Source organism: Coenobita brevimanus, chromosome 56 (assembly GCF_032717465.1).
Source record: "Coenobita brevimanus isolate Jiangsu-jjx chromosome 56, ASM3271746v2, whole genome shotgun sequence".
Lineage (NCBI taxonomy): Eukaryota > Metazoa > Arthropoda > Malacostraca > Decapoda > Coenobitidae > Coenobita > Coenobita brevimanus.
Genome location: NC_137009.1, coordinates 24187091 through 24331269, shown reverse-complemented (window position 1 = coordinate 24331269; position 144179 = coordinate 24187091).

The window sequence follows — 144179 nt, the reverse complement described above, 5'->3', positions numbered from 1 at the left end:
TCTCTCTCTCTCTCTCTCTCTCTCTCCCTTTCCAATGGAATTTCAAAATAAAGTAAAATTTTTGTTCATTTACCTGAAAACTATTACTTTTCATACCGTGAACAAAAATAATACTGTTCCCTGTTCATGGGGTAAAGGCGAATAAAGCCTTTGAAATTTCTATGATTTTTCCTAGTATAACAATGTTTCTAATGATCAGAAGTCAGTAAAAAGTCCTTACATATATGAGGTTGTGGAAAGATTGTTTGTTGATATGTAGTGAGAACAGAGAATAGGCAGGAAGCTCGAGCTGGCGGTTGGGGAGAGAGGGAAAGGAGACCGAGGATTAAGTGTTGGAATAGGGTTAATAGGTATATTTATTAGAGTGATGTCTAAGAACAATGTGCGTGGAGAGAATCTGTTCGTGTAACCTCTTCTAAGTTTATGACACCCAGTTATAGACCTATTAACATTTTCAGATATAGATAAAACAACGATCTGAGAAGTTAAAAATGAAAGTAGACATCAGAAGATGTATAATAAGATTAAAATGAACTCTTGCTATTGATGTTTTTTTTTCTGTTTGAGAGAAATTACAGCAGGTGTGATTATCAGTAATGTCTTCATACATATCCATTCCACTCATTATACTGTGTGTGTGTGTGTGTGTGTGTGTGTGTGTGTGTGTGTGTGTGTGTGTGTGTGTGTGTGTGTGTGTGTCACTTGCTGTTATTGAACGTTATGGGACTCAGGATATAATGCAAAATAACAAAACTGTACAAGAAAAGCTACAAAGGTCACTAATGTTCTTGGAATTCAGTCACCTCAGATCTGGCCACTTGACTCTTTGTAACAACATGTACAGTTGCATCATTATCTCCAGTATTTTGGAGGTCCATTATTTTCATAGTATTTTACACACGAATACATTCAGACCAAAGGAAAGAAATGAAACCACAGGGACAAATATCCTTAGCAATCTGCTTTTCTCTTTCTCTCTCTCTCTCTCTCTCTCTCTCTCTCTCTCTCTCTCTCTGTCACCCTGTGACACCTAAAATTTCGAAAGTTTTTGCTGTAATGCGTTTTGTAATGAACAAAAAATGGTATACTCATATTTTCCTCAATAAATGCAAGCAAAAGTTTTGCTCTTTGTGATTTTGCCTCGTCATAATTACATAATATACAATTACTAATAGACCATTCGTTTTTTCCAGGGTCAGCCTGCTCAGCATGCAACTTTCTTCAGTCATAATTATCACACTGATCGGCCTCGTACGCACAGACTACGGCACGGCCCCTTCCAAGAACAGCGAAGCCGGGGAAATAACTTTACTCACGAATCTCCTGGCTCAGCAGTTCACGCCAAACTGTCTAAGAGTTTTCATGATCAGCAATAAAACTTATGGTCCCAGGAATGTATTGGCGTCCTTACGACCAAACCAACATTCATTTAACACCGATCTTTCCCCTGTCAGCTTATTAAATAAAAAGATTAATATAGAAGAAAGAATATTGCAAAAATATAAATATCATTCGCAAATAATCGTAGATCAATATAATCACCAGTCGGGGAAAGTCTTGACTTTCATCAATAACAATACTTTTCGAGTGACCCCTTTCTCGTGTGTAATTTATCTGCTGGCAGGACTTCCAGACTCTCGCCTCCTGCCATTACTCACAGATCCATTCACCACCAAGAAGCTCACTCGTTACTTCTTGGTTCACGTCCAAAACCCCACCGACGCAGAACATTTCCTCTTGGATCAACGTCTAGGGAAGGAGGAAAATGTGGCAGCCCTCACCCACCAGGAATATCAAAACAAGACCTACTGGCGTGTATTAATCCGCCAGCTCTTTCACCCTTCAGGCTCCCCTCAAGTCCTCAGTGTGAACAAGTGGTCCACAGACACTGGCCTAGCAAATACTAATGACATATTCCCAGACCAAATGACCAACTTTTACGGTGAGAAAATGAGGGCTGTGGCACTGTACATCAAGCCTCTCATCGTATTTGAGGAAATTGAAGGATCTTTGACCGTCAAGCCTAAACCATGTGTAGATGTGTATCTCCTTGACGTGCTGTCTAAAAAACTGAACTTCACTTACGTATTAACCATGCCAGCGGACGGCCAGTGGGGTGTTCTTAAGGACGACGTGAGTGTTTTCCAACTCTACTCAGCAGTATGCAGTCTTTTTCACTGTGTTGAAATATACTGTATTTTGTTTTATTTCAAAATTTCCCACCCACCGCAAATTCCTTCATTACACAATTCTTCCCCTCCATCAGGGTCATTTCACAGGCATAGTGGGCGATGTAGAGATCAGACGAGCCAACTTCTCATTGAATCTGAGTCTGATGCTGGAACGAGCACGAGTGGTGGACTTCAGCAAGATGTATTTCATGGAGCCCATGGGTTTTATTACGGCAAAAAGTTCACCGAATGAACACTGGAGGAAACTTCTAACACCTTTCAGATGTGAGTAATGAGTAGCCAGCCAGCGAATATTTATCTTTCTGAACGAATACATCTTTCATAGATGGATAGATAGATAGACAGATTGATAGACAGATACACAGATAAAGATATATATACATTAATGAGTATATAATTCTTACTGTCAGAAGACTATGTCATTCAGCTTCATAACTGTCGTACAATATGCATAATGTTACTCAACTTGCAAGAAAATTTTCTATCTGGAAGAGATAGATTCAGCCTTTATTGTCTGCAATATGTGGAGTGTTCCTGGGTTGATCATTATCGCCTGAATGTACAATAATTACTAACCCAGCGTAATAGTAACACAGTCACTTATAATAAGAATGAACTTTTCCCCCATGGACCCATTATCCTCCATGAACCTCGTTTCCTCCATGGAACTGTTTTCATCTTTTGGCCAGTTTTCCCCCACGAACCTATTTTCCCTCATTGGATCTGTTTTCCCCATGGACCTATTTCTCGCCATGACTTTTTTTTATTACTCCTGGACCTTTTTCTCATCTGTTTTTTTCTTATGGCGCTATGCCCCCATGAAACTACTTTCTCCTACGGATGTATTTTTTCCCATAAAGTTATTTTCCGCCACGGACCAAATTTCTCAGGCCCCCTTTTCTCCGGTTAGATTTTTTTGCTTCCATGGACCTACAGTACATTCCACCCAATGTCATTTTTTTATATAGATATATTTCAATATAATATACAAGGACCAATGTGATAATCGTCTTAAAGGTGAATATTTTAAAATACTTGATAGCTGCTCTAATGACGGTGTAAGAATCTTAGAGTCGTTGCATATTAAACTGCAGAAACCCCAGCTTAACAGTACTATATCATCCTACCCCTTAAACATTGCTTAATTCTCTTATTTACGACTGTTGTATATTTAAAGCACTTTGATATTTACATGTATGTAATCTTAATAATTGTATCACTTTAGACCAATGAAGATGACATTAAGGAAATGTCGAAACGTCTGGTAATAAAATCCATTATATTCGTCACTACATTGTGTTAACTCTTTCTACTATATCTATCTATCTATCTATATCTATTTATCTATCTATCTATATCTATATATACAGTATATATTTATGTGTGTGTGTGTGTGTGTGTGTGTGTGTGTGTGTGTGTGTGTGTGTGTGTGTGTGTGTGTGTGTTCTTAACTGCCTAATTGCTCTTACCTAACTGTATCATTACAGGAATGAGTCATGCTCCTACTGTCCTGTCCATTGATCCATTTTTATCATACATATCCTTAAATTTGTAAATAGTTTTGGCAAACACTACTTTATTCGGTAGTGCATTCCACTGATGAATTGCCTTATTTGGGAAACTGAATTTCTTTATGTCTTTATTGCCTCTCCCCCGCTGAGGGGGGTCACCTTGACGTGGTGGCGGGGCTTGAAGCGTGGCTGGCAGTGCCACCTACTCGGGAGGCATGCCTACCTTTGTAGGGCTCGGTATTTGTCAGCCCTATGGCCCAAGCACTCCCTACATCAATCGTGGAGGAGGCCTGCTGGTGAGGTTAGTCCCTGCACATTTACCATCTAGGGCGGGACTGTTGCCTCCCCACGTGTTTGCCGTGCGTGGCGTCCCATAATGCTGGGAGACAGGAGTCCTGGGGGTTGAGCGATGCTGCACGATGCACCCTGCAGCTAGCAATACACCTCTTTGGTTCTTTATTCTGGCTAGACGGGCGGCCTGGTTGGGTCAACCAGGTCAATCTGCTGGTCATGCATTGGCTAGGGTCAAGTGGGCACTGGGGGACCTGGTGGTTCCTATCGTCCTGGAGTCATCCTTGCCAAGGACCCCCAGTGGTTACCCGCATATACTCTCCTGCTACCTCTTGGGTCGCCAGTGGTGTTGTCCCTGGCATAAGACCTCCCCTTGTTGGGATCCATGGTGGGTGGAGGGGTGGGGGAATGAAGGTTTTGTTGAACCACATGACCACTCATAAAACAAATTTCGTTAACGACTCTGGCTCTGTCCCTGGCGACTCCCTTATTGCCACCTTGGAGCCTTACCAGGCCACTGGTGGATGTCCTCCTTTGTCCCAGCATTCAACTGGGACTGGGAGGCGGTCACGTCGGGTAGGTACGGCTTTGGGGTTGAGCACAGAAGAACTGGTGCCAGCTTCTTACGCAAAGTATCTGGTGCTGAAATCCTCCATAGGAGGGTCAGTCCTAGATGTTGATATCTTTGAGCTGCACCATGCCATAGTGTCAGCTTGTGGAAGAGAGCCCAAGATATCTTCCCAGGGGGATGGAAGCATTCTCATTGAGGTGTCCACCCCAGAGGAGAGCTCCTGGCTAATGAATTTGACCTCTGTTGCTGGTTCTGCTGTTACCTGTGTTCCTCATGGAGCCTTCAACCAATGTAAGGGTGTCATTTTCCCTCGTGACATCCTCCGATACTCAGAGGAGTGACTGTTGGAAGATCTGCAGTCGTTTAGTGTGGTGAAGGTTGAGCGCCTTCAAAAAAAGATAGATGGTATCTTGACCCCGATTCCAACATTGTCCTTGACATTTGATAAATTGACATTGCCTAGGTCCGTGAAACTGGCTTGGTTATTTCTTCCTGTGAAGCCGTATGTGCCAACCCCAAAGTGCTGTTTTCACCACCAGGGGTATGGACATGTTAGCCGATTTTGCCGCCGCTCACAGGCTGGCCTTCCTGGTGTCTGTATCTCCTGTGGCAGACCAAGTCATGCCAGTGACTGTCCAGGACCCCTCAAATGCTATCACTGTGGGGGCCCTCATGCTGTATCTTCTTAAAAACTGTCCTCGTTACTGCCTGGAAAAGGAGATTTTATCAATTCGAACACTTGAGAAGGTTTCATTTCCCGAGGCTAAGAAGAGAGCCCAGACTTTCTTCTTCCAGCCCGGTGTTACGTATGCTTCTGTCCTTTCTGGGATACCAGTACACCGCCCTATGTCTCAGAGACAGCCTCGACCCAATCCAGTGCCCACTGCATCATCTAGTGCTTTGCAGGATGCTGTCCCTATCGTTCATACTGATTGTGAAAATGAACCTTGTGCACCCCCTACTCCGACTGTTTCTGCCCCCACTTTGGTGGCTGATGATTTGCACACTTCTGTGGTGGTGGCAGAAAACCGCATTGACTAGACTTCTTCTCATGTTGTAGCCAGTATGCCCGAGGCTCCATCTGTACCTGGCAAACGTCACCGTTGTTCATCAGAGTCCTCTGAACATGAAGACTGGCCACCTAAGGTCTCTGTTGTTGACCCTTCTGTCGACACCTCTCCTGTTCCCTCTGTCCAGCAGGCTGAGGGATCTAACCAGGTGACATCTGAAGCTGATGGTTCAGCTCTGGTCCAGTCTCCACCTTGGGATGTTGTTGGACAGTTCGTAGGTGCTTCAGATCTGCAGGATAGGATGGCGTTCTCAAATGACTCGAGTCCTGTCAAGGGCCTTCATAAGCATCATTCGAAACCCGCTCGCTTGTCAGGTGTACGTCCCACACATAATCATCATTCCTTCCTTATGGGTTCCATCATCCAGTGGAACTGTCGGGGTTTATGTGCCAACTATGATGAATTGTGTCATCTGGTTTCTCAATTTACTCCTCTGTGCATGTGTATCAAGGAGACCATGGTAGGTGATACTGTTTCTTCCGGTCCTTCTGGTTACCATGTCTTTTATTCTGATCCTGTGCTGGGCCAAGGTCATCATGAAGGTGCTGCTATCTTCCTTCGCAAGGATATTCCCTACCATCATCTGGACATCTTCACTCCCCTGCAGGCTGTTGCTTTCCAGATGTTTTTACGTCGGCAGTATACAGTTTGCAGTCTTTATCTTCCTCCTAGTGCTACTGTTGAAAGGGCGGATCTGGAACTCCTTATTCATGACCTTCCTTCTCCCTTTCTGTTACTAGGAGATATGAATGGTCACCATTCGCTATGGGGAAACAGTGAGGCCAACCCTCGGGGTGTAATGGTGGCCTCTTTAGTGGAAGATGAGGAATTAGGCATTTTCAGTGCCAATAAAATGGCTTATTTCCATAGTCAGACTGGAACAATTACTACCATTGATTTGTCTTTATGCTCAGCTGATGCTGTTTTAGATTTTAACTGGGATGTGTTGCCAGACCTGTATGGCAGCGACCATTTTCCATTACTTTTAACTGCTAGTGTTGGTGGACCTCAGCCACGTCTTCCTCGCTGGCTTCTGGATAAGGCTGACTGGCCAAGTTTCAGGGAATTAAGTTCCATTTCCCTTTCTGTCAACGAGTTTGGCTGTCTCACTGAGGCTGTGTCATTTTTCAATACCGTGTTGCACTCAGCAGCCCTGATATCCGTTCCAAAATGAAGGGTCAGTTTCCTATACGCCCAGTTCCTTGGTGGAACTCTGAGTGCAGTTCCGCAGTGAGAGCCAAACGAGTTGCCTTCTCTCGACTTCATCGTCACCGTGGGGATCCTCAGTATTTGGTGGCATTTCAGAGGGCACGAGCTCATATGAGGCGGGTTTCAAAGGAGGCCAGGCGTTCATTCTGGAAGGGTTATGTTTCCTCCATCAATGCGAGGACTTTCATCACCCAGGTGTGGAACTGGGTAAGGAAAATTTCAGGAAAATTTACTGTTCCCTCCCCTCCTGTTTTATCTGCAGCAGGTGGAACTGTGGCTGATCCACATGCTGTTGCAGAGTTGCATGCTGATCATTTTGCCAGTGTGTCAAAGAGGGATGCAGATATGCCTTCGGCTTGCTACCGTCGGCGCCTAGAGTCTCGTGGTCTCAGTTTTGCCTCTGCTGGAGGAGAGCCTTACAATGTTCCATTTTCAATTTGTGAACTCCAGGCAGCTCTGTTGCAGTGCCATGATTCCTCTCCTGGTTATGATGATATTCCTTATGCCTTTTTACGTCACCTTTCTGATTAGTCCCTTTCATTTTTGCTTTCACCGTTTAATAAGCTCTGGTGTTCTGGGGAGTTTCCAGCTTGCTGGGGTGTTGCTGTAGTTATCCCCATCCCCAAACCAGGTAAGTACCACCTATAGGCGACGAATTACGAGCCTATTTCTTTGACGTCTTGTACATGTAAAGTATTGAAAAAGATGGTCAATGTTAGGATTGTGTGGTTTTTAGAGAGAGGTGACTTCTTATCCCTTGCCCAGTATGGTTTTCGAAAAATGCGATCTACCTTTCTTGCACTGCTGTCCTTGGAATCTTCTATCTGTGAGGCTTTCTTCACTAACCCACACCAGTTCACGGTCTTCTTCGATCTGGAGAAGGCATATGACACTGCCTGGCATCATGGTATTTTACTCTCTCTTCATGAGTTTGGTCTTCATAGACGCTTGCCTATTTTTATTCAACAGTTTTTATCTAACCAAATTTTAAGGGTGCAAGTGGGAGGAGTGCCTTCTACTGCCAGAGCACTAGAAAATGGAGTACCGCAGGGGAGTATCCTTAGTGTTACTCTGTTTGCTGTAGCCATTAACAGTGTCATTAGTGTACTTCCTGACGGTGTACGAGGATCACTATATGTCGATGACCTCTCAATTTCCCTCACCATGCCTAGAATGTCTCTGATAGAGAGGAAGTTGCAGCTGGCTCTTAATGGAATTTCTGACTGGGCAGAAACTCGCGGTTTCCATTTTTCTTCAACAAAGAAAGTGGCTATGCATTTTTCTCGTCTTCGAGGGGTTCACCCAGACCCTGACTTGTATCTCTATGGTAGGGGAATATTCTGTGTGGAAGAGACGCGGTTTCTGGGTCCTCTGTTTGATGGGTGACTAACCTGGGCTCCTCATATTCGTTCTGTTAAGGTGGCTTGTCTTAAAGCTTTTAGTCTTTTGTGGGTTTTAGCTCATACCTCTTGGGGTGCTGACCGTCAGACCCTCCTCCTCTTGCATAGGTCTCTTATTCTTCCTAAACTTGAATATGGGTGTAAGGTCTACTCCTCTGCAACAGATGCCCGCCTCTGGTTGTTAAATTCTGTGCATCATGCTGATGTGCGTCTGGCAACCGGGGCATTCAGATCATCCCCAATTCCAAGTTTATTGGTGGATGCTGGTGTAATCCCCTTGGATTTGCGATGCCAGCTGGTAATGATGAGATGTTGGTATCGGCTTCACCGCATTCCAGACTCAATTTCTTGTACCATCGTCTCCCAGGATTCCTGATCTTCTGTTTTTGACACCCGTCCTAATTTCCCAAAGCCATTTGGTTACAAGGTCCAGCCTGATATGTTAGCCGTCTCTGTTCCGAAACTGGCAATTTGTCCACATAGGATCCCAAGGGTGGGTTCTTGGCTGCTCCCTCGCATGACATTCTGTAGGTCCGTTGTTGAAAAAAAGGGCTCACTTCCCTCTCAGGTGTCCCTCTCCCTCTTTTTAGAACATGCCTCCATTCATGAGGGTTCTGTCCCCATCTATACTGACGGGTCTAAGACTGATACTGGAGTAGGATTTGGTGCTGTCTTCCCTTCCTTTAGTAGGGTTGGTAGCCTTCCTGGCATTACTTCAGTGTATACGGCGGAACTGACTGCAATTTTATATGCTGTTACATTATTTTTACTCTCCCCCAATCTTTTTTTGTGATTTTTAGTGACTCGCGTAGTGTTTTGTCTGCACTGGAGTCTTTTAATGCATCCCATCCATTGGTTTTATCAATTTTAGAGTGGCTTTGTCTTCTTGGCCGTCGTGGCCACCGTGTAGACTTCTGCTGGGTACCTCCACATGTTGGTGTAGTGGGCAATGAGAGGGCAGATACTTTAGCTAAAGCTGCATCTTCTCAACAACCCCCAACTGACTACCCACTTCCTGCTTCTGATGTAACACCTTACTTGCAGTACACAATGCGTATGTGTTGGCAGAGACAGTGGGATGTTGTTTCTCATAATAAACTAAAAGAAATCTTTCAGAGAGTGGTTGTGCCAAGGGTTCTTCCCTCTATGTCTCGGCGATTGGAGGTGGCTCTTGCTAGGCTTCACATTGGGCATTCGCGGCTTACACATGGGTTCCTGATGAATGGTGAATCTCAACCGTACTGTGATGACTGCCTTGTTCCCCTTACTGTCCGTCACTTGCTGGTCGAGTGTCCGAGTCTGAGGGACCTACGTCAGGGATTCCTCCATAGGCATAAGGGGGCAGATGGTGCCTACTGTTTGTCCTCGATGCTTGGTGAAGCCTCTAGCGATTTTAACGATGTTTTTAGTTTTCTTCAGGAGGCGGGCCTCCTTCCACTTTTATAAGTAATTGATATTTTATAAACTATTCTTTTATTATTTTCAGTGTTTTATTCCTACTAACAGATATTAACTTTAATTTGAATATGCACTTTTTATTTTGCTGTCTGTTTTACTTTGTCGTCCGGCGGCATATGAGCCTGGCAGTTGCGCCGCCAGATTTTAATTATTTGCAATCAATCAATCAATCACTTATCGCCTCTCTTTTTATGTAGTTTATTGCAGTGTCCTCTTGCTGATGCTTCCCAATAGGTTATAAATTCATTTATGTCTATTTTCTCTTTACCTGAGATGCATTTATATAGCATAATCATGTCTCCTCTTTTCCTTCCCTTCAGTAGTGTTGGTAGATTCAGTTTTTCTAGTCTTTCTTCGTAGCTTACATCCCTTAAGCTTGGTATCCATCTTGTAGCTGCCCTTTGTACTTTTTCAATCCTCTCTATGCGTTTTTTGAGATGAGGATTCCATGCTACTGATGCATATTCCAGAGTTGGTCTGATGAATGATGTTATTATCTTTCTCAACATGTCTTCATTTACATATGTGAATGCTATTCTCATATTAGCATGCAGTGTATACGCGTTATGTACCTTCTCACTGATGTGATCATCTGGAATAGTCTGTTATTGATAATTACTCCTAGGTCCTTCTCCCTTTCTGATATGTGTAGGGTTGATCTTCCTATAATCCCATTCTTGTCTTTTCTTACTTTTACCAAATTTAATTACATGACACTTGTCCACATTGAGTTCCATTTGCCATTTATTGTTCCATTCACGAAGCTTGTTTAATTCCTCTTGCAGCTCTTTGCAAGAATCTGTTAGTAATTTTCCTTTGAATTTTTGCATCATCCGCAAACACATTAAGATAGCTTCCGTTTCCAATATTGCTGCCTGTCATTTATATATACTAAAAACATAATTGGTGCCAGCACTGAGCCCTGTGGAACTCTGCTGGTCACTTCCCCTTAATATTGTTCTCATTTCCCTTTCTCTGAGAAAATCCTGCATTCAACAGTACAGATTGCCTTGGATACCTCCTTGATGGTAGAATTTCCATAAAAGTCTTTGGTGAGGTATTCAGTCAAATGCTTTCTTAAAGTCTAAATAGATACTGTCCACCCATCCTTCTCTTTTCTGTAATGTTTTTGTAACTCTGTCATAGTAGCCGAATAGACTAGTAACACATGATTTTCCATTTCTAAAACCGAACTGCTTCTCTGTTATCATACTCTGTTCTTCTAGATGTTTTACCCATACTTCCCCTATCAGCTTTTCTAGTATCTTACAACACTGGTCAATGATCCTGGTGGGTAGCTGTGTGGATTTGGTCTATTCCCTTTCTTGAATAGGAAAACAATGTTTGCTTTCTTCCAAATATGAGGTAGTTTACATTGACCTAAGGATTCCTTGAATATTAAATACAATGGACTGCTTAACTCTTCTGCACATTCATGTAGCACCCAACCTGAAATTCCATCAGGACCATTTGCTTTTCCTTTGTCTGTTTTACGTATCTCTGTTTGTACTTCTTTTTCTGATATTTGTATATCTGGTAATATGTGTGGGCATGCATGATCCACATCATCTTTCTCAAAATTTCTTTATTTTGTAAAAACTGCTTGGAAGTATTTATTTAGTGCTTCACAAATATCTATGTCTTGTTTATATACGATCCCCTCATCCCTAATGGATTTTATTTTATCTTCAACTTTGGTTTTGCTTCGGATGTAGCTGTAAAAAAGCTTTGGTTGATCACTACCTTTATATGTAATGTTCTTCTCAAACTGTCTCTGAGCCTCCCTCCTTATCTTTGTATAATTGTTTCTTGCCTGTTTACAGTTGTTATATGCCCTCTCACTACTGTTTCTTGTGTACCTATTCCACAACAAGTCTCTTTTTTTTTCTTTTGATTATTTACATCCTGTATTAAACCATTTCTTTATTTTCATTTTTGTTGCTCTGTACTGTGGAATGTAATTTTGGACTCCTATTTCATGTGTGTGTGTGTGTGTGTGTGTGTGTGTGTGTGTGTGTGTGTGTGTGTGTGTGTGTGTGTGTGTTTAGCAATAAAATGGCGGCACCAAAGTTAGTAAAAATAGAGAATGTCATTGTAAAAATGCATACTTAGTGAGTTAAACATCAGCAGTTTTGTTTCATGCCTTCATGGGGTACAAAAATCCCTCGTTAAGAATAATCTCGTTAAATGCATGTTATAAATAACAGAAAGAGTTTGACTTCATTCTTGTACCGGCAGTGAGTGTGTGGCTATTGGTGGTGGTGTCTGTAGGTGTCGGTGCTCTGCTCTACCACCTCATCTGTGAAATCCAGGGCTCTCTTGCCGCAGTCCACCCCCTGCCCTCTCAGGCCTTCATGAGTGTTTTGGGATCTATTCTTGCACAGTCCCTCACTCACTTCCCATGGCTATCCTCAGGCAGAGTGAGTACACAGTGACCAACATTTTTCTTTTCAATGTACAATTTCGATCCAAAGAAGACATCTACGCATACTTATTTACTCAGTGTACAAAGAAGAACATTCCCAAAACATGGCACAGTGCAATAGTTAATTTGCTCTACAAAAAGCGTGACTCAAAAGATCTTAGTAACTATTGACAAATTATCTTTTTCCCAGTTATTTATTGACTCTTCACTGAAGTCCTTACAAACAGAATAATAACCAATTTGGAACAAACCCGTGCTCGTGAACAGGAATGATTCCTCAGTGGGTATTAGACTACTGATCATCCACACACAATGAATCAGCTGAGAAAACTATAGAATATAATAAACAACTGTCCTCAGGTTCTGTTGATTGCAAAAAGGCTTTTGACTCAGTGGAGAATATAGCAATGAATAATTTATTGTGGGAAGAAAGAGTAAATAAGAACATTGTAAAGCTGCTCTAAAATAAATAGCGAGAGGGAACTGCTGCAGCTAGATTACAAAAAGTCTCGGAAAAATTTAAGGTTAAGAATGGCGTGCGTCAGGGAGATACAAATTCACAAAAAAAAATTTACGGCAAGCCTAGAACGTATTTTCAAAAAGCTAGACTGGTAGAACAGAGAAGTAAACATAGATGGAGACATCATAAACCATTTAATGTTTGCAGGTGTCGTTGCCCTAATCTCAGAAGCAGCAGAGACATTGTGTAAAATGTTGAATGACCCAAAAAGAGCAACTTGCAAAGTACGGCTAAAGAGGAAACGGAGTAAAAATAATGTTTAATCCAGATTCACAAAAGAGCGTCATCAGAATAAGCGAAAAAAAAATCTTTAAAAAGTCGATGAGTACAGTTGCTTACGGTAATTACTAAAACTAATGAAATACCATAATAGCGAAATGTACAGATGCATTACAATTGGATGGAAACCTTTCCGTAAACACAGAGACATCATGAAAAGGTGCTTGCCAATATGAATGAAACGAAAAGTATTTAACGAATAAATAATCCCAGCTGTGACGTACGGTTGTGAGACCTGGAATCTGACAAAATCAAAGGAAAATCAACTAATCCGTTCTCAATGAGCAATAGAAAAGGTCAATGATGGGAATATCGTTAAGAGACAAGAAAAGATCAGCCTGGATAAGAGAACAGACTGACGTCAAAAACATTATAGAAGTTGTAAAAGAACAGAAATGAAGGTGGGCACCTCATAGAGCAGGAAAAAAGAATATCGGGTGGAGTAAGAAACTGACTGACTGGGCTCCATCAGACTGTAAGCATAGCAGAAAAAGGTCAGACAGGAGATCCAGAGATGAGATAGAGTAGTTTGCAGGCAAAATATGGCACAGATTGGCTTAGTCAAGAATTCGTGGAAAAGGTTGGGGGAGGCCCTTGTTCAGCAGCGGACTTGCAATGGCTGATGATGATGATGATGATAATGATGATGATGATGATGATGATGATGATGATGATGGCAACATATATACAGGGTGTTTCAATAATAGTGTTCGTAAATTGCAGAATGAATAAAGTAGGAAAATATAAATATACTTTACTATGTGACATTTTTAGTAATTTGTCATATTTACTGTGATATTACACATTTTATATTTAATAGGAAGCTCTAGGGGATGAAAACGATCAGTAGCTTACTATCACCTCAATACCTTTATCATACATTTGTGTACACCGATGTATTGTTCACTACAGAATTAAAATACGTGCTCGAAATTTCTCCCCCTCTCATTGATACAGGTTTGGGCTTGGCGCAGATGTGACTGGCGTATACGTTCAAATACCCCTGGTGTGTTTCATACTTTTCTGCACACCTCTTGAACCCTTTGCCATAGTTCCTGACGAGCGTTGACTGGTGTACCATGCACCCTGCTCTTCAGGTGTCCCCCAAAATAAAAGTCAAGTGGAGTTAGGTCGGGTGATCTAGGTGGCCAGCCAATGGGACCTCCGCGGCCTATCCACTTGTCAGGGTACATAGGATTCAGGAAATCCCTCATACCTCATTCAAAGTGAGGTGGAGCACCATCATGCTGGAATCACATTCGCGTACGTGTTCTGAGGGGCACATCTTCAAGTAGTATGGAGATGACATCCTGAAGAAATCTGGTGTACACATTGCCTGTAAGTCGTTGTGTTAGCAAAAATGATCCGATTAGATGATCACCAAGAATACTGGCCCACACTCTGATCGCAAAACGTTCTTGATGTTCCTTTGTTGGAATTACAAGTGGGTTTTCTGCCGCCCATGTGTGCATATTATGTTGGTTTAGCATGCCACCTCTTGTGAACACAGCCTCATCACTCCACAAAACATGTGCAAGAAAACCGTTGTTCTCCCTCGCCTGAGTAAGAAGCCACCTACAGAAATCCACTCGCTAGGGATAATCATGTTCAGTCAGAGCATGGATGGGCTGGTGATGATATGGGTACAGGCCTTGTCTGTTTACAATCCTCCATACAGATGCATAAGCCATACGAAATCCTGCACCAAGTCGACGTGTACTTGTAGATAGTTCATCTCCGATGGCGTTGAGAATATCCTCTTCTACATCGAGTAGGTGCTCAGCATGAGGCCTTCCTCTGTTTACTGCACGTGGATTCAGTGTGCCATATTCCTGTAGTTGTCGTTCTACACGGAGGAAAGTAGGCCGAGATGGTTGCCCCCAGTTAGGATAGCGCTCACCATACATCCTTACTACTGCAGCTCTATTTTCTCCTGCTGCACCCAACGTAAGTAACATGTCTGCACACTCTGCAGACGTGTATGGCTCCATGTCTGGTGCTGAATTAAGACTGCCGGTTCATCCTTCTTTCTATCACCTTCTCACAGTACCTTCAATTCACGAAGCTTCGTTCAAACCCATGAGGCAAACATGATTTGCTGCTTTAGGTTCACATTTATGTAGGTTTCGTTAATAGTGTACATTACACCGGTGTATACAAGATTATGAAAAAATAAAGGTATTGAGGTGATGGTAAGCTACTGATCATTTTCAACCCCTAGAGTTTCCTATTAAACATAAAATGTGTAATATCACAGTAAATATGACGAATTGCCAGAAGTGTCACATAGTAAAGTATATTTATATTATCCTATTCTATTGATTCTGAAATTTATGATCATCATTTTTGAAACACCCTATATATATATATATATATATATATATATATATATATATATATATAGATATATATATATATATATATATATATATATATATATATATATGGAGGTACAGTGGTAGAGTGTGCGTTTCGTACACGGGTGAGCCAGGGTTCGTGCCCCGCCAGGGTAATAAACTTTGGGAGTGTTCACCAAGCCATGTACTGCATTGGCGGACACAAGGGGTGCTGTGGTTGAACCAGTGTCACTTACTATAAAGTTAGCTTGCACCCAGTCGGCTTGCGCGGGCCGATTACACTTGGTTCACAGACTACACACACATCCAAAGCCACTCCAACACAACAACTACACTTGCAAGCACTTCTCACCCTGCATACAATCTCTACTAGATAGCCTAAGCCACTTGGTAGAGATACATTGGCTGTATCGTACCCACTTCGGTAGGGATAGGCCGGTCCTGCAGTGGACACTCAAACGGCTGATGACGATATATATATATATATATATATATATATATATATATATATATATATATATATATATATATATATATATATATATGAATGTATATTAGGGTTATAACTTTCTGATTTTTTTTTCATATTAAAGGTAGCCTGTATCATAAATTGATGAAATTTTGCTTAATAACAATGTAAAGAGCCATTATTCCTCTCACTTTTTAAAAATAGGTAACCCCCATTTTAAAAAATGGATTACCATATATATAACGTTACCACATGCAAGTTTTATAACTTCCTTAACCTTTATATAGATTATTTATAACTTTATATACTTGCACAGAAACTTTTCGAACTGTTAAGAAGTTTCTAAACCAGTTTGTAATGTTCTAGTATGCTTTAACATTGTTTAGAACATTCTAGAATAATCTGAATATTATAAAACGGACGCAGTTTTCAGTATCTAACAGTTATCATCCACCAACCAGAAAACACAACAGAAGTAAAGGTGCAACTAACTTGGTGACACCCACTGGAGTATCGACAAATAACGCTGCTAAAATATGCAAACGATTGTCACATTATGGTAGTGACATTCCAGCTTCAAGCAGCAATTCACAAGTCAATATACAAAGAGGCTGCAACACTGAAGGAGGAAATAATTGAAAAGTTACAGTTGGAAACATGGTCTTTACATTTCGATGGAAAAACGGATTGATGAAAATGAGTACCAGGTAGTACAACTTAAAACTGAAAGAACCAAAAAAAATTGGATGCATTGCATTTGGAAAATGGCAAGGCTCAAACTACTGGTGATGGAATTGTAAAAGTTATTGATGAATACAACTTATGGCATGCAATAAAAATGATCATTGCTGATACAACTAGCGTTAACACTGGGAAAAAGAGTGGAGTTGTCAGATTACAACAAATGTTCTTGGATAAGAGCTTCAACAAACCACAATTTATCGGTTGTCAGCATCATATTTTGGACAGGATTCTCTGGTGATGGAAGAAGAACTTGGCGCTAACACCATTTGTGTCTCACCTAATAAAGAAATATGAAAAACTAAAATCACAGTTTGTTAATGGAACAGAAGAGATCCTCGATAAATCAGGATGGAGAGATGAGATGAAGTTTTTGTAACATTTAACACGAGTGTTTAGATTCTTTGAAGAAAAAGAGCATTTACCTTTGATTAACTTTCACATAATTCCAAATATCAGTAATGTGAGGTGGAATTCAAGAGCATTTCCCACTCTCGTTGCATTCCTTCTTATACCTGCAACAAGGAAGACTTTGGAGACGATATGCTGATTCATTTCGTACGAATGGGCAGAGTACTAGTTTACTGATCAGATGTACAATGAAAATAACTTCAAAAACTTGTCAGAAATATTGAAACCTTACAAAAAAGCATTAAATTCATTGCAGAATCACAGGAAGCAGGAACCATCCTTACTCAAGATGCCGAGAAGTAATCAGTGTGCAGAACGTGCAGTCAAAGTGATGCAGGAACTTTATGCTGCCTGCAGAAACAAAGAAAACAGCAATTTAGATCTGCTCAGGGTAATAAACAGTGATTTTAAGTATTAATACATTTATATAACCTCCTCTGTTTTATTTTTTTCATTATTATACATGTAAATATACACTTGCAAAAATCCATTTTTTTTCGGGATGACCTTTCCTTAAGACTGAGATGAATAAGGGCTTTTTTCTTTGATTTTAAGCAAAGATTCATCAACCTGAGGTACATGAACATAAAGTTGTAAAAGTGTTTTATATATATATATATATATATATATATATATATATATATATATATATATATATATATATATATATATATATATATCAGCCAATCCTACGTTGCCCCATGAGGAGCGTACGAACCCAGGGTTAGGCAAGTTAGTCCTGAAGTATACGATGAGAGTGACCAGCCCCACTCATCCCTTAGTGGCATAACATGCGTAATAAACCCCAACGACCTCTTTCATATAAACTTTCACCGACTCAGTCCGATTGGAGAGCCAAAATTACCCATTAAACTACCAGGCGCCATAAATTGGTTACATGGTTACCACCCAGGGTAGTATATGGTTTCCTGGTGTATGGTTTGCTGGTGTACAGGAAACCATTTGGCTTGCCGCTCAGTGTAGAGGCACCCATAGGCAAAAGGAAGAGGAAAGAATGAAATAAAGAAACACAGGTGAGGGAGTGTAAAGTTACCCTTAGGCAGAAGGACAAGGAATGAATGAAGAAATGAAAGACAGAAGAGGAAGGAAGGAAAGAAGGAAGGAGGAGAGGAATGCGCAGACATCCGAGAGCAGTAGTACATCGAGTGAGTGGATGGTTAGCGCCCCACCTGCCACATTAAATATATATATATATATATATATATATATATATATATATATATATATATATATATATATATATATATATATATATATATATATAATATTCACATAATGCATAGTGAGACTGGATGGTCAGGAAGTGGAGAATACAAGTGCCGACAAGTACTTAGGAAGAATGTTGAGTAAAGATGGAAAATTAGAGGATATAGTGAATGAAAGTGTACAGCATGAGAGAAAAGACGCTGGTTCACCGAAAGCAATATGAACAAATAGGGAAGTGACTATTAAAAAAAAAATAAAATGCCGCTGCATGACCATATTGTTATTCGTACTCTGACGTACAGAAGTAAAACTTGGATGTTATGGGAAGGATACAGATCGAGAGTGAGACCAGTGGACATAAATTATTAGAGAGAACCATACAGGGTAATGAGGAGAGTGCATGAAAGTGTACATCATGAGAGAAAAGCCGCTAGTTCACTGAAAGCAGTATGAAGAAATATGGAAGTGACTATGGAAGAAAAGAAAAAAAAACACTGCATGACAGTATTTTTACTAGTACTCTAACTTACAGAAGTAGAACTTGGACCTTAGTGGATGGATACAAGTCGAGAGTAGGAGCAGTGGCTAGGGAGAAGCATGCAGGGTTATAGGGGAGGATAAAAAGACAGATGTGAAGGAACACCACAGTGTTGCTGTGGATGTGACTGGAAGCGTTAGGAGAAACACTGTAATATCATTTGGCCATACAGAAAGGATGGAGATATCAAAGGCTCGCAAAAGGTGTGTATGTGAGTGAGGTGAAAGGGTGAAGGGGGAGGGGAAGAGAGATATACGAAAGAGAGGTGTGCAATTTGGACGGACAGCAGCCAAATGGCTGAGAACACAGTGACATGAAGGCGATTCGCTTGTGGCCACCCCTAATGGGATTAAGACGTCAAGCTATAGATAGACACATCGACAGACAGGGAACAAGAATAAGGAAAAAAGTGACACAATCAAACAGAGTGAGTGTTATGGACAGCCCGATATTATCCCTTTCATCAGTTCAGTACGTTCTCATCTTAATCTTGCTACCATTAGTCGGTCTTGTCTTAGGGAAGAATACCGACCATCCAATATAGAAAGACGTGACAGCAGAAAAAGAGATACATGGACGGGATGTATTTATTTTCAACCCAGCGTCATTTCTATTGTATTCATGTTACCACCAGTTACCTTAATTCTACTTAGCTTAAACGACCTCGTTCTGTAATTAAAACATTATAGAAACACAGAAAAGGACAGATAGATAGACAGACAGGCTGGCAGACAGGCGGATAGCCCTTACATTACAGTCAATTAATTATTTACCTCCGCCAGGAGGTATATGTTGTACCTCGCGTTTATTTGTCTGCCTGTCTGTCTGTCTCTTAGTTAGCAGGATTACTCAAAAAGTTATTAACGTATCCTCATGAAATTTCTTGGAGGGGTAGGGTATGGCGTAATGAACCATCGACTTCATTTTGGTTGTGATCCGGAATTATTTGTTTGTTTGTTCACACCATATTTCCAGAAGTTCTAAATGAATTTCAGTGAATCAGTTCATGACTGATTCTACTTTGCCTAGTGACCTTCACATTTGACCTTTCCTTGTGACCTTGACTTGATTCACTGGTCTAAAAAACGAAACTCTTTATCATTGCCTGAACATGAATCCTTCACAGAGTTTGGTATACATCGAATGTAAGATGTAAGCTATTAAGGTGACCTGGTCAGGCAACCTTTATCATTGACATATTGTTCCATTATTCTCAACCCATGCTTCATGTTCGATTAAATTCGAATGAAATTTTTTTTTTTGGTTTATTATTCACATGCAGACTCACAGATCAATCTCTGACCTTGCTGTGTGACCTTGGTCTTAGACTGTTAGTTCTCATTTTTGAATCTCTTCGTTCCTTCCGTACCCTTAACTGTTCCACCAACTTTGGCTTAAATGATATACAAACTGAGCTGACCTTGCCTTGGTATGTTAGTTTTTACCTTTCCCTTGTGACCCTCACCTTTGATTTTTTTTTAAGTCGGACTTTTCTGTTCTTTCCTTTTCCTCAGCCGTTCAAAGGTGTTTTGTCTAAAGAGGATAAAACTTATTTCCTTATCATTAGACCTTGATCTTTGATTTATTATTCTAAAAAAAAAAAGAAAAAAAAACAAGTGGGTAATTCTTTGATCTTCAGTCACTTCACGAGCTTTGATTAAAACTGAGTGGTAACTCTCAGATAAACTTTAACTTTCTGTGACCTCGGTCTTTCACTCTTTGGTCCCAAAACTAAAACGTTCATTCGTGCCTTATCCTCACACGTTCTACCTAATTTGGTATAAATTGCCTTAAAATAGGAAAACTTATGTTCAATTTCCATGGTCAATGTTTGACCTAATCCTGTGAACTTGGCCTTTGATATATTGTTCTAAAAAACAATACGTTTTCACATTGAATTACCCTCCACCATGTAGCCACCTTAGATCAATATAGATTAATTGCTATGTCCATGTACTTATGTAGCTATTTATCTATCTGTTTATGTGTGTAACTTACTATCTATTTGTCTATCTGTTTAACTCTCTCTCTCTCTCTCTCTCTCTCTCTCTCTCTCTCTCTCTCTCTCTCAACGTATTATGTATTGACTAGAAAGACATAATTCAAGAAGAATGTGAAACTTTGTTCCTCAGACAGATATAGTCCAATTGGAAAAGTTAGAAAAGGCTTGAAGTTAAGAGGATATGTTGAGTTATAGTATTATGACAAAATGCACGAGGCTGTGTTGTTCTCTAATCCTACACATGTTTTACCTGTTGTAATTGTTCTGCCAAGTATACAGGTTACCAATACGAACTGAGAGAAAGATTGAAAATAGTCACCATCAGTTTCTGGGAATATGACCAGTGAAGAAATTACTTAATCGATCAAATTTGCATCCAGAAAATATTGCTGTTTTCTCGTAAGATCTATTTGTCCTTATGCATTCCTACCAGCCTTCGTCACGTTTTATGCAAAGAAAATAATAATTTGAGCTACGTAAAATGATCCATTAAGGGCTGTATATATTTGATATATTAAAGGATTATAATTCTGAAGACAGAAAAGTCAGCATATAAGTTCTTCCACACAATGAGTGGACATCTACGATAGCAGGCAGCTTTAATTTACAAGGCATTTTGATGAAACTCATTATGAACGGTGACTCGATTACACGGGTGGAGATTGAGTTCATTACGTCTTTATGTTAAGTTTTTCCATGTTCTGTGTTGTCATACTCGAACACCAAGGGTCCCCCCTAATAATGTGGGCGAGCCTTTCAATACCTGTAAGAAAAAAAAAAACAATGTTGCTGGAAATGACTCTATGTCTTCTTCATGTACTTTTCCACCCTGGGTTACTCCTCCTGTCTAGTTTTCTTGCATTATATGACCAAGGTTCACTGTAAGGCTCTTTATATGTCCATCATGTTACTTTATTAAAGGAAGGACGTATTTTAGCTTAAGCTGAATATTATCTAGAGGTAACAGGTGTACTGTATGATAAACAATCAGTGTAAAACGACAGTGAAAAAAATATAACCCTTTGTATTGGGGAGGGGGTTGTGTAATTCACCGGGTCGGTCAGGATCACTTGATGGTCGTGATCGTCAGCTTTTACCCTCCCGGAAGGGAGCTGAGAGCTCATATAGTCCGATCTAAGGGCAAGGCTGTGACCTTCACACACGCACACACCCGTCCCCTTGCTCAAGGGGGACAGTAACCACCCACTTCGTCAGTGAAACTTTTCGCAACCTGAGCGAGGCGCGAACTCCCGTCTACCAGATGGCAAGCGAGAACGTTACCACTGCACCAACGAGCGGTGTGTGTGTGTGTGTGTGTGTGTGTGTGTGTGTGTGTGTGTGTGTGTGTGTGTGTTCTTACCTAATTATTCTTACCTAATTGTATCTTTACAGGAATGAGTCAAGCTCGTACTGTCCCGTGTCTTAAACCATATTTATCGTACATATCCTTAAATTTGTTAATTGTTTTGGCACACACTATTTCATTCGGTAGTGCATTCCATTGATCAATTGCTCTGTTTGGGAAACTGAATTTCCTTAAGTCTTTGTCACCTCTCTTCTTATGCAGTTTTTTGCAGTGTCCTCTTGCTGATGCTTCTCCATATGTTAAGTAATCATTTATGTCTATTTTCTCCTTCCCTGATATGCACTTATATAGCATTATCATGTCACCTCTTTTCCTTCTCTTCTGTAGTGTTGGTAGATTCAGTTTATTTAGTCTTTCTTCGTAGCTTAGGTCCCTTAAGCTTGGTATCCATCTTGTAGCGGCCCATTGAACTTTTTCAATCTTGTCTATGTGCTTTTTGAGATGAGGACTCTAGACTACTGATGCATATTCCAGGGTTGGTCTAATAAATGATGTTATTATCCTTCTTAGCATGTCTTCATTTATGTATGTGAATGCTATTCTCATATTTGCAAGCAGTGTATACATGTTCCGTACCTTCTCGCTGATGTGGTCAGCCGGAGATAGTCTGTTATTGATAATCACACCTAGGTCTTTTTCTCTTTCTGATGTGTATAGGGTTTTATTTCCTAACTTATAATCCCAATCAGGTCTTTTTCCACTTTTACCAAACTTGATTACATGACACTTGTCCACATTGAATTCCATTTGCCATGTACTACTCCATTCATGAAGTTTAATTGTATTTTTGCATCATCTGCAAACATATTCAGATAGCTCTCATTTCCAGTGTTACTGTTTATATCATTTATATACACTAAAAACATGATTGGTGCCAGCACTGAACCCTGTGGTACTCCACTAGTCACTTCTTTCCATGATGAGTAGTTTCCTCTTAGTACTGTTCTCATTTCTCTTTTTATGAGAAAGTCTTGCATCCAACAAAACAGTTTGCCTCGAATTCCTCCTTGATGGTACAGTTTCCATAAAAGTCTTTGGGTGGTACTGTGCCAAAAGCTTTCTTGAAATCTAAATAGATACTGTCCACTCATCCTTCCCTTTCCTGTATTGTGTTTGTTACTCTGTCATAGTAGCTCAACAGATTAGTAACACATGATTTTCCTTTTCTGAAACCAAACTGTCTTTCTGTTATCATACTGTGTTCTTCTTGATGATTTACCCAAGCTTTTCTTATAAGCTTTTCTAATACCTTGCTTACAACACTGGTCAGTGATACTGGTCGGTAGTTGAGTGGATTTTGTCTATTTCCTTTCTTGAATAAGGGGACAATATTTGCTTTTTTCCAAATATCAGGTAGTTTACCTTGACTCAAGGATTTCTTGAAAATGAAAAATAATGGTTTACTTAACTCCTTTGCACATTCTCGTAGTACCCAACATGAAATTTCATCAGGACCACTTGATTTTCCTCTGTCTAGTCCACTTAACTCCTCCTGTTTTACTTTTTCTGCTATTTGTATATCTGGTAGAATGTGTGGACATGCATATTCCACACAGTCCCTCTCAAAATTTTTTTCTTCTGTAAAAACTAATTGGAAATTCTTATTTAGTGCTTCACAAATATCTTTCTCTTGTGTATAAGTGATTCCCTCGTGCGTAATTGATTGTATTATATCTTTTACTTCTGGTTTTGCTTCTGATATAGCTGTAAAACAGCTTTGGTTGATCACTGCTTTTATTTATTATATCCTCCTCAAACTGTTTTTGGGCTTCCCTCCTTATTCTTGTATAATCGTTTCTTGCCTGTTTGTAATTATTATACGCCCTTTCACTATTATGTCTTCTGTATCTATTCCATAACAAATCTCTTCTTTCTTTTGATTTTTTACATTCTGTATTGAACCATTTCTGTATTTTCTTATCTGCTTCTTTGTGCTGTGGGATGTACTTGGACTCCTGTTTCATAAAATTCACAGAATTTTTTATATACAGCATTTAAATCTTGTCCTCTAAGCTCATTTTCCCAATCAACTTCTAAGAAATACTTCTTTAGGTCTTGATAATTTCCCTTTTTATAGTTTAGGCTCTTTTTGTAACTGTCATTGCTGTTTACTATGTCATATGCTATCCTGAAGCTATAATTTAGTACTGCATGTGTGTGTGTGTGTGTGTGTGTGTGTGCCAGTCTGTCTTTAGAAGAGGGTCGTTTTGTCATCTAATCTGAATAATTTCATGATGCGGAAGCAAGAATAAAGTTGCATATAACGTGAATTTCTAAATTTGAGAATGATTAGCTCTGTTTATCTATGTGTCTACCGAAGGGTCGCGTACCCACGATACCTCAATAAAATCATCTGGTCATTGTATGAATAAAACAACTCATCTGAATAAATAACTGGAAGTCACATTATATCATACTATCTGTCTGTCAAACTGTAAAGTCGTCCTTACGCAGTGATTGAGTTCTACCCCAAAAGGACCAAAAGTTTAGAGCTAGTAGGATTATAACAGAAAAAAGAAGATTCACTCAAAGAATGCAACACTTATGCACATCAGCCGGCATAAGGACTGCATATATCAATGAAACCTGTGACCTTCTCCTTCGTCTCTTAGCTCTCAAATTCGAATCACTCTACTATTGCATAACTTTTAATTTTTCAACAAATCTAGCTCAAATCAGTTCATGATTGATTTTACTTTGCCTAGTGACTTTCACATCTGACCTTTCCTTGTGACCTTGACTTGATTCACTGATCTAAAAATCGAAACTCTTTATCATTGCCTGAACATGAATCCTTCACAGAGTTTGGTATTAAGGTGACCTGGTTAGGTAGCCTTTATCATTGACGTATTGTTCCATTATTCTCAATACATGCTTCATGTTCGATTCAGTTCGAATTATTTTTTTATTTGGTTTATTATTCACACAGAGACTCAGAGATCAATCTCTGACCTTGCTGTGTGACCTTGGTCTTAGACTGTTAGTTCTCATTTTTGAATCTCTTCGTTCCTCCCTTACCCTTAATTGTTCCACCAAGTTTGGCTGAATTGATATAAAAGCTGAGCTGACCTTGGCTTGTTGGTTTTTACCTTTCCCTTGTGACCCTCACCTTTGATTTTTCTTAAAGTCGGACTTTTTTTAATTTTTTCCCTTTCCTCAACCGTTCAAAGATGTTTTGTCTAAATAGGATAAAAACTATTTTTATTTCATTATCATGAGACCTTGATCTTTGATTTATTATTCTAAAAAAAAAACAAGTGGTTAATTTTTTGTGTAATCTTCAATCGCTTCACAAGCTTTGATTAAAACTGGGTCGTAACTCTCAGTGGAACTTTAACTTTCTGTGACCTCGGTCTTTCACTGTTTGGTCCCAATACTGAAACGCATCATTCGTGCCTTATCCTCAAAAGTTCTTCCTAATTTGGTCTAAATTGCTCTAAAATAGGAAAACTCATGTTCTATTTCATTGGTCAATGTTTGACCTAATCCTGTGAACTTGGCGTTTAATATATTGCTCTTAAAAAACAATAAATTTTCACATGGAATTACCCTTCACCATGCAGCCAACTTAGACTAATATAGATCAGTTCCTCTATTCATGTGCCTATGTAGCTATTAACGTATCTTCTTATGTGTAACTTTTTACTCTCTCTCTCTCTCTCTCTCTCTACTGTGTCGTGTGCCTGATATTATGTATTAATCTTTAGTATATTTCATTAGTTAGTTGTTTTCCGGGGAGGGGCACTAACCCTCCGCCAACCCTTTTAGTTGCCTTTTACGACAAGCAGGGATACTGGGGGAGTATTCTTGAAAACCCCCCTACCCCCAGGGGGGGACACACTGAGGTGGTTTGGCCATGTGGAGAGGATGGAGGGTGAAAGACTGACGAAGAGAGTGTATGTGAGTGAGGTGGAGGGGGGAAGAGGGAGGGGGAGGCCGAGGATGAGATGGAGGGATGGGGTGGAGAGGTATATGAGAGAGGGGGGTGTGAGTTGGGAGCAGGGCAGTGAAATGGCGGGGGACAGGGCGACTTGGAGGCGATTTGTTTGTGGCCACCCCAAACGGGATTGAGGCGTCTGGCAATAGATAGAGAGAGATAGATATTTCATTAGTTCTCACGTATGAAATAATCATTTAGTTGCCTTTGTAATCAAGAGTAATTGTTATCATTATATATATATATATATATGTATGTATAGATACACTATATATATATATATATATATATATATAGATAGATAGATAGATAGATATATATATATATATATATATATATATATATATATATATATATATATATATATATATGTATATATATATATATATAGATAGATAGATAGATATAGATAGATAGATATAGATATAGATAGATAGATAGATAATCTATAGATAGATATAGATATAGATAGATATAGATAGATAGATATACTATAGATAGAAAGATAGATAGATAGATAGATAGATATACTATATATATAGATATACTATAGATAGAAAGATAGATAGATAGATAAATAGATATACTATATATATATATATATATATATAGATAGATAGCCCGACGCCCTAATCCCGCAAAGGGTGGCCGCAGACAAAACGCCTCCAAGTCACTCTGTCACCCACCATTTGACTACCCTCTCCCCAACTCATCCCCCCCCTCCCTCATATACCTCTCAACTCCATCCCTCCACCTCATCCTCGGTCTACCCCTCCCTCTCCCTCCCTCCACCTCACCTACATACACCCTCTTAGTCAGTCTTTCATTCTCCATTCTCTCCACATGCCCAAACCACCTCAGTGTATTTCTCCTAATCTTCTCAACCACATCCACATCTACCCCACAACGTTCCTTCACTTCTTCATTCGTCAACCTGTCCCTCCACGTCACTCGACATGCTCCTCTCAAGTAAGTCATTTCCACTGCTCTCATTCTTGACTTGTTCCCCTCTTGCAAGGTCCAAGCCTCGCTTCCATACGTCAGGGTAGGGATCACAATACCATCATGCAGTGACTTCTTAACTTCCATACTCACCTCCCTATTTCTCATCACTGCTTTCAGTGTACCAATAACCTTCCTTCCCTGCTGTACCCTTTCACGTACTTCATCCCCCAAAGTTCCATCCTTACTCATCACACTATCCAAGTACTTGAATGCACTCACATTCTCCATATCCTCACCATCCAACCTCACTGCACACTCTGTGACTTCATTCCTCTCAAACACCATAACTTTACTTTTGTCTACATTAACTTTCAGCTTCCTCCTCCTACACACTTCCCAAATTCATTCTCCAAACCTTGCAACTCCCATTCATCTTCACTCAACAATACTGTATCATCAGCAAATAGCAACACCGGAAGCTTCCAAATCTCACCCTCATTCATTAGTACCAGCCCCACATCCACTGCCCTACCTTGCACCTCCTTTACAACCCCATCCATATATATATTAAACAGCCATGGAGACATCACACACCCTTGTTTCAGTCCCACATTGAGATCAAAGAACTCACTCAGCTCACCATCCACTCGCACCGTAGCCGTAGCCCCCTCGTACATACTCTTCACAGCACTCAACAATTTCCCCTCCACTCCATATGTTCTTAATACCTTCCACATACTTTGCCTATCTATTCTGTCATAAGCCTTCTCCAAGTCCATGAAGGCAGCATACACTTTCCTTCCCTTCTCTAGATACTTCTCCACTAAACATCTTGGAACAAATATCTGATCTACACACCCTTTTCCCTTCCTAAATCCCCCTTGTTCTTCTCCAACTAGCTCCTCTGTCATATGCCTAACCCTATCAATGAGTATTCTACCATATATTTTACCAGTCACACTAAGAAGGCAAATACCCCTATGGTTACCACATACTTCTCTCTCCCCTTTTCCTTTGTACAGAGGAACAATTATACCTGATTTCCAGTCCTCTGGAACCCTTCCGTCTTCCCAAGCCAATCTACACAACTTCCATAACCACTCCACAACAATCTCACCCCCATACCCAACCATTTCACCACACACTCCTTCAATTCCTGGGGCCTTTCCCAGCTTAATCTTCTTCATCGCTTCCACTACTTCCGCCCTACTGATCTCTTCCTCCCTCCTCTCATCTCTTCTTCTCCCAGCCATTCCCCAACCACTTATACTCACACTGCTCTCACTCTCTACATTCAACAAATCCTCAAAGTGCTCCTTCCATCTCCTCAATTTCTCTCTCTTCTCCACCAACAATCTATTATTCCTATCTTTCACTCCCCTATTATTTCCTCTTTCACACTGCCTTACTTTCTTTACCTCCTTCCAAAACAATTTCTTACTCTCCCTCCATTTCACACTCAGATTCCTCCCAAACTCTTCATCCACTTTCTTCTTACTCTCCTTCACCAGCCTCTTAACCTCCCTTCTCCTGCTCACATATACCTCTCTCTTCTCTTTCTCATCTTCTCTCCTACCTCTACTCGCCAACCATTCACTATATGCCTTCTTCTTTTGTTCCACAGCTCGTTTCACCTCATCATTCCACCATGCTGTCCCTTGCACACCCTTGCATCTCCTCCTCACTCCACAAACCGCCTCACATGCTGCGCCTATCTCTTCCGTGAATATCTTACATACGTCTTCCACCCCTTCCATCTGCCCTAGCTCATACCTTCCCAATCTTTCTTCCACTGTGCTCTTATACTCTGTCATTTTCTCACTATCTTGCAATTTCTCCACTCTTCTCACAGGAGCTGCTTCCTCCTGTCTTCCCCTTCGCCTCCTCAACCACTTCCTTTGCATCTTTACCTTGGCCATCACTAAGTGATGGTCCAAGACTCCATTTCCCCACCCTCTCCACACTCTTGCATCCAACACTTGTCTTCTCATTCGCTCATCCACAAACACGTAGTCTATCATTGCCTTTCGTTCAACAAGTTCACCATCCATCCTCCTCATTACTCTCCATGTATACCGGTGGATCATCTTATGACGGAAGTAGGTGTTGGCTATTGCCAGCCCCTTACAAGCACAGATGTCCACCAAAGCACTACCATTCCCATTTACTTCAGCTGGCACACCCCACTGACCACCACTCCATCCACTCGTAGATTCCCAACTTTGCCATTCATGTCTCCAATCGACAGCACTCTCTCGCTCCTCTCAAACTTGTCCATACATGCTTCTACTCTCGCCCAAAACTCATCTTTCACTCTTGCCACTCGATCCTCTGTTGGAGCATACACACATAGAATCGCCCACGCTTGTATACCTACTTTCATCCTCACCCATACAATCCTTGCACCCACTGTTCCATACTCTCTTATATTCTCCTTCCACTTCTTCCTTATCATCAGACATACTCCCTCTCTTGCCCTCTCATTCTCACTGACTCCCACACATATACCTACACCATATTCCCATTCTCTCACCCTTTCACCTTACCATTTAGTTTCAGTCAATCCACATATATCCACTTTTGCATCCTCAAGCACCTGAACAATCTCTCTCTCTTTCACTTCATCATTCACTCCTCTCATATTCCATGTTCCCACTCTAAGAATGTCCTTTGTCCGTTCCTTAGTGGTCAACGTATGGTCCGTCCGGGTCCGAGGCGCTTTATTCGCTTTTTTAGTTAGTTCTTTTTATATATGTACATATATATATATATATATATATATATATATATATATATATATATATATATATATATATATATATATATATATATATATATATATATATATATATATATATATATATATACATATATATAGATAGATAGATAGATAGATATACTATATATATATATATATATATATATATATATATATATATATATATGCGTGTACGTGTGAAAGACTCGTGACAACCTGTTGTCCATTCCCACGTACCTCTCATTTATAAAGACTTACCATTTTTGTTTTGTGTTGGCGGTGTGGACGTGTGGTTTGAAGTATCGTTTTTATAAAAGCATTGTGAATCCCGCTCAGACAGCTTTTGGCGCCAGTGTTTCGGTATTCATGATCGTTGTGTTATAACTATTAGCACATTGTGAATGTTCTGCGCACATAAGCTAGTGAAACTCGTCTAGTGGAACCCTTAGACTTCACCAGCTGTCGTCCCAGGCAGACGTCCTGATGCCTGACCAGTGAGCTTCTGCCACCGCCTATGACCCGTTGAGGGGGGCATCCAGCAGTAGTTCCAAGCCGCCGGGAGTCACGAAGATCATAAGTGCGGTGGTGTGGTTCAACGTGAAGTCTGGGTACAGCTTCATCAAGCGTCGGGACACCGGTGCTGATGTTTTCATGCACAGACTTGGGATCGTTGCACCTAACCCCCTGCACTTTCGGCGCTCTCTTGGCAAGGGTGAGACTGTGGAGCTTCGGCTCCGTCAGTCACCCAAGGGTCCCGAGGCTACGGATGTCACTGGGCCGGGAGGTGCTGCTGTGCATGGCTCTCCCCATGCACAGTGGCGCCCCCCGGCCCAGAGACGCCAGTCTCAGGGTCCTGGGTGTTCTGGGGAGACGAATCTCCTGGTTTCGATGTTCGTTGCTATGGCACAGGCTTTTTGTGGGGGTGACAAGGCACTGCTGCACGTTCTCCTCCCTCAGATCTTTGAGGAGAACAGGCTACCGAGACTTGCCACCCCCCCAAGCTTTATTGGCTACGTTCGTTCAGCCCCTCGTCCGGAGCGTCTTCCCCGGCAGCCTCTGTCGCAGCCCAAGTCACGGCCACCTCCACCTCGGTCCTGCTGTAAACCATGGAAATGACTGTGCCTGGATGGTCCCCTCAACAGGGCGACTGGCTTGTCTGGCTCCCCCCCTACTGACCCGGCACCGATCACGGCCATGGAGCTCGACACTACCATCACCGTCACTGAGGTCCACCCTTTGCTGTCACCAGCCGAGGAAGAAAGGGCTGCCGTCTTCGTTTTGTCAGACCATCTTGACTTCGAGGGCCCTTCCCCCCCGGTTTCTCCACCTGTTGCTGAGGGCGTGGACCTCACACCTTCTGCCATCGATCCACCGCCTGCAAGCCCCTCACCTGCCCTCATTCTGCCATCCTCTGCTGAGTCCGACAATGCTGTGTCTACTCGTGAGCTCCTCACCGCCAGACTCGAATGCGGCTTAGCTCTAGTTCTAGACCAAGTCATTGGAGACTCCCAGCTACGCGTTCCACCTCGCCTTAGGGACTTGGGAGAGCTAGAGCTGTATGAGCATGTCGATCGTGACTCCGAGTACACAGACATCTCGGACTCTGATGGGCAGACTTGAGGGGCTTTTTTGCCCAGCAGCCTCTTCTGTTTCCTTCCGCATGCTGCCCCGCCCTGTCTCGTCGATCATCAGGCAGCCGGTCTCACCACCAACCATCGCACCTTCCCCTGCCTCTGCTGCCTTTCCCTCATTCGTCAGTTTGCTGTTCCCACTATGCTCTAATTGGAGAGCTTGTTCCTGCTTTTTCCCTGACGGGCTATCTGTTTGCCCATGCCCCAACAAGTGCGGGGCGAATTTCAAACAACAACAACAACCTGCGAATATCAGTTGAGAGCTGAAATTTACTTGAGTAGGGTCTGTCAGGGGAGTACCTTAATATTTGTTTTCCTGTAATGTAAGCTCCACTGTTGAAACCGCATCCACATCCACACCCGCACAACTGTATACCCCAACTCAGATAAGTCTTAGCTTGTACACCATAGTTAGAAATTATTATTATTATTATTATTATTATTATTATAGTGTTTCCATGGGATGTGAGACCCTGTGTCCTGCCCAGTATTGTTCTCTTGTTTAATTAGCTTTAGGATTTCAGAGTATAATCGTGCATAAAATATTTAGTTTGTTTTTATAATATTTCTTTTTGTTACATTTCTAGTCGTTATTTTTCTAAGTTAGTTGTTCATTATTGTTCATTTGTTATCCCTTTGTAAAAAATTTTCTTATTAGATTAAGAATTTTTTTTCTTGTTTTTCTATTCACCCTAGTTTCCCATGATTTATTTTAGGTATTGATCGTGGGATGAGAACCAGAGTTACTGCTCTGAAGTGTGTCTTTCATTGCTTCAAACTTTCATTCAGCATGTATTATTTTCTTTTATTAATTCTTTTATAACGCAGTCAGATCATCATAAATTACTTTTATTATTTGTTGCGCCACTTCAGAGTCGTAACAAGAAAATGGCTTAACCTTGCCAGGATAATACCCTGAAGAATCCTGTGTTTATAATATGAAATTTTTGTAATTTACGGGTGTAGGCGTTAGTTTCGACAGCTGCCTAGTGAAACTGTTTCAGTGCTATCATGGAGGGACAGAGTAATGATAACGTTGTGGCACCATTGCACATTATTAACGAACAGGATGCCCAAGATTTCCTTAGGAGCGCACCAACAGAGGAAAGAGTTAAGACAGTTAAAGAGACAGTTGTTGTGCGTAACTAAAGTTTTGGATATCACATCTGAATCTTCTAATAAGTTCCCCCTTGCAAACTTAATCTATCACCAGTTATTTGGGACCGACCCTTACTATGTTCCTTCTTCATTGCCTGACCTCGAGAGTGAAGAATCGGAGCACTTATCTTATGAGAACCATGTTAATCAAACTGTTGTTCATCAGAGAGAGATTGATTATAATGAAGGACAAGCCCAGCGTGATCACGAGTTGAGAATGTTGCACCTCAGATTGCAGATGCAGACTGAAGAAAGAGAGACTAGAGAGAGAAAAAAAAAACTAAGAGAGAAAGAGATGGAGAAAAAACTTAGAATGAAAGAGATGGAAATGGAAATTGAGTTAGAAAGGATTAGATCAGGACAAAAGAGATGTGGTCAGGAAACAAGCTCAATTCATCAACATGTAAAATCGATTCAGCTAGTTCCTGCGTTTGATGAGAACTTTGTGCTGGAATTCTTCGACCGCTTTTGAAAAGGTGGCCAAAGGTAATCGATGGGATAAGGATTTGTGGGCTTCCTATGTACAGTTGCGGACATATCAAACAAATACACCCCGTCCACCAGGGAGGTGATGTAGTCCTCTCTGCATTTGGTAACACTGATTGGTATGGAACTTCACCAATTTGGTTCGGTCGCTAGGACGAACCGAACGCCTTGATCATTCCTGCTGTGCGCAGTTATCAGTGGTAATATACAGTATAAGCAGTGTTCCGTCAGAAAATATACTGATGATAGCAAGTTTTTTAATATTGTCACAAAATACACTATATAATGGCAGTTATTATGAATGACACGGATTTCATGAGTGGTTTAGTTTCGAGTCATGAACCATGAAACAGTTAATAATTCATCATATATGTCATAGTTATCAGCTTCCCCACAGCTAGTAATGAACAGAATATTATCGTGACGCCCATCCTCCCTACCGTGAATCTGACATTGGTAGACCTCTGAAATCGAAGCAAGTTCACTACGTACAGGAGGTGGCGCGACATGGGGCGGCAGATGGGGAACCTGGGAGACAGGAAGAGGGAGGTGGGTGAGGAATTTGGCCATAGTGTTCGAACTGGGGGCTAGAGGAGAGGGGTGATGGGGTAGGGGAAGGTGGACTTTGGTAGAGGACAGGAGCTACAGTGGGAAGGATAGATTACAAGGTGATGACTGGGCCATATCAGTGTTTCACGGGGAATGTAGAATTTTTTACAGACCATGAAACGTTACGTTGACAATGCCAAGTGTTGTTATTGACCGTCGTGGATTTTAACAATTCACGACACACTTTCCACTGGATGGCTCAGTACCCCTGTATTATGAGTATCACGACAATTTGCTAATATGCAAATATATTACATGTCCCTACAGGTTGTCAGATGTTACAGATGTTGTCATAGTGATTGGGAATTACTCTTATAGCCTATTGCGTGGTATTATAATGGATAACTACTGATATCGCAAACAGAGTAGGGATAGGCCTATGTGGATTTTTCCTTTATCACCAGTAAATATGAACAGTCTGACAGTAATGATGGTCCCTATGGTTCTCATAATTCTCTGTATGGCACGAGTGTAAAATAAAGGTGGATTTACTAAACTCTGGTTTATGTTACCGTTTTCTGTATGCCGTGTTTGGCTGTTGATTTAAGAGATTGCTAGTGGTTATTAGTTATGTTTAGGTTCATACTGAGCAACTGTCGTATGCCGCAAACATTCCTTCACAAACCCTTTAACCAACAATGGAGGAACAAGGTTGTAATGTCTTCAGTTATCCAGTCTGAGCACTTGCATATTACATCAACTATGCCATCAGTTACAGAAATCGCTTTTATTAAATGCAAACACACACTTCATCTGCAGTGTGTTTTGTTATGCTAAACAACCGAGTGGTACTCACACTGTATGAAATAGACACGATAAAGATAAACACAAGGACCACTGACCTGTTCACGGAGAGCAACTACTGAGCCACACATATCAGCAGTGTCCGAACATGGAGCTGTTGCCCTGGCTGAATAACGGTGTATATTACATTCCACTAAAGAAAACAGGTGAACCACTGTCATTGTTGTATAAACTTGTAATCCGTCGTTCATGGTGGAGCAGTCATTACGGCCATCTCCCCTTCCCGTCAGTACCCGTTTGAGTGCACGCAGTTGTCGGGAAGAGGGAAGGGGGGACAGTAAAATAGATACTGAGTTGTGAATCATTGTTTAACAGTTACACATCCTTCATACTACGATTTACTCTGTCACTATAGGGTTAATAGTAATCCAACATAAAGATCATATAATACAGCTGATAAGGCATCTCTCTAGCCACCTATTAGCCCATCCCAGTATCGCCACCTATGTTCTGGGACCCAGTCCATGCCCCCCCCCCAGTAAATCACGTGGTGGTTTACACCGGTGCCATACAGATATTAACGAGAACCATAGGCACGAATCACTACTGTTAACTATTATTTATTGTAGCAAGAGAAAATTCCTCCCTCATCCTCGTCTGCCTTCGATATCAGTCGTCATCCACGATGTTACTACATAAACGCAACAAGAATAGCTCCCAGTCGCCATGACAACAGGTGTGACATCAAACATTCTAGGAACGTTACACATATCACCATGTGATGACATAATCATCACCATACACTAATACTGCAGGGTTTCTGTAATATGCTACCCTATGGGGAGTAGGTCGTCCTTTAGACGATATAACAAAACATGCTGGTAGACTGCGTAACGTGCCAGTCTGTATCACGTTTAACAGCCTGACTACCAAATTTCATAATCAACATTAAACTATAGCAGATTTGGCACCATGTCACCAGTGTATCATTTATCCAACCCATCATAGTTTCCTGCCACAGTCCTTTCTCCCCTACCCCATCACTCGTCTCCTGTAAAGCCCCCCTCCCACCAGCCAGACCAGTATTGCTTCCTCCTCCTGTCTCCCAGGGGCCCCACCCTGCCTCCTTCTGTAGTGCCCCCTACAGAGGGCTAACAGTTTCAGGTTCACTGTCAAGGAGGAGGGGGGGGGGGTCACGGTAATTATGTGATTATTATGATAGGTATGGGAATGCAGACTGTTATTATGGCTTATATGCTGGCTGTTGGTGAATGTTATATGGTTCATGATATTAGTCGAAAGTCATACTTACGAAACCTGTTTCATGTGAATAAATTAGGAATATGTATGATGACATTATTTTATTACTATATTCACAATACGTTGTAATTTTCAGTATATTGTCAGGCGGGACATTGTTTATATACCACCAATAACTGCGCACAATGGCAATGATCATGGCGTTCGGTTCGTCCTAGCGACCAAACAAAACCTGGTGAAGTTCCATCCCAATCACTGTTACCAGATGCGGAGAGCATCACACCATCTCGCTGGTGGATGGGGTGTTGCTGTTTGATATGTCCACAACTGTACAAACGGCACTTAAAGGTAAGGCTTTGAGGGCCTATGATAGTTTGACAAAAGATGAAGTTAAAGATTACGAAACTTTGAAAGTGGCGGTACTTAGAACTTATGAGTTAAGGCGAGAGGCTTACAGCAGAGGTTTAGGAACTGTAGAAAGCGCCCTCGTGATACTCATTGTGATTTCTCTAAGAGGTTGTCTGATGCGTTTCAGCAGTGGATGCGGAGCGAAGACGTTAAAGATTCGTACCAGAAATTAAAAGATTTGGTCATTCTGGAGAGTTTCATGGAGAACCTTGACAAAGAATTGAAGGTTCACTGGCTGATAAGAGAGTTAAAACTGCTGCTGAAGCTGCAATCTATGCAGATGATTATGTACTGCTTACGAATTCAAATAAACTGAAAGAAGCTCCCCAGAAATCCTCTCCTAAGCAGTGGTATCCCCCACAGACCCAGAAAACTCCAACTGTGAGTTCAAAGTCAGCCCCCAACTCACATTCACACAACTCCTCCAATAACAACCTCAACACACTCAAGCACCATACGCACCCACACTCTCCCCGATCATCTCGCCGCCCACTTACTTGCTTGTATTGCAAGAATTTTGGCCATACTGTCGATAGGTGTTGGCGTAAGGCTGGTGTTTCTAAATCAGTCAGTTTTGTCTCTCAAGCTCCAGTGGTTACTCCTTCAGTTAACTCTCCTATCGTGTGTCGGGGAAGTTCAAATGTTTTACCCCCTGCTAGGGTTGCTGTTGTCCCAGAAGGTAGAAGGAAGGAGGCCACAGATGTTTCAGAGCCTGTTGTTTCAGGTGTTGTACCGGCGGTGACATGCAGTGTTGCCCTTGTATCCTCTTGCTACCCCTACCTCTACAGTGGCTTGGTGGTGGTTGACGGTGTTCAGCATCCTGTACGTATTCTACGGGACACCGGTTCATCTATATCTCTGTGGGTAAGGCCTAACAGTTCTGTTTCTGAAGGTTCCATTGAAAAGTATATTTTAATCAGAGGTGTGACTGGCACAAAGACTGTGCCATTGATTGCTTGTGAATTGAAGGTCCAGTTGATTGATGGTTTGGCACGACTGGGTGTTGTTGATTATCTTCCTGAAAGTGGTGTTCGATTTAATTCTGGGGAACGATTTAGTGAGAGGTGAAGAAATTACCACTCCAGTGTTGTCAGAGGTACTTGTATCTGAGGGTGCACCAATAGATTCTAAGGAGGAGGAAGTGTTCCCTGCCTGTGCAGTGACAAGGGCTATGTCACGTGCAGCTGAGAGTCAACAGGCAAAACCCCCTTGTGATCTGCCCTGTGGTATTGTCCTGGGAGTAGTAGATGTTCCCAAGGTTGAGAAAGTAGATTGCCCAGATGATGAGGATATTATTCTGTGATACGTTTATGGGTGCTTTAGAGGATGTTCTGCCTGCTCCATTGGAGGAGGTGGATATTGAAATGATCAAGGAATTACAGGCTAGTGATGAAGAAATTCAGAAATTGAAGTTGAATGCTGTGGATAGTTTTGAAGAAGAGAAAGGTGGTTGTTTTTATATGAAGGATGATGTTTTGTGGAGGCAGAAGACCCCCACATGTTAATGCTGATGACGGGATTTGGGATTATCATCAAGTGGTGGTGCCGAGTGTTTGTAGGCAGGAATTGATAAACCTTGCTCACTCCACCCACTTTGCAGGTCAAATGAGTGTGAGGAAAACCATGAGAGGCTGCAGGCTGAATTTTACTGGCCCCGCATGGCAGCAGATGTGGCGAAGGCAGTAAAGTGTTGTCATACATGTTAGGTGGTCGGTAACCCTAACCTGAACATACCAAAGGCACCCTGTATCCCCATTCCAGCTATAGATGCCCCCTTCTCTTGCATTATCATAGACATAGTTGGTCCTTTGCCTCTGACATCCACCGGTCACCAGTACCTTCTCACCACTATTGACCCCTCCACTAGATACCCAGAAGCTATTCCCTTATGGACCATAAAGGCCAAACAAGTTGTAAAAGCTTTGCTTAACTTTTTCACTAAATTTGGTTTGCCCTGGGAAATTCAGTCTGATAGAGGGTCTAATTTTCTCTCCAATGTTTTCCAACAGTCCCTGGCACAACTTGGTGTCTCCCATATATAAAGCAGTGCCTTCCATCCCAAATCTCAAGGTGCCCTGGAGCGTTACCATCAGATGCTCAAGACGAGGCTTTGGAAGTACTGTACTGCCTGGAGCATACGAAGGACTGGGACCATGGAGTGCCATTTCTACTGTTCGCAGTGAGGGAGGTTCCACAGGAGAGTTTGGACTTCTCTCCCAACGAGCTCGTGTTTGCCCACCGAGTCCAAAGTCCCCTGAGCTTGGTTAATGGAGCACCAGTGTGGATGAGAGCCAGAGCTTACTCCATTACGTGCAAGATTTCAAGATCCATATAAGCAAGACTCTGGAATTGGCCCATGAGAACTTGAAACAGGTGCAAGAAAATATGAAGGTGTGGTATGATAAGAAGGCCAGGTCAAGGGAGTTTAACACTGGTGACGAATTGCTAGTACTTTTGCCACTGCAGGGTCAGCTGCTGGCTGCCAAGTTCAGTGGTCCCTACCGTGTAATGAGGAAGATTAGTGAGACTGACTACCTGGTTGAGACGCCTGATCGTAAGAAGAAACATCAGCTCTGTCATATCAACATGATGAAGCCATATCACTGTGCCCGAGTCTCCAGCTCCTGTTCACTTTGTCTTGACTGGTGCTGCTGCGGGAGAGAATGATGAGGACGACATGTTGGAGTGCAACTGCAACACCCCTGTTTATGGCTGGCTGGAGAATGGCGAGGCATAATCCATCTTAAAGTCCAAACTGTCTCATCTGCCTTAGGACCAATCATTGCAACTGTTAACCCTCTTCTCCACCCATAAAGAAGTGTTCAGTTGCAACCCTGGGTTGACCGACTGGATTCAACACGACGTAGATGTGGGTGATGCTGTTCCAGTGAAGCTGCCACCTTATCGAGTCAACCCACAACGACTTGGTGTCTTACGCAAAGAGCTCGAGTATATGTTGGATCATGGGCTCATTTCTCCCTGCATTAGTCCCTGGAGTTCCCCTGTGATGCTGCAGCCGAAGCCGGATGGCTCGGCCAGATTCTGTATCGATTACCGTCAAATGAACTCCTTGATGAAGATGGACACTTACCCCTTGCCCCAAATCGAGGATTGTGTCAATCGTATTGGTGCCGCGAAGTTCATTACAAAAATAGATTTACGGAAAGGGTTTTGGCAGGTACCCTTAACAGAGCGGGCCATGGATATATCGTGCTTTGTGGCTGGAGGGCAAACCTATTGTTGTAACGTGATGCCGTATGGTATGAAAAACGCCCCGGCAACATTTCAAAGATTGATGAACAAAGTGGTGGAAGGCATGGAAAATTGTGTAGTCTATATTGATGATGTTGTAGTGTATACTGATAATTGGGAAAGCCACTTAAAGGAACTTAGTATCTTACTGTCGAGACTCTCCGAGGCTCACTTAGTAGTGAACTTGAAGAAGCGTGAGTTTGTGTGTGCCCAAGTTCAATACTTAGGTAATGTTGTTGGGCACGGTTGTGTGTGCCTCCCAGATTCTAAGGTGGAGGCCATTAAGAGTTTCAGAACCCCTCAGAATAGATGTGAGCTAAGGAGGCTTCTCGGCTGTATAGGATACTATTGAAGGTTCCTGAAAAACTTTGCTACTCTGGTGTCTCCCCTCACTGAACTGTTGAAAAAGAAGAAAAGGTTTGAGTGGTCCAAGGAGTGTCAGGAGAGTTTTGAGGTGGCCAAAGATACCCTGTGATGTCTGCACCTGATTTTGACAAACCATTTAAACTGGCTGTACACGCTAGTAACTTTTGGGCTGGTGCTGTATTCTTGCAAGACGACTATCAGGGAGTTGAGCATCCCGTATGCTATTTCAGTAGAAAGATTCCAAATCCTCAGCGTAACTATTAGGTGAGAGAGAAAGAATTATTGGTCAAATTTTACACGTTGCCCTCATGCGATTTTCGACTTTTCGTTAACATTTTCGAGTAGATTTGGTCATTCTAAGAATCTTTTCTTCTATGACATTTCTCTCGCAAATTGATAATAAACGAGTTACACATGATTTGCTTCCGCCGATCACAATCACAGACGAGCGCACGCTGTGTCCGCTCACCCATTCACATTTGAAAGTTAGTTCCGGAAGATCTAACTTTACACGTATACCTCATGTGATTTTCGACTTTTTATTAACATTTTCAATTAACTCACCTTATACTTTACGCATTTCTAAGCCTGTTTTCTTCAATGACACTTCAGTCTTAAATCAACCTTTGATGAGTTATGCAGTTTACATTGTTATTTTCTATGGGAGAGACATTTTCCCTGTCGTGGTCAGACAGTGTGTGTTCATTGGTGCGTGTTATGTGTGTGGGTGGATAAAGCGCATGCGTAGCTCATGATTCAGCCAATCACAAAGTAGGATTTCAAACGCCCAATGCTAGGGCCCGCAAGATTTGAAAGTCAGTTCGTCTCCAACCATGGACTGGGAAGCCTGCAAAAGTTATTACTTCACTGGTATTTCACAGTTCTACCAGCAAGAAGATAAAAATGTAGCCTTTATGCGATTGCATGGTATTTTACCATCAACAGGGACAAAGTACCCAAATCAAGGCAAAATTCTCATTTTACGTGAGGATCAGAAAGTGTTGCACTGCCGCCCATCACCAGTTGCCGTTACAGCTACAGACGACTCTTCAGATGCAGACGAGGAACTGTAAACTGCTAGGTAAAGGCATTATTTCTTATTTACACCCGGTTAGGTTAGGTCAGATGAGGTTTGGTTAATGTCGTGGGGGGTCTGGGGGCAAAGCCCCCCAGTTAGGGAACATGAACAGTCAATTTATGCTACCGTAGGTTAAGCCATTATTTCGTACTTACACCCGGTTACGTTAACTGAGGTTTGGTTAATGTCAGGAGGGGTCTGGGGGGCGAAGCCCCCCAGTTAGGAAGCACAGCCAGGACTGGGCGTTCTGAGGGTCGAAGCCCCCCAGTTAGGAAACACGAACTTCTTAGGAAGGTTTTTTTTTTTTTTTTCCGAAGGATTTTTGTGTTTTTCGTTTGATTTTGATAACAGTTCCAGTAGGAAATTACTCGCTTTTGCGTGTTTCCCACACCCAAAACCCCGGTTTCCCACAGGTCCCACAGTATTCTTGGGGGAAGGGGGAAGGACCGCAAAAAATATTTCCGACCTAAATGATATTCAAATTCAAACGACAAACACTACAATTCCTCGGAAAAATAAAATTTTAAACTTTGGGAGTTCAGTGTAACTACGAAAATAACAGGTCATTTTCCTTTAGTTATAAAAAGAGGACGTTTCACGTGATAACAGGCATCCAACCTGAGTGTTTTCATTTGTTTTTTTGTGTGTGATTTTAGTTGATTTGGACCAGTCCTTTCCACCGGGAGTCGCTAATGGCGTTCGACAAAAACTAGGGACTTGTGATAGAAACGAAGGTCAAAATCGATCGAATCACACCAAAAAAAAACAGGAAACACTCAGGTTGGATGAACAAATCGGATGAGGGAAACGTGTAAAAATTGACCGAATTATTGGCCCTGATCCTCGCTTTGCAACACTTTTCTATGTATTGCTCTCCCTTTGGCCCCACCATAACTGTAATTACTGGTCACCACCCACTCAAGTTTCTAAATAATCTGAAAACAAAGAATCAGCGACATACACGCTGGAGTTTGTTCCTTCAGCAGTTCAATTTAGATATTAAACACATTAGAGGTACTGATTGTTTGTCACGTAACTGAACGAACGAATTTTCCCAAGGGAAAATTCTTTTTCAGGTGTTGGCGTGTGACGTGTGCCTGATATTATGTATTAATCTTTAGTATACTTCATATGCTCTCATGATTGAAATAATCATTTAGTTGCCTTTGTAATCAAGAGTGATTGTTCTGTTATCTCTCTCTCTCTCTCTCTCTATCAGGGCTCATGTTTGGCGAGCCACAGCTCGCAAATGCGAGTATTTTTTCCCTTCGGCGAACAAATTTTACATGCAATTCGCCTTTTGGCGAGGAGAAAATACATCCACTTTGGCGATGAGTAAACTACAAAATAAATCCCACTTAAATGAACAAAACACGTTGTGATCGATTATTAAGTCTTTCCTTGTCGCCATTGTGAATGTTTAAGACCTCATTATATGAGTCTAATCATCACAATGTGTAAATAAATATATTTATTGCTCGTAAAATATTTCGGCTCGTAGTCAGTTTGGCTACTAAAAATTTATTTGCCTCGTAAATCTGAAACCTTAGGAGCCAAATCGCTCGCAACCATCGGCAGTTAGCAAGAGCCCTGTTTATATATATATATATATATATATATATATATATATATATATATATATATATATATATATATATATATATATATATATATATATATATATATGAGACAGGAGATGGAGAGATGAGATTGAGAAATTTGCAGGGAAAACGTGGCAAAGATTGGCTCAGTCTAGGAATTCGTGGAAAAGTCTGGAGGAGGCCTTTGTTCAGCAGTGGACTAATTATGGCTGATGATATATATATATATATATATATATATATATATATATATATATATATATATATATATATATATATATATATATAAGTCGTATGTATGCGTGTACGTGTGAAAGACTCGTGACAACCTGTTGTCCATTCCCACGTACCTCTCATTAATAAAGACTTACCATTTTTCTTTTGTGTTGGGGGTGTGGACGTGTGCTTTGAAGTATCGTTTTTATAAAAGCATTGTGAATCCCTCTCAGACAGCTTTTGGCGCCAGTGTTTCGGTATTCATGATCGTTGTGTTATAACTATTAGCACATTGAGAATGTTTTGTCGCATTTAAGTTAAATCATGAAAGGGCGTCCTCATTCGCTACTTTTGCGCCCGTACTGTTGTCATATAAACGCCACTGTTACTCTGCGAAAATCTGAAGTCGATGGTGTTCTCTTGGTTGAGGCTTTTTTTTACCATTAGTGTAGGTCTAGTTATTTGTCTCTTAGGATTTAGTATAAGTTAGTGATTTGTCTGTCAGGTGATTAGTTTTAGGGTCTTTAGATTAGGCATTTTAGTTTATAAGTAATATAAGTTAAAAATATATAAAAAAAATAAATAAATAAATAAAACTACAAAAAAATAATAAAATAAAAATTATTATATATATATATATATATATATATATATATATATATATATATATATATATATATATATATATATATATATATATATATATATATATATATATATATAATATATATATATATATATATATGTATATATATATATATATATATATATATATATATATATATATATATATATATATATATATATATATATATATATATATATATGCCTTAATGACCAGGGGCTCCGGCCCCAATGTTCGATAGGCAAAAAAAAAAAAAAAAACTGCGAAAATCAGTTAAGGGCTGAAAGTTTTGGCTTAAATGATATAAATACTAAGCTGACCTTGCCTTGGTATGCTAGTTTTTACCTTTCCCTTGTGACTCTCGCCTCTGACTGATTTTTCTTAGTCGGACCTTCTTATTCTTTCCTTTTGCTCAACATATCGCCGATGTTTTGTCTAAATAGGATAAAAACTGTTTAATTTTTCCTTATCATGAGACCTTGATCTTTTATTTATTATTCTAAAGAAAAAACAGTTGGTTATTCTTTGTCTGTGCTTCAATTGCTTCACCAGATTTGATTAAAATAGGATTGTAACTCTCAGATGAACTTTGACTTTCTGTGACCTTAGACTATCAATGTTTGGTCCCGAAACTGAAACGTACCATTCATGCCTTATCCTCAAACGTTCCTCCTAATTTGGTCTATGTTGCATTAAACAAAACAAAACACACACAAAAAAGGTTCATTTCCTTGGTCAACGTTTGACCTAATCCTCTGAACTTCACCTTTGACATATTCCTCTAAAGAACAATACATTTTCTCATGGAATTACTCTGCACCATTCAGCCACCTTAGAATAATATCGGGTAAAAACTGATAGTTGGTTAACACACACACACACACACACACACACACACACACACTCCATTCAGCACATGAAGTGCCCTCACTTCAGAAGCGCAGGTGTATTTAACGTGCTTCAGTACCGGTAAGTAAGAATGTCTTTGCTATGAGTGAGGGGAGTTTTGCCTTAGGCTGGAAAAATAAATCGAACCATTATTCATAGAGTGCCCTTCTGTCAGTCCGAACGTTTTTAGGCCTTCCTTTGTAAAAGAGTTGTATTTGTTCGTAATCCAAATAAAACAACACTGCAGTAGCAATAATAAAATAATAAACAAGAAGCAGTGCCAAGGCACAGCAAACCCGTCCCCGGCAGTAATTTTAGTGCTGACGTATAAACACAAGATATCTAGTCAAAGATGTCACATATAAAAGTTGGAGTATTTCGGGTGAAATATGACGATTTTATGCCCACTTGAAATTCTAGGCCCAACCCACCAGACACTGACTCCTACCGCTGACTGGGGCGTGACCCCCCCTTCCCCTCGATGTAATCAGGCATGTTATAGGATTTGGTTTCATGTTGATATGACGAATCTGAAAGGGGTTATAGCAAGAAAATGATTTGTTTTTACATTTTTTTAGACCTTTTTTTTAGGGGCCTACAGCCTGGGCCTTGTCACAATTTGGCCCAAAACTTAATCAGGTGATTAAAAAGTCGTAGCTTGTCATCCCTGTAATTTTTGTCAGAATCGGATCAGTTGTTTTTGCGAAAAGTTGTTAACAGACCGACAGACAAACAAACAGACAGACTGAGTGAAAACAATACCCGTCCCAGAGACCCTCTGGGACGGGGACGGGTAATCATTGTGAATTGACAATGCAGAGCCTGTATCTATCTGTCTATTGATCCGTCTTGCAGTAGAGATGTTTTCATTCCAAATGTGGACATGATCGTTTGCCGTTAGCAAGGATGCAATAGTCATGTTGAATCTTAACCCTCTGGCACACGGATAAGTTTTAGTAGGTTATCCGGGACACGATTTTATTCCTCCCCCCTCCCCGCCCGCCCGCCTGCGTCCGGCTGAAAATACGTATTCGCGCCTTAGTTTCGCCACCCAAACCTACATCATCTTATTCGCCGATGTTTGTTCTAGCCAACAAGCAAAAAATAAAAAAAAGTACATTAGGCCGACGTGAATAAACATTTCAGAACGTCAGTCTCAATTCCCAACATCCTAGTTGGAATGTTTTTCATCATACAGAAAAATGTTATTATAAGTTTTGATAGAGAATTTCATCAGCTTTCCAATGAGAAAGTCCAGTTGTGATATGATTTGTAGTTTTCGAACAAATAACCGAAAACTGAAAGCCATAAAAAAAATAAACATTTTTGTTCAGGAAGCTCTACTGCAAAAGTTTTCATGCACACCTTATGTTTTTATTTCATAATATTATGTCTCCATGGTTGTTCAATCTGTACATGGATGGGGTAATAAAAGAGGTACAAGGTAGGGTAGTGGATGTTGGAGTGGCCCTGGTGAGAGAGCATGGTGTTTGGAAGCTCCCTGTGCTGTTGTTTGCAGATGATACTGTATTGTTGAGTGAAGACGAAGGGGAGCTGCAAGGCTTGGTGGATGAGTTTGGGAGAGTGTGTAAGAAACGGAATCTAAAGGTGAATGTAGGGAAGAGTAAAGTGATGATCTTTGAGAGAGGTGAAGTCAATGTACAGCGAGGTTGGATGGTGAGGAATTGGAAAATGTGAGTACGTTTAAGTACTTGGGTAGTGTGATGAGTAAGGATGGAGGTTTGGAGGGTGAAGTGCTTGAAAGGGTACAGCATGAAAAAGTTACTACATGACAGTATTGTGATACCAACTCTAACGTACGGAAGTGAAGCTTGGACGTTGTTGGAAGGACACAAGTCAAGAGTGAGAGCAGTGGAAATGAGTTATTTAAGAGGAGCCTGTGGAGTCACATGGAGAGACAGGCTGACGAATGAGGATATAAAGGAGCGTTGTGGTGTGGATGTGGATGTGATAGGAAGCGTTATGAGGAACACATTGAGGTGGTTTGGCCATGTGGAGAGGATGGAGGGTGAAAGACTGACGAAGAGAGTGTATGTGAGTGAGGTGGAGGGGGTAAGAGAGAGGGGGAGGCCGAGGATGACATGGAGGGATGGGGTGGAGAGGTATATGAGAGAGGGGGGGTGTGAGTTGGGAGCAGGGCAGTGAAATGGCGGCGGACAGGGCGACTTGGAGGCGATTTGTTTGTGGTCACCCCAAACGGGATCGAGGCGTCTGGCAATAGATAGATAGATAGATGTAGAATTTCACGAGCTTTCTCATGGTCCCCGCAGATTTTGATACGCCTCATAGTTTCCGAGTAATTCGCAAAAAACTACTGGTTACTCACGGCCGTGCTGCACTTTCGTCATGCGTGTACAACAACCATTATATTCCCGCCTACGTAACAACGACTTTTTATCAGAGATATTACATTATGTCCTGTACATACGTAGGATTCACTGATCTTTATCATGGACTTACAGGAAATCGATACGTCCAATAGGTTTTGCGTAAATGGACGACAAACGTAGAATACTCCTCACCCGCAAGCGAGATAAAACACTTTCCCTGCCTGACCCACACCTACATATTTTTGCTTGTTAGGTTTTATTTTCTTTTTTTACTCAAAGTATACACAAAATATCATAAGCTTTTTGATAGTGCTCTCAGAAACTCGACATGACCACTAGTCTATTTGCTAGTTACTGATATTGAAGCTGAACTTTTTTCTATCATATATGTGTATATGTAAAAAACAATACTTACTTATGTAAAAAAATATAGAAATATAGAAATAGGTTAATATACAGATCAACAAAATACGGATAACTCACTTCCTCCAGAGGTGTTGAGATGCTGGCAGGACCTTGAAGGGTTTGAAGATGAGTTATGTAGTGTGTGTGTGTGTGTGTGTGTGTGTGTGTGTGTGTGTGTGTGTGTGTGTGTGTGTGTGTGTGTGTGTGTGTGTTCTTACCTAATTTTTTTTAACCTAATTGTATCTTTACAGGAATGAGTCAAGCTCGTACTGTCCCGTGTCTTAAACCATATTTATTGTACATATCCTTAAATTTGTGAATTGTTTTGGCACACACTATTTCATTCGGTAGCGCATTCCATTGATCAATTGCTCTGTTTGGGAAACTGAATTTCCTCACCTCTCTTCTTATGCAGTTTTTTGCAGTGTCCTCTTGCTGATGCTTCCCCATATGTTAAGTAATCATTTATGTCTATTTTCTCCTTCTCTGATATGCATTTATATAGCATTATCATGTCACCTCTTTTCCTTCTGTCCTGTAGGGTTGGTAGATTCAGTTTATTTAGTCTTTCTTCGTAGCTTAGATCCCTCAAGCTTGGTATCCATCTTGTAGAGGCCCTTTGAACTTTTTCAATCTTGTCCATGTGTTTCTTGAGATGAGGACTCCAGACTACTGATGCATACTCCAGGGTTGGTCTAATGAATGATGTTATTATCCTTCTTAGCATGTCTTCATTTATGTATGTGAATGCTATTCTCATATTTGCAAGCAGTGTATACATGTTCCGTACCTTCTCACTGATGTGGTCAGCCGAAGGTAGTCTGTTATTGATAATCACACCTAGGTCCTTCTCTCTTTCTGATGTGTGTAGGGTTTTATTTCCTAACGTATAATCCCAATCGGGTCTTTTTCCACTTTTACCAAACTTGATTACACGACACTTGTCCATATTGAATTCCATTTGTCATGTATTACTCCATTCATGAAGTTTATTTAATTCTTCTTGTAGCTCTTTACAAGAGGCTGTGTTAGTAATTCTCCTTTGTATTTTTGCATCATCTGCAAACATATTTAGATAGCTTTCATTTCCAGTGTTACTGTTTATATCATTTATATACACTAAAAACATGATTCGTGCCAGCACTGAACCCTGTGGTACTCCACTAGTCACTTCTTTCCATGATGAGTAGTTTCCCCTTAGTACTGTTCTCATTTCTCTTTTTTTGAGAAAATCTTGCATCCAACAAAACAGTTTGCCTCGAAATCCTCCTTGATGGTACAGTTTCCATAAAAGTCTTTAGTGTGATACTGTGTCAAATGCTTTCTTGAAATCTAAATAGATACTGTCCACCCATCCTTCTTTTTCCTGTATTGTGTCTGTTACTCTGTCATAGTAGCTCAACAGATTTGTAACACATGATTTTCCTTTTCTGAAACCACTCTCCTTCTGTTATCATACTGTGTTCTTCTAGATGATTTACCCAAGCTTTTCTTATAAGCTTTTCTAATACCTTGCTTACAACACTGGTCAGTGATACTGGTGGGTAGTTGAGTGGATTTTGTCTATTCCCTTTCTTGAATAAGGGGACAATATTTGCTTTCTTCCAAATATCAGGTAGTTTACCTTGACTCAAGGATTTCTTGAAAATTAAAAATAATGGTTTACTTAACTCCTTTGCACATTCTCGTAGCACCCAACATGAAATATCACCAGGACCATTTGCTTTTCCTCTGTCTGATTTACTTAACTCCTCCTGTATTACTTTTTCTGATATTTGTATATCTGGTAGTATGTGTGGACATGCATGTTCCACATAGTCCCTCTCAAAATTTTTTTCTTCTGTAAAAACTGATTGGAAATTCTTATTTAGTGCTTCACACATATCTTTCTCTTGTGTATAAGTGATTCCCTCGTCCGTAATGGATTGTATTATATCTTTTACTTTGGTTTTGCTTCTGATGTAGCTGTAAAATAGCTTCGGTTGATCACTACTTTTATTTATTATATCCTCTTCAAACTGTTTTTGGGCTTCCCTCCTTATCCTTGTATAATCATTTCTTACCTGTTTGTAATTATTATATGCCCATTCACTATTGTGTCCTCTGTATCTATTCCACAACAAATCTTTTCTTTCTTTTGATTTTTTATATTCTGTATTGAACCATTTCTGTATTTTCTTATCTGCTTCTTTGTGCTGTGGGATGTACTTCTGGATTCCTATTTCATAAAATTCACAGAATTTTTTATATTCAGCATTTAAATCTTGTCCTCTAAGCTCCTTTTCCCAATCAACTTCTAAGAAATACTTCTTTAGGTCTTGATAATTTCCCTTTTTATAGTTTAGGCTCTTTTTGTAACTTTCATTGCTGTTAACTATGTCATATGCTATCCTGAAGTTGCAATTTAGTACTGCATGATCGCTTTTGCCGAGTGGAGGGTGATATATTAAACTGTCAATGTCATTTTCTTGCCTAGTAAATATGAGATCTAGCATTGAAGGTACATCGAGTCCTCTTTTTCTGGTGGTTTCCCTTACATGTTGCGTTAGGAAAAACTCTTGCATGAGATCCAGGAGCTTTTGGTCCCAACAGCTTTCTTGGCTAATTATATCTAGAGTATTCCAATTTATATTTGTATTAAAATCTCCAGTTAGTATAATTCTTTCCGATTTCTCTTCCATTTTATGTAGTAATGCTCTTAAACTCTGAATTGTACTCTCTGCCAGGTCCTCATATTCGTCTCTTTCCCATGTGTTTGATCTAGGTGACATGTACAAATTGGCTACAATTATGTGTGTGTGTGTGTGTGTGTGTGTGTGTGTGTGTGTGTGTGTGTGTGGTGTATTTTGTTCTCTCGTCCTTGCGCTACATTTGCCTAACACATGCGATGCCCACAGTAGATTTGTCCACGAACATTCGTACCAAGACACATATATACTGTATCTGTGGCTGTGGTATATTTTTTTTCTGATCATTGCGCTAGGTTTTCGTTAAGTCAGTCAGTGCATGCAATATTTCTCGGTGAACACGCACTGCACTATTTTATATGTATATTTCACACTAAGCTCTACGCAATATAGGACTGTCTGAGAATGGTACAATACCTTTTCACTGAAGTCTGTGATTGTGTGGCATATTTGTTGTCTCTGATACTTGCACTATGTTTGAGGTAAGTCAGTCAATGCACGCCATATTTCTCGATGGACACTCGCAGCACAATTTTGTATGTACTGTATATTTCACACTAAACTATATGCAATATAAAACACTGTCACATGATTCCATACCAACCTCGTCTATTATTCCCTTCCTGACTCTGTGGGATATGTGATTGCATGTTTCCTTAGCAACTATGGCATATCTCTATGGCGTACATAACGCCTGCTATGGTAGGTCAGTTATTTCACTAATCCAGGCACTATATGTTTCACAAAATATAAGTACTAGCTTCACTATACAGTAAAGGTAAAATACTCACATCATTTACAGGCAGGGTGAAGAAGAGTGGAAACTCCGCAATAATAAACCAGACTCCTGCCTCTAGACCTAACAGCTGATAATGGGCCCCAGTGCTTTACAAACAATATATCTATGTTCCAAAGACACAATTACTTCACATTATAGAAACAAACACCGTACAGTCACAATATTTCAATAATGGCTACTGCCTCGAGTGGGAGGGTGAAAATGGTGGATTTTAAGGGACGACTGACAGCAGCACTACCTTTCACCCCAGCTGGTCGTGAGGTACTGAGGTTTTTCTGCTGTGCATTGTCTCATTAGAGCAGTCACAGTGTTGCCATGTGTTTACCTCGGAAGAGACACACCCGTTAGAATGCACCAAAATTTGACTTAAATCGGCCGAAAACTTTCCTTTTGATGAAGTTTTCTGTTTAACAACGCGATTTGCATCTACATGCGATTATATGCAAAACCACAAAGAACGTGGTTCATGTCAACGTGCCTGGGAGGGTTAACCCGCCTCGTGCCGGCTATTTTTAGCCCTATGGGTCACCCCAGTGCCAGCCATTTTTTGATTTTTTTTTTTTTTTGGCTACAATGATGGATTTTGATGTGGAAACAACAAATTCTGCAATTAAAATGCTCACCGAGACACGGAAATGAGTTTTATTGAGTCCCGCATACTCGTGTATAGGTATAGCCGCTCTCTAACGCTCGACACTTACGTGAGAGAAAGCTGTTTTCTATGTAAGGTATACTCAGGTTTTTATGCTGAGAAGGTATAGCAATGTTCAGTACACTTTTCTGATTAGTTATTACTTCAGCATCTATCACAATTTGCGTGTCTTTCTCACTGTGAATGCATTATCTTACACTTACTTGAAGATAGGTACAACCTGACTTCATTATGTACAGTTCTGGCACTTACAGGAAGGTATTTACAACTTGACTTCACTATGTAGTCCTTACACTTACAAGAAAATATTTACAACTTACACTTACATGAAAATATTTACGAAATGCCTTCACTATGTATAGCACTGGGTGAGGCACAAAGGCAGAGTGAGACAGAGCAAGCGTGAGGAGGGGAGTATGTGAGTGTATGGCCTTGACAGCCTGGGGGATGGTAGAGGAACAATTACCTTACATGCCTGCCAATTCTTACCCGCGAATATTGAAAAATGCGGTCACAGTGAAGTTTTTTATTTTAAACCATTTTAAAACGGCACTGGCACTGGCTTCAGAATTATGTCAGACCGTTTTAAAATGGCACTGGCACGCGACGAGTTAATGGAGTGTGTCTGTCTGTTTCTGTTCCAGTATCTGTCTGTCTGTTTCTGTTCCAGTATCTGTCTATCTGTTTTCTTTTCAGTACGGGCATTGTATATTTTCATCCTGACTTATTAACTTGTGGCGTCCTGTCGACGTGAATTAACGTCCATATGTTTTGTGTCCCCCCCCCTGTGGCGGGGGGGACACAACCTGGCCGCACTATGGGGTGGTACTACTACTCTGCGGCCAGGTTGTGTTAGGAAGAATACTGCCACCGTATTCCCTGCGTGTCGTAAAAGGTGACTAAAAGGGGCTGGGTGAGGGGACTAGGGACCCCCTCCTCTGTTTTTTAGTTCCTAAAAAGAGACAGTCCAGAGAAAGGGATGGGGGATGGAGTTATCCCCGTACCCTGAAGATTGGGTCTATGAATGTGCGTGGATGTAGTACAATTGAGGCTAAAAGGGAGGAGATTGGGAGAATGTTTGTGAGAAGAAAGTTGGATGTGTTAGCTTTGAGTGAAACGAAGATGAAAGGGAAGGGGGAATCTATGTTTGGAAGTGTGAATGGAAGATTGTCAGGTGTTGATAGAGGAAGGGCAAGAGAAGGTGTGGCCTTGTTAGTGAGTCCGGAAGTACAGCAGTGTGTGATTGAATGGAAGGAGGTGTCATCGAGACTGATGTGGGTGAAAGCGAAATTTGAACGTGAGTTGTGGGTGTTTGTGAGTGCATATGGGCCTGGTAGTGAAAGGGATGAACAAGAGAGGGAGTCTTTCTGGAATGATGTTGATGAGTGTCTGCAGAGTTTTGGAGCGAATGTGAATGTGGTAATGATGGGAGATCTGAATGCTAGAGTGGGAAATGTAGCAGTTGAAGGCGTAGTTGGTATGCATGGTGTGCCTGGAAGAAATGAAAATGGGGAACGAATGATAGCGATGTGTGTTGAGCGAGACATGGTGATTGGGAATACGCTGTTTGAGAAGAAAGATATTTATAAGTATACATGGGTGAGACAGGAGGGTGGAAGGGTTGTTGATAGAGCCTTGATGGACTATGTGGTTGTGTCTAGGAATGTAATAGGAAGATTGTTGAATGTGAGAGTTCTGAGAGGGGAGGGTGGAGGTATGTCTGACCACTACCTGGTGGAGGGAAAGTTAAGAGTAGGTAAGAGATGGGTGAGAGCTAGGAGGGTTAGGTGTGGCAGGGAGGTTTTGAAAGTGAGTGAGTTGGATAAAGAGAGAGAAAAAGATAGAGTATCAGGAGAAATTGAGAGATGAGTGGGAACGCAGTGAAAGATCGGGAAAATGGCAGCGTGGAGGAGGAATGGCAGTTGTTTAAGAGTGCTGTGGTGGGGCATGCAGAAGAGGTGTGTGGTGTGAGACGTGTGGGTGGTGGTGTAAGAAAAGGAAGTGAATGGTGGTGCGAGGAAGTAAGTATGGCTGTGGCTGAGAAGAGACGTGCATATGAAGTGTGGCTGCAGAGGAAGGATGAGATGTCATATGAAAGGTATAAGGAAAAGAGGAATAGAGCGAGAAGGGCTGTGCGTGATGCTAAAGTGGCAGCAGATGAGAGGTGGGGTTGGCGGCTGACAGAGAATTTTCAACAGAATAAGAAAATGTTTTGGAAGGAGGTGAAAAGGGTGCGAAAGGGAGAGTCTGGGAAGGAAGAACGAGTAAAAGCAGAGGATGGAAGGATGTTAATTGAGATGGATGCAGTAAGGAAGAGATGGGCAGAGTATTTTGAAAGATTGTTAAATGTAGAGGAGGAAAGGGTGGCTGAGATTGTGGCAGATAGAAGGGTGCAAGGAATAAATGTGTTGGGAGAGTTGAATGATTCTTTGATCACGAAGGAGGAAGTGGAGAAGGCAGTAAAGGAGATGAAAACAGGGAAAGCTGCAGGTATGGATGGGTGTGCTGTGGAATGCCTGAAGGGTGGTGGAGTGACTATTGTTGACTGGTTAGTAAGATTATTGAATGTGTGCTTTGAGAAAGGTATGGTGCCAATTGACTGGGCAAGTGCTTGTGTGGTCCATTATGAGAGTTAGAGAGGGTACAGAGGGAGTGATTAGTGATGAGCAGTGTGGCTTTAGGAGAGGGAGGGGATGCGTTGATCAGGTGTTTGCTGTGAGACAAGTGTGTGAAAAGTATTTAGCGAAAGGCAAGGATGTGTTTTGGGCATTTATGGATTTAGAGAAAGCGTATGATAGAATTGATAGGGAGGCTTTGTGGACTGTTTTAAGATTGTATGGACTTGATGGTAGGTTACTAAAAGGGGTGAAAAGTTTTTATGTAAATAGTAGAGCGTGTGTAAGAGTGGGAAATGCTGTGAGTGATTGGTTTCCCGTGAGAGTGGGGCTGCGACAGGGATGTGTGATGTCACCTTGGTTGTTTAATATTTACATGGATGGTGTTGTAAGGGAGGTGAATGCAAGAGTTTTAGGTGGTCTGAGTCTGGTAAATGTTGATGGAGGAGAGTGGAATCTGAAGCAGGCTGCTGTTTGCAGATGATACTGCACTGGTGACTGATTCAGAGGAGAGATTGAGACAGTTGGTAGAGGAGTTTGGAAGGGTGTGTGAAAGGAGGAAATTGAAAGTAAATGAGAATAAGAGTAAAGTGATGAAGTGTACGAGGTTGAGAGATGGTAGGGGGATGAATATAGTTTTGAATGGTGAGTTGCTTGAGGAGGTAGATTGTTTTAAATATCTAGGGTCACATGTTGCTGTGGATGGAAGAATAGATGCAGAAGTGAAGTTTAGAATAAATGAAGTAGGAAAGGTGCTGGGAGGAATGAAAAAAGTGTTTAAATGTCGTTCGCTTAGAATGGATGTAAAGAGAAGGTTGTATGAGGGTGTTGTGGTACCGACTGCATTATATGGGGCTGAAACATGGAATATGGGTGTGAAGAGAGGAAAAGTTTGAATGTAATGGAGATGAGATGTCTGAGGAGTATGTGTGGAGTGACGCGTATGGATTGAGTGCGAAATGATGAAGTGCGAAGGAGAACTGGAGTTGTTCGGGAGATGGCTGGTAGAGTTGAGCAGAGGGTGTTGCAATGGTTTGGGCATATGGAGAGAATGGATAATGAGCGATTGGTGAAAAAGATAACTAGATCTGATGTGAGAGATGTAAGACTGAGAGGAAGACCACGAATAGGATGGATGGACAGTGTGAAGAGAGCGCTGGATGCGAGAGGGATGTCTGTTGAGCAAGGAAGAGTGGCTGTGCGTGACAGAAATAAATGGAGAGAAATTGTGAATGAATAAGTGATGACGCAGCCCTGAGGGGATATTCTCCCGCATTTGGTCTGATCAGCTAGTCAGGTCAGGTGCGGGTAAGGAGATAGGTCTGTTATGATGTGGCAGGGGTAAACCAGTTCTGCTGTCGGGCCCTGCTGTGGATGTCACTGATTGCATTGCGCAGTTGACCCTTGTGCGGTGTGATGCGGTGAGGATCTGTCCGTTCTCCCCTTTGGGGCTAAGATGCGAATAAATGTGTTTGAATGGATGAGTAAATGGAGAGTGAGTCGTCCTGTCTCGGCTACCTCCCTTTCCTTGGGGGAAGCAGCCTAGGTATATAGATAGATAGATAGATGTTTTGTCACTGCCAATCCTGTTGACGTTCATAAACGCAAATCAATTGCAAGGTCCCTAATTTACACAATTTTTAATTTTCGTGAGTGATTTTTGGTACGTATACACGGGACACCTTCCTCTACAAGATGCCAGGCAGGGACAATGCCTTACCCAGCATGACCTCTTTCCCCCCACCATGCCATTGTCTCAGCAATTCACCTGTTACCAGTGACCTGGCCAGTAAAGCCATGTCATGCCAAGGTACGAAATTCAGGGCCAGAGTGATTCCCCAATCGATGACAATGTGGAGGACAAACTTTACATAGCATTAGAGGAAGAAACAGTCACAAATGATGATCAGGTAATGTCGCCAAAAAAGGTCAGGTATGTTGATGTGTTTCATGAGTGAAACAATGCTTATATTGCCTATATTACTGTGTGAAAACCAATATTCTCTCATACTACATATAAATTCATACCAAAAAGTAAATAAATAATACTGCTTATGAGTGGTGTGGAATGGTTACACTCCCATAGAACTCATTTTCTTTGGAGTCAGCCTGATAGAAAACACAGTAAAGTGAGGAGCTTCTGCTACCTGTTTCGAGTATTTTAAACCTCAGGTGAGCGATTTCTCTATGATTTTTCGATGTTTCTCACAAAAAGCGGAGGTTTGAGCAAAAAAAAAAAAAAAATCCAAAAATGGTCATGATTGGGGGGAGTCAGTGGTGGAAAAGTGGTCGGGATGGGGCAGGTTAAATGTGTTTGATGGTAGTAAGAATTAAATAACAATAATTAATATATTGAGGTGTATGACTTTCTGCCAGTTTTTCTGTCTGCCTCTCTGTCTCTGTGACAATTTCCTGAAGGTGACTTGTATTCTGCTACATTATTCTATACCACAGAGAACTTCAAAAGAGCTTCACTGCTGATGAAAATACTACTATAATTACAGGTCAAGCCAATATATCTCATTTCCTTTTGCATGACATTCTTTTGTTTTGTTGCTATGCAGTCAGATATAGTCTGCATATATCTACCAGTAATCCCTCCAATATCTGACATAATAGAGCCATAGGCAGGTCCGGATAGTGGTCCTGTCCGGATATTGGGCCCCAGCTTCTGGACTTGTACTTATGGACCCTAACTCAGAAAAACACCTATACAACTTCCTCTGGACATGCATAGCACCTATTTAAGACCCAAATCACACCAGTAAGGGACATAAAAGAATGAAATAAATGCAAAAGAAGCATAAAATGAGGTTTTTGAGGTAGGTTCATACAATATTCAACATTCTGGGTACTTACAATCCCTGGCTCCTGGACTGGTAGTTATGGACCCTAACCTAGCCTAACTCAGAAAAACACCTCCCTACTGCACATGCATAGCACCTAAGACACAGCATATTCACACCAATAAGGGACATAAAAGAGTGAAATGAGGTGTCTGAGGTAAGTATAGTATGGAAAATACAGTAGAGTACAGTATGAAACATTCTGCCTACTTACAGCAAGTCCATGGCCATCTCGATGAATAACCGCCTCCTCTCAGACTCTGACAGTAAGAATTTCCTGAAGCATTTGCAGTACACCGTTCATGAAGTCTTGCACTGAACTTAGTCATTCGCACTCAGAAATCCATTCTCTTCACAGTGCACACTCTTGTCTAACTCATGCTCCATTGTAACTTAATAAGTGTTGCACTCTGCACTTTAAGTCTTTCCACTCTTATAACCATTTTCTAAAGCAAAAACACACACGTTTATTTATGTTAAATTTAGTCCAAAAATTGTTTGTCTTTTCACTCACAACTGTAAATTCTTAACACAATACACTGTTTTTTTCATTGCACAACACTTTAAATTCCCGTGTGGTCTAGGGGAGAAGTTCTTGGCATCTATTCACTGTCAGAGTCTGAAAGTATCGCTGGCAGGTGATCTAGGGGTGCGTCACTGGGTCATGGTGATGGCGTACCCACTGCAGACGACTCTGAAGACAGACCCAAACTCACGTCGAGCGGTGACTCCACCGTGGCTGATGTGCTGGGCTGTGGCTCGGAGCATGAGGGCCTGTCTTGGGGAGGCAACAGAGTGGAGCCAGGGCTGGACACAGCAGGGGTCACGGGCCTGAAAAAACTGTCAATCATTGATTGATGCAAGGGACGACGATTCTGACGATTAATGATGCGCTGCCTGAAAGCATGCACTTCCTCCACAAGTCCCAAGGGCCCCATCTCCCTGTCGCAGTCCGGGTGTTCCAAGTAGCCCAGAACAAACTCTAGGTGTTCCCGGAGTGTGCTCAGCTTGGGAATGGCTGGAGTAGTGTCGTGCTGAGAGGAGTCCGCATCATTGTTGCCGTCCTCGTCGGAATCTTCAAGCTGGGTACTGACACCTGCAACTGAAGATGCGATCTCGATATCAGACAGGGTCTGATACCCAGGATCGCCCTCGTCTTCATCCAACCACTCACACACGTCGTCCACATCAACATCGTCGCCATGTGTACGTAGACGTGCATGGAAGTCATCCACGTCAAAACCTTGGAAATCGTACTCCACATCCGTTCCGAGAAGCAGACGAGACCAACCATTTTCTAGAGTCTTGACAGGGATTTCCTTCCATGCACTGGCCCAGTTGTAGATTGCAGACTTGATGTTGTAGCGGCAAAGGTTTTCCAAAGTCCGCTGGCCTTGCGTGTCCCGTCCCTCCCTGCGCTCGTCCTCGTCCTCGAAAACAACCATCACTTCATCCAGGAACTTCCTTCAGTACAGCCTCTTCATTGCCATGATCACTCCTTGGTCCATTGGTTGGATGAGAGCAGTCGTATTAGGTGGCAGAAACATGCACTTAATGCGGCCATTTCTCAGCCACCAAGTCCTTGTCGCACGGGTGGGCAGGTGCATTGTCGAGGAGAAGGAGGCCTTTACCTGGTCGCATGGGATTCCCAGGTTCTCCGTATGGTAATGACCTCCTTGACGAAATGGCGGTGGAACCAGTCTTTGAAGATTTGGGCTGTAAACCATGCCTTCAAAGAATGGTACCAGACGACAGGAAGGACATCCATCACCCCACGAAGACACCGAGGCTGCTTTGCATGGCCAACAATAACGGGCTTAAGCCAGTGCATGCCGTTAGCATTGGCACAACACAAAGCCGATATCCGTTCCTTGGAGAGCTTGCAGCCAGGTACACGCTTCTCCGTCTCCTCGGCTAGAGTGTTCATCGGCAAAGAGCGATAGAATAAACCAGTTTTGTCAGCGTTGTAGACTTGACCGAGAGTGAGGCCCTCCCTGTCGATCAAGCCCTTCACCTTGTGCCGAAACTCGTCAACTCCATCCTCGTTAGCGTCCAAAGCTTCGCCATGAGCCTTACGGTTGGTAAGGCCATGCCGTAACTTAAACGCGAAGAGCCAACCATCGGATGCCTTGAAGTCTAGGGCATCGTGAAGCCTGGCAAACTTCTCAGCAGCAGCCTTCAGCTCCGTACCACGTACCATCGCACCAGCAGCACGTTGCTGTCGATACCAAATCAATGTGGAGCGGTCGACTTCAGCAAACTTGGCAGTAAACATCACCTTCCTCTCCACGCTCTTTTTTCTTCTCGACGAGAAGTCAACCGTGTACTGCATGAGTTTGTCTCGGGATCTCTTAATATCAAACAAAGTAGATTGAGCCAGGTTGAACTCGCGAAGGATGCGTGAAGAAGACCACCCCGCATCTACTTTCTCCAATATCTCCTGCTTCTTCTCCAGAGTCAACACCACTCTCTTCCTCTTCTCAGGCAGCGGGGCCATCATCACACACACGAAGGAGAGGCATGAGAGCAGCAGGAGTGCCTGCAGCAGGTAAGGCACCACCACAAAAGTGGGCTCATGGGCAGCCATGACAACGGGCGTTCACTTGCGACGAGAGACAGGCGGAAAGTGTGGAGGATGCAGGGGCGCTCTAGCGGATGTCGGAGGAATGACTCGCCACAACAAAACTGTCCTGCGCCCCGCGTGCCAAGTTCAAATTACTGGCGGGAAAAAATCGTTTTTTTTTTTCTTGATTTTTTTGTGATTTTCAGACCATTTTGGGAATATTGGATCCCGGGATGATTATGTCCGGTTAGTGGGGATGTTTGGATACTGGGCGTTCGGATATTAGAGGGATTACTGTACAGGTTCTGTAATACGTCCTAAATATCGTGAACTGCTTCAAACCGCGAAGCAAAGGCTAGGTTAGGTTAGGTTAGGTTCCATGGAACTGTCAGCAACAAATCCTCAATACTTTCTTTGGACCGAATGTGTTAAAACATTTTAATCGAACGTTTATTTGAATCTCTAACATAATATTCTGGACAGCAAGCTGGGCTCTAACAGTTCTATCAGTAAGTTTCAAAAGGTCACTGCTCTCTTATTTTTGGTTATGAAATGGATTAGTATCTGCACATGGAATTGATGGAAATGAGATATTTGAGAGAAGCATGTGGACTTACATGGAGCGACAAACTGACAAATGAGGATGTGAGACAGCGTTGTAGTTTTTTTTTTTTTTCAATGCAAGGAAGAAGGAACCAAAGGCCAGGAGCCCACAAACAGATCCTTTCAAGAAAAAAAAAAACAATACAATTGAGAGCCAAATTTATGATTCGTTCATTTTGAGATGACTGGATACACTATGTTTGAAAGGCTGGAGATCATAGGAAGTAGAAAATACAGACAGAGGGAGACAGTTCCAGAGCTGACCTGTTGCATATATGAAGGACTGAGAGTAACAGTTAACTCTCGCATTAGAGAGTTGGACAGAAAAGAGATGAGAGTTTGTTGCTAGATGGGTGCTAGCACCAGTCATAGAGGTAGAGAGATGCATGCAGACAGTTCAGACAAGCAGTAGCCATTGAGGTAGCGATAGAAAAGAGATAAAGATGCAACAGTGCGGCGAAGAGACAGAGATTTAACCCGTGGCTTGCACAATTACCTTTTTTTTTTTCCGTCGCATGGTGTGCAGAAAATTTTGATTTTTTTTTTTAGTGTTTGTTTATTATAAACTGGAAGACAAACATCCAGGGCATCATCTGGTGAAAAAGGAAATATCTCTTTCTCTCTGTCTTTGTGTAGGGCCATGGGTAAGTTTACTTGGGGGAGTAGCGAAAATATGAAAACAAAAATTGGTTTTTGTTTTGTATAAACTTAAAGATAAACATCCAGGGCATCATCTGGTGAAAAGAAAAAACATCTCTCTCTCTCTCTTTGCATAGCACCATGTGTAAGGTTGTTTAGGGGTGGACTAGATAGCAGTGATACATGGCCAGCACAGCCTGAGGATGTGGCTTGCAACTGGATGCATCCCAGACTGAGCTGTGGCTCTCAGTCCCCGGGTTAAGGAAGCAAGCAGGAGGAGGAGAGTTAATGAGACAAAAAGTCTTTGACTACACCCTATTGAGAAGAGCTGTGTATGGGGAGCCTCCACGCACATCAAAGTTGTACTCTACCCAGGGGCGAATAAAACCCATGTAAAAAGTCAACAACTGTGCAGAGATAAAGAAGATATGGAAATGGCTTTGCACACCTAATCTCTTGGAAGAAGATTTTTAAAAAGTTGTAATACGATCTTTCCATATGTCCCGAGAGAATGACACCCCAAGTATGTTTAAAGATGATGCAGGATTGGGCTGGATATTATTAAACTTTAGTAGGTACTCCTGTAGAAGATTTTGTCGGGTTGATAAGTGTAAGAACTGAGTCTTTCATGCATTAAAAACAAGATTTTTTTTTACCCCAGTCAGAGATACAAGCCAAGTCAGACATTAGGTGTGCCATAGCCTCTTCCCTTGTTTGTTGAAGTAACTGCTGAGATGGACGTTGCGGGAACCAAATGGAAAGGTAGGCTAATGGATGGAATCATCAACATATGAGTGGATAGGGTTAGATGTTCAGCTTAGGTCATTGATGAATAAAAGGAAGAGAGTTGCCGATGGGACACAGCCCTGAGGAACGCCACTGTTGATAGCTCTAGAAGAACAGTGGCTGTGTACAATGGTAGCTATAGAACGACCAGAAAGGAAGCTATAAATGAAGGTACAGATAGAAGGATAGAAACAATATGAGGGCAGTTTGCAAATTAAATTTTATGCCAGACTTGATCGAAAGCCTTCGAGATATCAAGAGCAATGGCAAAGCTTTTGCCAATCCTGGAAATGAGGATGAGCTTGAGTTTGAAAAATGGGTGAGAAGATCGCCAGTGGAGCATCCCTGAGAGAACCCATGCTGACGGTCAGAAAGAAGATTGTGATAGGAAAGCCGCTTTAAAATTTTTCTGTTAAGAATAGACTTGAAAACTTTTGAGACACAGGATGTTAACCCATCCCATCCGGGGACATCTGGGTGGCATGTATACATTCTCTAGTGTTTTATAGTATTATTGTTTTTGTACTATTATTATGATTATAGCATTATATTATAATATTATACTATAATATTAGATTATAGTTTTAGCTGAGAAATTATGGTTTAACCCAAGGCATCCCGTCAACGTATGGATACATTGCAATGTTTTGTCACAGTGACACCCAATGATGTATGCATACGTTTGGCAATTCCGAGGTCCATCATTTGTACATTTTTCAAGTTTCGTGGGTGATTTTTAGTAGGTATATGTGGGAGACTTTCCTTTACCCCTCGTCAGGCAGGGATACTGCCTGGCCCCGCCTGACCCCCTCCCCCTTCCCGCTGCATGCCTTTTTCTTGGCAACTCACCTGTTAGCAGTAACCTGGCTAGTAAAGATATGTTGCGCCATGGTCTCTCCAATGACGAATTTCAAGGCAAAAGTTATTCCCGAGGTGGAGGAGAAAGGAAGAAAGAAGCCAGAGGAAGAAACAAGCAGAAGTGATGAGGCAGTAACATTCTAAAGGAAGGTGAGGTATGTTGATATGTTTGGTGAGTGAAACAATGCTTATATTGCCTATATTATTGTCTGAAAACCAGTATACTCTTATACTACATATAAATTCTTACGAAATAAGTAAATATCTAACCTTTTATAAGTGGCTTGTAATAGTTATTCCTCCCATAGAAAATTTTTTCTCTGAAGCACGGGTCACAGAAAATAGTACCAAGTATTCAGAGGGAGACCTGTATAACGCAATTATAAGCTCAGCTGAGCACTATTATGGGCATTTTCCAATGTTTCTCACAAAAAGCAGAGGTTTTAGCCAAAAAAAATAAAAACAAATAAAAAAAATCTGCTGGGATTAGGGAGGGGAGGGTCAGTGGTGAAAAATCAGTTGGGATGCTGCAGGTTAAATAACACTGATTTTTAAGTAAAAACCCCTGCTGGTGGTTTGGGTGATGATACAACCCCCAGACATGATGAGTTAACCCCTTACTCACGGGGATGGCTGGACCACGCCGTGCTCCTCCCGTGGGGATAGCAGGAGATCTAGACAATGCATGATAAATTCGCTACTTGCAAGTCAATGGAAGTATCACTTAGCCTTTTCCTTTTTTTAATGTATTTTATATTATGAGAATAGGTTATAAGGGACATTTCAATGGGTAATGAACAGGGATAATTGGCGACCAAGTGCATGTGGGGTGTTGCCAGGTGATAAATTAGGAACTTCATGGCCAATGACAGTATCAATTAGCCTTTTCCCTTTTTTAATATATTTTTTAGTATGAGAATAGAGCATAGGGCACATTTTAATGGAAAAAGCTAATGGAAAAAATCGGCTGGGAGTTGCATTGCATGGCCAGGTTGTAGCTAGGCAGGGGAGGAGGTAAGGGAGGGGAGGTGGGGAGGCGAGGCAAACACTGAAAAATGGCTAAATTGGTAACACTGGATGTGAGTACTAGTGGTATTAGCAGCGCCGCCTACAGCTAGACACTGGCAGTACTTATAAATGATACTAGACTGTACTTGAAAGCCTGGGCAATTTAAAAAATCCCTGGATCACAGAAGTGATGCCCTGCACTATGGTACTTATGTAAACGAGTGTCACAGTAGCGATGGCCTCCAGGTAAGCGGTTAAATTCAATTGAGCAATAGAGGGTTAGGAATGGTCACCCTTCTTTGGGACTGGCTGAATGAGAGCAAACTTCCAGCAAGAAGGGATGGTGCAAGTTGATAGATAAAGGCGAAAGAGTTTACCTAGGCATGGCGTAAGCACAGTTCTTGAGGATGACAGGAGGGACCCCATCAGGCCCATATGCCTTGTTAGTATTAAGGCCAGTGATGGCAGAAAATACATCAGCTGAAGAAATTTTAATGTCAGCCATGAGGAAGTTAGAGGAGGAACAGCAACAGAATCATCTAAGGTGGAATTGCAGGAGAAAGTCTGAGTGAAAAGATCTGCATTATCAGTAGAAGAAATAGATACAGAGCCACCAGAGTAGAAAAGAATGGGGAAGGATGATGAGATAAAGTTGTTAGAAACATTTTTGGCAAGATGCCAGAAGAAGCGGGAATATTTCGAGTTGAAGAGTTGAGAGCATTAAGTACGGATGAAATTATTTTTGGCAGCGCAAAGAACAGACTTAGCACAATTCCGGGCAGAAACATAAAAAAGATGAGATTCAGGGGTGGGTTGGCTCTGGTATCTTACATAGGCCTTCTCCTTGTGGACAGCATTAGAACAAGCGTGATTAAATGGAGGCTTTCTTCCATTAGTCAAAGGATATGAGAAAGGAATGTATGCTTCCATGCCCGAGATAATAACCTCTGTAATGCGCATGGCACACTCAGATGGCTCCCGAACATGGAAGCAATAAAACATTCCAGGGAATATCAAAGAAGTACTGCCTGAGGGCCTCCTAATCCGCAGCTCCAAAGTGCCACAATCAGTTTTTCTTTGGAGGGTGCACAGGCATTACCAAAGCGATAGGACAGGTTAAGGTAATAAGGTTGTGATCAGAGGAGCTCAACAGAGGAGAGATTAACAGTGTAAGCAGAAGGATTGGTTGTCAGGAAGAGGTCAGGTATGCTGGAACTCTTTACAAGGTGGTGAGGGATACGGGTAGGGTGCTGTACAAGCTGCACTAGTCATTAAGTATAGAAAAGATGTAGGCTTGTTCACCAGGTGCATCAGTGAAAGGAGAGGAGAGCCAAAGATGGTGGTGAACATTGAAATCACCTAGAATGGAGATTTCAGAGAAAGGAGAAACGGATAGGATGTTTTCCATTGTAGAAGTAATATAGCCGATGTAGATGTGATAGAAAGCATTAGGAGAAATACACTAAGATAGTTTGGCCCTGTGGAAAGGATGGTGAGTGAGAGACCAAAGAGGAAAGTGCATGTGAGTGAGGAGGAGGGGGGGGGAGATTGAGGGGGAGGCTGAGGATTCTCATGGAGAAGTATTTGCAGGGGGGGGGGGTGAGCTGCAAGGAGGGCAGCGAAATGGTAGGGGACATAGCAACATGGAGGCTATTTGTTTGTGGCCACTCCTTACGGGATCAAAGCGTCTGGCAATAGATATATAGACATTTAGCCTGGAATTATAGATTTAGGGATGACAAGATGTCAAGAATAAATTGAAGAGTAATTTAATCTTCTGAGATGCATTGATTGAGCTCAAACTTTTTTTCTCACTGCAAGTAAGTTTCATATATAATTTGGAAGATACGTCCATATTTTGGTCACTGAACCTGACTGTAGGTATAGACTAGTCCTTGAACTTCAATTGTATTAATTAGAAGGCGTGTCAGCTTGACGAGTTAGTGCGTGCCACCTCAGCATCTGCTCGAGTTCTACATTCCCATTACACAGAAACATATAATATGGTGCAGTTGCGAACATAAGTATCGATTAACCTCATTAACGTAAAAGTCCGAATGGTTTCTGAAACCAAGCGATGTAACCTTCAGAATCCAAGCACTTTACATCATGTAATTACTTACTTAATATTTTGAAACTATTATCCACAAGAAGACTCCGTGAAAGAAAAAAAAAAAAATGGCTGCTGTGCCCCATAATACAGTGGCCTGGAGCGGTTTGTTCATTTGCAGTGTACACAATACTATCAACTCGATTTCAGTCTGGCAACAACTGGCTTCCCTCTTGGCTTGCTTCAAGCGAACACTGTGTTTAAGCCCAACTTAGTGACAGACTAGCTGAGGTATGGGATAATGTTGCAGATTTCCCTTCTGGTCAGAATCCTTGGATATTGCTTTCTGCTGCATTTGATGTTGATGTGTACACTTTAGTGACTAGATATGTGCACTACTGATCTAACTAACGAGGAATAGGCTAGATTTCTCGCCTAGAAACAACACCCCGACCTAAGAAATAATGTTGTCTCGCCCAGATCTAAAACATGATAAAAAATATCAGGACTGGTATACATTTGTGCAAAGCAATCTGACGCCACAGCTGAAGAATTTTGCAGAAATCCGATTGAACCTACCGGCTGTTTCCAGTCATGCTTCATGAGGATGCCTTATGCTGCTTGCATGTGATATTTCCTAATCTATCCATCATAAGTTTTGTTACTGTATACACACCGTGATGATAACAGAACAACTTTAGAGATATAATGAACTTTACTGTTTAATTAAAGTAACACTGGACCCCTCCATATAATTTTTTACTTTTCATTTCTCATTTTTTTTTTTTTTTAAATATTACTGTCGTCTTCCTCTGACCAGGTGTTTCTTGGTTTTTGGCTTCTGTATGCTTTGCTGGTGACGACCTATTACAAGACCTCCCTTACCAGCACCTTGACTGTGCCTTTTGCTCCTTCTACAATAAACACACTGCAGCAGCTCTATGACTCCAATTTAGAATATGGAATCAGGAATGACAAGGTTAGTATGGCGGGGATTACTTATCTTGAACTCCACTGCAGTCCTGGAGTGATGATAACGGCATGATTTGTCGTGGTTAGTGGATTCTTCTCTCCACCCTGCTCGCTCTCCCCTGTCAGCCTCCCCCCCCCCCTCTGTTCCAAGGAATCATCCCATAAGCCCTTTCTTTAAATAAAATAAATTGGAGTCACCGCTGTCCAGCACATTTTGTTTCCTTATTGAAGGCAACTGAAGTGATCATGCATGTAAAGTTGGGCATGTAACCATTAACAGAACATGCAAGGAACTTACTATACATTGCATTGGTACCTCCTTAAGTTATTTCACCTCATTCTTTTACAGCATCGCCATCTTAATTTTCATGAATACTTTGAAGGCCCCACACACACACACACACACACACGAACGCAGTACGCAAGTGAAAATATAATTACATATGAAATACTGTACTAGTCTAAAACGGTTCCCGGTAATGTGTAAACACACTGGGGGCGAACCTGGACCAACAATGGTCATGCACTATGACAATCATTGTTATTCCTAAAGTTTTCTTATATCTTCCACATAAACTTCAGACACCGATAGGTATTCACAAAAAAATTCAGGTATCTTTGACCGATCTTAAGTTCACTGGAAACTAGCTTTCTTCACAAAGCTCCCTACCATGTTTACTTTTCCTGGATTTTACACACTTACAGTAATTCTAAATTCTATCAGCTTGTTCAAACCAGCTGCACCATCTTCACATTTCCATACAGTGTATATACATTGTTGCTCTTGAAAAGTGATACCCGAACACACCCTCCCTCCCCCCCCCCCAAAAAAAAAACAATACAGTAGATGCTAGTTGTGATTAAAATGGTCTGGCCCTCCTCGGTGGTCCAGGTGATCCAAATAGCCCTGGCTGGCAAAGACTCTTTGAAAAACCGGATACCTCACAGATGAATAATATTATGGGACAGTGGTTAGGTTAAGTTAGGTTAGTTAGGTTAGGTTAGTTTAGGTTAGGTTAGGTGGTCCAGGTGGCCCAAATACCCCCGGCTGGCAATGACCGATACCTCGCAGGTGAATAATATTATGGGACAGTGGTCAAAATAAAATATGTATGTGGGCACATATCCACTACAGGGTTGTAACACCGCAGTATGTTTACTTTTCATCACATTCTTTCAGCCCTGAGACTTTCCACATTTTCCAGTTTTTCTGTTTGCCTTTCATTCAGTTTGACATTATAGTCATGACTGCATTGCATAATAGTTCAGCTGAAAATAACTCTTGGAACTAAACCCTCTTCTACTCCCTCCTATTATCTCCTTTCCTCAGACTTTCTCCCTGTCACATTCTCTCTCCCCCCTCCCGCTGTAACTCACTGCATGATTCTAGCGGCATCAGTTAACTGTTTCAGTTATCTACACATCTCTATGGGAACAACATTACTACCTTATCATCACGGCAAAGAACAAATATCACAGTCATGTCACAGACATATTAGTAATATTTACGTGTATTGCGTTCATTCCAATTACATGTCATTTTCTTTAGAGTGAAAGTGTCATTTGATGCTCGAATGATTGGATACTGTATATTCTTCATCAACCTCATCACTACATGGGGGATATCCAAAGTTTAAAATATACCACAAGTAAAGAAAGAAACTTATAATAATCATTACCTGGTAAGTTAGTTAGTGAATCTTGAACATTCCATTCAAAATATTAACAATACAATTTGCTTTTTGCAGGATGCAACATATCAACTTATCATGACTTCCACTGTACCTCAATATCAGAAAATGGTGAAGGATATGCAATTTCACACCGCATCAGACAGTATGGTGCTCGTGAACCAAGGAAGGTTTGCCTACATATCATCGAAGACATTCCTGCACTTCGCTATGCTCGAGCACAACAGTAACCCCAGGAGGACGCATGACCTACATGTGGCCACTGAGGAGTTCTTCCCTGGGGGTTATGCATGGGCCTTCCCAAAAGTAAGTAGGAATGTATAACTATAATTGTGGGCTGAGAGAGAGAGAGAGAGAAAGAGAAAGAGAGAGAGAGAGAATTTGAATTCATGATCTGAATATACACTGTGCAGTATCCTAACAAAACCTGGTTCAGAGAGAGAGAGAGAGAGAGAGAGAGACAGGCAGAGAGTCAGACAGACAGACAGATCCTGCACCCACGAAATAACCGGGGTTTCTGACAGGGTTAGGTGTCCCCCATATTCCCCTATTCAAAATCACTTAATCATGGCAGTCATTTCAGAGAGCCTCGGAGGGCTCAATACCTGCCCAGGGCCCCAACCAAATGGGCAGATTCGTATGGCCATGTAGAATGTGAGAGGCGTGAATGAGGAAAGCAAGAGGGTGGAAGTGGTGAATGCGTTCAGGAGTGCGAGATATGCCTTTATGGCACTGTGTGAAACGAAGAAGAATGGGTGTAAAGTGAAGGAGTGGGAGGGTGCGAAATGTGCATGTCACGAATTTGCACGAGCGTATTTATAAATTCGTGACATTGTACTAAAGTGAGAAAACCATGAATTCTAGTGGAATCCCCACTGGGCATCACTCAGTTCAACTGTCCTCATATTCAATCTGATCGGGATGGTTTTCAGAACATTTCTCACTGTTTCACAAGTGATCATTCTTATGAACGACATTAGAGCCTTCACTGAGTGATGTATTGAGAGCGTATATCGTTTACCCTCTCTCGTTGACCGTTGACTTAGGCCACGCCCTTCTTCCTGCGAACACAGCCATCTCTCGCCCTCTTTCAACTGTTTGAAGTTAGTCAGTTTTGAGTCGTCACGAGAATAGGACCGTTTGTGCCCAGCATGAAGAGCGTCTTCGTTGTACAGTGAGTTCCTGAATCTCCATCTAGATGGTGCATTGGCGAAGCGGGCTTGGCGAATTGCAGTGTCTGATGTCCAGCACAGGTGCCCAGTTCTTTTCATTCAGCTCCCCTCCACTTACCAGTATTGCTTTTCGTTTTTTTAGGTTTAAGTGTGTTTAGCTTTTGAATAAGCGAGTGAGTGTATTCTTGTTATTTTGAATTCATTTTTGAGACTCATGTCACGTAAATTTATTTCATTGTAATCAATAAATTTACAGTTCTTTTCTTTGAGCTTAATGTAATTAGAATCGTGTTTTATTTCTCCACATTAAGCTAATTTTAGTTGCAACTCCTAGTTGCACAAACGCTTTACATTATTCATAACTGGTACTTAGGCCAGTTCTTTTGTATCAAGCTTAAATCCGTTGTGCCAGCCAGGAGTTAATGCACCGGCAAGAACCTGTTTATCATTAATAGCATTAGTTACTGATTGTCAGGGGTGGAGTCACTTTCTCAAGAGGCTAACAGTACTAACAAACAGCATGTGTGAGTAATTAGTTTCTGCTGAGTACTGTTGAGAAAGTTTATAAATTCTCGTCCTTAGAGAATCGGCGAAGTAAGCCAGAATAAAGTTAACTTACTGCTTGATTTTCACAAGTCAATTCCTTGTCTCTGTTTTCAAGCTACATCTAACCATTATTAATTCATAAATTCACATCCCCCCATGACATCTGGCGACCTCATTCCAGGATATTAACTCCTAGCTCTAAAGTTATTAATGAGATAATACTCACTCACCCACACCTAGGTATTTATCATTAAAGACTATAGGCACTATCTTACTGGTGGCATGGATTCATTTCTATTAATTTTATGTAATAGTTTTCACAGTCAGTTGCATTTTTTTTCAATTTTCTTTCTTTACCAGTTTAACTAGATAAAACTGGTCACCACCAACCTGTGCCTATATTCTTTACTTTGATTATTGGCATTTCTCTGCAAAATAGCAGTCAGTGCTCAGTCGTTAGCCCACTCAGTCTTAATTGAGTTAGCATCATGACTACTAATGTATATGTACAGGAAGCCAAATATATGGGGCTTAGCGACCCTGAACAAATCAAGGACTACGTGCTCTCACGGTTTAGTTACGAGCAGCAACATGAGAATGATGCTCGTGAAGAGTGTCGAATTCAGCGTGAACACGAGCGAGAACAACGTGAATGAGAATGCGAATATGAGCGAAAACAAAGCGAGAGAGAACGAGAACACGAACGTGCCGAGCACTAGGCACGTGAGAAACATGAACTTGAGATGCTGAAGCTCAAGCGAGACTTCTTGGCTTCAGACACATCTGGTGCAGCTAACCTAAGCTCCACAAGCGCTCTCCCTGCACATGTTCTGGCGACCCCACACTTCAAGCTTCCTCCATACAAGGAAGGCGAGCGAATCAAGCCATTCATAGCTCGTTTCGAAGACATGGCTCAGCTGTACCAGCTGGATGAGGCAGCTAAGCGGCTCCAGTTTCTTAGCTTGTTTGAGGGCCCTGCCCTCGATATTCTCCACAGAATTCGTGGAGACAATCTCCCGTATGAAATGATGAAGGTCGCACTTGTCAAAGCATATGGTCTCACAGTTGACGACGCCAAGAGTCAGTTTATGAGGGCGCATTTATAAGAAAAGGAGACGGCTGTTCAGTTTCTTGATCAGCTTACTGCTTACTTAGATGAGTGGATGAAGAAAGATGAAACTCCTTCCACGCGAGAGGGGATAATTGACCTTATGCTGCACACACAGCTAGGAAAGTCGTGGTCTGCTGAGTTTATGGCTCAGGTAAGGGACGCTAGCCAAATAGTGGAGAAGGCTGATGCATTCTTCACTGCGTACTGGTATCAAACTCGTAAGCAACACACCTGGAACAGGAAAGCTGACAAATCTGGGAAACCGTCTCAGACTGAACCCCAGCAACAAGGCCGTTCTCAGAATAATGGCCAAGGTTCAAACAAACCGCAGAAGAGGGACCAGGGGCAAAACATTCAGAAACCTGAGTGGAAGTGGTACGACAAGTACCCTAACCAGCAGCAGTATCAGCCACGCAATCAAAGGTAGGGACTGTCCTTTTCAGCACCAGCCCCAGTGTATCAGAGGCAGGAGGAAAATGCAGCCTTCAGTCAACAGCAGTACGGTGGTGTTGTCCCTAGCAGTACGGGTACTTCCCCACAGTTCACTAGTCCCCCAGCTACAGTGAACCCTCCGCCACAGGTGGTCAATGCTCCATCTCTCCAGACAGTGAGTACGACCCCTCAGGTATCTAATTCTCAGGGCACCATGTTTGTCGAATCATTCATTCAGCAACCTCACCAGTGGCTGGCTGCTTCCTCCACAGGCCCTCCCACAGGTGACAGTGCCTTCCTTGTTCAGTCAGGGTTTGTGGGAGTCATTCCTGTGAAGGTCCTGAGAGACAATGGTTCCTCAGGTTGCTCTGTCAGGCAGAGTCTAGTTCGGCCTGAGGAGTACACAGGTCGACAGATCCAAGCTCAGCTTATTGATGGATCAGTGTGATTGTTCCCTGAGGCACGTATCCAGGTGGCATCTCCATTTTATTCTGGTATGACAGTTGCAGTTGTCATGCCAGAACCTTTGTTTGACCTTATCATAGGCAACATACAAGGTGCCAAGTATAGTTGCACCACAGATGATGTTACTAAGACTTCGGCTGCAGTAACACGAGCCATGGTCGAGGCTCCGAACTGTGTCACCCTGGTGATCATTGCATTGCCGCAAGATCTGATTTATAGCTAAGATGTTGTCCAAGAACATTCTGACCCAACACTTGCTGCTGTGCGGAAGAAACAAAAGGGTAGAGTGATTAAGTATTCACTGGGAAGTCAAGCCAGGTTCCTTTGTAAACAATGACGGCTGTACCGTGAGTCATGAACACCCCAGGGCGATGTTCGACTGCAGTTTGTCGTTCCCGCTAAGTATCGCCTAGCAGTGTTAGAATGGGGTCATTGTTCAGTCTCAGGAGGTGACATGGGCAAAAGGAAAACCCAGGGCCGTATCCATGCTGACTTTTTCTGGCCAGGAATGGGACCGGAAATAGATAGTTTTATGCGTTCCTGCAATGTGTGTCCACGTACCACCAGTCAGGGACATGTCCTTCCTGTGCCGTTTGAATCCACATCCATAATCTCAGAGTCAGTTGAGGGACAGGGCAGTGGTAATGTGGGTGCAGACTTGATGTCTCGCCCGTTGGTCCCACAGGACACATTATGTCCAGGGCCTGTACATACCTATGTACCGTAGGTTAAGGGGAAAGGCTGTGTTTGAGTTACCTTGTGGTGTCTCGAGCTGTGGGCCTCTCTGAGGATTCCCGGAGAATGCACATTATCCACATGAGTGTTCACACCCACGGTGGGTGTTAAAATGTGACCTGCCCGAGATTGTGTAGGGATTCTCAGCTTGCCAATGTTAATCGTAAGTGTAGAGTAGGGTTTAACCAGTAAACTGGGTCCTTTGGCTTAGCAAATTGGAGTGTTTGATGTCCTGCACAGGCGCCCAGTCTTTTCGTTCGGCTCCCCGTCCTGCGACTACATTTCCTGGTTAATAATAATGTAGGTTTAGGATTTAACCAGTAAACTATAAGGGTCTTTTGAGATTCTGTCCTGGGACCAAGTTTCCTGGTAAAAAATGTATCCAATATGAAAATAATGGCGACCTCGAATGTACAAAGCTTGGCTGTCACTTAAAATTTTCGGCTAGGGCTTACTTTTTGTAGCATACATACTGATGGCTAGGCAGAGAAATTGTAATTTAATAAAGATTGTTTGTCGCACTGACACTTTTGATGCTCCACCTTGATTGCTTTTGCAGGTGCAGCTGGCGGGTGTAGCAATTTTGTCGTGGAGATCAGCTGATTGTCTCTGCCACATGCTGCCGCCTCTTCTCTTCTGCCTCGTCGTCATTATTTACTATTGATTTGTATCACATACTTTTACATGTAGGCACAGTTACACTACAACTGTCACACCTACACCGTGTATTACATCTTGCTACATAACAATTAGTTGTTAATGTAAATGTAGCAAACTTTTTGCTCAGTTTGACCAGAGTACAGGATTTTTCACAATCGTCACGGAGTTTTTTTTCCTCAAACTTGCTTTTATTAACGTAAATAAGAGGTTTTTACACTCATGGGCGACTGTGATATTCTCCTGTAGCAGGATAGTACACACACCACAGTGTGAATCTTGTGTGACTGAGTTAGGATTTTATATGTGTGTATATCAAAAATTTTTCTGAAGAAAAATTTGATTTTGATGGGGCATAATGTCACGAATTCGTGCGAGCGTATTTATAAATTCGTGACCTTGTACTAAAGTGAGAAAACCACGAATTCTAGTGGAATTCCCACTGGGCATCACTCAGTTCAACTGTCCTCATATTCAATCCAATCAGGATGGTTTGCAGAACAATTCTCACTGTTTCACAAGTGATCATTCTTATGCACGACATTCGTGCCTTCACTGAGTGATTTATTGCCAGTGTATATCGTTCATCCTCTCTCGTTGACCGTTGACTTAGGCCACGGCCTAATTCCTGAGAACACGGCCATCTCTCGCCCCCTTTCAACTGTTTGAAGTTAGTCAGCTTTGAGTCGTCGTGATAATAGGACCGTTTGTGCCCAGTGTGAAGACCATCTTCGTTGTACAGTGAGTTCCTGAATCTCCACCTAGACGGTGAATTGGCAAAGCGGGCTTGGTGAATTGCAGTGTCTGATGTCCAGCACAGGCGCCCAGTTCTTTTCGCTCAGCTCCCCTCCACTGACCAGTATTTCTTTTCGTTTTTCTAAGTTTAAGTGTGTTTAGCTTTTGAATGAACGAGTGTATTCTCCTTGTTATTTTGAATTCATTTTTGAGACTCATGTACAGTAAATTTATTTAATTGTAATCAATAAATTTACAGTTCTTTTCTTTGAGCTTAATGTAATTAAAATCATGTTTTATTTCTCCACATTAAGCTTATTTTAGTTACCACTCCTAGTTTGCACAAACGTTTTACATTATTCATAACTGGTACTTAGGTCAGTTCTTTTGTATCAAGCTTAAATCCGTTGTGCCAGCCAGGAGTTAATGCACCGGCAAGAACCTGTTTATCATTAATAGCATTAGTTATTGATTGTCAGGGGTGGAGTCACTTTCTCAAGAGGCTAACAGTACTAACAAACAGCATGTGTGAGTAATTAGTTTCTGCTGAGTACTGTTGAGAAAGTTTATAAATTCTCGTCCTTAGAGAATCCTTGAAGTAAGCCGGCATAAAGTAAACTTACTGCTTGATTTTCACAAGTCAATTCCTTGTCTCTATTTTCAAGCAACATCTAAGCATTCTTAGTTCATAAATTCACAAACCCCATGGCAGTGTAAGATCGGGAATGAATGGGCAAGGAAGATGCAAGGAAGGAGTTGCTTTGTTGATGAATGAGGTGTGGCAGAGTGGAATGAGAGACTATAGATGTGTCAGCCCAAGGTGTATGTATGTCAAGTTCAAGTTTGATAAGGTGAAAGTGGCAGGAGATTGTAGCAAATGCACCGTGTGAGGAGAGGAGTGAGAGAAAGAAAGGGAGCTTTTAGGATGAGCTGGATGAAGCAGTGCGAGAAATGCTTAAGAGCTATAAAGTGATCGTAATGGGGGATATGAGTGGAAGAGTAGGCACTGGTCCTGAGGATTACATAATGGTTTGATATGGAGCACCAGGAGAAAATGATAATGGGAAGCGACTAAAGGATATGTGTCAGGAGAGGAGGTTGTGCATTTGTAACTCGTATTTCAAACACAAAGATGCACATAAAATAATATACATGGCATAGAGAGAACAGAGATCATGTTGAAAGAAGCCTGATTGATTGCGTGCTCGTAGAGAGGTCATTGATGGGAATGATTGCTGATACGAGAGCCGTGAGAGGCCGATGTGGAGGTCTGTCAGAACATATGATTGTGGTATGCAAGATCAAGCTGAGAGGAGTGAGGTGGATCAGGAGAGGGAGGAGCAGTCAGGGTGAAAGACTGAAAGTTGAGAAGCTGAGGATCAAAAAAATGGCAGTTGATAACAGGATCAAAGTAGAGATGGAGTTAGAATCAGTGAATTGGAATGAAATGGATCTGGACAACCTGTGGAATGCATATAGGGGTTGCTTGGTTAGGAATGCTAAAGCGGTGTGTGGTCTGGCAAGAGTAACAACAAAGAAGAAAGGTATGGCATGGTGGGAAAAGGAGTTTAAGAGAGCAGTGGCGGAAAAGAGGAAGAAGTGGCTAAAGTGGTTACAGGACAGGGGTTCAGTTGAAACAAGAACTGAATATACTGAGAGCAAGAAGCACGTAAAGATACTATTGAGGAGGAGAAAGGAGGTGGTAAATTATGATCTAGAAAGAGAAATGAATGCGAACTACTCTGAAAATAGGAAGTTATTCTGGAAAGAGGTGCGGAAATGTAGAAGTGAAAGCGGAAAGAAATTTGATGGTGTGAAGGATGTAGGTGGTAGATTATTAACCTGTGGGGATGAAGTAAAGACCAAATGGAAAGAATATTTTGAAAGCCTGATGAATGGGAATAGAGAGAGGAGAGCAGCTGTAAACATGATTGGTTTCGGAGGGTGTGCAGAGAAGGAATGCAGTGCCAGGAGATGTGACATTCGCACAGGTGAAGAGTTTTTTTTTTTTTTTTTTTTATGTGACCGACTCTTGGCATAGGCTTCACAACCTGCTTTCAAGGCCCAGTAGTCCTCCTACGAAGAATGCTGTGAAGTGGCTGAAAAATGGGAAAGCAGCTGGGGTTTATGAGGTGTATGCAGAGATGCTTAACTGTAGTGGAGAGAGTGGAATTAAGTGCTTGTTGGAGATACATATGAAGGCCTGCAGAGTGGAAAAAGGCTTATATTGTACCCCTGTACAAAAATAAAGGTCAGCAAAGTGAATGCAAGAATGATCAAGGCATAAGTTTACTGAGTGTGGTAAGGAAGGTATATAAAGGAATTATTATTGAGAAAGTAAGAGAGTTTTCAGAAGTCCTAGTGAGTGATGAACAGGGTGGCTTTAGGAGTGGCAAAGGATGTGTGGATCAAATATTTGCAGTGAGACAGATAGCAGAGTAGGCTTGTGAGAAGAACCATAAGGTGTTTATGGTATCCATGGATCTGGAAAAGCAAATTGACAGTATAGATATAGATATAGATGAATCAGTTGTCATTCCCGCAAGTCGGTGATGGTCATTGTCGCTTTACATATGGACTGTATATTTCAGAACAAGAGTTTATCAGGAAATTTATGCAACAATATTATTAAATTACAGTAAACCTGGTAACAAATACATTTTAAGCATGCCAAAATCTGTTTCATTATATATGTCATTTATCGATATGAGTAACCTAAAAAATCGAACAATGTTTGCATTCAACAGGGTAGGGTGGGGTAAAACACACTGCTCATTGAAGGGGGTAATACAGTCGGTATGTCAGAGTAAGATTGCTGCCATCTCATACTGTGATACTTTTATTGTTGTTGACAAGCCATCACTCGTAGTCTCCTTGATGTGTGGTTCAGGGTGCAACATACCTGCGAAGCTTCGAGAGAGTGATGTGGCGATGTGTGCAGGCAGGTCTGGTGAACAAGTGGTACAACGACCTCATTGCATATTACATCAGAGAGTCAAAGCATATGAACGTGGCGGAGAAGTATCAAGGGCAGGAGGAAACGCTGGATGGTGACACCAGACAAGTATGACAATTGTTTATGATCTGTTACAAGGTACACAGGAATCACTTTATCATGGCACAATAACTACTTCCTCAACAACACATTCTTCACTGATTTGCCTTCATTTTTTCTTCATGTTACAGCCCTTCATTTTAACCTGACTCCTCTCAGTATCCTCTAACTGTTTACAGTTTTAACTGTCTTATTTCAGTGTAAGAACTCGTCATTGTGCTTTTTTTCTTCCATTTTTTTGTGTCTTCATACACGGCTCTTCTTTTATCGTGATATATAATGGCTGAAGGTGGGAAGGTGAAACTGTGAACAAATAACCATTTAACCTGCCGAGTGCTGGAACCGTGCACGTACGGCATTGCCTTCATCTGTGGACAGTGCCGGAGCCATACCTGTACGTTCTGCAATTGTAACCAGCATTCAGTGGGAGATAACTGGCATGGACATGCACTCACCCTTCCCGCATCTGTACCTATATCATCCATAAACCCGAAAAGAATGTCATTGGCTCGAATAGTGTCCTACCTCAGCTGAATGGGTGTGGGTGGTGGCCGATAAAATCTATGGGCGTTACTCCGAAGTTTTCAGCCTCTTACTCAGGGAAAATCGGCCTCAAAATCGACCTGAATGGCTTCTGTGAGTACTTTTATGGTTGTTCTCAATGTTTTCTCATCATTTCTAACCTACGTAGCAGAAAAAAAAAGTAATATTGGCCGGTGTACAGAGAAATCCTGACTGCCTCAAATTTGACTCCTTGCATTCATTGCGCATGTACCGTTGGCTACCAGAAACATGCCAGATGTACGAGTCATTCACTTGCTAACTCCACAGAGAGAGAAGAACTCATAGCTAGTTATTTCGTCTTTCGGTTAATTCGGACTAGGGAATTTCACTCACGTTAATCTCAACAGATTTATATTGTTAAGCCCAGTTACTTTTATCCTTTTAGAATCTTGATCTCACGTTTACTTTCTTTCTTTACTCTGTCGTAATGTATGATGGGTCTAAATCGTTGAATCAAACTAAATAGGGAACAAATCCACTGTAAACAGAGAAGTTGCGGATATGGGTGAAGGGAGACCGATTATCGGGCTAATATAGCCTATAGTCTTATTATAGTTATTTTTTAAAGGACTAGTATCTTACGAGCAGTTACTCTATGATTCGGTTTTAATTTGTTAAAATTAGATGTGAATATAAGCGGTTAAGCTGTGGTGCAGGGATAAATAAGCAGTTGACTTGATAATTGGCGATTAGTGATGACTGGACTGCATGGGCCCCTCATCGTGTTTTTTCATAGCAGATAATGACAAATTGTTGATAATAATAGAGTAGACAATATACATCTGAATCAAGAAAGTTTTAGCAGGAAACATCTACAATCGATTCAGTGAATGGTCATAGCAATCAAGTGAGAAACCAGAATTCTTGTTATTTATACTTAATAAAAGGATTTTTCCCAGTGATTTCTCTGTGAAAGTGAGTTACATATATTAAAATGTTTGGAAAATACACATCCATGTTAGGTGCTATCTTAACATATGCCCAGCTTAGGTATAGAACAATATGAAAAGGTTAGGTTTACACAAATGTCATAATTAGCTGTTTGTATCTTTGGTGGTGATAACAGAAATAAGAACTGTTTTTTAAGCACGTTTTAAAATAATAAAATTAAGGGTTTTATTGAACTGTGTGGGCTAATTATAAAGCCCAGCCCAGCACATTTTTTTTGCGAGGAAACCAACAAGTACATTATTTTTTCAGACTTTAGATTTTACATTTTCCTTCTCCCTTGTCTTGACTAGTATTCACCTGTCACAATGTTGATGTACATGTAAGACCAGCAGTACTGAGAAAACCTTTAATTCATTAAAAACATCTTGATCTCTGAAAATCTACATCTCTTGATACGGAAATTAGCCTTTGGAATGAGTATAGCAAATTATGCAGAGCATGTTTCAGAGTAAAGTAATGGAAAATGGCTTCAAATATCCATTATATTTGAAGAAAATTATTTTCTTATGCAAAAGGAAAATTTAAGGTAGTAAATGTTCCGAGGAAGTGGTATTTAACCTTTCGTTAGTCCTGTGGGGTATTCAAACGTGGTTAGTCCGGGGGTGTTACAACACCCCAGTACAAAAATACATGTGTTACTAACATGTGAAATATATTCATACTACCGCTTCAGCATATCTCTGCAATCACTAATGAAAAGATTGAATGCTTTGTAGGTAGTGTTTATTAATTTATAATAACAAAATACAATAAATTATAATATCCGTATAAAAATAACAAGAGGACACATATCTCATTTGTCAGGTAAACACGCACAGGAAAATACATTTTTGTGATTTTCAAACTCAGTATAATGATAAACAATATTCAAAAATAGGATTAAAAAAAAAAAAAAACTATCTGTATTACAATATGATCAAAATAGTTAATATGATGGGGTGACTGGACACCCCGGAGGGGGGGGGGGAAGTGCCCCTCTCTCTCACTACAGCAGAGGCAGGACTAAACCAATCCACATGCTCCCTCCCCTCACTGAATCAGGGGAGTACTGGAACGGAGATAAATATTCGAATTACCGGCTAGGAAATATGAGCTCTTAAAAAAATTGGGGGTGCCAAAACACCCCATCTGACTAAAGAAGGGTTAAACAAATTTCTTCTGAAACTTACACTGATTACAATAACCACAAGATTCCCTGGACTCGCCCCCTCCTCCCCCCCCAAAAAAAAAGAATTTTTACAAAGCATGCTGGTTAAACCCATAATATGATGCAAACTCATGGTTAAAGTATAATATTCTTATCTAGTAACCACACTTTTTAAGGTGAAAAATATCTATCTACTTATCTGTAGCCTGATGCCTCATTCCCATAAGGTGTTAACACAAACAAATTGCCTCCATGTCACCCTGTCACCTGCCATCTGGCTGTCCTCCCTCCAACCCCTTCTCTCATATACCTCTCCACACCATCACTCCACCTCATCCTTGGTCTCCCCCTCTCCGTTGCCACCTTCTCCTCACTCACATACATCCTCCTGGTCAGTCTTTCATTCTTCATTCTCTCCATGTGACCAAACTACCTCAGTGCAGTTCCCTAAATTTTGTCAATCACATCCACATCAACACCGCAGTGCTCCTTCCTCATTTGACAGTCTGTCTCTCTATGTAACTCTATAAGCTTAAGATAATATGACAGTAAAGTTCTGTTTGTGTTCAATAAAACTTAATATCATAAATATTTTTAAAATTAATGCATGAAGATGCAGTATTGGCTAAGCTTCCATCATACCCCCAAGTAATTTGCCATAGTAGGTGATTAACCCTGCGTTTTGTTACTTAAATATTTATAACCAAACACTGAGAGCTGTAATGACAGTACCTACAGCTCCCTAAGTTCACTATTTCCAATATAATTAACTACCGTCATCTCAGCAGCATCAACATTCCATACAGTTGTTTTTGAACAACCCACTCTGACTGGTCGAGCAGGCCCATCTACAGCAGGCATGCACTTGATCCTGCAGGGGCCATCCTAAGGTAATTGAAGTTTCTGAATAACAGACAGTGCCTTGCCACTGTTAGGCATGGGAAAGATTGGGGAGGTTTTCAACCTGGGTGGATACTGCATTTGCAATCTCGACTCAGTTAGTGGGGGCACCTTTGCAGACTCCACACCACCCTACTGATTGGTTACAGGTATATGGTTACCACCCAGCATTGCACAAAAATTTCTGGATTACAGGAAAGCATTAGGACTGTAATGTAGTACACAGTCATCTAAAGAAGAAGAGTAGTTAAAAGTGATAGGAAGGATGAGAGTAAACAGAATGAGAGGAGGGCAGACACAAAAAAAGAATGATAAGTGAAGGAGGAAGTAGGTAGCTCTACATTAACTAAGTGGATGATGGGTATCACAACAATACACAAGCTTTGATCAGAAAAACTTGATCTCCCGGGGATTTGCTTCATTTCGTTTTAAAGGTAACATACATGCTTGCAAGTGTCAGCCTTGTATATCTGTTGGAGGCTCTCCATGCTGCTAAATTTACAGCAGCCTCACTATTCAGGCCTATAACCCTGAGATCACTCTGTATGACCTCATCCCTTTATCTTGTTCGGTATGCCTCTGGCACCTCTATCCTCGACCTGCACAGCCTTCACACTATTCACCCAGTTAACATCCTCAATTCGCTCCACATGGCCAAACCACCTCAATCTGCATCTTCTGATCATATCAATAATGCATTCAAGACCCATCCTACCTCCCAAATTCTCATTCCCAACTCTGACATCCCCAGGTCTGTCATTCAAAAATGCACTACACATCCATCTAACTATCGTCATCTCAATACACTTAAGCCTATGGATATCTTTCTCCTTCATCCCCTAAGTTTTATTTCCATAAGGCTCCACACACATGCTGCATACGAGTGACCCTTTAAGGAACAGTCTCCTCTGTGCCAGAAGAGGTAACAACTCTCTGAACTTCTTCCAACCATTTCTAATCTTTGTGATTGAGCTGGTCCCGCACATATCATATCACCCAGGTAGCAACACTCCTCTATACACTCAAGGAATTCACCAGTCAGATCAATCTGCTCCCATCTGTCTCTCTTCACATGCTCTCCTCTGCACATAACACACTCAAATTCAACATAGTTCTGTAACCTACCGCTTAAACCAATACACCTCTTATGCACCCACATGAAACTATGGTACCTGCACAATACTACTGCCAGATACTCTCATCGTTCATACGCTGGTGTATAACCTAACTGAAACTTAACAAATTAACTAGTCTGGCTGAGATTCGATTGCAGGCCCTCGGACTTCAAACTCATGCACGTTACCACCGAGCCAAACAGAGGATCCCTGCTTTGCCTCTAGGCAATGGGGTCTTTTACAGACTCCATTACATCGCTCTTTTCTCCCCTTTGGTGAACTTCGAACACACGGTAGCGTAGCATCAGAGCCCACCATTGGGTATATTGCAGACCACACCTGACAGCTCAACCCCAGGATGTAAGGACTAGGATGCTGTCAGCTAACCAAGAATACCATTGCCCTCCAAGGCCGCCTTACATTACACACCGTTGCCAACCAATGTAATAACTGAACTGAAACTTAACAAATTAATCACTGGTCCAGACGAGATTCGATCACAGGCCCGCGCATTAAAACACTGTTACCACTGAGCCAAACAGAGGATCCTCGCTTTTCCTCTAGGCAACGTGGGCTTTTATAGACCCCATTACACTGGGGTTGAATAAACTGCCTCTATGCCATCCTTTTCCAGTCAATGAAAGTCACTCTTTCTATTTCAGAATATTCTCACATACCCCTCCACTTTATCTCACCGCCATATCCTCAGTCTTCCCATTATCATGATTCTCTTCAACTTCATTCATACACTTCCCTGGTCATTCACTCACCCTCTATTCACTGCACATGGCAGAACTACCCTAAGGCATTCCTCCTGATACTTTCCAAGGCATCCACATGAACACAACACAGTCTATAAATTTCATCTGTCTGCCTATATCCATGCTAATCCAAAAGCTCCATTCAGATAACTCATTTCAGTGGCTCTCACATGAGACGTGACTGTCCAGCAGTGGCCATGTTCTGCTTCCATACATCATTTTTGAACTACAATACTGTACTGACATGCAATGGTTTCTGTGCTGTACTTCCATACTTAACCCTATTCCTTACTAATACCTACAGTATAAATACAACTCTCTTTCCATGTTGAATTTTCTCATGTAATTCATCACCCATGTTCACACCTTCAGTCATCTCAGCTGCCTAAGAAGAACTTTGAAAGAATCAATATTCCACTAATTGGCCAGTTAAATTCACTGTACATTGTGACTTCATGTAAAACAGAGGTTCTCCAACTTTTTCTTCTTGTGGAAAGGGCCTCTACAACCTACAGTAGCACTCAGCACAAGACATACTATAATGCAGACACAATATCAACAGCATACAGAACCTGTTGGCAAATCCATAGAAGCACCTCCTTGTCTGTGGCCAATGGGTCTGACGGCCAGATATGACTGGGGTTGAGCAACACCAACAACAACATACCTCCTGAATTTTCAGATCACTGTCCTTTACCCCCATATTTAAGGCACAGAATATTGCATGGTACTCTTTATCCCCACTGGGGGTAGGGGTTTTCTTCAAGAATACTCCCCCAGTATCCCTGCTTGTCGTTAAAAGCCGACAAAAAGGGTTGGTAGAGGATTAGTGCCCCTCCCCGGAAAACACCTAACTACAAAAACAAACAAGAAGCCTTGGACAAGGACTGACCAAACGATGACGACCCAGGACCGGACAAAGGACTTGGTAATGGGTACATGGAATGTAAGAGGAGCGAATGATGAGGTGAAAGAGAGAGAGATTGTCCAGGTCCTTGAGTGGCGAGTGATGAGAAGGGTGGGTGGTGAACTGAATGAAAGGAAGGCAATGATTGATTATGTGTGTGTGGATGAAAGGATGCGAAGATGTGTAATGGATGCAAGAGCTTATAGAGGTTGGGGGAGTGGACTTTCTGACCACTACTTGGTGGTGGCCAGAATTAGGATTCAAGTAAGATGGAGGAATAGAAGAAGGGAAAGACGAGAGGAAGGAATAGTTGCAAGGAGAGTGGAAAGGTTACAAGAGGATGAGAAAAAGGCAGAGTATAAGAGAGAAGTGGAGGAACGATTGGGCAAATATGAATTGGAGCAGATGGGAGATGTGGAAGGTGTGTAGGATATTTACAGAAGAAATATGTGCAGCATGTGATGTGGTGTGTGGAAGGAAGAGAAAACGGAGGGGGGTGCAAGGAATAGTGTGGTGGACTGAAGAGGTGAGACAGGCTGTGGCACAAAAGAAGAAAGCATACAATGAATGGATGAGAAATAGGGGCGTGGAAGAAATTGAGAGGCAGAAGAGAGAGTTATATGTAGAAAGAAAGAGAGAGGTGAAAAGATTAGTAAGAGAGAGTAAGAAGAGAGTGGATGAGGAATTTGGAAGGAATTTGAGTGTAAAGTGGAGGGACTGCAAGAAAATGTTCTGGAAAGAGGTGAAAAGAGTAAGACAGGGTGGAAGTGAAGTTAGCAGGGGAGTGAAAGATAATAATGGTAGATTACTAGTGGAGAAGGGAGAAAAAGTGAGCAGATGGAGAGAACACTTTAAAGAATTGTTGAACATAGAGGATGGAAGTAATGAGAGTATAAGTGGCTGGGGAATGGCTGGGAGAAGGAGGGAGGTGAGAAGACAGGAAGAAATCAGTAGGATAGAAGTTGTGGAAGCAATGAAGAAAGTTAAATAGGGGAAAGCCCGAGGAATTGATGGAGTGTGTGGTGAAATGCTGAAGCATGGGGGAGAGATAGTAGTAGAATGGATGTGGAAGATGTGCAGATTGGCCTGGGAGGAAGGTAGAGTCCCGGAGGATTGGAAGTCAGGTATAATTATTCCCTTGTACAAAGGAAAAGGGGAAAAAGTGTGTGGTAATCATAGGGGCATTTGTCCTCTTAGTATAATAGGAAAAGTGTATGGTAGGATACATATTGACAGAGTTAGAGAAAGAACAGAGAAATTAGTTGAAGAAGAACAGGGAGGCTTTAGGAAAGGAAGAGGTTGTGTAGATCAGATATTCATTCTTAGATCTTTAGTGGAAAAGATTCTTGAGAAGGGAAAGAAGTTGTATCCGGCTTCCATGGATTTGGAGAAAGCATATGACAGGGTGGATAGATAAGGATTGTGGAAAGTGTTAAGAATATATGGAGTAGATGGGAAGTTGTTGAATGCTGTGAAGAGTAGGTACGATGGTCCGAAGGCTGCAGTGTGTATGGATGGTGAACTAAGTGAATTTTTCTCTTTGAAAGTTGGGTTGATACAGGGATGTGTCATGTCTCCATGGTTGTTCAATCTGTACATGGATGGGGTAATAAAAGAGGTACAAGGTAGGGTAGTGGATGTTGGATTGGCCCTGGTGAGAGAGGATAGTGTTTGGAAACTCCCTGTACTGTTGTTTGCAGATGATACTGTGTTGTTGAGTGAAGACGAAGGGGAGCTGCAAGGCTTGGTGGATGAGTTTGGGAGAGTGTGTAAGAAACGGAATCTAAAGGTGAATGTAGGGAAGAGTAAAGTGATGGTCTTTGAGAGAGGTGAAGTCAGTGAATGTACAGCGAGGTTGGATGGTGAGGAATTGGAAAATGTGAGGACGTTTAAGTACTTGGATAGTGTGATGAGTAAGGATGGAGGTTTGGAGGGTGAAGTGTTTGAAAGGGTACAGCAGGGAAGAAAGGTTGCTGGTTCTTTGAAAGCAGTGATAAGAAACAGGGAAGTGAGGATGGAAGTGAAAAAGTTACTACATGACAGTATTGTGATACCAACTCTAACGTATGGAAGTGAAGCTTGGACGTTGTTGGAAGGACACAAGTCAAGAGTGAGAGCAGCGGAAATGAGTTATTTAAGAGGAGCCTGTGGAGTCACATGGAGAGACAGGCTGACGAATGAGGATATAAAGGAGCGTTGTGGTGTGGATGTGGATGTGATAGGAAGCGTTATGAGGAACACACTGAGGTGGTTTGGCCATGTGGAGAGGATGGAGGGTGAAAGACTGACGAAGAGAGTGTATGTGAGTGAGGTGGAGGGGGGAAGAGGGAGGGGGAGGCCGAGGATGAGATGGAGGGATGGGGTGGAGAGGTATATGAGAGAGGGGGGTGTGAGTTGGGAGCAGGGCAGTAAAATGGCGGGGGACAGGGCGACTTGGAGGCGATTTGTTTGTGGCCACCCCAAATGAGATTGAGGCATCTGGCAATAGATAGATAGACAGACTCTTTATCTAGAATCATAGCTGAAAAATGCCAGAACACAGATAATAACACAAATAGTAGACCACATACACGTAAATCGAGGTGATTATAGCAGGAAACTACAACAACCAATTCAGTGAGTAGTCTTAGTGGAAAACTATCGAGCACAGTTCTTCATATTTGTCATTCTAAATAATGGATTATATCCAATGTGTTTTTGGATGTGAATTGCATGTTCTGTTCACAATTACATACCCTTGTTAGGGGCTAACTTAACGTTACCCAGCTTAGGTACAGCTCATGAAGTTGATGATGAAGGTATCACAAATGTCTTTTGTACCCATCCTTTCTGACTTCATACTGAGTCTTTGGTGGTTGTATTAAAGATAATTAACCCGCCCCGTCCCTGAGACGTGACTTCACGTCCTCACATGATGTGCACTCATATCCCGGAGACGTAAATTAACGTGGCAACATTGCAAGGTCCCTAATTTGCACAATTTTCAATTTTCGTGAGTGATTTTTGGCACGTATACACGGGACACCTTCCTCTACAAGATGCCAGGCAGGGACAATGCCTTACTCAGCATGACCTCCTCCACCCCCCCTGCATGACCTTTTCTCAGCAATTCACCTGTTATCAGTGACCTGGCCAGTAAAGCCATGCCATGTCACAGTACAAAATTCAGGGCCAGAGTGATTCCCCAATCGATGACAATGTGGAGGACAAACATTAGAGGAAGAAACAGTCAGAAATGATGATCAGGTAATGTGGCAAAAAAAGGTCAGGAATGGTGATGAGTTAGTGAGTGAAATAATGCTTATAATGCCTATATTACCATTTGAAAATCAATATACTCTCATACAACATATAAACCCTTTCTCGCACGGTAAGTTTCAGTAAGTTTTCTGGTGCAGGAATTTTCACTACGAAGCCGCCCGGCCGGGGAGCGCGCGCGCGCGCGCGGCAAATTTGAGCAAATTTGAGCGAATGAAACACATTCTTGCCTTATTTTCGCCACCCAAAAATCCATGTATTCCCATGAAACCTATCTCCAGGTATGCATGGATGTTTGTTCTATCTGATAAACATGACCAAAACACAGGAAAACACCAGCAAAAAAAGTTATTAGCCCTGGAAGCATGGTCGAGTAAACTTTTTTCACTTCCCAACATCGCCGTTTGAAGGTTTTCCATCATACAGGAAAATGATCTAATAAGTTTTTATAGAGAATTTCATCAGCTTTCTAACGAAACCAATCCGGTTGAGATACGATGTATACTTTTCGAGAAAATGGCCAAAAACTGAGAGCCATTTTTGGAAAAATTTCACTGACCTCTGAGAGCAAAGTTTTCCCAGGCACCTTATGTTTTTATTACATAGTAATATGCCCCAATTATCCAGCTTTCCCACTGTGACGGGAAAACCCCATACGCCTCATAGTTCTCGAGTAAATCGAAAAAAAGTACTAGGCACTCCGTGCGTGATTGACTTTCGTGATGCGCGCAAGGCGTACGCAATGTTCCCGTCTACGTAACAACGAATTCTTATCAGAAATATTACATATTTATGTATTGTACATATGTAGAATTTCCTGCTCTTCATCAAGGTTCAAACGTGAAATCGATACGTCCAATAGTTTCCGAGCAATTGGCAGAGAAACAGAGAGTATTACTACGAGCATTTTTCAATGGTAACAGCCGGGAAGAGACACTCATTTCCACCGCCTTTTCTCGCACAAAACGTAACATAATGCTTACATTTTGGTATTGATCATACGTAGAATTTAGTGGTATAGATCATGGTTGTTACAGAAAATCGATGTCTAATAGTTTTCGAGTAATTGGCCGACAAAGTGAGGTTAGTACTCCGAGCGCTTGTCACTGATTACAAACGCGAGGAAAAAGAAAAAAACCCTCGCCTTTTACCCCCCAAAACTCTACCAAAGGCTTACATTCGGGTATTGATTATACGTAGAATTTAGTGGTATTGATGATGGTTGTAACAGAAAATCGATAAGTGTAATAGTTTTCAAGTAATTGGCCGACAAAGTGAGGTTATTACTCAGAGCGAATTTCACTGATAACAAATGCGAGGAAAAACATTTCCCTCGCCTTTTACCCCCCAAAACGCTACCAAAGGCTTACATTCTGGTATTGATTACACGTAGAATTTAGTGGTATTGATGATGGTTGTAACAGAAAATCGATAAGTCTAATAGTTTTCGAGTAATTGGCCGACAAAGTGAGGTTATTACTCCGAGCGAATGTCACTGATAACAAACGCGAGGGAAAAAAACATTTCCCTCGCCTTTTATCCCCCAAAACGCTACAAAAGGCTTACATTTTGGTATTGATCATACCTAGAATTTAGTGGTATTGATGATGGTTGTAACAGAAAATCGATAAGTCTAATAGTTTTCGAGTAACTGGCCGACAAAATGATGTTATTACTCCGAGCGCTTGTCATGTCACACAACAACCGCTAGGAACAAAAACATTTCTCTCGCCTTTTACCCCTCAAAACGCTACCAAAGGCTTACATTCTGGTACTGATCTTCCGTAGAATTTAGTGGTATTGATGATGGTTGTAACAGGAAATCGATAAGTCTAATAGTTTTCGAGTAATTGGCCGACAAAGTGAGGTTACTCTTCCGATCGCTACCAACTTTTACACACACTGTTTCTTCCTCGCACACCGGCCTGAAGACTATGCTACTATCTTTTTCCCCTATCTGTACAGACTGTTACATCTTCCATGGATGTTTTTCTATTGTTATAACCTACTACACATAAACATAACTCTTCTATAGTTACTGCTGTGGAGATTTACTTTCTTTCATATGTGTAATCTGTAGGAGAAAATGGTTATTTGTCTGAAAGTGTGAGAGGTAATGGTAATAGATTATTACATATATCAACAAAATTTGCAGAACTCACTTCCTCCAGGGGTGTTGATCCAGTTAGACCAGGGATTTGAAGATGAGGAGTTATGTAGTGTGTGTGTGAGTCAGCTTCTCCCTGAGAGTATGAGGCAACGCTATTTTTAGCACACACCACACTCGTTCACGGAAACTCGCAGCTTGTTTGACGTATATTTCATACAATTCCATACGCATTTACACTATCAGAATCACAATAATTCTAGCCCTAAAACACCGGTAATTCTCCCCTCCCAACTTCAGGTTTGCCCCTTCACAACACTCTGTTTCATGCCACACATAACGCTTGCTGGCTCCATAATTTCACCAAGCCATCCACAGTATGTTTCACACAATATATATTTATGCCTTGGCTTCATTTATATACGTATTTCCACTCACGCCATACGGCCTACGGGGGGGTGGAGTGGTGAAACCCCGCTACACTGACCATGTGTCTGGCTCCAAGGCCCAACGATTGCTAACGGCCAGAATTGCTTTTCAATACATATATGTATGTTCCATCGACAATATCACGTCACTATATGTTCACATACAATGTATTATCTCACTGAGTCAATAGGGTCTTTGCCTTGGGCAAGAGGGGGAGAATTATGGACGATTTAAAGGGAACCACGAGCTGTCAAACACCACCGCCTGACTGCTCAACAAACACTGAGGTTGGAGGGAGCGGGCTGAGGCAGATAAGGCAAAGCAGTGTTGCCAATGACTTACCTCAAGAAAGCCTTGGCTACCCTATGATGCGCCCAAAAATCACACAAATCGGCCTATAAGTTTTTTTCTGACGAATATTTTTGTGCCTAAACCACGCGATTCGCGTGACTGTGCCTGGCAGAGTGCAGGCCGATGTCACGCGAATCGCGTGACTGTGCCTGGGAGGGTAAATTCGTACCAAATAAATAAATAAATACCGTTCATAAGTGGTGTAGAATAATTATCCTCCCATAGAACTCGTTTTCGTTGCAGCCAGCCTGATAGAAAACCCTGTAAGGTAAGGAGGTACTCCTACCTGGATCGAGTATTTTAAACCTCAGGTGAGCAATTTCTCTATGAATTTTCGATGTTTCACACCAAAAGCGGATGTTTGAGCCAAAAAAATAAAGGTCCAAAAATGTCGGGACTGGGGCGTACCACTGCCCAGAAAACGTCGGGATGGGGTGGGTTAAGAAGAAGACTTTAAATTTGTGGATTTTATGATAACCAGTGAAATTAAGGGTCTTGTTGAATAACCTAACGTAATACTGCCAACAAGCATACCTAACCTACCCAAATCTTATGCAGTATAAGCCCGGCTAAGTTTGTATACAGTTGTGTTTAGTAGTGTTTACCCATTTCATTAACCCGCGGCGTCCCATGGACGTGATTCAACGTCCACACATTTTCTCACTGCCTATCCCGTTCACGTACTTAAACGCGAATCAGTTGCAAGGTCCCTAATTTGCACAATTTTCAATTTTCGCAAGTGATTTTTGGTACGTATACACGGGACACCTTCCTCTACAAGATGCCAGGCAGGGACAATGCCTTACCCAGCATGACCTTCCACCCCCCTGCATGCCATTGTCTCAGCAATTCACCTGTTACCAGTGACCTGGCCAGTAAAGCCATGTCATGCCACGGTACGAAATTCAGGGCCAGGGTGATTCCCCAATATTCTCTTGTACTACATATATATTCGTACCAAATAAATAAATAAATACTGTTTATGAGTGGTGTGGAATTGTTACAGTCCCATAGAACTCGTTTTCTTTGGAGCCAGCCTCATAGAAAACACAGTAAGGTGAGGAGGTACTGGTACCTGAATCGAGTATTTTAAACCTCAGATGAGCGATTTTTCTATGATTTTTCGATGTTTCTCACAAAAAGCGGAGGTTTGAGCCAAAAAAAATTTCTTCCAAAAATGGTCGGGATTGGGGGGAGTCAGTGGTGGAAAAGTGGTCGGGATGGGGCGGGTTAAGGCCTGGGTGGGTTAGGACGTTAAAGATTAATCCAGTGGTACGGCACTTTAGACTGCCAGTAATAATATGGTCATATATCTTAATGAAACATTTAATTAAAACATAATTAGTATTATCATATATACAAGCCTTCTTCAGCATTTGAACACTTCTTGTCATGGGTTTCCTTATTAGGAGTGTAATTTAACATGAGGATAAGCAAAAATATTCCTTTGCACCAATATTATTAAAAGTGTTACTTCATCAAAATGATTTTCACCAGTGGCTATGGTAACTGACATGAACCCTAGTACTGTATTGAAAACAACATTTTATACTTTCTTTTGTGTATGTACTTCTTCTCCACAGTTTCAAGGAAGCAAATATGTACAGTATGAGTACAAGAGTTCAGGAGGTGGCATGTCAGATCACCTACATAAGCTTGATTTATACCAGGGGCCAAAAGAATTTATTACAGGTGAGACAGGAGAGAAAAGACACGTGAACAGAGTACAAGAAGCAGCAAAGGGAAGGAAAGAATGCAGTTGAGGATTTAAATTTTAACCCGCCGCATGCCAGTGCCGTTTTAAAGCAGTCTGACATAATTCCGCGGCCAGAGCCAGTGCCGTTTTAAAATGGTTTAAAATAAAAACCTTCACTGTGATGGCATTTTTCAAGATTCACATGTAATAATTGGCAGGCATGTAAGGTAACTGTTCCTCTACTATCCCCCAGGCTGTCAAGGCCATACACTCACTCGCTCCCCCCCTCACGCTCGCTCTGCCTCACTCTGCCTGTGTGCCTCACCCAGTGCTGTACATAGTGAAGGCATTTTGTAAATATTTTCAGGTAGTGAAGTCAAGTTGTAAACACCTTGTAAGTGCCAGGACTGTATGTAATGAAGTCAGGTTGTACCTATCTTCAAGTAAGTGTAATATAATGCATTCACAGTGAGAAAGACACACAAATTGTGATAGATGCTGAAGTAACTAGTAATAAGAAAAGTGCACTGAACATTGCTACACCTTCCCAGCATAAATAACTGCGTATACCTTACATAGAAAACGGCTCTCTCTCATGTACGTGGTGAGCATGAGAGAGCGGCTATACCTGTACATGAGTATGCAGGACTCAATAAAACTGATTTTGGAGCCTCAGTGAGCATTTTAATGGCGAAATTCATTGTTTCCACATCAAAATCTATCATTTTAGCCAAAAAAAAAAGATGTCAAAAAATGGCCGGCACTGGGGTGACTCATAGGGCTAAAAATAGCCAGCACGCGGCGGGTTAATTAACCCGAGACGTCCCGTCAACATATGGATACGTTGCAACATTTTGCATTTGCCAGTCCCGTCGACGTACTGGTACGTTTTGCAATTGCAAGTGGCATAATTTCCACAATATTCAAAATTCGCGTGAGATTTTTGGTACGTAGCATCGCACGACCTTCCCCTACCTGCCACCAGGCAGGGACACTCGGTGACCCCGCGCGACCCGCGCTTACCTGCAGCTCGGTCACTCACCTGTTAGCAATGGTATTGCTCAGACATGGTGCATAGAGGACTCTTGGAGGAGAAAATTCAAGCCGCCTTGGATGCCTTTACTGGCGATAGTGATTCACCACTCGATGACGAGGAGATGGACAAAGATTATGTCTAACCAGAGGATGTGGAAAGCAGCAGCAGTGATGAGGAAGTCCCGTCCCCCAGGAAGCGGCGCTACGTGACTTATTGTGCTGCAGGAGAGGGTCAGGCTGCACAAAAACAACATGCAAGATCCTCTAGCCAGCCCCTACATGACGTGAATCCCGATTTTGAGGACGAGGACAAGGACGAGGACATAGCCGTGGGATGTGCTGCCACGTGGTACGGCCGTGAGGTTATTACTCATCGTGGCCCAGAGCGCACACCACATCGTTCTAACAGGTATGGGCCTAGTGTTTTGTTTGGGGATGGCAGAAGTGGCGTTGAGGGAGTGGGGAGTGAAAGGGAAAGTGTTGGGAGGAGTGTGGAAAGTGAGAGTGGCGGGAGTGAGTCACGTGGTGGTGTGAGGCGGCGGGGCTTACCACTTGGGGCAGTGAGGGTGGGTGGTGAATCACGTGGTGTGGTGATGGAGCAGTGAGGTGAGGAGGAGCCACTCCCCAGCATATCTTATGCTCCCCAATATTCCCGGGCTTCCTCCCCACAGCCCCCTGATGTTCCCCAAGGCCGTAAGGGTAAGGGAAAGGGGAAGGGTAAAGGCAGAGGGAAGATGAGTGCGAGTCGGGAAGCCCTATGCACTCCTCCTCCCCAACCTCCCCCACCATCATCTCCCCACCCTGACGAAGGCGAGGATGGGGACGATCGGGACGAGGATTTTGTGTCTTGGAATTGGGAGGATGGGAGTGATTTTACTCCCCTCATTCACCCATTCACTGAGCAGGGGCGTGCTGGATACATGGCTCCCGGTATTCACCCTAATTCAACCAGGCTGGATTTTTTCCACCTTTTCTTCAGTGAGGCTTTTGTGGAGGAAATAGTGGATCAAACAAACCGGTTCGCTAACAGCCAGTGGCGTGAGAGTGAAAGACAGGGCACAAGGAGCAGGCATTCTATCCTCTATGATTACCCAGTCTCCCTTGCAGAAATGTTTTTGTTTTTGGCCTTGGTACTTTTGTTGGGTATTGTACGAAAGAACCGAATTCCTGCATACTGGACAAGGGACCCTATTATGCTTACACCAATATTTGGCCAAGTAATGAGCCGTAATCGGTTTCAGCAAATTCTAAGCTGCCTCCATTTCTATGATGCTGATGATCCTGCAAATGCTAATGACACAGATAAGATGAGGCGAATTAGGTTGGTTTTTGATCACCTAAGGCAGACATTCCGTTCCTCATTTTATCCCTATAGAGACCTCGTCATAGACGAGAGTCTCGTGTTGTGGAGAGGCAATATTTCATTTCGGCAGTACATATCCAACAAAAGGCACCGTTTTGGGTTCAAGATCTTTGTTATGTGTGACTGCAGGACTGGGTATGTGCAAGACATAGTCCTGTATACCGGTGCACAGACAAACATAATAGAAGCTTGGAGTATTGGTCTGTCGGGAGCAGTGGTAAAGACAATGATAGAAGACTATCTTCATCGTGGTCACATCCTTTACCTTGACAATTGGTACACTAGCCCTCTTCTTGCTCGATATCTACACATGCATGACACGGGGATATGTGGGACCGTCAAGGTGAACCGGCATCACATGGTCAAGGTGGGGCAGAAACTTGACAGGAATGAGGTTGTCTTCTTGCAGGCAAACAATATCCTTGCAACAGTGTGGAACCACAATAGAGAAGTCCGCCTTTTGTCCACGGTTCATCACCCCTTGATGCACCGTACAGAGTTGGTAGATTATCGGAACGAGAACAGGCGCCACGTATGGAAACCTGAGTGTGTGCTTGATTATAATATCAACATGCGCCTGGTGGACCAATCAGACTCCACGATATCCACTGTCGAGTGTGCCAGGACCACGATGAAGTGGTACAAAAAACTATCCTTTCACCTGCTTGACATTACTGCCTTGAAATGCCACCACCTTCACGCCATGACAACAGGAGTCCAGGAAACCTTTGAAGGGTTTGTGAGGGAGCTGACACGAGGGATTGTTGCAAGATATGCGGTTGAAAGGCCCCAACACGGCACCCGCACAGCCCCAGGTGCCCACCCTTGAGATTATCCGCCCGCCATTTCCCCACTCCCATACCTCCCCAAGCAAATAGACCTAGGCCCCAATGCAGGTGTCATGTGTGTAGCAATTCTCGCGTGAGACCCACCATTCAGAGAAAGGACACCCGCTATGAGTGCGTTCAGTGTGACGTGAGTCTGTGTATTCACCCATGATTCAGTGAGTTTTACACTCTCCTGCACTTCTGATAAGGTGTGAATGCGACAAACAAACGCTCAGTGTAATCATAAGGCCCGTAGATCTGTAAATAGTAGTATGGAAGTGAAAACGGGTGTAATATAAGTGGAAAATTATTATGTAAGTGTATGGATATTATCTAAATGGAAACATACCTTGCGAGGGTATTTTGATGCGATGTTCAGACACTCAGTGGAATAAATAAGGCCCGTAAATATGTAAATAGGAGTCTACAAGTGAACACGGGTATAATATAAGTGGAATATTAGTATGTAAGTGTATGAGTAATTTCTAAGTGGAAACATACCTTACGAGTGTATTTTGATGAGATATTCAGACGCTCAGTGGAATAAATAAGGCCCGTAATATGTAAATAGGAGTCTACAAGTGAACACGGGTGTTATAAGTGGAATATTAGTATGTAAGTGTATAAGTATTATGTTGGTCGAAACATTCACTGCGAAGGTATTTTCATGCGATATTCTGACGCTCACTAGAATAAATAATGTCAGTAAATATGTATAGTGCAGAATGGGGTGTAAATGGGTGTAATGTAATTGGTAAAGTATATTGGGATTGAAGATATAAAGTACAAGTGGAAACACGAGTGTTAGAGAGTGTGCTTGCTACGGGATTATGCGCTAGCATTTCGCTAAATGCCCTAGTAATGAATACAAATAATTGAAAACGTTTATAGTGGTGGAGGAAAGGTCCAATGTAAAGAAGAAAATATTATGAAAGTGATAAAACAATCTATGTTGAAATACGAGTCGTAGCGAGTGCGCTGAGTATGCATATGTGTGCTATACTTATGCTACATGTCATCGTAATGAATGAAAACAGCTGAAAACATTTACATACAGTACGAAATGGTAAAATGGCATTGAAACAGTAGTATACAAGTAGAAAAAATGATATGTTGACTGAAACAAGAAACTTAGCACATAGCATTTTACTAATCAGACCAAACTCGCTATGCTCGCGCGAAGGTACAATGCTTATTTTTCATATATATCTGTCATTGAAGTTCATTATATTGTTATTCTTATTGTTTATTAGTTCAAATTCAATAAATGTAGAGGTGTTGTTTGTTGTTTCTCCCAAAATTACCTACCATAGAAAATGTGAGCGCCTCACACCTCTATGATAGAATGCGATACCTGACGCAGGGGACCTCACCTGTTCTGACCAGTTGCAGACCACGGTAAGCACTTTCTTTGTGATTTTCCTTTGTTTCTCAATATAAGCGGAAGTTTTAGCCAAAAAATTTTTTTTCCAAAAGTGGTCGGGATTGGGGGGTGTCAGAGGTGCGAAAGTGGTCGGGACGTGACGGGTTAATATAATGTGGAGGTAGTTGATCCTGTAAGTCATTTATTCAAAGAATAACCAAGTGCAATATACTGAGTGCTTAATGGCATCTGCAGATTTTTCAAGGGGACAAGATTTCTCACTACACTGCCACATCTTTGTTCATCCCTTATTTTGTTTGGCTCAACGAATTAGAGGCATCATACATTACAGCAGAGAAAAGAAAGTAAACGTGAGATCAAGATTCGAAAATGATAAAAATGACGGGGTATAGCAGTATAAATCAGTCTAAATTATCGTGGGTGAAATTCCCTAGCCCGAATTTACCGAAAGAGAAAATAACCAGCTACGAGTTCTTCTCTCTCCAGAGTTAGAGAGTGAATGATTCGTATGTCTGTTATGTTTTTGGCAGCCGATGGTGCATGTGCAATGAATGTAAAGAATCAGATTTTTAGAGGGGGGTCAGGATTTCTCACTACACCGGCACCACGGCTCCACGAGGGTCCAAAGTCTGCTGGCGCACGGCGGGTTATAAGTGAGTTTTACGCCAGGTACCCCTTTTTTGGATAAGGGCTAAGGCGTTGCCCCTGGGTAGAGGACTTTGGTTTGGAGCGTGTAGCATTTTATGACCGGATGCCCTTCCTGATGTCTACCAATGACCCTTGGGTGGATTCGATCCTCCGACCCTTCGGGCAGAGCGGAGTGCTCTAACCCACTGAGCCACTGCTTAATCACTGAATTTATTATTTGAGTGACTCTCTGTCGAATCAGACCCTTACTATACCTCACACCAAGTAATCTGGCCATGCACATATGGCAACACTGTTCCCACCGAGATTCTGCTTGGCTGTAGGTGTTTGTTCGATTTCTCTGATGCTTAAACCGATATTGTCTTTATTATCAAATGTGACTAGTTTTTCGACAATACTGTACAGTCGTCAAAAGCAATATGAAATCCGTTATATACTTAACAACAATGAAATTTTTGTAGGAAGACAGAGATATGAGTCAACAATGAATTATGATACAGTCCAAGGAAGGTCAGCATTCGAACAGTTCCTTTACGTCTCCAGCACTCAGTAATTTAACAGAAAATTAAGGAAGCCTGCTTAATCTAAGCATTTGTATAACACACATTTGAATTATAAGATCAGTTTGCACCCTTAAATCGCGCAACAACTCTGAATAATTAAAAATTGTAATGAAAAAACAATATGACATCTGATAACAAAGAGAGTACTGGTTTAAGCAACAACGAAATAGAACAAACACCTCCAGCCAGTCAGAATCTTCGGGGGAAACAGTGTTGCTAGACATGAATGATTAGATTAATTGGTTTGAAGTATAGAGCCTTCCATTCAATTACCAGCCAACTCCACTTTTTCGTTCACACTCGACTGGGAACAGCCCAAGATAAATTTATTCCTGAATAGGACAGAATATATTAATTTCAATATCTGGAGTATGTGTACATGTTGATGGGTATTTGGTAAAATAATTTTGTTTTAATGAAATTCAAATCTCTCTCTCTCTCTCTCTCTCTCTCTCTCTCTCTCTCTCTGCCCTAGCCTGGTACTGATCTTTCCCATCTCTTACCTCTGCAGGTGGTGTTCAGTCTCAATCACCTCCAGGGCCCCTTCTTGGTCCTACTTTTAGGCTGTGGAGGTGGTGTGCTGGTCTTGCTTCTGGAGATGTATGCTGGCAGGACAAGAGGACCCAACTAATAGAAAATTCATATTACTTATGTATTTCCCTGATAAAGCACCACTTTCAATCATTGCTGTCTTTATCTACAACTGATTCCTTAAGTTAAAAAACTGTTACATTAGCCACCTAAAGATTAAACAATTTTCTCAGTTTTCAATGATGGCATGATGTATTTCGTTGACTGTGCACTAGTTTTAGTTTTCCTGTCTTTATCTCCAACTATTTCCAATAGTCATAAAAAAAAAGTAGGCGACGATGGCCAGCTCTAAGAAGACCAAGAACTATTATTTTGACGCTATAAGTCATTTCTATACGAAGGTACTCTAGTGCAACATTCCACCCGGGAATCATGTTCCTGGTTTAATAATCTTCGCAGCCTTTGCATATCGCACTTGCAAGGTCGTAACTTCAGTGTTTTTCATATTTTCTGCACTTTATGACCTTTGACCCCTAATCTGGTGGATATAAGTCATGTATGTACGAATCACACTTGTAGTACTCATTATTATTTATAAGTATGCAAAGTTTCATTCGATTCCATCCACCCACAGTATAACGAGGCAACTTGAAATTTGCAGAACTGTCTACCAGAGGTACGACTTCTACGTGTAAGTGGGTGTCAACTCTTAAATATTATTTTTGTATGGAGGTACTCCACTCCAAAATTCCACCCAGTAATGATGGTCCTGCCTTAATACTTTTCAGAACCTTTGCATTTTGCGCGAGCATAGTCGACCTTTCATATAAGCATGAAAAATTTCATTCAGTTCCATCCAGCGTCTGGGGTACTGTGGGGGGGGGGGCATTTTTGAACACCGATACTGGTTGCCAGGGATGCTGAGGCCAGACTTCGCAGGGCAGCCACTCGAAAACTAGAGGACAGAGAGGAAAAAACGGATGGCTTACTTCTCATAGGGAATGATTTCAAGATTACGATTAAAGAAGTGAGAGCTTTCTAGGCCAATTAATAATGCTTCTACAGCTCAAATTGTGAAAAGCACAAAAAAAGCCGTATTTTCGGCCGTTGCTAGACAACGAACAGTTGCCTAGCAAATAAAACCTTGTGAAACAAGTGCGTCATTGTGTCCAAATTTGGTCGGAATTGATTAATTCTGAAGGGTAGAAGTGCCTGGCACAATTAAACAAAAATAAAGAATACAAAAATACTTGAAAGAAAACGCGACCAACAAATATGGCAACACGGAGCTGTCTCAAAATATTATATTAGCCAGTTATAGAAAATATAATTAGCACATAGCTTTCATTTACACGCGCCCCCCCACCCACACACACGAAAGTCTATTTATGTCTATCTATCTATCTATATTATCTATCTGTCTGTCTATCTATCTATATTATCTATCTATCTATCTGTCAATCTATCTATCTATATTATCTATCTGTCTATCTATCTATCTGTATTATCTATCTGTCTATATCTATCTATCTATCTATATAAGTATCAGCTATTGCAATTCCACTACTGAACAAGGGCCTCACCCAACCATTTCCACGAATTTCTTGACTAAGCCAATCTCTGCCACGTTTTGCCTGCAAACTACTTTATATCATCTCTCCACCTCCTGTCTGACCTTTTTCTGCTATGCTTACAATCTCGTCGAGTCTAATCAGTCAGTCTCTTTCTCTATCGGTTATCATTTATTCTTGATACATGACCTGCCATCTCCATTTCTGTTCTTTTATAACTTCTGTAATGTCTGACTTTAGTCTGCTTTCTCACTCAAGTTGATCTTTTCCTGTCTCTTATAGATATTCCCAAGATTTACCTTTCCTTTGGTCTTTGAGAAAGGATTATTTGATTTTCCATTGATTTTGTCAGTTTTCAGGTCTCACATCTATACGTCATAACTGAAATTAACGATATCGTTATAAACGTTTAGTTTCATACCATATTGGCAAGATACTTTTCATGGTGTCTACTGTATGGTTACCAGAAGTTTTCTATCCAAATGTAATGGGTCTCTTTATTTCACAATCATGGTTTTTCGTTAGTTTTAGTATTTACCCCAAGTAATTGTACTCCTCGACTTCTTCAAGAGTTTCCTCACTCATTCTGATGATGGTGTCTCGTGTATTTGGATAAAACATTAGTTTTGCTCCGGTTCATCTTTAGCCCTTTACTTCGAGACTATCATTGTTCAGGTTATTTAACATTTCTTGGAAGGTCTTCTGTTTCTGAGATGAGGACAATGTCATCTGCAAGACAAGAATGGTTTACCTTTTCTCACCTATGTTTACTCCTTTGTTTTCCCAGTCTAGCCTTCTCAAAATACTTTCTAGGCATGCTGTAAATAATTTTCGTGAGATTGTACAGCCTAACGCACGCTTTTCTCAAACATAATTTTTCTATGTCTTTATGTAAATTACATAAGACTTGGGAAAATTGTGATTGAGAAGGGAAGTTCCCTCTTCATATAATTAATGTTTTCAAGCAATTTTACACTGTTCTTGTTGTTCTAGCAGTGAGTTTTCAATTGCTATGTGGTCCACTCACTCGAAAACCTTTTCGTAATTAACAAAACCTTAGCACAATGGCTAATTATGTTCTTTAGTTTTCTCAGTTCGCTGATTCATTCGAAATCCTGCCAGTTCAAAAGGTAGGATTTCTTTCACATTAGTTGTTATTCTGTTTGGAAGGACTTTAGTGAAGAGTTGGTCATTAACTGATAAATAAGCTAATGAATCAATAGTTACTAAGATCTTTTGAGTTGCCTTTTTTGTAAGGGAAAATATTGCATTACACCATTTTTTTAGTCTTTTTTTTTTTTTTTTTTTTTTTTTACTTTGAATGCATAATTGCTTATGCCGGTTTTGTACTTCTACTCCTCCATCAGACAGGAAATCTGCTACAGTTCCACCCTCTCCCTCATCTTCCCTCTTTTCATATCGCACTTTTAAGATAAATGTTTACTTCTTCGATTGTTACCTGAGTTATTTCACTTGTGCCAGCTGAAAAGTTAGCTATTGGTACTATTGCCTTTGATACACACATTTCTTTGTAAAATTCTTCAACTGTCTTCACTATTCTATCTCTGCATTGAATTACTTCAATGTTTTTCTGTTTTTGAATGATATAATTTGTTGCATTCCTAGTGTCATTTTACTTCGGACCTGTTTCAGCCTTTTCCTTTTTTGATGGATTCTTTGATATTATCCATGTTTCTCTTTCTTTTTTATTCTGTCTGTCTCTTGTTGATAACCTTATTTAATTGTGCTTTTTCCATTTCTGCTTTGTTTTTACTTTTATCTCCTTTATTCTTTTCATGAGCTCGAATGTCATTTTGAATATATATTTGTTGGCTTTGGTTGTATTAGCATGTCCTACAACCTATGCTGATTTTCGTAGCACTTTTGTTAGACTATCATTCAACTCATCGATGTCACACTCAGCATAACTTGGTGCCTGAAATATGTCTGTTATTTCTAACTGAAAGGCTTCTTTGTTTTTGTTTACTTATATTGGATATAACTATTTATTTTTAGTCACCTTCTTCCTTTCACTTCTGAAAATGCATCTGGCTGTGCAGCCAACCAATACATGGACACTTGCTATATTTATTTCGTTGATAACTGTGACAACTGTCGAATGTGTGACTTTTATCTACTGTAATGAAGTCGATTTCATTCTTTGTTCCTCAGTTTGGTCTTCTCCAGGTACATTTTCTTCCTGTTCGTTTGTGAATATGTTCTCCATTCTCATTTTATACATTTCAACAAAATTTATCACCATTCCCCTCTTTCTTTCCTTTCTCCCACTACGAATTTTTCCATACATGCTTCTCCAGTTATCGATTTCCCAACTTTTGCATTGAAGTCTCCCATGAGTATATTATATGTGGCCTTTTCTTCTTCCTTAATCTGGGAGATGTCGCCATACGTTGTTTCTATTTTTTCATCTGAGCTTTGAGAATTTGGTGCATATACCTTTTTTACTTTCAGTGTCTAGTTCTTCCATAGTCTGAAGACAATCCAAATTACTCTGTCAGATACACTGCTGAATCTAACAATTCTCTTTGCAAGATTTCTGCTAGTTAGAAATCCTACACCACAAACTCTACAATTTTGCATTCTTGTGTAGTAAAATAGGTGATTGTCGTCTTGGAGCTGAATTACCTTTTCTTCTTTTCTGTGGATCTCAAAGCTACAATATCCCAGGTAATGTTTTCCATTTCAGTCATTAAGTTATCAAGTTTGTAATCTGCGAGGCTACTTATGTTGTACAGTGCGTACAGTACAGATCTTAATGGATTTCAGTTTGCTTAATATCTCGGTCCCTTATCAGCCGAGACAGTGCCTACTCACTTTCTGCGGCACACTGCCCATAAGCACAAGAGGCAGTGTAACGGACCTGTAGTAGGCAATGACCCAACTAGGACGCCTGTCAAATCATTAACAGTATAATTCATGTTTGATTGGTGGGATTATGGCAAATTATCTCACCTCACTGCCACATAGCTTCTGGTGAGATGTAATTCTTTTATGGCACATTATTCAGAATATTTGGTGGAACCTTATATATATACATACTGTATATATATATATACATACTGTATATATATATATATATATATATATATATATATATATATATATATATATATATATATATATATATATATATATATATATATATATATATATGCTGGGGGTCACATAGTCCGCACGCTCTTACACGGCACCTCATATATCTGTGAGGCCTTCTCCTATCTGCCACCCGGGGACGCATCAGGTAAATAGAGGGAGAGAGAGAGAGAGAGAGAGAGAGTCTACGAGGGGTATCCGGCGTTGCCAGGCCAAAAGGGTGAACACTCTAATCCTATTTGTTCTAGTTCAATCTTTCTCTCTCTGCTCCAGAAAGATCATGTACAGTTGGCCACAGTGAAAGAGATACACTTTTCCAGGGTTATGGAAGGCTGCGACTGACGGCAACCCTTGCTACGACGTAGTATTATTTTATGAATGAAGCTTCCACTACTCTTTAGATGGGCTTGTAATACACAGATGGTGATTGGCTGACGATTCCATAGTTTATGTTTGTGATCTAACATTGAATTACTAACTGGAAAATATACAGTCGATTCAACAGAAACTTTTATGGCAGATGTAAGAAACTCAACTCTGAATGAAATAATCGTTGGCACCTGCAGCACCAGTCTCTTAAGCCGATGATCAGCAGCTCAAAAAATGAAGCCTCGAACCCAGTAGAATTAATAATTAATCCTTCAATGCAAATTTACCCGAGGATTTTGTGGGCAAAGATATGCAGCTCTTTGGAAAATTAAATGAATTACATAAATCCCTTTGAACGGACTGCACTCGTAAGGGGTCATACGAATACATCGATCAGTCATCCTGGTGGTGCATAATGAGTGCCCCACCCCCACACACACAGTGATACAAACAAGCTCCTCTCAAGTTAATCGACAATAGTACGTAGATTAGCGTCTTGTAAAAAAAAAACTTTGTGGTAGCCCTAGGCATTGGTGAATCATCCAATAAACGTTACATTGTCATAAGTGTAGACATTTTGACCTGTATGTCTGTCGTTCAGGCATTATGCAATATTCTGTTGAGTGTGTTGGTCGTGTTATGCAATATTCTGTTAAACTTATTTAACTGATATCATATTAGCGGTCCACCCCATCGTCACCTTTATTTTCTTCCGTTTTGTGTGTTCCTACATTCTAATATTACTCTCACTCTTCACACTCTGCTCGCCACCCACAGACCAATATCCTCCCTTGCTTGTCTCCCATGGCGCTTCAACGCTTCAATTAGGATACTGTATATTAATTTTCCTTTTTTGTTAATTTTTTGCTATATTTGGGTTATTTTTGTAGGGAGGCATTCTTATCGGCGTCGAGATCTTCCTGTCATCTACGGCTGAGGGAATTTAAAAACAGGCTAACACCTGTGAATGTGTAGTCAATAAGATTAGTCTGTGAGCATGTGTGTGTGTGTGTGTGTGTGTGTGTGTGTGTGTGTGTGTGTGTGTGTGTGTGTGTGTGTGTGTGTGATGGAGAATGTCTGGTAATTACATCCTTTTTTCTTCAGTTTGCAGGTTTGAAACACCTTCATTTATGAAATAAACTGGAACTCAAAACATTATGTTGAGTTGTAAATTTCTCACCACAAAATCGTCTTCGCAGCAACTATTGTATTCTGAATCTTCCCATGCACCCTTTGATGTGAAACTCCGTATCCTTATCAAGAAACTGACAGGTATGCACAATGTGAATTTTTATTACTGCATCTGTGATGGATGCATAATGCCAGGTATATTATACTTTCAGATGTCGTTTCTATAGGACGATACATAATGGGAACACGAAACAATATGCAATGGTTCCCTATAAGGAAACTCTGATTAGTGGTTCTCAATACACTCACGTTCTTAACTGTTTGCCTTTAATAATTCATTATAGCAAAACATATATCACATAGAAACACTGATATATTCTACTCATGAATCATTATGTAAATTTTACGGAAACTGTGACAACGCGTCATCAGCCGTGGTGTGATTAGCCTGGTGCTGGGAGGTCAACTCATAACCCTGGCTCACCACGGCACAAGAGCACCACTCGAGTAACTACATGGATCCTCACAACAAGGTAGCTTTGAGGGGAAGAGTAGTAGGCATGAAGGAAAGTGGTTTATCTCCTACCCAAATTGCAAAGGAACTGGGAATTACTCGTCGTATGGTGTATCTCTGGATGAGGTGTGAGCAATAAGGTAACCTAAAAGATCGGCCAAGACCTGGAATCGCTCGGAAAACAACTGCTGAGGATGACCAAAGAATACAAGCAGCCATCAGCAACAACCCCTTCACCAACGCCATTGCAATAAGAGACCAACTAAATCTTCAAGTGTCGTCAGAGACTGTGAGAAGAAGAATGCACGAGATCCTGCCACAAAGCCGAAGCTGAACGACCGACATCGCCGACTTTGCCTTCAGTTTACCCAGGAACACGTGAACTCTGGACCTGACTTCTGGGGGACAGTCATTTTCTCCGATGAGAAATCTTTCTCCTCTACATCACATGGGCGACTTCATTGCTGGAGAAGGAACAACACAAGGTAACCAGTTATAAATAGTTATTGATCTGTCAGCATATCTGGTATAAATGATACCTGCTGAATCAACACATTAACTGTTAATGCCCTGCTATGTTAGCCTTTTCAGAGTAGTTATTGTTGACGTATGTCAGAACAATATTATCGAAAAACAGGTCACTACATTCCATGTATAATTCATGTTAACATATTCGCATAATTATTAGCCTGTTAGCATCACATTTACAATATTGACCCGTCATATCAACATTTATAGCATTAATGACCCTTTATGTTGACATATTCACAGTATTACTTACCTATTATGTCAACATATTCAAAGTATCACTGACTTGTCTCCACATACTTTCAGACTTGTTGACGTGTTGTAAGTCAATAAATCACATTAGTGTTCACTTATTCAGTACATATATTCACCGTATTAGTATACACTCTATCCGTCTATATATATTGGACATCTCAAATCTGAGCTAGGTGACCACAAACAATTTGCCTCAGTGCCACCCAGTTCCTCTATACTGGATCAGGGAACCTCCCATCCACCCATCTCACACCACATTTGTTCAAATACCCTACCTCCTCTCCATCCTTCCTTCCTTACTGTCTCCCTCTCCTCCACTCTCCTTCCTCCTCACTCATATACTTATCTTCTTGGTCTCCCCCTCCTCCATTCCCCTTCCCCCTCACTCACATACTTAACCTTGTCAGTCTTGTCTCTCTCTAGTTTCATCCCATGGCTATATCATCTTGGTATACTTTAACATATTCCAGCACCTTCACATCAGCACTACAAAGTTCGGACACCTCTCTCTCTCTCTCTCTCTCTCTCTCTCTCTCTCTCTCTCTCTCTCTCTCTTTCTCTCTCTCTCTGCACGTAATCGCACATTTCTCTACGATTATGTAATACCACTCTACCCATTGATACCTGTCTTTCCAGTGCTATTGTATTTTTCTGAACAATATTTCGTCTTACAAGTATGCCAGACAAAACATGAAGAAGCAAGAAGTGGCCACGTTACTTGTAACGTGGGGGGTTGGGTCTGGCGGCATGATGTGGGAGAAGTAACAGAGATCGAGGGAAGATTCACCATGAACCAATACCTTGAGATATTGGAAGGAGTGATGTTACCCAGTGTGCGGGTTTATGCACTACCTTTTCCTGAAAGAATACTTTTCATGCACGACAACTGTCCAGTTCATACCGGCCCAGCAACAGTTGTGATCTCAACCCCAATGAAAATATCTGATCAAACATCGTGAACGTGAGGGAGCCTCCACAGGAAAGGATATCACATCAATTAATGAGTTACGTGGTGAACAAGTGAGAGGTGATGAGAAGGAAGCCACAGCTTGTATATAACCACGTTGCCTCCTTACCACAACGGCTGCAGAGCGTCATCGAGAGCCAAGGTGGATGGACACAGTAATAGACAACACGTCGGGGTTGACTGTCAGGTCCAGAGATCACATGTCTCCGAGACTAAATTCTTCCTCCCTGTTTGGAAGTGAGAAGCGCGAGAGTGTTGCTTTAGGGAATGGCCCACGCAGTGTCCCCGTCCCCCTTGCCTGCTACCCTTTCCTTTAAATGCGACAAACAGGTATGTTTTTTGTGTGTGTGTGTGTGTGTGTGTGTGTGTGTGTGTGTGTGTATAATGAAAATGCTAAAAAATCTGAATAAAATACACTGGAACATTAAAACCATATCCTTTTACAAGCGGATTTAATAATATCGTTAGTTTTTTAATGCAAGAAAGAAGGAACCAAAGGCCAGGAGCCTGCAAACCGTTCCCTCCGAGAAAAAACAATACAAAATAAGACCCAAATTCAAGATCCTTTCATTTCGAGATGCCTGGACACACTGCGTTTGAAAGACTGGAGATCATAGGAAGCAGGAAATACAGACAGAGGGAGACAGTTCCAGATTTGACCTGCTGCATAAATGAAGGACTGTGAGTAACGGTTAACTCTTGCATTAGAGAGTGGACAGAAAAGGGATGAGAGTTTGTTGCTAGACGGGTGCGTAGCACCCATCGAAGAGGTGGAGGGATGCAAGCAGACATTTCAGAAGAGCAGCGACTATTGAAGAAGCAACAGAAAAGAGATAACGATACAACAGTGCGGTGAAGAGACAAAGAATGAAAGATGCCATATCCACACAGTTGAGCAACCTTAACCTTGCCCTTAGCACCGAAATTACCATTTTGGTTTATTTTAACATAATAATGTTGAATGGTTATTACATTATGTCAGGACGGATGACGCTGGTCTAGAGTGTGAGCTGTTTGCGGAATCGTTTAATCTCACCCAGCTGGTAAAGCAACCAACAAGAATACCTGATAATCCTAACCATAATGCCCATCTCTTGGATTTATTCTTGACAAATAATCCAGATCAATACAGGATAGAGGTACTGTCACCACTTGGATCCTCCTACCACAATCTCATTGAAGCCTCCTTAGTTAACCCCTTAACACCTCCCCGTTCTGAACTTGTCAGGGTGACCCGATGGCACTTTGATAGGGCAAACTGGGATGGATTTAGAAATTATCTTGCTGACATTCCATGGCAGTCTTTATTCTCTAATGATTCCAATTCTATCCAGTCCCACATTTGCGACTTAATACTAGCTGGTATGGATTTATTCATACCAAGTCAACAGTTCACTAAAAGATCGAACTCTCCAAAATGGTTTGACGGCAACTGTTTCAGAGCAACAGCCCAAAAGTCATTAGCATATAACTCTTACTTAAAATAAAAAACATCTGAATCACTCCCTCAATTTAAAATTGCTAGAAATCATGCAAAAGCTGTAATAAATCTAGCTAAATCAAACTTTCCTCAAAAGCAAGCATCAAAACTACTTAACAACCCTAATGATAATAGAATATTCTGGTCAACTCTTTATTCTTTCAATAATAACTTTAACAAGTCATCATCCATTCCCCCATTAAAATCTTCAGATGGCAACATTACAAATGACCTGCATGGGAAAACGGATATTTTTGCCAGTACATTTGCCAGAAATTCTACCATAGAGGATGCCAGCCAGAACGTCCCAATACTAGAACTTGACTCTCCCGAAATTGTTCCACTTAAAATAAAGACAAGATATGTAAAATCCATCCTAGACAATTTACCTACCAACAAAGCTCCAGGCCCAGATGGAATTCCGCCAATTGTTCTGAAAAAGTGTTCCCCTGAACTTGCCTCTGTTCTAGCTAAATTATTCAGACTATGCATACTACTTCTTCATTCCCAAATTCATGGAAAGAAGCCAATATCCACCCAATTCCAAAGAAAGGAAATTCCTCTGACCCCTCTGATTAAAGACCAACAGCTGTCACATCTTCTCTTGGTAAGGTATTTGAAACTTTAATTAAAAAGCACATTGTTAAACATGGGTGTGGGCGTGCGACAAGGTTGTGTGATGTCCCCATGGTTGTTCAATATATATATGGATGGGGGGATGAGAGAAGTATAAACACGAGTAATGGAGAGAGGGATGGCATTAATAATGAATGGTGATAGATGGAATATCTCAAACTAGTTGTATGCTGATGATGCGGTACTGCTTGCAAGTACCGGACAAGAACTTGGTAGGCATCATGCCTTGAGAGTAAATGTAGAGAAAAGTAAGGTGATGGTTATTGAGAGAGAAGGTGACTCCCAGTGTGATGCCACAGTGATTGGAGAGAGACTGGAATTGGTGAGAGAGTTCAAATACTTGGGTACAGTGATAGAAAAGAGAGGAAAATGTTCAAAAGAAGTTGAAAGTAGAGTGACACAAGGAAGAAAAGTAGCTGGTGCTATGAAGGCCTTGATAAGAAACAGAGGCTTGAGTGTTGCAGCTGCATGAGGCTTACATGAGGGAGTGTTAGTGCCAACTTTAGCATATGGGTATGAGACTACGGTGTGACATGAAAATGAAAAGTCTAGAGTAAGGGCAGGGGAGATGGGACTGCTGAGGAATGTATGTGGAGTAGAGAGTGGATAGGATACGAAATAATGTGATTCGTGAAAGGTGTGGAGTGAGGAAGTCGGTGGACACCAGAATCGAAGAGAGAGTCCTGAGATGGTATGGTCATGTGGATTGATTGATTGATTGATTGTAGTAGAAACTGGCGGCGCAACTGCTAAGGTCATATGCCGCCGGACAACAAGCTAAAACACATGGCAAATAAATTGTGCATAGTTAATAACTTTTTCTAGAAATAATACACTGAAAATAATAAAGGAATAGTTAAAAGAGAAAACAATTTCTTATAAAAGTGGAAGGAGGCCCGCCTCCTGAAGAAAACCAAAAACATCAGTAAAAACACTATGGGCTCCACCAAGCATCGAGGAGAGACCAGCTACCCCTGTATGCCTATGGAGGAATCTCCGATGCAAGTCCCCCAAACTTGGACACTCGACCAGCAAGTGACGGCCAGTAAGGGGAACAAAGCAATCATCATAGTACGGTTGAGTCTCGCCACTCATCAGGAACCCATGTGTAAGCCGAGAGTGCCCAATGCGAAGCCTAGCAAGAGCTACCTCCAATCGCCGAGGCATGGAAGGGAGAACCCTTGGCACAACCACTCTCTGGAAGACCTCTTTCAGCTTATTATGAGCAACATCATCCCAGCGTCTCTGCCAACACACATGCATTCTGTCCCGCAAGTAAGGTGTTAGATCAGATGCAGGAAACGGATATTCTGTTGGGGGCTGTTGAGTAGCCACAGCCTTGGCCAATGCATCCGCAGTCTCATTGCCCACCACACCAACATGTGCGAGAACCCAGGAAAATATCCACTCTCTTTCCCCGACGACGAATGAGGAACAGCCACTCCAAAATAGCTAAAACTAAGGGATGGGAAGAGTTAAAAGAGTCCAGGGCCAAAAGCGCCCCTTGAGAGTCGCTAAAAATAGTAAAATAATTGTCAGGATGAACAAACACCAACTTCAAGGCTAAAATGATGGCTGACAACTCCGCAGTAAAAACTGAGGCAACCAAAGGAAGACTACCTCCACGACTAAAATTGGGAAATACCACTCCAAAACCAACACCTGATGCGGATTTAGAGCCATCAACATACACAGGCACAGAACCACCATGACTAGAAGAATGTTCTAAAAATAACCTTAAAAGACACTGAGGAGCGACAAAATCCTTTGAACCTGCAATAGGCCTGCAGAAAGTTACCTTGGGCAATATCCAAGGCGCAACCCTCGGGATCCAAACAGGACTGACAAGTACTGCCGACAAACCAAACCCCTCCATTATATCCTGAACCCTATAGCCAAATGGACGAGGCATGCGAGGGTGTCTACTATAACACAAAAGACAAGACTGTTTCGTCACACCCTCACAGACAAGTGAGTCTGGAAGGCGACGAATCCGGAGCCAGCACCGTACTGCAACAGACTGACGCAGTAGATCTAAGGGAGGCACACCAGCTTCCACCAATAAGCTGGGAATTGGAGAGGACCGAAAAGCCCCAGTTGCAAGGCGAAGACCAGTATGATAGAAAGCATCTAGAGTTTTTAGTCTTGATTCTGTGGCAGAGGAATATACCTCACAGCCATATGACAGCTTAGAGGTTACAACTACCTGAAACAAATGCAAGAGTGTCCTTCGATCAGCATCCCAAGAGGTATGGGACAGAAGCCTCAATAGATTGAGAGCCTTCATACATGATGTTTTAAGATTTGCCAAATGTGAGACCCATGTCAAAGACAATCAAAAGTCAGGCCCAAGAATTTCGTCTCTGTCACACAACGGAGTCTCCTGCCACAAAGCTGGAGTTCAGGGTCCGGGTGTACCCCTCTCATCCTACAGAAGTGCATAGCCACAGTCTTTGAAGGGGAAAACCGAAAACCCTTGGAAGTGGCCCAGGCAGAAATCTTGTCCAAGGCAAGTTGCATCTGTTGCTCAAAAGCAGACATGCGGGAGCTAGAAAACCATATAGCTAAGTCATCCACATAAAGGGATGAGGATACCCCAGCAGGCACAGTGTCAATGATACCATTAATGGCCACTGCAAACAGGGAAACACTTAAGACACTCCCCTGTGGGACACCTTCCTCCTGGCACAGTGGCGCAGAGAGGGTAGAACCCACACGGACCCGAAATACACGATCAGTCAAGAAGTCTCCAAGCAACACAGGCAGGCGACCACGTAAACCAAAGGCATGAAGTTGTTGGAGGATGCCATGGCGCCAGGCAGTGTCATAAGCCTTCTCAAGGTCAAAAAACACAGCCACAAGATGTTGCTTGGAGGCAAAAGCTTCACAGATTGATGCCTCGAGCCTGATAAGGTTGTCTGAAGTGCACCGTAATTTACGGAAACCACTCTGCGACGGAGAGAGAAAGCAACCCTTCTCCAGAAACCACATAAGCCTGACATTGACCATCTTTTCGAACAGATTGCACACACATGATGTTAAAGTGATAGGGCGATAGTTGGAGACTTGGGAATGGTCTTTACCAGGCTTGGGAAAGGGGAGGACAATACCCAACTTCCAACTCCTCGGAATAGAGCCCTCACTCCATACCCTGTTAAAAAGGTCTAATAAAAACTGAAGTGAATCAGTCAGAAGATGACGCAGCATAGCGTATGGAATATCATCAGGCCCAGGAGCAGTGTCATGACACTCTGAAAGGGCAGCACGTAGCTCACGGAGGCTGAAATCAAAATTATACAGCTCTCCGCCACGAGAGCGAAAGTCAAGACCCAGCCTCTCCTGATTCCTACGAAACATGGCAAATGGCTGAGAAGGATCCTTTGTGGAGACAGCGTAAAACTGATCTGCAAAAGCAGAGGCTACTGCATCTGGTGCAGACACAAGTTCTTTGTGAAGGCGCAACACCGTAGGGGAGGGGGAAGAGAACCTACCAGAAATCTTGCGCACCTTTTTCCACACCACAGACTTTGAAGTTGAAGATGTAATTGTAGAAACATACGACCTCCATGAGTTACGTCGAGCATTCTTCATGACCCATCTATAGTGAGCACGTGCTTTGCAAAACTGTATTTTTAGAAAAACAACATTATGATTGGCAAAATACCGACAAGCAGCTGCTTTGTAAGTTCCCTTTGCTATGGAGCAGTCATCATTCCACCATGGCACAGGTCTCCGGGAAAAAACACCAGAAGTCCGTGGGATAGAATGAACCCCTGCTGAGAGAATGGTCTTAGTAAAATAACATTCGGCATCATCGATAGTTGAAAAATCAGTAACCCTGTTGGCAAATACACATAGTTCCTCAAAGAGAGACCAATCAGCCCTGTTCAGACACCAGCATGGCAGACGGGCTACAGGAACAGAGCGAGTAGGCTGGACCACTACAGAATAATGGTCACTACCATGTACAGTAGTGCACCAACTTTCGCTACAGCAGATTCGCGGACTCCACTTTCGCAGCATGCACCAAATATTCCCTAACTTCCACTTTCGCTTGAAAAAAATCGATTTTCGCGCACAAATTTTGGGTTTGGGACAATATTTTGAACTTTGAATTTCCTGCACCGCCCGCCCGCAACCCACCGCCATCTTGAATGACGTCATGTCAACACTCTGTCCACCCATTCCCGCCATTGTGTACGAGCGTGCTAGCTCCATTGTGTTGGATTCTCAAGGTTCAATGGCCTCTACTATACCTGGTAATGTGGGGAAAGGGCCTGGTGGTGTGGGGGAAGAGCCTGGTGGTGTGGGGGGAGGGCCGGGAGGCAGTGGTGGTGATAAAAAGTGGCCGGGACATTCAAAGTCGGGAGGAAAGGCCAAGGCTAAAAGAGAGTATCGTGTTGGAGTGAAGAAACGGCAGTATAATAATGAAATGTGGTATGTTTCTCCTCATATAATGTGTACTGTACAGTTTTTATTGTTTGTATCTCACAATGCAATGTACAATTGTGATTTGATGTACTGTATTGCAAGTGAAAATGAAAATCTGATGTTACTTTAGGATAACCGGGAACCAATTAGCCTTTTTGCCATAAAGACAATGTCCCAACTTTCGCTAATTCCACTTTCGCGCATTATTTTTGGACCCAATTAGGCGCGAAAATTGGTGCCCCACTGTAGATCATCCAAAACCTCCCAAGAAAAATCAAGGGAACAGTTAGAGGAGGAGATGGTAAGGTCAATGACAGAATATGTGCCAGTCTGAACATGAAAATGGGTCGGCCTTCCATCATTTAGGACAACCAAATCTAAATCCCCAACCAAAGAGGCAAGAAGATCACCCCAGAGATTTGAAAGTGAGTCACCCCACAAAGGATGGCGGCCATTAAGGTCACCAAGGAGTAGGAAAGGGGGTGGCAGTTGGTTGATAAGGGTTTCTAGATCAGCACGTATAACAGAAACGGAAGGTGGAAGGTACAGACCACAGATGGTATAGCACCTCCCAACGTACATTTGTATGGCTAGAACTTGAAAGGGGGACTGAATCTCAAAGGAAATAAAGGGGACATCAGAACGGCACAAAATTGCACATCCACCGCTGTGACCACCAGGAGGAGATGCATGGAAGGCCTTATACCCCCTAATGGAAGGGAACTGTCTGTCCCCCACCATTGTCTCCTGAAGACACACACATAGTGGGTTCAGAGCAGAGAGTAATAACTGCGATTCCTCCCAATTTGCCATGGCTCCTCTACAGTTCCACTGAAGACAGATTGGTACCGATTGAGCCATAGTGATTAGTATTAAACATTATGAACTTAGAAAGCTATGTAGCAACCTCGTTGGGAAGGGAGTGAAAGCTCTTCTTCCTAGGTGTGGAGCTCTGCCTCACCAACTGAGAAGGCAATGAAGATTTAGAGTTTCCATGGGTGGAAGTACCCTTACCCCCCGAGACATGTCCCGCCCATCACCAGAATGAGTCCAAAGCACAGAGACCTTCTTGGAAGACCCACGTGCCCCGTCCGCACACCCATGTGAGGGTTCAGCTGGCACCTCGGGGCCAACCGAACCCCCCCCAACCAAATCATCCAAAGGTTGGCCGCTGGGTGACGGATCAGAGGGAGCAAGCGACTGAGCTCTATGAGTATCTAAAGACCCAGGTCCCACCACACCTGAGGAAGAGGCAGGGACGAGAATCCTAGAAGGGCCATCATGAACACCCACAGACTCAGATGCCACCACTGGCTGGGTTGTCGAGCAAAGAGCCCCCTCAGAATCCTCATGTGGTACAGAAGTTTGAACCTTAGAAGGAGGGGAGTCACCCAAAAACTCCTCACTCCTCACTCGTTTGAGGTTGGCAGATGCAACCTCCATCTCTGCACCAGAACTTAAAGCATTAAAAACTATAGTGCCACATTGTAAAGAAGAGTGAGCAACAGTAGCAAAGTGGGCAGATGGTACAGGAGCAGCAGTCGGTACAGAAGTAGCAGCTGATACAGAAGTATGAGAGACGCTGTTTTTTTTTTGGATATGTCAGGACAAGGATGCACAGGAAGGACATCGGGAGTTTTGGATGTGTCAAAGCAAAATGTAGCATCGACACGGGTGTTTGTCAGAGGAGGAACCGGAGGAACTGGGATGGGGGAGGCACTCCCAGACGCTGGAAGAACCACCGCAGAGGGGACACCCTCAGAGACAGGAGGCACCTCCCTGGAGGAAGCACAGCTGCTTCCAGGCTGCACTCCCTCAGTGGAACCCCCCGGGCGAGAAGGCCGGGAAGTAGAACTCCGAGAATTTGAGGGGGCATTGTGTGATGGCAGGGGCACCTGCCGGGTAGCTTTATGGCGAGACAACATAGCAGCAAAGGTATCCCCAGGGCGAATGAACCGCTCCCTTACCCTGGCCTTTGCCTCAGAAAAGGAAATTTTCTCCTTCGTTCGGACAGAAATGATCTCGTATTCATATTTGTATACTTCGCAATCCCTTGAGGAGGCTGCATGTGCTCCTCCACAGTTCAAACATTTAGAGGGTTGAGAACAATCATCTATACCATGAGAAATTCCACCACAATTTCCACAGACCTCAGGAAGGCCAGACGCTTCCCTCCTGCAAGAACGGCAAACATGACCAAACCTTTGACAATAGCACCTTCTAGGTCAGGGAACATAAGGTTTAACCTTTAGCTTCCACCACGCAGCAGTGATAACCTCCAGCAAGGTAAGACGGTCAAATGTCAAGATAAGAGTGGGCGTGGGGGTTAAAACCCCATCAACCTTCTTCATAATTCTCTGTACTCCTACAACACCCTGAGGAGCCAGCCCCTCTAAGAGGGAAGAATCAGAACATGAGATCAAGTCACGAGAATACACAACCCCTCAGGACTGGTTCAGGACCAAATGACGAGAGGCAGATACAGGATAACCGGCGACCACAGTTAGAGACTGGATGCATGAACTCTCCTCTTCATTCCTGGCTTCTAACAATAGAGAGCCATCGCCCTGCAAAGAGACCTTGGGGGTAAATCCACATGCTGTTACTAGACCACTGTGAATCTGGAAACAATTCAGGTTCCGGAAGGAAGTACCATTATCCATTTTGATGACAATATATTTTGTGTAAGAATGTTTCACAAAGACACCAGGTAAAAACTCAATACAGGGAACATCCGAACTTGCAGTTTTGGCAGATGACCCTGAGGGTACAGGGTCGTCGGCCAGAGAGAGACCAGTTGATGTCGACTCGTGTGGCTGGTCACCGACCACACGAGTGGTTAATGATTTGGTCAATGTATCCATATATACATTGTTAAATAGAAATTGGCACCAGGAGCCAAGGGAAACCGCCTACCAGGGAGTGTGGGGACCGAGCGCAGTCTGATGGGAGCGGGGTACCTCGTCCCCAGAGGATGTCCCAAAAAGGGCACCCCGTGCCACGAAAGTTTGCTCCCACTAGTGCAAAGACCCCCTTCCCCAACACCCCCCAGCCCAGACACCCAACCAACAAACTCAGGACAGCACTGAAGCGATCCCTCTGGAGGGCGGAACCGATGACCCATACGGGTAACCTACGTTTCGGGCAGCGCTTAGTCAGACCCCTCACCCACAACCCTACCCGCATGGGAGACCCTGCCAGATGTCGTTACATCCACGGGCAGGCTTGTGGGATCACCGGAGCACGCAAGCCCCCCCACCACGACAAGGTGGCTGCCCACGGGGAAGGGTATGGTCATGTGGAGAGAATGGATAACAATAGAGTGGCGAAAAAGGTAAAACTGAGCGAATTTGAAGATGTGAGGAGGCGAAGTAGGCCAAGGAGAAAGTGGAGAGATATGGTGGATGAGGGTTTGAGGAAGAGAGGTTTGGAAGTCGGTGAGGCTAGGGAACTGACAAGAGATCGAGCTGGCTGGATGAATGTTGTATGGAGACGTGCATGATCAGGGATTTTGTCACCCACTGTGAGCATGGCAGCGTCCAGATTGACTCAGTCAGATACGTTTGTGTGAAGATGCAGAATGTGGTGAATGTTTTTGGCGTATCCAGTAGAGCCAGGATTCCGGGGGCTTGAATGATGCGTGAATGGAAGTGTGGCCTATTTGGATTGGGCAAGTTTGTGCTGTCTGGACGTGGCCACTCCTCACCCTGCCCTTGGGTGGGAAGGGAGGTCCGGATGATGATGATGATAATGATGATGTTAAACATCTTGAATCTAACAACTTAATCAGTGATAGATAATATGGTCGCCACGAAATATCCGCCATTGACGTAATCAATCTCCTAACTCATACTGTCCATCAATCAGTTGACCTACATGGAGAAACTCATGCAGTAGCCCTTGATATTTCTAAAGCTTTCAACAGAGTATGGCACCGTTCCATCCAAATTCCCTTGCTATGGACTAATGTCTTTTGTTCCTTTGATTTCCTCATATCTCAGTGACAAGAAAGTAAGAGTAAAAGTAGGTGATGCATATTCCAATTTCCACTCAATTAACGCTGGCGTGATGCATAGATCAGTTCTGGTGCCAACCCTGTTCCTGGATCATTTTAATGATCTCTTATCTGTCACCCACAATCCCAGCAACTCATATACAGATGATTCAACACTACATAGTTCATTCACGCTCAGACACCCAATTACAAAGTCTAATATCTCTACCTCTCAACTCAGTACAGCCATCTCCATAAATCAAGACCTCTCTATGATCAGTGAATGGGGACAAAACAACCTTGTCTCATTTAATGCTAGTAAAACTGAATATATACAAAATACTAATAGACAGATATTGCCAGATTCGTACATTACCTTCAGTGCTACTTATATTCCCATCTGCAAAAGTATTGAAATTCTCGGCGTCTCACATAATAATGCCCTCAGCTGGACCTCTCATGTTAGATCACATGCTAAAACCGCCTCAAAGAAACTTGGATTATTGTACAGAGTTCGTAACTTCTTCTCTGACGAGGAGTTAGCTATAATTTATAAGAGCAATGTGTGCTCTCAGCTTGAATATTGCTCACCCTTGTGGAATAGATGTGGAGAGGTTGCATTAAAACAACTAGACAAAGTTTCAGAACAAAGCTGTTAGAATTATTAACAATCCTGCCATTACAAATAAACTACCTCCCCTACAAGTAAGAAGGAATGTTGCCTCCCTTGCATTATTTTACAGATATTTTTATGGCAAATGCTCAGACGAAGTTGCGTCCATGATGCCACCTCTGCATACCTTCCCTCGAGCTACACGGGCATCTGGTAGTGCTCACGACTGGAATGTCACTCAGCCATATAGCAGAACTTCTACCTATCAGAATTCTTTCATTCCCCAAACTGCATCTTTCTGGAACTCGCTTCCCCAGAGTTGTTTCCCTCCAAACTTCAACCCACAGCTGTTCAAATCTAACTGTTACAGGTATTTGAACAAAGGACACAAGTAATCTGGTGTATGGATAACTTTTTTTATTCATTTGTTTTTCCATCCTCTGTTCAGTTATTAAAAAAAAAAAAAAAAAAAGAGGAGGAGAGTTGATGAGACAAAAAGCCTTTGACTCCACCCTACTGAGAAGAGCTGTATGTGGGGAGCCTCCCCACACATGAGAGTTGTACTCTAAACAGGGGCGAATAAAACCTGTGTATAAAGTCAACAATTGTGCAGGGGTAAAGAAGGTATGGAGTCGGCTTAGCACACCTAATCTCTTGGAAGCAGATTTTACAAGAGATGCAATATGACCTTTCCAAGATAGGTCGCAAGTGAATGAAACCCCAAGCAGGTTCAAGGATGATGCAGGATTGAGCTGGATATTATTAAACATTAGTGGGTACTCCCGTGGAAGATTGTGTCGGGTTGATAGGTGTAAAAACTGAGTTTTTGATGCAATAAAAACAACAAGATTATTTTTACCCCAGTCAGAGATATGTGCCAACTCAGACATTAAGTGTGCCATAGCTCCATCCCTTGTTTGTTGAAATAATTGCTGAGATGGATGTTGCGGGAACCGAATGGAAAGGTGAAGGGTGGAATTATCAGAGTACGAGTGAATAGGGTTAGATGTACAGCTTAGAAGGTCATTGATGAATAAAAGGAAGAGAGTTGGTGATAGGACAGAACCTTGAGGAACACCACTGTTGATAGATCTAGGAGGAGAATGATGGCCGTCTACAACAGCAGCTATAGAACGACCAGAAAGGAAGCTATAGATGATGGCACAGATAGAAGGATAGAAACCGTAAGAGGGCAGTTTGGAAATTAAAGATTTATGCCAGACTCGATCGAAAGCCTTTGAGATGTCAAGTGCAATGGCAAAGCTTTCGCCAAAGTCCCGAAAGGAGCATGACCAGAAGCCTGAAAGGTAGGTGAGAAGATCGCCAGTAGTGCATCCCAGACGGAATCAATACTGACGATCAGAAAGAAGGTTGTGATAGGAAAGATACTGTGCTGTCTGTGGATATACTTTTCTATATCTTATTTAAAGTATACAGTAGTTGTTAACAGTAGTTATTACTTAAAGAAAAAAAAAGACAAAATTTTTTGGAAATTGTAGCCAACTAAAAAGCTGATACTAGGTTTTGGTTTATTATACAATCGTTTATATTACTAATAAGTTACTTTAAAAAAATCCTCCATTCTACAAAATCTGTAGACTATGTTTAATTTGGGAAATGACTATAATTATGAAGTGGATGAGAAAAAACAAAGTGGCTATTATACCCAGTCAGATCGTATATGTTGCTGCGATTATTTTATTATTTGATTATGTATAGTGTTACTATGTGAACGGTGGCTCATAAAAAGGATATATTTAATAACTCGAGTGTTGAGGTCCTCTTCCCAACACCTTACATTTCACACACACACACACACACACACACACACACACACACACACACACACACACACACACACACACATATTAAGAGCATTACTACATAGGATGGAGGTGAAATCAGAAAGAATTATACTAACTGGTGATTTCAATACAAATATAAACTGGAATACTCTAGATATAAAAAGCTAGGAAAGCTGTTGGGAACTAAAGCTCCTGGACCTTGTGCAGGAGTTTTTCCTAACACAGCATGTAAAAGAAAGCACCAGAAAAAGAGGACTTGACATACCATCAGTACTAGATCTTATATTTACTAGGCAAGAAAATGATATTGACAATATAACGTATCACCCTCCATTCGGCAAAAGTGACCACACAGTATTAAGTTACAGCTTCAGGATTTCATATGACATAGTTAATGGTAATGAAAGTTACAAAATGAGACTTAACTACAAAAAAGGCAACTATCATGACCTAAAGAAATACTTCTTAGAAATAGATTAGGAAAAAGAGCTTAGAAGACAAGATTTAAATGTTATATATAGAAATTTCTGTGAACTTTATGAAACAGGAGTCCAGAAGTACATCCCACAGCACAAAGAGGCAGAAAAGATAATAAAGAAATAGTTTAATACAGAATGTAAAAAATAAAAAGAAAAAAGGGATTTGTTGTGGAATAAATACAAAAGACACAATAGTGAAAGGGCATATAACAACTATAAACAGGCAAGAAACGATTATACAAGAATAAGGAGGGAAGCCCCAAAACAGTTTGAGGAGGACATCGTAAAAAAAAAGTAGTGATCAACCGAAGCCATTTTACAGCTACATCCGAAGGAAAACCAAAGTAAAAGATAAAATACAATCCATTATGGATGAAGGGATCACCTACACACAAGAGAAGGATCTTTGTGAAGCACTAAATAAGAATTTCCAATCAGTTTTTACAAAGAAAACCGTTTTGAGAGGGATTATATGGAACATGCATGCACACACATACTACCAGATATACAAATATCAGAAAGAGAAATACAGGAGGAGCTAAGTAAATTAGACAAAGGAAAAGCAAATGGTCCTGATGAAATTTCATGTTGGGTGCTACATGAATGTGCAAAGGAGTTAAGTAAACCATTATTTTTAATTTTCAAGGAATCCTGGGGACAAGGGAAACTATCTGATATTTGGAAGAAAGCAAACATTGTTCCCTTATTCAAGGAAGGGAATAGACAAAATCCACTCAACTACCGACCAGTATCACTAACCAGTGTTGTAAGCATGGTATTAGAAAAGCTGACAAGAAAAGTTTGGGTACATCATCTAGAAGAACACAATATGATAACAGAAAGGCAGTTTGGTTTCAGAAAGGGAAAATCATGTGTTACCAATCTGTTGAGCTACTATGATTGAGTAACAGAAACATTACAGAACAGAGAAGGATGGGTGGACAGTATCTGTTTAGATTTCAAGAATGCATTTGACAGAGTACCGCACCAAAGACTTTTATGGAAACTGTACCATCAAGGAGAAATCCAAGGCAAACTGTAGGCTATTGTTGGATGCAAGATTTTCTTTAAAAAAAAAAAAAAAGGGAAATGAGAACAGTACTAAGGGGAAATTGCTCATCAGGGAGAGAAGTGACTAGCGGAGTTCCACAGGGCTCAGTGCTGGCACCAATTATGTTTTTAGTGTATACCAATGATATTGACAGTAACACTGGAAATGAAAGCTATCTAAATATGTTTGCTGATGATGTAAAAATACAAAGGAGAGTTACGAACACAGACTCATGTAAAGAGCTACAAGAAGAATTAAAATAAACATCATGAATGGAGCAATACACAAATGGAATTCAATGTGGACAAGTGTCATGTAATCAAGTTTGGTAAAAGTCAAAAAAGACCTGATTGGGATTATAAGTTAGGAAGCCAAACCCTACACACATCAGAAAGAGAAAAGGACCTAGGTGTGATTATCAATAATAGACTATCTCGGGCTGACCACATTAGTGAAAATGTACGGAACATGTATACACTGCTTGCAAATATGAGAATAGCATTCACATACATAAAGGAACAAATGCTAAGAAAGATAATAACATCATTCATCAGACCAACCCTGGAGTATGCGTCAGTAGTCTGGAGTCCTCATCTCAAAAAACACATACATAAGATGAGTCAAGCACTGGAACTCGGCAAGAGAAACTGAATTCTGCACGAGACGGAGAGTTTAGGTATGCACTACCTTTCCCCAGTAATAGGTTCCAGATTCGGTGGGAGGCAAAGATTGTGAACAAGGTTTGGTGCTTATGAAACAGAGCAGGAGTAGTAAGAGACGCATTGAAGGTAAATGTTGAGGAAAATTCGGGAAAATGTGGGTCGGAGAAGTGAGGCCAAATAAAATTTTTTTTAACTCGAAAAAAAAAAAAAATGTTAACACATGAGTTATACTGGTCAAAGTGTCACCAGATATTTTATCTTTCAGTAAATATAAAATTATATTTTAAAGGCTATCATTAAATAATGTAATATATTATTTGCATTGTATATCAAAGTGTAATTATGACACAAGCTTTGTAATTTGTGTCACACCGCATGTTGTCGTGTAGCTTTACATAAACATGCACCAACAGTGTGTCTCGTTAATGACATGCTACTATTCCCTTACTTGAGAAAATCGTCAAACAGTTAATGGACCCGTGCGTCTTACAGGTTTCTTATAAATATAGCACAATTTTCGTAAAATCCAAGAAGTGATCCACAAATTCCAAGGAGTAAATTACGTTATAATAAATCTTTGTGGATATCATACAATAATACTGGAATTACAGATAACTGCAAGCAGTAACGTTTGTATGTTGGCAGTAAATGACAGACGTTTCCATTGACTGAACCAGTGCATACAATGTACTGACTCCAACACCAAATAAGCCCGTCTCCGGCTACAGCCCCTAAGGGTCATTTCCCAGCCTACCAATTTTCAACCATGGACGTATTTTTACGTCATTGACGCATGTTTCTCAATGGGCTTATATTTTTGCTTGGCCCCATTTTCCCAGTGGACTCATATCCCTCCGACCTGTTTTTGCCTGATGAACCTATTTTCTTCCATGGATGTGTTTTCCCCATGGACATTTTGTATCCAAGGACATTCTTTCTCCCAGAGATCTTTCTCACACTGATCTATTCAACCACATAAATCCATTTTCCCCGATGAATCTACCTTCCACAATCACTTATTCTCCTCTTATGCCTCTTTTAATCCCTGGCCCTACCTTCTTCCAGGGACCTATTCTCTAACATGGACCTATTTTCCTCTATGGACTTCCTTTCTCTCGAATTATTTGTTCTACGTGGACATACTTTCAAAAGCGACATTTTCCTTCATAAACGGCCCTATTTTTTCTCCACTGACCTATCTCTTCCATATCGACACACACCAAATCCCACATTGCATCTTTTTCCACCTCCGGACATTATATATCATTTAAACCTATGTTTCCACTTGGACCCATTTCCTCCAAGGACACAAAACCATAGTCCTATATCTACTATGGGTCAATTTATTCCACAGACCTGTTCCCCAGTTGACCTATTTTCGGCCAACTACTCACTAGGGTGGAGTGAAAAAACTTTTTTTTTCGATTTTCAAAAGGCCTGGGTGGGGAAAAGTTGTGGGTTCATAATACAAATACTGTGTTAAAATTATTTTCCTCTAAGATACTATTTGGACTATGCACACTGAGCTTTAAGTTCTTCCCTATGACGCTAATTATGACGCGTTTCTTCCAAATGCGCCAGGTATCTGTTGTCAACAACTATTGTGTAAATTAAAATATTTTAACAACTAAATGTGTAATAGAAATAATAGAATGAAAAAAGGCATTTGTTATCTACTGTCTCTTTAATGTAATGTAAACTAATTTTGTAATTATTTAAACATATTTTCCTTTTCAGACAGAACTAGAACAGGTACCTTGTCCCATTATGGCATTTAAAACTCGAACTAGTCATTGGTGCTCTATCCTAGGAACTTCAGCTATACTAAAAGAAACTCATTTGCCTACAACTATTGATGTACTGAAATACTGCCTTCATGTGAATAAAGAAATGAGATGTAATGGTGATCAGAAAACTTTGTTTAATGCTATTGTTGATTTAGTTGCATTCAAAGTTGAAAACCTTTGGAATAAGGCTTCGATCCCACATTTGTCACATCAAAGAGTTGTTGAATTAATCAAAAAGTGTAATGAAAAATATAAGAAACTATTGAAACAACCAATGATTAGAAAAAAACAGTCCTTCTTACAAAACACGTGTGGAAGTTTTTCTGAAAACCAATGCTGAGCTTTTTGATATTGCTGCATGCAAATGCCGTACTTTCTTAGGGTGTTCGTGTGAGAAGCAACGCCAAGTGCCCAAGGCTGAAAGAAACTTCCTAACTGATCAAAGAAATGAGAGAAAAATGATGATCACAGGAATTGACAAGAATGCAACCAACAAGATGAAACAAAAACTGATGAGAATGGAGGCTGAGAAAGTGCGCAAGGAAAAATATTTTGTGACTCATACATGTGATCAAAGTGTTATGCATATTGTGACTGACGATGCAGAGGAAAACAATGAAAGTACTGATAGCAATGACAGTGAATGGTCTCCACAATCCAAGAAACAGAAGTCTGAAAATATAGAACCTAGTACTCGTACATCACAAATGCGTCTAAGCCTTTCAACCGTAGCAAGAGAATGTGATAGGTATGGTATCTCAGATAGAGCTTGTGCTTCAGTAACAACAGCAGTATTGTAAGATATTGGGGTCGTTAGCAAAACTGACTCCACTAACGTAATAGATCGGAGTAAACTGAGACGTGAGAGGAAAAAGCAAAGGAAGGAGGTTGTAATTCAAAGCAAGGAAGACCGAGGTCCATTACATGGCTTATACTTTGATGGGAGGAAAGACCAGACACGTTCAATTAAAAGCCATGGTAGCACTCAGTATCCAATTTCTTTTGTGGAAGAACATGTGAGCTTAATAAAAGAACCTGACTCAGAATATCTTGGACATGTTTCACCAAAGGATGGATCAGCAAATGCCATTGAAAAATCAATCATGGATTTCCTACATGAAAATGATATATGTACTAAAGATCTCATAGCTGTTGGTTGAGATGGAACCAATGTGAACACTGGCATAAAAGGAGGAACCAATCGGCTATTAGAAGGAACCTGTAAAAGTAAAAAAAAAAAAAAAAAAAAAGACCAGACTGGGATCATAAGTTAGGAAGTTCAAACCTAAACATATCTGAAAGGGAGAAGGACCTATTGTAGGAGTGATTACACCATGTAACAAAATAATACTTATGTTCCTGTGTAATAAGCACTATTTCCTTATTTGTTTTGCTCCCAAACTATAGAGAACATAATATATCATCCTAAACCTTCGCTTTTGTAAACAGGAGAATGATTTTTTATATTTACTAATTTTATGTAGGAAAAAATGAGTGGGTTTGTCTTTTCCTTTGTGAGGAGCCAGAAGAGAACATACAAATATGAAAAGTGGCGTAACAATATTGAATACATAATGAATGAAATCAAAGAAGTCTAGAATCGAACATTTTTTCGCGATTTGCGATTGTATAGTAGATCACTTTCACGGACCAGCCCCCAAATGTAGTCCCCCATCATGTTTACGTTATACTGTCCTTGGTATGTCCTCTCAAAGTCCATTATGTCTTGATAGTAGCCTTCCCCTTGCTCTTCAGGACATGCACGCATGTTGTCCTTGAATTCATCAAGATGAGAATGAGGCATATGAATCTTCAGTGACATTCTACAGCCCATAACGCCGTAGTTCTTTATGAAGTTGTCAATCAGCTCCACATGATCCTCATTCTCGTGATTTCCAAGAAAACCATGAACCATTGCTTTCAGGCTGTCCCAAGTCTTTTTTTCCACTTTGAAAGCTTGTTGGGAAAATCCTTGCACTCCAGGATCTTTTTAACCTGTGGACTTACAAAAATACCGGCTTTGATATTCGCCTCCGATAGCTGGGGAAGAAGTCTCATAGGTACTGAAATGCTGCAGATCGTTTGTCCAGAGCCGTGACAAATTGTTTCATGAGGCCCAGTTTGATGTGTAAGGGTAGCATCAGTACTTTTCTAGGGTCCACAAGTGGCTCTCATTTCACAGTCAAAATATACCTTATAAGCTTCACAGATGCTTCAACAGAATATTTCTTCTTTCTCGTTTTAATAAATTGACCACAGATATAGCAAAACGCATCAGCAGACTGCTTACAATTTCTAGATGACATCTCTGAAAAAACAGATAAATTCATGCTTACAATGATCGAAAAAACAAAAACAATGGTAAAGAATTTAGAGTACAACAAAATTAGCACCGTTACTGTAAAAATCCACAAGTCATCCGTAATTCGATAAAGAATTGATATATAATATAAATTTACAAGCCTTTCAACTAAGCTTCGCTCAGACTGACTTCATTTCCACTGACAGCTCCCACACCCGAAAAGGTATGGCGCATCCAGAAATGGTTCGTGTTCGAATATTGTGCTTCAGCCAGTTACTGAGCTCAGCAAAATGACGTGTAATGCTGACATCGGCACATGCAGACATATGTAAAATCATTTATGAAGTGAAGCCTGTTGTTCACCCAAGAACTCACCTCACTCTGCGTAGGTACCCATTTTTCACGTGTCTGAAGGCATAAAAATCACTCTCCTAGCCACAAAAGCGAAGTCTGACGAGAGTAATAGCTATTTTCATGGTTCTGAGACCGAAACTATCAGAAAATAACACCCACTACCCAGGAACAAAAATCGTTTTACAAAGTGTTATCAATAACAGACTACCTCCAGCTGACCACATCAGTGAGAAGAAGGTAGGTAACATGTATACACTGCTTGCTAATATGAGAATAGCATTCACATATATAAATGAAGACATACTAAGAAAGATAATAACATCATTAATCAGGCTAACCCTCTAGTATGCATCAGTAGTCTGGAATCCTCATCTCAAAAAACATAGCTAAGATTGAAAAAGTACAAAGGGCAGATACAAGAGGGGTAAGTTTAAGGGATCTAAGATACGAAAAAAGACTAGAAAAACTGAATTTACCAACACTACAGGAGAGAAGGAAAAGAGGAGACATGATTATGCTATTTAACCCTTCGATGGTCAGGTGAAGTATTTTGGCACCCCAAATTTTTTTAAAAGCTCATATTTCCTAGGGGGTAGATCAAATATTTCTCTCCGTTCCAGTACTCTCCTGATTCAGTGAGGGAAGGGAGCATGTGCATTGGTTTAGTCCTGCCTCTGCTGTAGAGAGAGACGGGGGCACCTTTTCCCCTACCTGGGGTGTCCAGTCACCCCATCAAACTAAACATTTAGATCATATTGTGATATAGATTGTTTTTTTTTTTATCTTATTTTTGCATATTGTTTATCATTACACTGATTTTAAAAATCACAAAATGTATTTTCGTGTGTGTGTTTACCTAACAAATGAGATATGAGTTAATTTGTTATTTTTTACTGATAATATAATTTATTATATTTTATTATTATAAATTAATAAATACCACCTACAAGGCATACAATCATTTCATTAGTGATTGCAGAGATATGCTGAAGCGGCAGTATGAATATATTTTACATGTTAGTAACACAACATGTATTTTTGTATTGGGGTGTTGAAATACCCCACCGGACTAACCACGTTTGAATACCCTACAGGACTAACGAAGGGTTAAATGCAGCTCAGAAAAAGAGAAAATAGACATAACTGAATATATAACCTATGGGGAAGCATCAGCAAGAGGACATTGCAAAAAACAACATAAAAAGAGAGGCGATAAAGATGTAAGGAAATTTTGTTTCCCAAATAGGGCAATTGATCAGTGGTTGCATTACCGAATGAAATAGTAAGTGCCAACACTATTCATAAATTTAAGGATGTGTATGATAAAAATGGTTTTATACACGGGACAATATGAGCTTGACTCATTCCTGTGAAGGTACTGTTTGGTAAGAACAATTAGGTAAGAACACAAATATATATATATATAGAGAGAGAGAGTGAAAGGAACTGGTCCTTCAAATGACCCTTGAGGGACTCTGCTCATAATTCTGGCCAGTCTGATTATTCCTCATTTATTACTAAATGCTGCCTGCAACTCACTAGTAACCAATCACCAAGCCATGAACTTAATTTGTCAGACAGGCCGTGGGTTTTTAGTTTTTCTAGTAGTTTTCAATAGGGTAGCTTATCAAGCACTTCCTCGAAATCTAAGTGTATAACTTTGGACGATATTTTTCGTCCCAGTTATCTTGTATGATTGCAAAAAAATTCAAGCCAATTTGTAAGGCAAGAACTGTTATTACGAACCCAGGCTGATGATCTGATATGAGAGTACGCTTATTAAGGAACATACCAGTTGTATCTCAAACAATTTGCATAGTACTGACATTAGACTTTTTGGGCTGTATTTGTTGTGCTTTTTTTTTTTCGCCCTTTTAAAAGATCGGTGACTTATAAGCAAGCTTCCACTGCTTAGATACTCTACATTCAGCTAATTGTTTATTGAAATGATTTAATAGGATCGATTTCCTGAAGATAATTTAACCCACGGGATCCCGACAACATATGGGTACATCACAATTTTTTTTTCACACTCAATCTCAGTGACATACCAGTACGTTCTCCAATTGCGATGTCCATCATTTACTTATTTTTCAAGTTTCGCAGGTGATTTTTGGTAGGCATATGTGGGGGACCTTCCTCTACAAGCTGCCAGATGGCGACACTGCCTGACCCCGCGCAACCCCCGCACGCCATTGACTTGGCAACTCACCTGTTAGCAGGTGTGCTTGTGATATATGATGCTCACTATAATATTAAGGCCTGTAACTATGTGATAACAGTTATATAAGGTGGAAAATGGTCTAACGTTTGTGGAACAGCATAATGTAAATTGAAAAATAAAATGTAAGTTGAAACAACAGTCATAGTGGGTCAACTGTGCAAGAATTTGGCAATTTTGATGTGTTCGGTGAGTGAAACAATGCTTATATCGCCTATACTATTGTGTGAAAACCAATATATTCTTGTACAACATATAAATTCGTACAAAATGAACAAATACTGTACCTACCTATTCTCAGTGGTTTGCATTAGTTACCCCTACCATAGAAAATGTAACAGCAGCAGAGCACACCTAGAGAAGACGGTACCAGGTGCTTGGAGGGAGACCTGTATAGTGCACTTATAAGCTCAGGTAAGCACTTATTTTGGTATTTTCCAATGTTTCTCATAAAAAGCGGATGTTTAAGAAAAAAAATAAAATCGAAAATCTGCCAGGATTAGGGGGAGTTATTGGTGGGGAATCAGCCAGGACAGGGCGGGTTAACTCATATTGTTGTGTCACTTCATTTGTAGATAACTTATCTTCTTTTGGGCCTGAGAAAACTGATTATGGAATTGGAATTTTTAAGCTATTTGCTTTTGATAAAACACTGTGAAAGGAATCATTCAGTATTGTTACTATTGTTTGGTTTCTTGAACGAGATTGCCTCCCGACTTTTGTAGAGGCCTATGGTAATTTGGTTACATTTTTGTTACTCTTAGCATAATGAAAAAAAGATTAATTGAGAGAAGTCTTTGTCTCACACTCGTAGTCTTGTTTAGAGTTCCAATTATTATTATTATTAGTTTTTTATGTTGCAACTGTACTTTAAGATATTTAATATCTTCATCGTAATTTCGTTTATGCTTGTATTTTTAATCAGCTTTTATCTTGAGACTGATCATTTCTACAGTATTTTTCGTTATCTGTGCTGGTTTATCAGTGTGAATAGTCTTTCAGGTAATTCTTGGTATATATATTTTTTTCGTTAAAGAGACATCAATTGATCTGTGAATATTTCCCACATTTCATCGATGTTACCACCTGTAGTAAATGAATCCAGTTAGTGATGAAAATATCCTTTCTCATATCACTGACGTAAACTTTTTTTTATTTTTTTAATTAGGAACTGAAACGCAGTTTATACTGGTCAAACAGTTTATGTTAACCTCAAGCGCAATGATACTGTTACACTATAACGTTCGTAGATACATGGAGAACGATGAATAAACAGACCGGATGTCAACCCCTCTGTGACCGCCGGTGTCAAACGACGTTTCATCGGAGAATGGCTGGCAGAGTCGATGCAGCATGACCTGTAAAAACTGTGAACAATTTTGGGAAGAAAACCAATGTCTGGGAGATGTTGACACAGACCTACTTTAGCCTCTAAATTGCTCAAACGTTCAGTACATCTCGTGAATCAGTAATGTGTGACTGTCAGTCTTTTGCTCCCCTTAAAAGTTAGTGTAAGAATAAGAAAGCAAGAAGGTCAAGAAAGAAAGAAAGTGTGTTCCTCTGACAATGACTGCTTATCAGTATTTGCTTCTGACCTGGGAAGGGAGGGGAGAGAGGTATCTCTCCCACTCCCTTGCTCTCCACGCTATAACTCCCAACCCCAATAGCGTAAATGGCAATTTTTTCCTTTACTTATTTTTTGTGTCACTATTTCTTTTATTGTATAGTTTTCCAATATATATATATATATATATATATATATATATATATATTTGCAGGAAAAACATTCATATTCCTTGTTTATTGTACTTACTGCAACTTACCAACCACTTGCCCGTTCCCTCCCAGGCCACCGCGCGTATCTCTTGCCTTATCGTTTTTTTTTTTTTTTTTATACCGCAATGGTTGTCCTCACACAGCTGCACCCATTATCTTTCTCCTCTCTTTCCTTCGCCTCCTCTTATAAACCACAGAAAAAAAAATTCATACAAAAATAAACATTATAAACATGACAACGAGGGAAGACATTTGTAATCATATTTTTATTAATAAGTACATATGTACTTAATTTGTTCATTTTACATTATTCTTGTTTTACACAACCATTTAAACAGCATATGAGATGTTCTTGTGGAAAACATATACATGTACTGTAAAACCTTCCCTTCCCTTCAAACTACTTCCCTCGTTCAAGGTTGTAATCTCTGGTCATATCGAATCTTGGCCGAGAAGGTTCAGCCTACGGTAAACACACAGCAGCACCCATTATCATGAAACTTATTAAAAAATAGCATCATTCTTCTCTCTTTCCGCAGGAATTAGGCCATCTAGAGTATTAAAAAAAATACAGGAGTAAACATTAAGAACAGAAAAGATTGAAAACATTCATAATTATATTTTTATCTATTAGTACACATACTGTATTATTTACCGAATTGGTTAGTTTTACATATTCCTTATTTTGTACAAGCATTTCAGCAACAGATGTTCTCGTGGTGAATATATGGATGTAAAACTTTCCCTTCCCTTCATGCTAATTCCCTTGTGCCAGGTGCTAATCACGAGTCATACCGGTATCAAATTTTAGACACCGTGGTTTGGCCTGTACACACAAAGGAGGAGGCTTATCTGGTTTAAAAAAAAAAAAAAAATCATCTTTCGGCCCTCTTTGAACACAAACAAAACCACCCACAGAACAGAAATAGTTTGATACTTGCATAAATACAATAAACATTAAAATGTGAAAAAAAACTCATAATTTTGTTTTCTGTGAAAACTCCCATTTTATATAATATACTTATTATGTTCTTAACACATTTCTAGTCATGTCAAACTATTTCAGCATCAATTAAATTTTTTTTTGGGGGGAGTGGAAATATGGATATTTCATAGTGCGATGTTTTTTCACTACTTAGTTTTCTCCGGCATGTATGCTGTCGTTTGGTGAAAATTTCACCCTTCATTGAGAACCACGGGATGTGTCTAGGAAGCTAAAAATTGTAATGACAGGTGCACCTGATGTTTCTCTTCGATTTGGCACAGGAAACAAATCGTTTTTCGAAACTTGGAAATTCAGACCCGGGGCCAGTCCATGAGTCCAACCGGCTTGGCTAAAGAGGGACTGTTAACCACAGGCCGCTGAACATTTAAGAGTATTCCTTCCAAGCACAGTTGAGGTACGCTTGCAAAACACTGGTTTTGCTCTCTTACGTTACCGCATCCTCACTCACTAAGTACTTACTGTCCATTCACTGACTGATTGACTGTCACTCACTGGCTCTCTGACAGACTACTCCATCCTTCACTGACTAACTCTCAGTGTCTTTTTTTTTTTTTTTTTTTTTTTTTTTTTATGCGAGGAAGAAGGAACCAAAGGCCATGAGCCCGCAGTAACAGTTCCCTCCAAGAGAAAAACAAAATACAATATAGAGCCAAATTCAAGATCCGATCATTTTGAGATGCCTGGACACACTGCGTTTGAAAGACTGGAGATCATAGGCAGCAGGAAATACAGACAGAGGGAGACAGTTCCAGAGCTGACCTGTTGCATAAATGAAAGACTGGGAGTAACGGTTAACTCTTGCATTAGAGAGTTGGACAGAAAAAGGATGAGAGTTTGCTGCCAGACGGGTGCTACGCGCCCGTCGTAGAGGTGGAGGAATGCAAGCAGACAGTTCAGAGGAGCAGTGACCATTAAAGTAGCGATAGAAAAGAGATAAAGATGCAACAGTGCGGCGAAGAGACAGAGGTTGAAGGGAGTCAGTAAGAGGAGGAGAGTTAATGAGACGAAAAGCCTTTGACTCCACCCTATTGAGAAGAGCTGTATGTGGGAGCCAACCCACACATGAGAGAGTTGTACTCCACACAGGGGCGGATAAAACCCCTGTATAGAGTCAACAATTGCGCAGGGGTAAAGAAAGAGCGGAGTCGGCTTAGCACACCCAATCTCTTGGAAGCAGATTTTACAAGAGATGTAATATGATCTTTCCAAGATAAGTCCCGAGTAAATGAAACCCCAAGCATGTTCAAGGATGATGCAGGATTAAGCTGAATATTATTAAACATTAGTGGGTATACCTGTGGAAGATTTTGTCGGGTTGATAGGTGTAAGAACTGAGTCTTAGATGCATTAAAAACAACCATATTATTTTTACCCCAGTCAGAGATACGAGCCAAGTCAGACATTAGGTGTGCCATAGCCTCATCCCTTGTTTGTTGAAGTAACTGTTGAGATGGGCGTTGCGGGAACCGAATGGAAAGGTGAAGGGTGGAGTCATCAGCGTATGAGTGGATATGGTTAGATGTACAGCTTAGAAGATCATTGATGAATAAAAGGAAGAGAGTTGGTGATAGGACAGAGCCCTGAGGAACACCACCGTTGATAGATCTAGGAGAAGAACGATGGCCGTCTACAACAGCGGCTATAGAACGACCAGAAAGGAAGCTAGCGATGAAGGCACAGATAGATGGATAGAAACCGTAGAAGGGCAGTTTGGAAATTAAAGATTTATGCCAGACTCGATCGAAAGCCTTTGAGATGTCAAGTGCAATGGCAAAGCTTTCGCCAAAGTCCCGAAAGGAGGATGACCAGGAGTCTGAAAGGTAGGTGAGAAGATCGCCAGTGGAGCGTCCCTGACGGAACCCATACTGACGATCGGAAAGAAGGTTGTGATAGGAAAGATGCCTTAAAATTTTTCTATTAAGAATTGACTCGAAAACTTTTGAAATACAGGATGCTTTCTCACTAACTCTGTCACTGACTCCATATCAATGTCCATCCACCACTGACATACTAACTCACTAACTTACTGGCTGTTCAATGACCGTCCGCTACTGACTCGCTGACTCTTACTGCCTGACTGTCTCTCACTCACTATCACTGGCTTTCTGACTCACTGCCGTGCACAAAACTCATTCTGTCCTTTACCAACTAAACTGTCCTGGATGCGGGACAGTCCCCTTAAACATCACCAGACTCCACATACCAGAAGAACACAGAATATTCTAAAGCCTAGGAGAGTGCTCACATTCTCTCACACAGTAATGCACTTATAATTACAATACACAGTAACAACAAAACAATAACAAATTCCTAAAGTAAGAAAGAAAATCAAATACACATGTCGGTGTTTGTAGAAGGTTCCTCACATCTCCGGATAACACACTTTAAGTTACTCCTGCAGCATAAAACTTAATTTTCATAATATTCCTCACACCTCGAGATATAAAGTATAACGTAATCCTATGGCACAATACTAAAGTTCTAGAATGTTCCTCACATCATCAGACATAAACCATTAACCTAATCTTTCCAGCGTAACAATATTATCATCTGCTAAAATTTTCATCATCACACAGATTTATAAGATCAGTATTGGTTGCTAGGGCAAGGCTGAGTATATCATTAAATCGCATCAGAATATTCAGTGACTGACTTCAAAATGCATAGCCTACCAGTTTTAACAGCCTGTTCCCTTCTTTGCAATAGAATATTTCCAGTCAATTTTCGGAATATTAAAATCCCTCAAATTAAAACTTTGTTTTCTATGGCTGACTTTATTTTGCCAAACAGTTTGTTGTTTTCCTTGTATACCTTGGTCATTCTTTATACTACATCGAATAGAATGGGCTTATTACTCTCTGTGAATATTCTGACAAACAAAGAATTGTATGTTACATCAAATTTACTGATCTGTACTGCATTTATTTGATTTTAAAAAAAAGTATGAGGACTGTCTAGCAGCTATCCAATCTCAGGACAACTACTTTTTTTTTTTTTAAGAATGAATGGAGGAAGGAAAAACAAAGGAAAAAAAAAAGTCCATGTGCCTAAACACATCCTCCATTCATAAAATATTTATAACAATTGGATTTTTAAAAAAGCAGATTAAATATTTGTGGGAAGCAATTCCCAGGGAATCAAGCAGAGGTTCTGCATTGCAGGGGAGAGAGTATGAGTTCATGGGTGCTCCCAGCTGCCCAAGCATTTTGGGAGAAAATGCAAAGGGGAGGTACAATTGAAGCAAGTTCGTCAGAGCACTTACGGTACAAATATCGGTAAAATAGTGCTAAAGATGCAACATCTCTACGTACTGATAATGGAGGAAGGTCTGGCGTAATGGCAGGATTATTTATTAATCTAATGGTCTTATTTTGAATTTTGTCCATCTGCCTCAATGCAACCTCTCCACATCCACTCCACAGGGGCGAACAGTATTCGATCTGAGAACGCAGATGACTTATGCATATTGTGGTCAACTGGTCATCACTGAAGAATTCACGAACTCAATTTTTTAGAAACACTTTTAGAAACACTTTTAGCAAGGGATTTAACATAAGCTGTATGGCCTAGGTTGGTGTTTAGTGTGACACTAGAATATCAATTGTAGTGGATATGGGTATACTGACATCATTTAAAATTATGTTCCAGTCTGAGGGATTCTTTTTGTTGGAGAAATTAATGTATTTATTTTTCTGAGCATTAAATGAGACCAGATATGTTTGTCCCCATTGATTAATTTTAGAAAGATCCTGATTCAGAGAAATTGTTGTGTTTATTTGGGAATTTATAATATCAGATTGTGTATAGGAAGTAGTAAATGTGAAAACCATGAAGTGTCGAGTCATCAGCATAAGAGTGTATTGGGTTGTGAGTGACAGATAGGTCATTTATATGAATGAGAAAAAGGGTTGGGGCCAAAACTGATCCCTGAGATACACCAGCATTTATGGAATGAAATTGGGAATAAATTCCATCTACCATGACCCACATTTTTTCTGTTATGAAGGTAAGAAGAAATTAGAGGAACCAGTGATGCAAGGCCATAGTGTGATATCTTAGACAATATGGCCCTGTGCCATACTCTGTCAAATGCTTTTGAAATGTCAAGTGCTATTATGTGTGTTTCACCATGTTGGTCTGTTGTTTTTTTAAACTAATGGGTAAGAAGGCAAAGAATGCCTACAGTTGAACGTTCATTTCTAAATCCATATTGCGATCATTGATTAATTTATTGACTTCTAGGTGCGTCACTACGTGTTTGTTCATTAGTGTCTCAAAAACTTTATCAAGAACGGAAGCTTTAGTGATTGGTCTATAGTTTGATGGATCAGAAGTGGCTTCCTTTTTAGGAACATGATGGATATTTGTTTCTCTCCAAGAGGCTGGAAAACTGGAGGTACAGATGCATAAGGGGATAAATTTTGCCAATACAGGAGCCAACACTGGGGAGCGCTCTGTTGAGCACCACCTTTCCTCCTCTAAACCTCACCTTCTTTTTCTGACGGAGACTCAGCTGTCTGAGGCAACTGACAACAAACCCTTTTCTGTATCCTCCTACTTTCTCTATACTCATTTCAAAGCCAAAGGTGGCTGTTGTGTATACATACGCAATGACTTATCTTGCTCTCGTGTTCCTGAACTTGATTCTTCTGAATTCTCCACACTCTGGCTTCGGCTTTCCTGTCATTCTCTGACTAAATATATCTGTGCTGTTTACTTATCCCCTAATTCTACTGACTATAAAAAATTCTTCGACTATCTTACTTCTATGATGGAACACATTCTGTCCATTTCTCCTTTCTCTGAAATCTCCATTCTTGGAGATTTCAATGTTCACCACCACCTTTGGCTCTCCTCTCCTTTCACGGATCCACCTGGTGAACAAGCCTACATCTTTTTTATCCTTAATGACCTAGAGCAGCTTGTACAGCACCCTACCCGTATCCCTGACCGCCTTGGAGAGAGCTCCAACATACTTGACCTCTTCCTCACAACTAATCCTTCTACTTACTCTGTTAATCTTTTCTCTCCGTTGGGCTCCTCCGATCACAACCTTATTACCTTAACCTGTCCTATCACTCCGGTACGGCCTGTGGACCCTCCAGGGAAACGTCGTCTGTGGCATTTTGGAGCCGCGGACTGGGAGGCCCTCAGGCAATACTTCTTTGATTTTCCCTGGAATGATTATTGCTTCCATGGCCGTGAGCCATCTGAGTGTGCCTTGCGCATTACAGAGGTTATTCTCTCGGGCATGGAGGCATACATTCCTTTCTCATATCCTTTGACTAACGCAAGAAAGCCTTGGTTTAATCACGCTTGTTCTAATGCTGTCCGCAACAAGGAGAAGGCCTACAAAAGGTACCAGAGCCAACCCACCCCTGAATCACATCGTCTTTACGTTTCTACCCGGCATCGTGCTAAGTCTGTTCTTCGCTCTACTAAAAATAATTTCATCCATACTAAATGCTCTCAACTTTCCAACTCGAATTCTTCCCGCTCCTTCTGGCACCTTGCCAAAAATCTTTCTAACAACTTTACCTCATCACCCTTCCCTCCTCTTTTCTATTCTGATGGTTCTGTAGCTATTTCTTCTACTGATAAAGCAGATCTCTTTGCACAGACTTTCTCCTCCAATTCCACCTTAGACGATTCTGGTGCTGTTCCTCCATCACTTTCCCCCTCTGACTTCCTCATGGCTGACATTAAAATTTCTTCAGTTGATGTATTTTCTGCCATCACTGGCCTCAGTACTAACAAGGCATATGGGCCTGATGGGGTCCCTCCTACTGTCCTCAAGAACTGTGCTTCTGTGCTTACACCCTGCCTAGGCAAACTCTTTTGCCTTTGTCAACTTGTACCTTTCCTTCTTGCTGGAAGTTTGCTCTCATTCAGTCAGTCCCAAAGAAGGGTGACCACTCCCAACCCTCCAACTATCGTCCAATTGCTTTAACGTCCGGTATTTCAAAAGTTTTTGAGTAAATTCTTAATAGAAAAATTTTAAGGCATCTTTCCTATCACAACCTTCTTTCCGATCATCAGTATGGGTTCCGTCAGGGACGCTCCACTGGCGATCTTCTCACCTACCTTTCAGACTCCTGGTCATCCTCCTTTCGGGACTTTGGCGAAAGCTTTGCCATTGCACTTGACATCTCAAAGGCTTTCGATCGAGTCTGGCATAAATCTTTAATTTCCAAACTGCCCTCCTACGGTTTCTATCCTTCTATCTGTGCCTTCATCGCTAGTTTCCTTTCTGGTCGTTCTATAGCCGCTGTTGTAGACGGCCATCGTTCTTCTCCTAGATCTATCAACAGTGGTGTTCCTCAGGGCTCTGTCCTATCACCAACTCTCTTCCTTTTATTCATCAATGATCTTCTAAGTTGTACATCTAACCCTATCCACTCATATGCTGATGACTCCACCCTTCACCTTTCCATTCGGTTCCCGCAACGCCCATCTCAACAGTTACTTTAACAAACAGTGGCACACCTAATGTCTGACTTGGCTCGTATCTCTGACTGGGGTAAAAATAATATGGTTGTCTTTAATGCATCTAAGACTCAGTTCTTACACCTATCAACCCGACAAAATCTTCCACAGGTATATCCACTAATGTTTAATAATATTCAGCTTAATCCTGCATCATCTTTGAACATGCTTGGGGTTTCATTTACTCGGGACTTATCTTGGAAAAATCATATTACATCTCTTGTAAAATCTGCTTCCAAGAGATTGGGTGTGCTAAGCCAACTCCGCTCTTTCTTTACCCCTGCACAATTGTTGACTCTATACAGGGATTTATCCCCCCCTGTGTGGAGTACAACTCTCATGTGTGGGGAGGCTCCCCACATACAGCTCTTCTCAATAGGGTGGAGTCAAAGGCTTTTCGTCTCATTAACTCTCCTCCTCTTACTGACTCCCTTCAACCTCTGTCTCTTCGCCGCTCTGTTGCATCTTTATCTCTTTTCTATCGCTACTTTAATGGTCACTGCTCCTCTGAACTGTCTGCTTGTATTCCTCCACCTCTATGACGGGCGCGTAGCACCCGTCTGTCAGCAAACTCTCATCCCTTTTCTGTCCAACTCTCTAATGCAAGAGTTAACCGTTACTCCCAGTCTTTCATTTATGCATCAGGTCAGCTCTGGAACTGTCTCCCTCTGTCTGTATTTCCTGCTGCCTATGATCTCCAGTCTTTCAAATGCAGTGTGTCCAGGCATCTCAAAATGATCGGATCTTGAATTTGGCTCTCTATTGTATTTTGTTTTTCTCTTGGAGGGAACTGTTACTGCGGGCTCATGGCCTTTGGTTCCTTCTTCCTCGCATAAAAAAAAAAGTACTATTGATGGAATTTCATCTGGACCAGTAGCTTTGTCTACTGAGAGATTCTGTAATACAGCTTGTACGTATCTTGTGTGAATCTTGAAAGGGGTTATTTGAGGGATATCAAATTTAAGTAATGAAATATTGTGATTTTCTGTATTTAGGGTTGAGTTTCTTGAAAAAATATCAACATGAAGGTTGGCTTTTCCACGTGGGTCACCTGCTAGATTTCTATGTGGGGACTGTAACGGTGGAATGGAAGAGGTGGTAGTGAAGTTAGATGTGAATGAATTAAGGTTAGACCAGAATATTTCTTTATCATTTGGGTTGTTTAGTAGTTTGTTAGCTTGTCTATGAAGAAAGTTTGATATATAAAAATTTATTCCGTAATAGTTTTGGTATCTATCTATCTATATACCTAGGCTGCTTCCCCCAAGGAAAGGGAGGTAGTTTTGGCATGGTTTCTTATATTTCTATAATAGTTAAAGGCTTCTTTAGTTTTGGTCCTTATATAAGTGTTATAGGCTATTGTTTTGTGAACCGTTACGGTCAAACCATTTAGGTGAATTACATCTTTTCTGTAACTATGTTGGGGTATGAATGTTTCCATGCCGATTTTAATGAAATCCTGTATATTGCCTAATTTGGAGTTTCCATCTTGAGAGAAAAAGTAGGTCCAAGGAACATCCATGAAAAAATTTTGTAGACCCTCCCAGTCTGGCCTGTCGTAGTGCCGTTTAGTCACCACGACACGTTCAGAGGAGGAGGGTGTGGTAAGTGTTGAAATGGTGGCTTGTGTCAGACAATGATCCGAGGATCCGAGGGGGGACTTCACTTCGACATTATAATTATCTGAAATGATTGTTAGAAACAAGTCCAATAGGTGGGGATTTTGATCGGGGTTGTTTGGTAAACGGGTAGGTTGATTTACTAACCTGGTGAGATTAAATGAGTCTGCAAATTGCTAACATTCAAGACCAGAGTCATCAGTTCTGGCTGAATAAGTGAGCCATTCAACACTGTGTACATTAAAATCAACCAGGATAGTCATTTCTGATGCAGTACTAATGATAAGGACACTTAGTTGTGAAGACAAAGAGTCAAATAAACCCGGCTCTAGAGGGGCATTCGGGGAATGATAAACACAACAAAAATACTTAATAATAGCAAAAGAATTTAATCTCTATATGGAATAGTCGTATTAAAGACAATTAAATTTAGTAATCCCCTCCAGGCCAATTTCTGATTTAGCAAGGCAACATATGCCTCCTTTGGTTCTGAAATTTTGAATCAAGATATAACAAGGAAAATTAAATCTAGCTAAATCAGAGGTGGAGCTTACTTGAGTCTCTGTCAAAAATAGCAGATCTGGATATTCAAACTGGAGGATAATGTTAACAGAGTTGATGTTGGGATGAAGTTCCCTAATATTGCAAAAGAAAATTTTGTTGCACTGATGAGTAGCTTTAGGGCACCGCAACACTGAAGGGGGCACAGTCGCTTGGTGACGATCGGTAGGGCCTTGTGCAGATGACCTAGCCCTGCCTGTGGTGGTTATCAGAGAAACCACCGCACTGATTCCCAATACAGCAGCAGCCATGGTTCGTTTAATGGGGCAAGGGGAGCAGGGATGTGTTGTGGAATGTGTATGATGTGTAATGACAAGATCGGCGTTTTATGGAGAGAGGATAGCTGGTTTAACCCGCCCCATCCCGACGTTTTCTGGGCAGTGGTATGCCCCGTCCCGACATTTTTGGACCTTTTTTGGGGGAGGGCTCAAACATTCGCTTTTGGTGAGAAACATCGAAAATTCATAGAGAAATCGCTCACCTGAGGTTTAAAATACTCGATCTAGGTACGAGTACCTCCTTACCTGACTGGGTTTTCTAACAGGCTGGCACCAAAGAAAACGAGTTCTATGGGAGGGTAACTATTTTATTCACTCATAAATAGTATTTATTTACTTGGTACGAATTTATATGTAGTACAAAGAGTATACTGGTTTTCAAACAGTTATATACGCATTATAAGCATTGTTTCACTCACTAACTCATCACCATTCATGACCTTTTTTTCGCACATTACCTGATCATCATTTCTGACTGTTTCTTCCTCTAATCCTATGTAAACTTTGTCCTCCACATTGTCATCGATTGGGGAATTACTCTGGCCCGGAATGTCTTTATTGGCCAGGTCACTGGTAACAGGTGAATTGCCGTGACAATGGCGTGCAGGGGGGGGGAGAGGTTATGCGGTGTAAGGCACTGTCCCTGCTTGGCATCTTGTAGAGGAATAGAGGAAGGTGTCCCGTGTATACGTGCCAAAAATCACTCGCGAAATCACTCGCGAAAATTGAAAATTGTGCAAATTAGGGACCTTGCAATGTTGCCACGTTAATGCACGTCTCCGGGAAATCAGTGCACATCATGTGAGGACGTGAATTCACGTCTCTGGGACGCGGCGAGTTAAGGCAATGTGATATAATGTGGATGTGAGTGCTGTGTAAGGAGGGCAGCCTGATGCCCATTGATGTGTGAGGTAGAAAGATGTGTCACCAGCTACCAAGGCCTAGGAGAGAAAATGAAGTCTAGATTATTCCTTAAGAGTCTCCTGTTACTTTGGCGGTAGTACTTCCGTGGATGTTGGAGTGGCCCTGGTGAGAGAGGATAGTGTTTGGAAACTCCCTGTACTGTTGTTTGCAGATGATACTGTGTTGTTGAGTGAAGACGAAGGGGAGCTGCAAGGTTTGGTGGATGAGTTTGAGAGAGTGTGTAAGAAACGGAATCTAAAAGTGAATGTAGGGAAGAGTAAAGTGATGATCTTTGAGAGAGGTGAAGTCAGTGAATGTACAGCGAGGTTGGGTGGTGAGGAATTGAAAAATGTGAGTACGTTTAAGTACTTGGGTAGTGTGATGAGTAAGGATGGAGGTTTGGAGGGTGAAGTGCTTGAAAGGGTACAGCAGGGAAGAAAGGTTGCTGGTTTATTGAAAGCAGTGATAAGAAGCAGGGAAGTGAGCATGGAAGTGAAAAAGTTACTACATGACAGTATTGTGATACCAACTCTAACGTACGGAAGTGAAGCTTGGACATTGTTGGAAGGACGCAAGTCAAGAGTGAGAGCAGTGGAAATGAGTTATTTAAGAGGAGCCTGTGGAGTCACGTGGAGAGACAGGCTGACGAATGAAGATATAATGGAGCGTTGTGGTGTTGATGTGGATGTGATAGGAAGCGTTATGAGGAACACACTGAGGTGGTTTGGCCATGTGGAGAGGATGGAGGGTGAAAGACTGACGAAGAGAGTGTATGTGAGTGAGGTGGAGGGGGGAAGAGGAAGGGGGAAGCCGAGGATGAGATGGAGGGATGGGGTGGAGAGGTATATGAGAGAGGGGGGTGTGAGTTGGGAGCAGGGCAGTGAAATGGTGGGGGACAGGGCGACTTGGAGGCGATTTGTTTGTGGCCATCCCAAACGGGATTGAGGCGTCTGGCAATAGATAGATAGATAGACTTCCGTGGGCGGGGCTGCCTACCCCTATTACTGTTGAGCTAGGACTCGAATCCTCCACAAAGTAAACCCCTTCTGACTTGACACACGTAACCCAGCGTTCTTTCCACTGCCTGATTCATTTTTCAAAGTCAGTTCAAGGTATCTCCTGCAGGTACTTTGCCGCATTCGTCATGATCTCTTGTCTCAGATCAATAGCCCTTCAGTGGAGTTTTGAGCTTGGGGAATAACCAAAAGTCACACGGATTTATATGTGGTGAGCAGGGAGACTGCTGGATCTCCGGGATATTGTGCTTGGTCAAAAATTCCTGAATCAGTTGAAATGAAAGGACAGGGACGTTGTCATGGTGGGGCTTCCAACTTGTCACTTGCCAAAGGTATGGTCTCTTCCGCCAAACTGCATCACAATGATGAATGGTAACATTGAGGTAGTAATGTTTGTTGACAGTCTGACCTTCTAGTCCGTATTCGTGATGCATAATGTCACGATCGTCAAAAAAACAATGTCACCATGCATTTCACCATGCTGCAGACCTGTCGTGCTTTTTTTGGCCGAGGCAACTCTGCATGCCTCCACTTGGACGATTGTTCTTTGGTTTTTGGGTAGTACTCATACACCCAAGTCTCATCTCCAATGGTAACAGTCGTCAGAAAGTCTGGATTGCGATTTGCACACTCCAACAGTTCTTCAGCAGTGCTCATCTTAGAGAAGAGACCTTGATGGATGAGACAAAGCACCTGCAGGAGGTACCGAAAACTTACTTTGAAAAATGAATCAGGCACTAGAAAGAATGCTGGGCTATGTGTGTAAAGTCAGAAGGGGCCTCCTTTGAAGGAGATTAGTGTCCTATCTCATCAGGTTAGCTGTTTAATTTTTTAGAGCCCAAGGTTAGATAGTTTCTGGAAAGAGGGTTATGTTAGAACTCCCCCACTGGTTTCGTGCACAGTTTTACAGATATTTAATTACGAGGGAGTGAGCAAGCATAACGAAGTGATGTTTACTCTACATTAAGCTGAGAAATGAGCGGACAGACATGACCTGGCCCCGTCCAACATGACACGGCCTAACCAGAATGGTTGCCAGAGGCTAATAACCTTTTAACTATGTGAAATGAAGATGAAGTTCTTTCAGCAGGTATAAATACATTCAATAAATTATGTTTTAAGCTATATATTTACTCCTGAGACCAAAGAAACCCCTTGGAATCCCAGCTTTCCAAGGGAATGTACCGATGGCTTCAACTGACATGCTCCACTATGAAATCAAGTTAAAGCACTATGACAGCAACACATTTTTTTTAATGCGAATAAGAAGGAACCAAAGGCCAGGAGCCCGTGAGGTCTGAGTTGTTTTTCACTTTCACATGTGTGCAATCAACATTTTGTGTGTGTGTGTGTGTGTGTGTGTGTGTGTGTGTGTGTGAGAGAGAGAGAGAGAGAGAGAGAGAGAGAGAGAGAGAGAGAGAAAACATGTGAAAGTAAATGTGTTGGCTCAATTATTCTTCCGTTAATGTTCAACTGCCTCACAGAATTGTTGAAAGTTTACACCAAAGTGAAATTATGAAGACAGGCCTATTAACAAACTCTTGCTCGCTCGTCACGCACTCACAGAAAGCACTTAATAGTACATTTGTAGTGATAATTCTCCAATAAGGTATTTATTACGAGGAATTAACCATGATTCCGTATTCACGTGAGAGAGAGAGAGAGAGAGCTCCACCTTTCATTTATTCATTTTTCTACTGTGTCTACATCATCAGGGTGCGGGACACAGAGGGACCTTTGATACTGTAATATGGTGGTGTGCGCAGGCAGGCTTGATAGGCAAGTGGTTCGATGACCTTACCATATACCACACCAAGGAGTCACAGCAGCAGCAGAACACACGGGATATTCACGATGACAAGGATGGCATGCTGGTGGAGGACCGTAAACAAGTGTGTGTGTATTTGTGTCTTATTCCAAACTTAATTTGATACTGAGGGTCAGTCAAGGAAATGACTGATAACTGCTGTTCAGAATAACACGTCAGAAAGACTTGAGTAGAGCTCAAAGTCTGCTCAAATCACTTTGATCTGATTTAGATCAAACTTGGTAGAATGTAGAGAGTAAAGCAAGGACGATGTGGTTCAATGTTGAGAACAGTCAAAGGTCAAGATTACAAGACAAGATCAAAGTTTTACCTGTGTGTATCATTGCGTGAAGAGTATACCGTAACTAAAACAAATATGGTGTGATTGGAACCAAATCTGATGTATGGGTTTGGGGTAATCAATGGGCTGACCTATCGTTTTCAAGAACAATAGACCAAAGATCAAGGTCACATGACAAGGTCAATATTAACTATTTAGACCATACTTTGTGGATGGATTCAAGCCAAGGCAATGATAAAGGGATTAAATTTTGAAAAAAAAAATCTCAAAGGTCAAGGTCACACACAACATCCAAGGTCAAGGCCACATGGAACTTAATCAGTTCATATCAGATTTAGACAAGTTTTTCTGAAATGGTAAACCAGGGACGAATAATATTTTGAAATCAATTTCAAGGTCACAAGGGCAAGGTCTGAGCTCAACCTATGTATGTCTTCATTTGAATAAAAGAATTTAAAAAATTTTGATGTGATATCTACTCAACTTGGTAAAATAGCTGACAGTCAGTTACACGGTTGGCCTATTGTTTTAGAGAACAATAAATCAAAGACTGAGATTGTGTGGCAGGTCAAATTAAACATCTTTAAAATTGGATTTCGACCACACTTGATGGAAATGTTGAGAGAAAGGAAGAGAACAAAGGGGTTAGATTATCAGTACAATCAGTAAAAATCAAGGTCATAGGCCAGCATCGATACTCAACCCTTTAGCACAAACACTTTCGATTTAACCCACCCCGTCCCATTGACATGAATAAACGTTCACACATTTTGTCATTGCCAATCCCGTTGACGTACATAAACGCGAATCAATTGCAAGGTCCCTATTTTGCACAATTTTCAATTTTTGCGAGTGATTTTTTATACGTATACACAGGACACCTTCCTCTACAAGATGCCAGGCTGGGACAATGCCTTACCCAGCATGACCTCCCCCCCCCACATGCCATTGTCTCAGCAATTCACCTGTTACCAGTGACCTGGCCAGTAAAGACATGTCATGCCATGGTATGAAATTCAGGGCCAGAGTGATTCCCCAATTGATGACAATGTGGAGAACAAACTTTACATAGCATTAGAGGAAGAAACAGTCAGAAATGATGATCGGGTAATGTCACCAAAAAAGGTCAGGAATGTAGATGTGTTTGATGAGTGAAACAATGCTTATATTGCCTATATTACTGTGTGAAAACC